General features: G+C 41.6%; 1 protein-coding gene and 1 long non-coding RNA gene across 3 annotated transcripts; both read right to left on the reverse strand.

Annotated features, from left to right (window-relative positions):
- Window positions 1–5,931: 5,931 nt before the first annotated feature.
- Window positions 5,932–48,302, reverse strand: LOC125883886 (uncharacterized). The gene is made up of 11 exons (XR_007448606.1): window positions 48,204–48,302; window positions 46,020–46,107; window positions 43,721–43,743; window positions 42,780–42,924; window positions 41,516–41,728; window positions 38,946–39,053; window positions 36,959–37,133; window positions 32,241–32,398; window positions 26,887–27,020; window positions 15,019–15,208; window positions 5,932–5,989 (listed from the first exon to the last, which is right to left on the reverse strand). It is a non-coding gene; the product is annotated as an uncharacterized LOC125883886 (long non-coding RNA).
- A 5,780-nt stretch (window positions 48,303–54,082) lies between these two features.
- On the reverse strand, window positions 54,083–87,381 carry serpinh2 (serine (or cysteine) peptidase inhibitor, clade H, member 2). Of its 2 annotated transcripts, XM_049568495.1 has the most exons (6): window positions 71,891–71,909; window positions 71,620–71,794; window positions 70,381–71,030; window positions 65,478–65,570; window positions 64,646–64,878; window positions 54,083–54,763 (listed from the first exon to the last, which is right to left on the reverse strand). In XM_049568495.1, the coding sequence occupies exons 3-6, from the start codon at window positions 71,021–71,023 to the stop codon at window positions 54,458–54,460; spliced, it is 1,275 nt and encodes a 424-aa protein (XP_049424452.1). In that variant the 5' UTR covers window positions 71,024–71,030; window positions 71,620–71,794; window positions 71,891–71,909; the 3' UTR covers window positions 54,083–54,457. The 2 variants fall into 2 exon arrangements, with proteins under 2 accessions (XP_049424452.1, XP_049424451.1); XM_049568494.1 differs by lacking the exons at window positions 71,620–71,794; window positions 71,891–71,909 and adding an exon at window positions 87,151–87,381.
- Window positions 87,382–112,193: the final 24,812 nt, after the last annotated feature.

Below are 112,193 nucleotides of genomic sequence, written 5' to 3' on the forward strand. Positions count from 1 at the left end.
AACCGTTCTGCTGGTGAGCCTCACGGTGGTCCTCAAGTTCCAACTCATCTGGAATAACAGCAGGAAAAATTCCCAAGATGCAACCAATAAAAACAAAGTGCATCACGAGCAATGTGCACTGCTTTAGACAATGTCTAGAAACATGGAGACAACTCGGTGAGAGCAGAGCTGCAGCAAACGTAACACTCTCATAAAAAGGTTTTTAAATCGTTTACCTTTGCTTCCAACAACAAGGCAGAGAGAAAGCGAGGTAAACAGAAAAGAACATAAAGTCACACAGGTGAAGAATAAACTGTTCTGCTCTAACATTTAATACACCACTAACTTTGAAAATAAAAGCCTTACTGTCTTACTTCACTATATTGTGCTGTTAGTGCCTGTTCCAGCAATCTACTTTGATAAATTTTACGTAATATGTACATAATCCTGCTTCCCAAAATACTGGGCCCATGGTCCACCATTATGAAAGAAATGTCCATAACACTGTTGACAGGACACCTCCAACTGCAAACAAGGTAAACCAGACTCTTTCTATTGTGAATTTTTGCTCCATGGAGAGTTTATTTTTGTAAAACTTTCCTGGGGCCAAGAAAAGTGATTTAAGAATCCAAGACGTCATCACAGGTTAAAGTCTACTAGTCGAGCAAGAACTCTAAGATGGGCCAGTGGGAGAAATACTGCTGCGCATATTTAGTGGACCACATACTGCAAAAATTAAACCAGAGGCTAGAATCTTTTTGTCATATGCGCCAGGTGAGCAACTTCATTGGAATGAATAGGCGCAATCTTGGGATCCAGTATCTAGGTATTACTATATAGCTGTGAACCAAAAGGGATCATGAGGGGTTAAGCTGTGGACAAGTGAAAGGTGGCTCTTATGCATGTTGCTATGGTAGCGACTTGTCATGACAAGGTAGCCACACCCTGCTATATGTCCATTTTGGTCTAAATGAGACCATAATTTACAAAACATCATCAAGACTTGGAACTAGAGACTGAGACCATAAACTCATTAGAAAAATGTTTATTGAGGCAATTAATCAAGTGAGAAGTAGGGTCATTACTTATTGGACTTCTTTCTGCACCTTCTTTTGTGGAGTCGCTACCTGCTGGCCATTAAAGAGAATGCAAGGTTAAGGCTCTTCCCAGCTGGCTTCACTTTTCAGACCCCGAGGCTGCGTCCACTTCTTCATACAATCTGTGGCTACCAATTTACAAATCTGGCACATTCACTGTATAAACTGGACCAACTATGAGAATGTGTGTATTTTGTGGGGATGAGGATAGGATATGACAGGATTTTGGGAAGCACAAAGAATTCCACTGAGTTTGACAGCCCTGCATCTTTTCTTCCACCCCTCAAAGGCCTCGTTCTTATTCTTCCTACAACCCTTCTTCTCTGTTTCCCAGTCCCTCACTCCTTTCCTGCCTCTCCCTGCAGTTCTGCAGATCAGAGGGGAGCTCATTACATAGGGATATCATGACTCTAACATCTCAAATACAACAACAGTGCCTCATATCCTCTGTCTCACTCTCTGGTTTGAATTACTGTAGACAGGCCTTATCCAGACAGCATCAGGCCAACATACATTTGACACTTTCCTATTCAAATTGTGGGAGCAGAGAGCACATTCCCACAGAGATTCAACATGTTGCTGTCTCTCTCCCCCGACTCTTCCTGTACAAATTTGTCTCTATATAGCACGTATCACCCCCGCCTCTCTCTCTCACTTGCTGTCTGCACTGCTGGACCTAATTCCTAAGGAGAGCAATTTTGCTCTCACTCAGAATTCCAGATCCAAGCGCCAATCTCCGGATTTTATGGCTTTCATGGGGATAAGGCACAGCGTGCAGAATAAGCCTCTGCGAGGAATTTTGTTGGTGAGGAAGGAGGGTGACTACTCTGAGCCAGTTTAGATCTCTTTTGCAGATTCCCTCTGTCTCTCTCACGCTCTCTGTCTGTGTACCAAGAAACGCAGAGACACACTGCCAGGCTTTTGACTTTGGGCTCCACAGATCTTGACATTGGCTTGATGTCCGCCTGATCTTAAATCCTTGGGGAGGAGCACGGTGGCAATCCCTGCCAATGAGCATTAAGTTTTCATTAGGCATGCTCAACCTGCCGCGGCTCCAGCTGCCCCCTGGCAACTCATCCCAAGGCTTTTATTATTGTTTTTGAACTGTAGGCCAACAGCAACCCATGTACAGAAGCTCCGCAGTGTGTGTGTGCATCCATGTTCTGTATCTATATGTGTTTATGTGTCTGTCATATCCAATAAACTTTCCATTCTAACGGTTAATGCCTATTCCTCCCAGATGAACCGTTAAATGAGCGCAGATGAAAAGACAAACATATTCACATACTTACATTTGAGCACAGATGCTTGAACCGACACACATGCATGTACTGTAGACACACTTTTCCCTCTGGTCATAACTGTATGGTCTGTGGAAAGTCAGCACGGCATCTATCTTTCCATTTTATGACTTTTGTGGGGTCTGACACAAGATTCCCCCCAAACAGCCTATGCATCAAAGCCTGGACTGCATCCAGGCTGCTTCCACTGCTGCTCTGCTGCATTCATTTCAAACATAGGCCCTAAAATGCAGATGACAGAACAATGATAGCTAAGCAGGCAGAAAAACATAGGAGAGTGTGGGTGAGTGACTGACTGACTGAAATAGGTAATTAGAAAAGAGGAGATGGAGAAGAGACCACAATAAGAGCAGAGCATGAATGTAAATTCAGGTGGGGAAGACAGAAATATTACATGAAATACAGTAATGGAGGCAAAGGGAAAGTCCCAACTTACTACAGAGTTATAGCTTCTCTTGTATATGTGCCCCCAGCTGTGCTCTGACTACAGTAAGGTCAGAGTTGTGCACATTGCTGGATAAATCCATAAGTCACATACAGTTCAATGCACGATGACGTGACCTAAATTCACCAATTCTCCTATATCTTCCACCACTGGGGGAGAATCCACAGTCTACATGGGCATTTTGACAATACCTGCAAACCCAACATGACAACCGAGATGATAAATGGATAATGTAATATGCTTAATGTATAATTCAGTGTTATTTACATCAATAATCTTTGCTTGTATAAAACACTTGGCTCCCATTTTATAATGCCATTGTTTTTGTTTAGCACATTGAAACCAATATCCCTCATTAGGCCCACGTCTTCACAGTAAACTAGACTTAATCAAGTTGTCCCACTCGTTTATTGAACACAAGCACAAACAGACGCTGCCTCACACACAGCCTCAATATGCTATACTTGAGAGGACCGCTGTTATGAATTTCCACTTGCCTCTAGACTTTATCCAAACCTTATTTTTTATGGTGAGTATGAGAAATTCTTTTGAACATTCATGTATCCATGAAAGTTAACTATGACCGTTTTTCCAGTGATGACCCTCCTCACATTCATATAGCTGCACACACATTCCACTGAAAGCTGTTGAAAAGAACCAGAGTTTTAACCTGTGACACACTTGAAGATTTCGAGGTCAGAAAGAAACTAAGAAACTAAGATTTAAGTGGTCTGCTTAACTAAAAGGCTATTTTTGCTCTTAATCTAAATGCCAAAAGATACTAAAAAACATTAGTTAAAGTGTGACAATATAACTATACACATGCACATATGAGTTTGTGTTAACCCCTTGTAAAAATGCAAGAGACAGACACAAAGAAAGATGCTAGAATCTTTGGACAACCATGGGTGCTTAGTTGATCCTTTCATCCACAAAAGGAAAATAATCGCAAACAGACCTCATCAGGATACACCACCCCAATGACAAACACACACACACACACACACACACACACACACACACACACACACACACACACACACTCACTCACAGGTCAAGTAAATATTAGGATTTTTTTTTTCCTGGTCACTGAGTAAGCATTATTGGAGCACGCCAGATTATCTCATAACAAAAACTGCTGAAACAGCAAGTGTGTGTCTGTATCTTTGTCTGTCAATGTGTGTGCAGCTCCATTTTGCAAAAAATGCCCTGTAAGGTCTTGTATTGCCAGCTGAGAGAAGAAAAATGTTTAATGGGAAATGTTCGGCAGCTCGGGCATTCCGACAGCCCATTACAAAAATGATCCCTTTTCTCATTCAAGCTTGTCTCAAAGGGTATCACTGTTTCATTTAGGGAGAAATATCAGGCAAAAGTCTGCCAGCATTAGCTGTGTTTGTGCATCCACTTGACCTTAGACTGGGGATCTTCTTGGGTTATGAGCATTCAAGGCATGCATGGCCAGCCAGATTTGTGCTGGCTCACTTGCGGAGACACACACATATGGAAAAGCTCTTTCACTCGTTACATGGAGGTCTAATTTTCAGATGAGCGTGTGCGGAGCTTAGAGGAGTCCCAGCTCTGTATACATATGAGCTCTCTGCTGTCACTTGCTTTGTGCTGTCTGACAACACTATTACCTTTGCATGATGAAGGTGTTAGTGAATGTGCAGGTGAAGTTTGCTTTTTTTTTTGGTGTTTACTCAGGGCTTGTCATCTGCTCTCCTGCTCTCCCATATTGCTTGATTTGCTCAAATCCCCTGTTTACAGAATGTTTGTGATTATATCAGGGGGTGGGGCAGAGTGTTGAGCTATCAGCACACATGCATACTGACACAGTGTCCTTTTTGATACCTCCACTAGGAGTCGACATATTCAATCATATGATGATGATGCTGATTTAACATCTGTAACATTACCTATTACAAAAGGCATTTACACACAAGGGACGTGACAAATGCACATGACATGAAACAACATGAAAATGCAAAATACATGCCTGCGAATATTCAGCATTAAAACTATTACATCACTTGAAATACTTTTCACTGAGAGGTTTTGTTGTAAATAAATTTGCCAGCAGCGATGCAACTTTGCAACAACTATCAGGATCCTATTGACCCAGAGCAGCATCTGGTAGTCTGTTTGAGTTAAGCTATTGTGAAGCCTAAGCTACTGTAAGCTATTTTATACTTTTAATTTTAGTAAAATGCTCAAGTGAAGTTGAGCCTTCTTTTGCAAACATTTTATATGTCTCAGGCTTTTACTGTGAAAGGTAAGAACGAAAGGCATGGATCTGGTGTGTGCTCAGACCCCCTGAAAGTGCGTCAGGCTTTGAAGCCAAGGTTTGTATCACTAAAACAATGGAATTACATTTGTCACATGACGCCATGTGGCCCAAGAAGACTTCTTCCCATAGACTTCATTAGCAAACGAGACATCTGTAAATTGGTGGACCAATTTTTACCACAGCGCCACAACCCCTGTGAAATGACTTGTTCCACTATCGATCTTAATCCATTAGGTCTGACTACATTTGGGAAGTCTAAAAAAAGCTGCACAGGTAAATCATTTATTCCTGTTCAAGTTAGTGGAGCACTAAACCGGAAGTAGATGGACTCACTGGAGGAAGTCACTGTTATGGCTACTCAATGGGCCACAAAGTGCAGACACAGAGGCGATCATCCAGGCATTAAACATGTCAGTTAAACTTTTTGGCTTCATGCATCATGGAGTAACTTTCATAGGAAAAAACAAGGCCTTGCATCCAGTGCTCCAATCCTGTGTCGATGCTTCATAATCCACTTAAGTATATGCACAACATTATTGGTTGACAGTTGACAGTCAAAGAAATTGGCCTTGTTCTCAATAAAAAAAAAACATGTCTCTTTTTCATTATGAAAAATATGCATTTGGTGTCAAAAAACTCATGACAAAAACAACAGTTCGAAAAAAATATACTGTCCTGCTAATTAAAAGCCTTAAGGCTGGGTATAAGTCATCACAGTTTCAATTATGAAGCATTAGACTTCCTAATAGAGTATGTTTATAGTCAATTTAATGTTGTGTATATGTGTCAGAGCTCACCAACAGTAGTGCTTTCTCTCTGACCCCCCCTGAGGATGTTCTATGCTGTGTGTCTCAGACATGAAGTGTGCCTCCTGAAGCACCTGGAGAGGAAGCACAGGGACAAGGGAGTAGGTCAAAGAAAGAGGGATTCAGTTAAGACCGTAAACGGTAACTGCTCCAGCTCTACAAACAAAGCATGTTCACAGTATTATGCTTCCATCAAACTGTTGTCTATTACATTAAAGTAAATATGAAGAAGCCACAAAGCCAATGGAAAGCAGGTGCTTCAGAACAAACTCTGCCTGGCTTCATTTTTAGCTGAACACACTGCTTTCAAGTCGACCGTAGTTATCATTTTAGGAGGAAACACTAGGGCTTTGATTTGTAGCCAACACCTGATTGGGCCTGACCCAGTGCCAAGGGTACAGGCTCAACTGGACTCCATCTTAGTTTAAAGCCTCAGGCTTGATCTAGTTGGGATTCATGTTATTCTTTTTTTTGCCCTAAATAGGTGCACATTGCCATAGCATTGTCATACGGCCTCACTGGCCTCACCAGCACTGTGTCTGACATTTAGGAGACTATTTCATTGATCTGTAAACATTCATTTAGCCATCACAACTAAATGTATGCAGATTACGTGATGAAGAAACTAGAAGCATTTACTGTGTCCTCACAAAAGGGGGAAGCCTGAATTATGGATCAACATTTGCACGTCTGTCAACACTGACAAAATACGAGTGGTTTTTAATGTTGACAGTTTAAAAAGCTGTACCCATCATCTCCAGAGTGCACTGTATTGTTGTAAGCAGCCTAATGATGAGAAAATAAGGGTATAGTAAAGTTAAACGCAATGACAACCATGACATCCAGAGTAAAAATAGCACAAGTAACAGTTAAAAAGCAGCAGGGAGTAGCTGTTACTCTAATGAAGCCACTGCATGCTGGGAGCATCTAGGAGGGCAGAAATACAGAGTTTGTTGCTTCTGTACAGTGAGTGACAACAATGGAAGCATCTACAGGAAACAAACAAAACAAAAAGTAATAAGACGTGGCACACATAAGCATCCCTATCATCGGAGTAATCAGGTGCGCCAACTAATATTTCCATAAACAGCACGAGTTAAACAGAAAAGAAAAAAAGACACGTTGAAGACACGCTGTTTGTCTCTATGCCTTTTAAAAAGCTCTTTTTATCAACACGTTATCTTATCTCATCTTGTATGTAAAGGCATTGGTTATAATCTCCAGGTCGACCAAAGCACTGAGATTCCCTAACAGTTATCGCAGTGTCATCACATGCCATTTGTTCCTGGAGGTGTTATGTAATCAAATTAAACAGATGCCAATCTACTGAATTTGATTGCATTACTATTGAAGGCAAAAGTGTCTAACACAGTGCTTAAAACACTATAAGTATGCACAATATTATGTACATATATATTCAGGGGAAAAAGCAGAGCTGTAAAGCAGAGCTGAGAGAGGATCACTACCTGGGGCTTTATTTTTTAATCATAAGACGGTAGTTTTCACGAGCAGAGTGCAAAAAAATTACAGTATATTTAAGACTCATAGTTCAGCACAGCAGCATACATGTATTATCTGTTTCATTGTTCACAAGAGACTGTTGCTTGGGTTGTATTGCACTCCTGCCTCATATTTCAACCTTAATAGAAGAATCTCTTGCTCCAAAGAGAATATGAGTAAAATAGGGGGCAGCGCAATCATATCTGTGTACAATTAAAGCTCCCCTACTGTTGTTAATTTTTGGTCTTTCTGTATCCGGATGGAGATATAATTTTAAACAGAGTATGAACTCTTACTGTTTTTGTACTCATTTACATTTGTGTGTGTGTGTGTTACCAGAGGCAAAAGCAGCAACAGCTGTATTTAATAGTGACCAAGCCGCCAAGGCCACAGCTGGACCGAAGCCACAGATACAGAAATCTGCTGGTGGGGGATCAGAGGGAGGTTTAGCCTGGCCTCGGTCAGTCTGGTTTAGTTTGAGCAGGCACACATTTCAAACCCAGAAGAGCTCTGTGATGGTCTGAGCGCGAGTTGGCCTTACTTGGCCTTCATTTGCTCCCTGAACAGTGGACCATCAATGCATTCCACTCACTGAATAATAACTAAACAGTAACCACATTCGGCTATGTGTGAGCAAAGGCATTTTCTTCTGGTGATGTGACTTTAATGCTCTTTTCAAGTGAAAAGTTCACTTTCAAGAGCTTTTTGTCTGCTGGCGTGAAAAGTCTTCATCTTGATTGTATTACACTGACCTATCGCCCACTGTTTGTTTGTCATTTCGATGGTTTTCAAGCAAGCGTCTGCTTATATGTGTGTAGTCTGCGTGTGAGGGAGAGAGAGACGGGGAAGAGAAGAAAGGAAGGAAAGAGTGAGAAACAGAGAGCATGTGCATCCACTAGTTTTTGGTTTTGGGCATGGGTCCATCATGATTTTTTCCAGTTTTGGTTCAAGTGCAGGTTGCAGTGAAACAGTTTTATTCTTTTCTTTGTCAGTTTTACGTCTTGTTTTTTGTTGTTCATTTTGGGTATGGAGGGGTAGAAGGTTTCCATTCAAATAAAGACAAAGCAGTAAGACGGTTAAACGTACCAATGCTCAAAAAATTGTGAGTTTGTCATTAAGGTCCATGCAAATTATGTTGCAGCTGTAATTCATTTCTGTGTTTTCATTACTTTTATCTTATGATCCGTATTCCTGGTTCACAACCTCGGTTTTGAAGGAAAAAAAAGGGCAAAATATAAATCACTGATCTATTTTGGGAATTGCATTGCATCTTTGATGAATCGTTGACAGGTCATCTAAATAGCTTGACAGAGTTAAAAAAAGGCGACTTGCTGACCTTTACGTAGATGAACAGTGCAAAGACTTAAAAAAGAGACCTGTTGATGTGACTAGATAGATTGTCACTATACAAATACAAAAGAACTTATTCAAAGCAGTGAAGAAAAACAATATTTATATGCAGCCTGCATTTCAGCAGAAGTGGATACAAAACAAACAGTGCTCGTAAAAATTATGAGTGGGAAACAGCAGAGCGGGTAAATTGTTGCAATTTTGTGGAGCTGAACAACATGTCAATTTTTCCATATAATTTGTGAATTGACCTGGTACCATATTTTTAACCTAATTATATTTTACTAGCAGAGGCTTTGGGCAGACATGTAATATTACAGCAAACTGATTGTTGGTGCCATCCACTTCCTGACTCAAACACAGGAAAATAAAGACTATGTCTAGCTGGGCATTGCGATGAGGATAAGCATGTGAGGCATGATTTGATTATAAGGTTGTGTTTTCAAAGTTCATCTGGCATTCTGCTTATGGAATTCCTTTACACTGAGTGCTGTGGTTCATGTATGGCATGGCACCCTCAGCAACAAGGATTTGTTGTTGTGTGAGACTTTAAGGTGATCCCCATGGTCTTGATTTTATTTGCATCTAATAAGGACGCACCCCAACACCACTGACACATGCCAGTATAAACTGTGTAACTCTGAAAATACACATTAACATGAAACTGGTCTTTTATTAAAACCTTAATTTAGTTTACAATCGCAGCATTAATGATAGGCTACCTTTTACCCATAAAGCCTTTTGTAATCATGGGAGTGAGCTAACGCTAAATCACTGTGCAGTACCTTTTTTTTTTTTTTTAAACAGCATATTGGCCAATTAGCTGCATTATTATGTCAATGGTGCAGACATTCTGGTGAGCCACAATGGATTGTTTTGTAACTTTTTTGAGCAAGAGACTGTGACAACCCATCCACCTCAGAAACCACTGAAAGTGCAGAGGGTGAGGATAGCACACCTATTCATGCTACAACTGCTGCTGACTTAACAGCTACAGGCAAGGGCAAATGAGAGAAGACCTGAAAATATTCTGCGAATTATCTCCAGTCCAACTCAAATTTATACAATATTTTTAGTAGGGGGTACCTGCTCCGTCTCTTTCAGCCAAGGGGTCCTTGGCCTGAAAAACACTGAAGACCCCTGCCTCAAACCAGAGTACAAAAGGGAGTTCTGCAACCTTCTTGCTATGAATGAAGAAAGAATGTAAATGCTTCTGAACAGATTTCTGGCCAATGCCCATTTGCCTTCTGTCATAAATTTACTTCATTTACTTCAGACATGTGGCTAATACAAATGTAGCTGATGTACTTCTGCTTGCTCTTGGCAGGCAAAGAAACCATCTGTCTGTCCTCTCTGATACTTTCTGTGACAGTTTAATTTGTTTTCTACTATAGCCAGTCACATAGAGATATTGTCACTGATTATTACTACCGTTATGTTTTCTGCTGTCGGACGACAACACAAGCATGAAAAATATAAGAGAGATCTGATTAAAATTCTCATAATGCTAAAATGCCAGTCAGTTACCTTTGGTTGATTAGACCCAGTACAATCTCCAGCAGACTTGACCTCTGAACACGACTGCTGTGATGCTGGCATAAATGAGATGGTAAGTACAAGCAGTAAGGTAGCTCTCCCTAAGTGATGTCTGAGGCCTGCCCTGCTATTTGGGACCAGCCTAAGTCCTTCTCCTGGTACACCTTCATATTAACACTGCTGTGCACTTCTTCCACCTTCTCTTCTGTGGTGTGTTTGATGAAAGAAAAAAAATTCTAAAGGACAAGAATAAGAGGATGAGAGAGAACGAGTGTTGGGGATGGAAATACAGAGAGAAAAAGAGCAAGACAATGGAAAAAGAGTCTTTACTCAGGAGAGTGGTGTTTATATCTATGGGTGAATACATAAAGTTGGTTGAGCGTGAGAAAGAAGCTCCCAGTGAATGCAGCACACACTGGGAAGCTGAGACAGACCTCGGGGCTCTCAGCAAGCTCAGAAATCAACGGAGGGTGGATAATCTACACACCAAGACTATTGTGGGAAAAGTGCCTTTGCTCTCGGTGTATTGAAGTGATAGAATGGGCAGTTCTCCATGGTCCATTTAGGGGAGGAAAATGGACTTTGGTGTACGTGGGCCATAGCAAGCTACAGAGACAATAGGTATTCTACAATTTATAGCCAGGTAGCTGTACAGTAAATAAAGGGAGAGAGACAGGGAGTAAGTGATGCAAGTATAAAAGCATCTCTAGACCCTTTACTAATGTACAAAACATACATACACGCACTTCTGCGCATGTGAAAACAGACATATAATGATTAGCTGAATAGAGGAAGTGATTAAATACATCAAAAGCACACATCTAAAAGAGGAATGCACACACACACAAATATGCAGAGAAGCGGAAGGGGTGTATTGATTTGACTAATTTCAATGTGCTGAGTCGCTATGAAACACCTGCCCCAGACACAAGCGCAGCTGCTTGTCTTGGCAACAACATCGCAACCCTGCAACCCCCCATGACCCCAATCCATCATCCACATTGCACAAACACACACACACACAAAGTGCAAAACACAAATATACATACACATGCTGCCAGCGGACCCCTTTTCCCAAGACCTTTAGTGATGTGTCAGATGAGCGGGGGAAGGACAGTGTAAGCAAGAGTCCCTGCGGGGTCAGGTCTTCACCCTCATGACTTTACTCGGGAGATGCACACGCACACAGTGATAGTCATACAGAGTCTATATGCATACATACACACGTACTGTATGTGCCCTAACATAAGGGACATACACACACACACACACAAATATATACACACAATACATAAAGCATATTCATACATGCATGTCACACAGGCAACTCATCCATCTTTGATCATGTTATTCAGATAACACGTCAAATGACCTGCTGTCATGGCAGCTCTGAATGACAATGAAGGGGCGTTCTTCATGTCGTGTTCCACTGGGAGAGCAAAGGCCCCAACACAGATAAATTACATATGTGCATGCACGCATGCACGCACGCATGCACCCACACACACACACACACACACACACACACACACACACACACACACACACACACACACACACCACAAACACACACACACACACACACACACACACGTGTGGCATTACAAGCTCATTTATCTGGAAGACACATACTAACTACGCATTTAATGTCAAATTTATGGACATACACATCCACGTGGACAGGCTGTCTAGACGCAACACTAATTTGATGCACTTTGGTTTCAATGGATAGCAGCCATTAGTCCATAAGGAGGAGCTCTAGACTGAAACAGTTTGAGTGCTGTGTTTGTGTGCTGCATGAAAATGTGTGTGCTATATTTACAGTGCTTAGAGTATTTATTTTTTGTAGCTTATTAGATATTACTTTCGCTATTTAGCAGTTCATGATTACCTTCTTAAACTTATACTTTGTTACTTTTGTTTTCTTTTCTCAATTGCAGGACACAATATTGTATGTATTTTAAACTATAAAAATTGCACTCAGATTTCTCTCTTTTCCTGTCTTCTAGAACTAACTGTGCTGCACAATTTTCATCTTCATTTTGACGACATGTTGACTAGTTAAGACAATGTGGCATACATGACAAATGGCCGACTATCTATGACAACAATTAGTTTGAACAAAGAAACTGTCTATTGACAATTTATCCACAAACAAGGATGCTTTTATGTGAACAAAATGATAATGGACTATACTGATATGGCCGGATGCTGGTGGGTGTGATGTTTTACACACATATGCATGTGTGAAAGGGAAGAAAGCTGATTCCTGTCCTGTCTGACAACTGTGTACAGCAACCCATTATTACTTGAAAAATGACAAAAATATGACAAAACACCCTTGTCTGGATGTGTGTGTGTGAACTAGCATAACGGAGGAGATATTTTATCCTGGCTCACAGGGCAAGGCACTGACTCTGAGGGAAGAAACAAGATAGATTCTCAGCCACGGAGCATTTATCTCTATTACTTCCAGCAACACTAGGCATCTAAATTCTACTGATGACAGCCCAGGGATTTTATACCAGTTATCAGTATGATCCTCTCATATCAAACGTTTAAAGCTCTCCTTGCTCAAAGTTGGTTATTTTTTCAACAGACTGAACAGAAAGGAGAAGATGGTCTTCCAACCTGCTCTTTAGAAAGTGCAGACCAGACAGCCTTATTTACTTCTAAATTTGATAGTGATGTGTTCAAGTCTCTTCACATCCCTCCCTCTTGTGCTTGGCATTCTCAATGACCAAACACCTGAACACCTCAAACTGAACACCTCAAATAGCACATAATAAGACAGTGGCTCTGAACTAGGCCTAGCTAAATCCCACTGAAGCCACTCTCCTGTTAAATCTATGACTGTGACCTTTTGAAGGACTCCAACTTTACCTCTGTGTTTGGAACAGACACCAATGTTACTCTACATAGATTACTCTTAAAGTGCTGAACAAGTATGCGGACTGTCATTTAAACAGACACAAACATGGATACAGTACATTTACGCACAACAATACTACAACAGTTGAAGAGTTTAGCGTCCGACATACACATGTACACATTCACCTACACACAACTCACTGCAGCAACCTTCCAGCTCAACCATTATGCTTCATTTTGGGGAACTGCACATTGCCCTTGGCCTTCTAAAAGCTCATCAACTTGTTTAACACTACAAGATGGGCCCCCAGTAGGCTCTTTGTAGTGTGTTTTCCATTGTTCCTGCTGCAGGACGAAGTCATGCTTAATCTAGCAAACGGAGTCTTTCACTGCCAGAATACACCAAACACACATGCTTACATTTATAAACTCATATCATTTTACACATTGCCATATTCATCGGTCTAATCAGCCGCATTTCCACCAATATCTATCCCTATAGTGCCTTTAGAACTGTGTGTAACCTGTGTGGACATGTACCTTAACCCTAGATCCGTTAAGCATTTCCACCGCAGACAGTACTCTTAAATCTAGGCAGGGGTGTCGTCACTCACTCTTCTGTTCAGCTCTCACCACATTATCTCTTCACCGGTAATACAGAGGAACATCTGCACCTTATTTATCGTCCACTGATTCAGAACAAAAAAGAACAGGATTGAGTAAACGCCTCTCTTGATGGGTTAGTGTCCCTAACCCTTTAGCAAAGCTGTTCTTCAAACTTCACAACATAAACAGAAGGGTTATCAGTTTAAACCTTTTCAATCTAACCACTGAGTAGACCACAGAAGGCCAAAAGAAAAACAACTTCCAAAATATTTAGAGCCCAATTCCACCATTGTGGTCAATAATGTCCGAGGGTCACTTCAAGGCTTTTCTGGACTGGAAAACAAATTCAAAATCAAAGGGACTTTGAGGGGAAATAGTTCCAACAGTATTCTCCCCTGTCAAGCAACACTGTAGGGACATCAACTAAACGAAAGTTTTAATCATTTAATTACTATTCTTTTTTGACCAAAACTAATTTAAATGCAAATAATACATTTAGTGTGTCTGAATTATACTGTTTATATCTTTGTTAAAATAGCCATTATTGAAGGAAAGAAGAAAAACATCAATATAACAAGTGATTACAGACTTTTGACCAGCACTGTATGTCAATTGTTTTTCTATTTTAGAACACTGTCGAAAATAAAGAGCTTGTATATTGTTAATTAAAAAACAACCTTTTTTTATCATTGTTGTAAGTTACTTCAGTTTTTCTAGGGTCACTTTTGACTTATAAATATTTGTAAAAGAAAAGAAAACTGTCTCCCCCAGTTTTTTAAAGGTATTACCAGTCAGTTATTCTTAACTTCCTGTGTAGTGTTTTTAATTTTAATCATTTTTAGTGACTGAACACAGATACCACACCAGTGTCATAAGAGAACATCTTCAGACAGCAGCTTCAGTTATAGTGGTCTGTGAAGTTAGCAGCCAGTGTCAGAGTAGATGTACTTTACTCCACTAATAGAATTTCATTTGGCTCCAGCAGAAAAGTATTACTGTCACATGTTGCTCTAAATGCTGTGTGTTTGAGAATGTTTTAAAGGGTAAATTTAATAGTACCTAACACCATTACTTTGGTCCAAGAAGCTTGCATGTGAGCTGTGACAACTCTTATTAGTCTAATAATAGTACTGACACCCACCAGGCCACGAAGGTCACTGGTCCCCATATGTGAGGAAACAACACAGAAACAGAAAACAGGGAAAAAATGTCATTGTCCTTTAAAGATAAACAGCACTACCTGTTGTAATCATTGTGCCAGGTGGTGTTTCGACGTCCGGGATGCCCGTGCCAACAAAGTGCAGAATCTGTAGGCAGTGTTGGAAGTTGCTCTGTATCTCCAGCAGGCAGCGAGTGACCTCTGGCCCCTGGCGCCCGCCGAAGTGCAGCAGGGCCCTCTGCTGACCCACCTCCCAACGGGCAAGCTGCTACTGAAAGTCACATGGCCAAGAGAAAATGATATCCCATATGAAGAAGCTGTTATGGAGAGACAGGTTTCCGATAAAGATGAGTGTGAATGAGATGTCAAGTAGCAACACTGATCTGTGTGGCATAATGTAGTATATTCTATGTAAAATAGCTGAAGGTGGATCGTAAAGATGAAGTAGAGGGGGGAGGCATGGAGGACTGTGAAAGGACTAAACACACACATACTGCATGAAGAGTATGTATGTGTTATGTATGTATGTGATAAGAATTGAGAAAATATTGTAAGGTCTGAAGACTAAGTGTATTCAAGGTCACATCCCATGGATTTGTAAAGGAGGATATCTGCATTCAAGGATATCTTCAGCTGAAGTCCACAGGGAGGCTTGGTCAACAATAGCAGTGATAGCGGGTAGATGTGAAATACATGAGTGGAATTGGAAAACTAAATAGGGGGAAAAAAAAGCAACCAAAGGTTAAGCTAAAACATGTTAAAGGTCATAGACACGCCAATTTGTGAGGGCGGTGGTGAATGGAGCTGCATCATAACCCTGCAATCAATTAAATCAAAGTTTTGTTTTGTTTTTTTTTTTACACAGGGCAAACGGTCATTTACAAAGGCTGCAAACCAATGTATTCTGGCATCTCCTTTTAAATTATACGTGGGTTTTTAACTTGTTACTGTAAAATGTCAAGTGATTTTCTGAAAATGCAATCAAAATCTGCACTTAACCTATAACTGAACCAACAATGTAATAAACAATAATGTAATACCTTTTAGGTGTTTTTTTTTTACTGATGGTATAATAATTTTGACTTATAATAACCTAAAAAAAAGTCTTGTTCTTGGAAATGTATACAAAATGTATTATACTTTTAGTGACATTGCAATCAATGGGAAATGGACCCACCCATACCATGCTGACTGGTCCTTGTGCAAGGAACAGCCATTAGGCCAAAGTGGATCTTATATCTGACAGTTGACTCAATCTCCAAAAAATGTTCTTTTTCATCTGAGTCAACAGTGATTCTTATTTAATGGATTGTCTCCTTTGCCTTGCCTGATCTTATAAAATTTTGGCATTCAAAAATGGTTTCAAATAGATTTAAAAAGTAAGAAAAAGCCGGCCTTAATACTTAGCACATTTAAAGGTCTAGTGTGTAGGATTTAGAGGCATCTAGTGTTAAGGTTGCAGAACTGACTCTTCTCCAGTTTGCAAGGCGTGGCATATGGGAGAACTACAGTGGCCAATGCCAAAACACAAAAGCGCGAATGGCCTCTGTTCTGAGCTATTGTACAAACAACATGGCAGACTCAGTAAGAGGCCCCAACGAGTATTTAGACATAAATGGCTAATTTAAAGGTAACAAAAAACGATTCTTAGTTTCAGGTGATTATCCACCCATGAAAACATACTTATGAATATAAAACATTTCTCCAAATAGATGCCCCTAAATCCTACACTATGATGCACCTTAAAAAGTAGAAACTTTTTGACTTTTACACAATCGCACCCCAAAAGATTATGATGGGGGCATCCAATCATGTATTTCCTAGTTTTGAAGAGTGGCCTGACCCAAAAAAAAATTAGGTGTAATTTATGGGTAATTTTTAAACCCCTGATGATTTATTTCCTAAGGCAATTATGTCACAGATTGGTGCAGAATAGCCATAGCCTAAATCAGTGTTAAATGTTAGTGATTTCAGTCTAGTTTATTGTTTAAATTACACCACCTTTGATGTCGAGCATTCCCACTGTGCTCTCAAAATCAAGGAAACACAAGATGACAAGACTCTGAGTTTATGCAGTGAAGCCCTACATATGCGGCATTGCAGGACAAGAGCCAGCACCACAGCAATGTCAACAAAAGGAGAAGAGAAGGCCAAACAAAACAGACAATGCATTCCCACAGGAGAGATGGCAGATAGCGCCATTTTGTATGACAAAAAGGCATGGTCATGGGTAAACTGCGGAGGAGATAAAGAAACCTCAAGCATCCAGACAGATATATTCAGGAGTATGACACATGTGGCAGAGGCAGCGTGAAAACATGAGATGAAGTTGATGGCACTGAAGACGTCTGACATCTATTTTAACAGCAGGAGCCTGCAGAGTTGAAAATGTGAACTACCATACTGTGTTTGAAGGTGTGTGTCTGTATGTGTTTTCATGACGGTTTGTGTGAAAGAGCAATTCACCTCAAGCAGGTCTCTGAACCTTTGAAAGACGGAACAAAAATGCTGGTTTGGTCCAGGACCCAGCCTTCAGAGGCTACCTGGCTGAAGCACAGAAAATAGATAGAGAAAGAAAGAGAAAAGATAAAGAAACGGGAGCAGAGAGACCGATAAAGAAATAATGAGAATGTTACACTGACAAGAGACATATACAACAAAAGTAAATAGAGAGTGAAGGAGACAGAGCAGCAAAAAAAAGTCAAGCTGTCTTTCAAATAGATGAGCACCTCAGCATTTTAGAGCTGGGTCTCCAGCTGTCACAGTATTGTAAAGTGCACGAAAACAAAAAGCAGGCTGTCACCGTAGCAAACCGCCATCCATACAGGCTGAGGGATAAAGGTCAGAAAATGATCTGTCATTGGCATAATTGCATCCGCTGAAGTTGTGTATCAGTGGCCTGGCGTTGCTCAGATTGCTTTTCACACTTCATTCTTCCCCTGATGGAAAGGTAATTCCAAACACACACAAACATTTATAGTTGCTGCTCACATGGAAATGGTAAGCTGAAAGAGGGAGAGATCGACATCAGGTGAAGCCAAGGTGATAACGAGAAGACTAGAATGGGCATGTGACCTCAGCAAGTTAACATACATTCTAAATGCATCTAAAGAAACCTTTACAGAGCTTACAACTAAACAACATGATAACACACTGTAATGGCAATCTAGTTGCTGACCTTTCTCCCTTTATTTTTTCTTCACAAACCAGGAGTGCCTGTGTCTGCAGTGCTGAAGGATTTATTCATTTTTTTTAATGTTTTGCTCAACCTGGGGGGACTTAAGTACAGGCTTCAACTTTTTTTTTTCCTCCAGTAGCTTTGTAGTCTGTCAGCAGCTACTCCATACAAGCAAAGTGGGCATTTCTTCACTATACTGTCAATGTGCAAAACACAGGAGCTCCTTAAATGCCTGGCAGCTCAGGGTGTCCTTTATGAACTTCTGTGTTATGGTTACACACAAAGAAACAGCACATTTCAGGCTGACGCAAAACGAGGATATGCTGTATCTTAACTGCCAGCGTGTATAGCCTCAAGGCTCAACGTACATATATAAGACACATATTGGCAAGACTGGACAAGTAGGTAAAGCAGGAAACTGCCCCAGCTCTCAAGGGACGTCTAAATGCACCAAATTTACTCACTGTCAATTAGTTTGTGATCATTTTATTTGTTTGGGAATATGCATTAGAGAGCTACATCAACTGAAATGGTGAGTGTTGCGTACTTTAAAGATCTCATTACTTTCATTAATATTTTACTGACAACTGCAAAAGTTGTCACAGGTGTCACACTAATGTTCTAGGCTGTGGAGCACCAGAAAACTAGAGAATTTGTAGATTTGGAGTCATAGTTATGGTATTAATACAGATGAAACCAAACAATGAAATAACTTCCAAAATCAGGAAGAAAGAGATCAAATTTAACAACAGAAATGAGCAAATACACCAAACAGTGGTCCTAATAACCACCCTTCCTATACCAAAATCTTCCCTGCATTCCGAATCGCATGCCTGTGTCTTTTTACTATTAGTATATCCTGCAGCTGCCCTCACAAAAAACGTTCTGAAGCACAGAGTATGTATACAATTATAACATACTACCTCATCATACGATTGCACCTTGAACTTTGAACATTTTGCTCATATATCTGTTGCAACCAAACACTGGCTCTAGATAGGGCCATTTGCATTTTTGCGTTGGCCACCATAGTTTGTAGCCCTTACGCAACAAGAGCCTTGGGAAAACACTGATTTTTTTTAATGGGAAACTGCTTTATTCAGTGTTTTTACTGGTTTACATCACCAGGTCTGTTTGTTTCGGAGAGGAAGAGATGTCTGCGGACAATTCAGGGTATCAATCTCCTAAATATCTGGATCAGAAAAAAGGTAATCAGAGAAAATATGCAAGCACACATTAACAGGTGCTGGGCTAGCAGCTCGTCTGCAATGTGCCAAACAGCGTAGGAGAAACACTAATTTGTAACATGAAACCGCTTTATTCAGTGTTTTTACAGGTTTTAATTATCTGGCCCATTTGTATTGGAGAGGTAGAGACCTTGAGAAGACCTCATGAGGTCTCAGCTGGTTTCAGTCTGCAACTCTCACAGCTAGATACCACTAAATCTCACTAAATCTTACATAATATTCCTTTAACATTACCTTTAAGGTACAACAAAATGCTATTCCTAGAGAGAGAGGTCAGCCCAGCAAGCTCTGCAGTTGTTAATTTTGAATGTATGTAGTTTTAATTCATAACTGCATATGTTGTAGATTCTGACATATTCACAACAGTAAAATTACATATGCATTTTTCTGTCACTGTTACTTTTATGGTTATGTGCTTTTGTTGTTATTGGTTACCATTATGATTATTTTGTTCACGTAAACAATTAGTTTTATTACCATCGATTCAACTGGTCATCAATCATTTGAATCTGCTGTCATCTGTCATTGCTGCTTCCATCAGCTGTCAATGAACTGTCAGCGAGCTGTCATTAAGCTGTTATATGCCTGTGGCTCAGTTGATGTGACGCATCTTCCGTTGCGCTGAAGACTGTGGGTCAGAATAGCCAGAAAAGCATGCTGACTTGCATACTGCAAAGGTGAACCGATACAGTAGTCCTTGTACTTTTGGCATACTGCATTTAACATACTGTGTATTGAGACATACTAAATCTTTTTCTGGCATTGTAAATAGATAGTAGTATGGATAATGGAACACATAGCTTGTCTCGTTGCCTACAGATTCCACATTCATATGCAGATATTTGTTTATAGAGCTTACAGTAGCATCCCCCCACCAAACAGCTTAAGCCTATTGGATGTTGCTTATGGCAACTTCTTAGTCTGGTTTGCTGATCAATGATGTGGAAGCAGCTGAGAGATTTAGGGCCCTATTTAGATGGTCTAAAACGCAAAGCGCCAGGCGTACGGCACATGGGCGTGTCCCAGTCACTTGCTAGTTAGCCAGCGCGTTTTCAGACTGTGCGCCATGGCGGAGAGTCTAAAAGGGTTGGACTTACTCTGTGAATTAGTCATGGGTGTGTTTTGGGCGTATCATTCAATAAGCCAATCAGAGTGTCACCTCTCATTCCCTTTAAAAGAGGCGCGATTGGAGCGCATGGTGGAGAGCTAGTTAGATGGCGGACCTACCAACTGGAAAGAGTGAGCGTTTTACAGCTGAGGAGACGATAAATGTATCTCTATATCGACTGTCCCGTCACATCTGATGTCAGATCAAAGGGGATTGGCACTGTTTGGCACATTTGGCACGTGTAATGGAAACCCAACCTGATTTGATTAACACAGCTGCAAAATAATGAGTTCACATCCCTCTCAGTAAACCACAAACAGCCACAGCATCAGATAGGGAGTATATATTCAGCATCTGTCATCTTAGAAAAGTCAAAAGAAAAGAAACAGAGAGAGACTGCGAGAGAGAAAGAGAGCGTGCACGCACGAGAGAAACACTGTCAACAAATTGTAAATTATTCAATTTATTTTATTTTAACCTGGGACGTTAGAGAGCCCAGCTCCCTCTCCTTCATCCTGAACCCCCCCGCCTGAAGGTGCAGGAAGGGCTGGTCCCGTGGCTGCACCGTCCGGTCTGGCTGCGCGCTGGCTGCAGAGCTGGGGTCATCCTCCTCCTCCTCCTCCTCCTCCTCCTGACAAGATGATCTTCAGTTTTACGTTCTAAAAGCTTTTTTTTACATATACATTTGTAGCCTACTTGTAGGGCTATAAGTTTACGTTTTTAGTTCACAGAAGCTGGTTATTGTTGTGTTTATGTCATAATAAAGTTTATCAAACGTCTTTCCCAATTGAATTGTGATCATTTTGGCATGTAAATCACAAAATCAAAGATGTGAAAACAAGTTTATTTTACAGGCTATGCATCATCAGCCCGTGGAGGTCTGCTCGCAGTTCCGTATATTCGGACACTGCAGCTTGGACCTCCCGGATTATGATGATCATTATTACTGCGATTAGATCATTCTGATTAATGACTGACCATTAAGACGTGATAAATATTGTAATGTGCACAATAATAACCTTTCACATTGTAATCATATTTTTATTTGTTATCTTTTGCATGTGTGGCTGCTCCGTGTGTGTCTGAGCAGAGTGCACGCGCGTTGTGCACCCGCCTAGAGACGCATATTACTAAATTGTTAAACAGCGAAGTAGTGCGCCGTTGACTTCAGACCAGGTTTTTGTTGGTCACTGGCGCATTTGCTTTTTACGCCATCTAACTAGCAATGTGCCATGACTGCGCCTGTCCACTCCTCATTTTTAGACCAACACACCCAGAGAAGCGCAAGTTCATTTGCTAGTTAGACGACGAGGGCGTGAAAATGACAACTGCGCCTGCATCTAAATATCAATGACACTTGCGACATGGATTATGCGCCCTCCGCCGTCTGCTTTAGACCATCTAAATAGGGCCCTTAGTATGGCACATGACAACTTTTCAGAGAATCTCAAGTGCACAATATTAGGAACCTTTTATAAAGTCCTTAACAAAACAGTCATCGTATCTCAGTGTCCACCTTGCCTCGTCCCTTTGGATGGTTACTGGTTCCCATTAACCTGCATCTTCCAGACAGACTCACCACTTCACCTCTCCTACTGTAGTCACGTAACTTCTTCCCTTTGCTCCTTATCTGTCATGTGGGCATTTCCACTTTGTCATCATCCATTTACAGTGTTGAGACCATAATTGTTGTCATGGTCACCATCCTCATCTTTATTGTTGTACTATTTTCCATTACCTGCCCCTATTGTGAAGAGTCACCATCGTCCTCTGGTCTTTGTCTTGTTGTTTTAGCACGCTCTCTCTCTCTCTCTCTCTTTCTGTCCTCTGGTTTTGTTTACTTTTATGTGATTCCACAGGTGTACTCTAAATAAGCAATTACTGCTGAGGGATGGTGCTATCTTCTTGAGCTCAGCTATAAGTAAATTGTTTTCTCTCTTTGACCCCAATGCAAAAAAAAGAAAAGAAAGAAAGCAGTGAAAAAACCTAGGTACGTCTAAATAATGAAAACCCAGAGCACACAAGTACAAAGTAAATCAAATAAATATCTATGAACTACATGTAAATCTATATCTGCCCCTACATATTCTTAAACAAATGTTTGTTTAATGAAATTACCATGAACTAACACAAACAGACTATATAGGAAAAATCTAATAAAGCTGTCATATGTTGTCTGCTGTGTGCATTGTGCTTGATGAGTATTTGGAGAAGGCGAGTACATACACATTGTACAGAGTGTGGGATGACTCATGAGTCCATGGGGCCTCAACAGCTACTTTTTGCCCCAGGGCCCCCTATTGGATGACTCTAATAATAAATCTTAACTCACTTAAAAATGTGTTTGTCAAACATGAAAATGAGATAAAAAGCATGCACACTGTTGACTTGAAGTGGATGCTACTCTGAAACACCAGACGTCAGCACAACTATCAGGAAAGTGATGACTTTAGTAAGTATAATTACTGTAAGTGTAACAAAACAGCTAATTTGAGTTGCTGTGTTTAATTTGCCCAGCAGTGATGCATGATTCACTTTAGATTAACTAAAGACTAGTTTATCTACTGAAGCAGCTTATTGGCAAAGAAATGATAAATATGCTATTTAATACTATCGCGTATATATACATAGAGACTCGGACACATAAGCATGCTATATATTCATTAAAGGCGGGGGTATGAAGGATGGGGTTTTACATTCATTTTAAGTGTTAGAGAATGGTATAAAGAAAATGTGCAGGAGAAATGAAACAAGGAGAAGGGGAGAGGGTCCACATCTGTGACTCTGTCTCTAACTGCAGATGAAAGGAAGTCGTTTGAAGTTGATGTGGTGCTATTTCTCCAATGAGTCAGATTAAACACTGATGCCTGTGCCGAGCAGCACATTCATCACTTCAATGATACTTTTAGTGGCCGTTCCCCTGCTCAGGCGGAAATTAACAGCACTCTGGTGCCCAGTGTGTGCATTAAAAAACCTGCTCACTCACTCTCACACACCTACACATCGTGCACACAAATAAATGCCCAATTCTGTTCAAATCCAAAGACATGCAGGTGTTTTGGGTATGTAAAGGCAACGTTTTTCATTGTGTCTTCTTTTTTCCACTCAAGGGACAAAAACATAATGCTTTTTTTAAAACTATGGCCTACTTAAACTCATCAGATTCATTCACCGGAGGAGTTCGAGACTCTTTAATTATGCCATTAAAACATTATGATGAATCATTCATTTACCCGGTTGATTATAATTTAAATGACAGATGATGCTTGTGAAAAATGTTAACCTTGTTATGGAGAAAGAAAATGAGTCCTTGCCTGACTTTTCATCATAGTGGTCTAAATAGTGACTTTATGTATGCAGGAGGAAGGTTATGTAAAATACAGTACTTGCATTAAACTACAAGAGAAAAATCTAAACTAAGAATTCTTAGTTACATTTGACACATAATTTGCTAAATGAAAGTAGTTAAAAAACAAAAAAACTACAGTTTAGAAGCTGTTGATTCACCGTATCTGACAACTGTCTTTATATGTCATTGTATCATGTTTATATGATCTTAAAATGAAACATTTTTCCTACACCCATTTATCCCCACAAGCACCTGGGGTGGTTGTGTTTATTGAGTGATGTTAGGCTGATTTGTGACTACGTTAAACACTGCTCACCACAGTGCAGGGCTCAGAGTATAGCAGTTTGGTCTGACTGGGTGTACAAAGATGCCCAGCCCCTAGGGGTCTCTATTGGGGTTTTGAGGCCCTTACTATTTTTTTAAGAATCAAGTAACATCATTCTAATTCTAACAAATGATAAGTTAGTGTGGGGCTGGGGTTTCAGTATTTATGCGTAGTATGTGTGTGCACTATAAATTCACTCATGCATTCAGAACATGCAGTGCTTAGCAGAGAAGTTAGCTATGCAGAAGTCTGAATCAGTGTAATTTGATCAGTGTGGCCCTAACCTCATGGGATAAATACCCAATAAAAGACATTTTGGCATCTGGATGAGCGTAAATCCATCCAATTTGGGGCCTAATTAAGTGGGACTTACATAGCACACACTGGGACAGTCAGTTATAAGGGACAGAAAAAATGACCGCAGGCATCAACGTCTCTGCTGTCTCAGGAGAGCACTAGATCCAATAAGGATGGAAATAAAAGACGGGTCACCGTGGCTCACTTTAGTATGGAAACATATCATCAGAAGACTGACACACACCAGCACACACATAGTAAGCCAGTACCGGCTTTAGCACAAAGACAGACACGATGCTATATGGCGATTACAGAGAATTTCTGACAGATCGTCAGAGAGTCAAAGTTGCAGGACATTAAGTGATTTTGACTACTCTTTGACCTACTCTAAAGGCATCAAAGCAGCTGGCTGACCCTTAACCCTTAGCAGAGGGTCAAATAATAATTTACCAATAGTCATATATACCTTTACATTGGGAAACAGATCATCCTTCTTATTTTTATATCACCCTACATTATCACATCATAAGCTACAGCAGCTGTAAAACTGCCTTTAATACAATATTTCCCATAGACATAAAAGCACAGCTTGTTGCTCCCGCTACAAACAGCCACGGTTGCACACAAACATAAACTTCTGTGATAAGCGCTATCTCATGATCATAAAAGTGTTGCGAGGGAGGGAATGTGGCGGCTCCTATATGGACAAAGATATACACGAGTCACATCAGGCCACAAAACAAATTAGTCTCTGTCAGAATCCCTTCAGATGTCTTCCTGTGCATTTCCAGATTTCACAGGCAGAGCAAAAAAATAAAGGCCTCCTGCGATAGAGAGACAGAGAGCCATATCAGGAGGTCATCTGTGCTTCAAAAGGGAGATATATTAAATTCATTCATCTCAGTCAGTGGGAGTGCCAGTACTGTGGCTTCCATGTGATGAGGGATAGAGAGATCTCCCCCCTCTCATTCGGCCTGCCTGGCTCATCGCCTTCTGAGGCATTGTCTGGGAGAATATCCCCTGTAATAGAGCCAGTGATTAAATAAAGACAGAGGTGTGTGTGCATGACTGTATTTGCGTGAGTGTCTTGCATGGATGCACATGCAAAGAACACAGTGAACAGCAGGTGCTTGGAAGTGGTCTGAAGAAAAAATAAGGAGGAGGAGGAGGGTGCTGAAAAAGGTGGAAAATGAGAGACTACAGTCGTGTTTCCATTCAATTGTCGAGTGAATTTTAAGCAAACTTCTGAAATGTCCCAAAATGAAATGGGATGTGTTTCCATCAATTGGTCTGAAGCAAATAAACTAGGGTTTGCAAGCGTAGTTTCGTCAGAAGTTTGAGGCATAAGTTACGCTCTACGCATGGCTGTAATCTGCCAGTAAACAGAGTAGAAGACGTTGAGTAACCTGAAACCAAACAGTGGCCTTGGCTATCTAACCCATTTACAAAAGAAAAATGGAGAGAGGTCTTCAGGAATTGGTTTCAGTTGGGTAAATTTTAATCGTTCTTTTACGTTAGCTATTGTTGGTCATGTTTCAAGCTGTCTGGAGATGAAACTGATGATCCTAATGCACAGGAACACGCCTACAGTGGAGACAGCTAATCAGTCATGAGAGGTATATGTTTGCTTCATCAGAACTTCTTCGGCAAAGCTGTTTTCATATCTCATTTGGTGCATCGACACTTTTCAACAAAGACAAAATCCACCTCAAGCGAGCGCAAAGACCTTTTTGCACAGTTGAGGTAGTTTTATTGAATTTTATAGTTTCCATACAGTTTTTCTAATATGCATTAAAAAACGTTTGTGGAAACACGGCTAATGATGGAGAGAACAAAAGAGAGAGGAAGAGAGAAAGAGAAAGCAACAGAGAGGCCACCAGGAGGACAGAGAGGAGGCAGACTGTAGCCAACCTCACATTCATCATGTGTCACCACACCATGCTCATACAACACTTACATTCACATACGTGATAGATCTAGTATCTCACACACATACATGGTAGTGGACAGAAACAAACTATATCAACTAACAGCCCTGGGGGTTATATAAACTAAATAGACTGTTCAGTGTGTGGCTTCATGCCCATACTGTATAGCCTTATATAAACATAAATGTTCCTACAGCAAAGGAGAAGTTGCACAAGAGCAGAGAAGCTAACTGTGATTCATGGCTGTTTTCATGGTGAAGTCTCAACTTTGATCGATCTGTGAACGTGCTCTGCACTCCCATGTCTCCTTGAGTCGTTAAATTGGCTGTTGAGTGAGAGACGGAGAACAGTAGAGTGCGAGGAGGAAGGTGAAGGAGACGAGGAGAGAGGGAGAGGAGAGGAGGTGGTTAGGGTAAAAGAAACAAAAGGAAAGTCGAGACAGAAGTGAGGCCAAGTGAGGAAATGAAGAGGAGAAATTGTTTGAGCCAGATGGAGGGCTCAACACCTGGTTTATTACCTTACAGAAGTGAGGTGTTGTGTGATGAGGCCAAAAGCTGTTGTCTCTGCAGCTTGGACAGCCTGCATAAAAGGAACCTGGCTGAAGAAGGAATCATCAACATGGCTCGTGATTATCCGCCTCTCTCGACAGTCCTGGTTCAAAGAAATGACAAAATACATACATTAGTGCCCGTTTACAGAAAGTTATTTAATATTGCATCCATGACTACACAATGGGATTTCTTAACTGCTTTGTAGTCTAATGAAAACTGACTAAAGAGCGTTAAAATGTCAGTTCTTAAGAAGTGGGCATTCATACATCAAAAAAGATTTACTTAACTGCAATTACAGCCTGTTCTGCGGTGTTAATGTGTCCCAGAATCACTTTATTTGCACTTAATACTGCGTGGGAGTGACCAATTTATCGCCACAGAAACATGTGAAAAATGGATGTGCTTTAAGAGCAGGAAGGTGAGAAGGACGCAAATGCTACAGTCTGGCTACTGTGGCGCTGGTGACAATTTGCCAGTCGACTTTCAATTTATGACTTCATTCTGCAGCTTATTCCATTTGCCACAGAGGAGGCTGCATTCCCTGGCGGATGCCTAATTCTGTGACAAATTCAGAGATGGTGGGATCCTTGGGGGACTAATAAATGGGTTTCCAAGCTGTCAGTATTGTTGTGTTGACATTGCATCTCACAGCACTTCGCCAATTTCCCTGGATCGTGCTTTTCACAGCTGCAAATATGTACGGGTTTGGCTGTGTCAGAGCTGCTGAGGTGTATTCTGATGTAAAAGTCCTATTTTGCTTATTCATACTGCATGCCTTTCATGCCCTCTTCTATAGCCTATCAACACTACTCCACTGCTCCTCTCATCTCTTCAACACAATCTTCGTCTCTCTCTCTCTCTCTCTCTCTCTCTCTCGCTCTCCCATTTCGTAACCTTTCTCTCTTTTATTTTGGCAGCTTAGTGTGAACTACTTGTCTCTATTTATTTATTTTGCATGTATTTGCTATATCATATAAAGCAGAGAAACAGGAACATTGGGAGAAGGGGCTGAAACACACTGCATTGTGGGCGCATGGCATGTGGCCTGTTGCTCTGAGCCACCAGGACACGCCACAGTCACACATTTTTACCCTTGTTGACTTCTCCCTTCTTCTCCCTCATCTTGTCCTCCCTCCCTTCTGCGTTCTCTCCCTGCCCTGTGACTGAACCCAGTGTGTGGACTGACTGTGATATTGGCTGTGTGGGTGACAGGCTCGCTGGTGTGATATCTGAAGGGGAGAAAAACAGATCGGCGTCTCTTTACTTAACACCCTCCCTCCTTCACCAGCTGCTGATGAAGGAAGGACTGACTGGAGATAGCAGGGAATGTTATTCATTTATTTTTCAAAAGGTGGCTATCTTTCACCAAGAGCCTTTTTTTCAGTTCAAGGTCTCTTGGAAATTCCATAAATAAAGAAAACTGACGCAAAAGGAAATCATTCCAATTTTGAAGGTTTGAAGTTATGACTCTTTTAACCTCTTTTCAACTTATGTATCTACCCTACACTACACATCACTACATGCCATATCTATCAGGCTGTCTCACAAACAAACTGTGAATCACAGACAGTGATATATGAAGATCCTCCACTCTGCATTCCTCTGCATGCGAGTACAAAATAAACCTAACCTCGGGGTCACTCTTATTCAGTAATACATTTACAAGACAGAATGAGTTCAATGACTCAAACACCTTGTGATAACATAACTAAGACATCATAATGAACTGGAGTATTGCATGTTTTAACACTGAGAAAAGCTTTATAAATTATAAAAGTATTGTAGTGAGTGAATTAACTTGAAAAATGCAATAAAAGTAGATGAATTCCAAACTGTGCAACTAGTTTATCAAACACAATGATTATCCAACCATGATGCAACAATGACTGACTTTCTTATTTAAAATAAATTCCACTAGGGAGAGCAATTGATGCATTTGGCACATTAAGTGTGATCTCGGGGTGAGGAGCTTTTGATAGGATGACCAAATAGAAACTCTCACTGGCTCATGACGTGGATCTTCTTGAATAGCTCCCCTCCTCTCTTGCTGTCCTCATCCTGCCCCACCCTAACCTCAGCCATCGATCAGGAACTAAGCGCCGTCTTTAATTGGTTGGACGAGGTCGATTGCCCGTGCAGACAGCGAGAGGCCCGAAGGGGTATTGGAGAGCCTGCAATGTGTGTATGTGTGTGTATGCAAGTGTGCCAGCCAGTGAAAACACTGGGAGCCCTTCAGAGTCTCTCTTAGGGCAATCATAGTAATGAAGTGAAAATCTGTGGTTCAGAAAACCACTGACCCACTGATTAACTGACAAGTGAAGGAAACAAATAACTTGAAGCACAGTTTCTTGCTCGTCCCCTCACACTGACTCAATGAAAACATGCTCTATTTTTGCGTGAAGCTTGTTTTCATCTTTGTTGGGAATATCTGAAATGTTAAATTTGGGTGTACGGTTTGTGTACTTCATTACTGAATAGCTGGCGTATGTAAATTCATGCAAAGACAGCGAGAGGAAGGTAACTAGCTGACAGGCAAGGCAGATGTTTTCAGTGATCTGCTGTCACTGCAGTGCAGTCAGTATCACTTTGAAGTAAACACGCACTCACATCTTTTGTCATTATACATAACTGCCCTATTATGCTATCATTTAGTGGGAAGGATGTGTCATTATTGTCAATAGCATCAGTAGCAGAGGTAGTGCTGTGATATCTGCCACCGTCACATTTCCCACAGAGGTGATGTATTTAAGAATGTAACAACAAAACAAAGGCAATCATAACAGCTTTTGTGTTTAGTACTGGTGATGAAAGTGCGCCATTCCTCGTGATTTTTAAATGCAGATTAAAGACCCAATTAAAATAGTATTGCGACTGACACAACATAGGTCTCTATCTAAATGCAACATGTTGGTAAGCTTGTCCTAGCAATAACCTCTAGCTCAAAGCTTCTCTTTTCTATTGTGATAAGAAGTGCTTTTATCTGCTGTAAATTTGGCTCCTAATCTCACTTAACACTGTGTCTTACATTTTCTACAGCCACTAAAGTATTCTCTTCTACACTAAGGGAAAAATGACTGTGTATCATGTAGTAAATTAAATTAAAATGTGTTCTAGAGAATGAGTTGGAGCTGGCTAATCTTACTCACAAGTTTACTCCCTGTGGCACCTTGTGTACTGATGGTAAACTGATCTCATGGATGATCTGATTGCTTCCAAACTTTTAGAGAACACAACAAAAAACCCACAGCACAAAACCCACAGCACAATCAAATTATTTAAGAATAAACACAGCTAATGAAAATATTGAAATAATAAATCAACAGCATAAGAGAGGTTTTGCATGTGGTATTTAGCCTGTCTGAACTGATCTAAGACTGGACTGGATGTGCATGTGAAACTTAACATGATCAACTGAAAATGCAGTGCAGCTGGGAACACACTAAACTATTTAAAATCTCATTGTAACCCCAATTTGGCTATTATGAGTTTCTAGATTATAGAGTCTGCACTGGTCTGCACAAAACAGGGCCAAGGACAGTCAGCACACACAACTCTGACTGTAGATTCAAATAGAAATCTCATGCCTCCCAAATACAGCTCAGGGCCAAATCCCCCTCGACACTGTTTTGTAAAAAGGTTTCTGAAATGTTGTAGGAGTCTGTCTCATGAACTGTTCAATTTAAGCTGTAGAATTGAATAATTCATACAAACCTGTCATTTAATTTTTCATTCATTTTTTTAAAGGTGATTAAAAAGGCGGTGTCTTTTGCGTACACCCCCGAGCACACAGGGCCATTTTACTTCTGTATTCACAGTGAAGACTACTGGAAACTATTGTTGAACCGAGACCAGTTGTTTTTGTGGTATTCTGACATCTCAAAGTCTGTAAAGAGCCTAACTTCTAAATAAGGGCTATTGGCACTTAGGTAGCATTTTAATTCATAACTGCGTCAGAGTCTGAATGAACTATATGGTGGGTCTGCAGCTGATGAGAACTCTCTGCTGTAAACTCCAGCCCTCATGCTTACTTCAAAAACAGTCATAGATGTCAATTAGCTGAAAATACACGATTTGAATTTGATCTTGTGGTTTGTGCTGAAATCTGAATGCAGCATGTTTGTCTTGGACTCTAATTTGTAAAAGGTGAGTCATTAAATGAGATGAGATTGGTATCTGAGATTTCGTGTATTTCCAGCCTAATAAACTGTACGAGAGAATAAGAAAATAAATCCGCACTACAGCCAGCACCATTGATTTGCCATGGCTCTAACAGGGTTTATTTTTGGCTTACTTCCCGACTCTTCCTCAACTATCTATTTCATTTTACAGTGGTGTGAAAATGAAATTTAATTAAAGATAAATCTGCACAACACAGTGAAAAATTAAGACCTCTAATTACTACATTTAATACGGCAATGCTCTATATGGATTTAAATTCAAATAATTTAATTTAAAGCCTCCCTCCAGACACATTAAAATACTTAATAATATTTTGTTTAACATGGTTTTCCTACATTCTAGTTGAAAAAACTCTGACAGGGGCTATGGCAGATCTACTCTTTCTCCCTCACTGAGAAATTGCCCTACCACCACTGCTGTTTGCCGTTGGTATCGTTTTCTGCTCTCTCCAGCGTTGCTCACGCTAGACTGACTGGTAAAAAAGCAGGGCACCTTGAGATGGCTACCAGTTAGTATGAGAGGAAACACCTGTGATATTCAGCTATACATGTTCAAGTCTAGGTCAGGCCACCAAAAACAGTGAATAGCAGACATATAAGCATGGTAAGTGTAGTTAGCATTTTTTATTTACGTTGTTTGTCAGCTTGTTAGCTTGCAGGCTAACTGGCAGTGGCTGACACAGCATTAATGGTTTTGTAATGTACAATTATTTTCTGCTACGGTAGGGTTTTTGGTAAATAGTGGAGGGAAGCTCCAGGGGTGGTTTACATCTAAAAACCGCACACCATACCATGTTTGCTGTCCAAACTTTCATTATGCTAATGCTAACTCTGCTCTCTGTACTGACTCTATGCTGGAGGTGTTCAGGTGCCGATGTTATGTAAAAGTCTGTTCCCTTGTTGATTTATATTTTCTGTATTAGACAGCGATTGACTTTCGTATTGGTGACATACCTAATCCAGTTTGCCTTGAATTTCTAGTGTCAAACTTTGCACAGATACAAGTCAGTATGTCAGACATTTTAGGAGACATAAATATAAGTAAAACACATTGTTGAGTGAAGGGGAACTTAAAACATTTTACAGACCCCTAAAAGGCATCTAAGTGTATTGAGTCCATACATGTGTGATATTGCCCTTACTTGCGGTGAATCTTTGAGGTTTGCAGGAGAATTTCCTTGCAGGCCAGGCAGCACTGGATACAGTTGGTGAGGTTTTGCTTGCTGGAGATCACGTAGCCCTTAAAGATCCTGTCCAGAGAGATGCTTTGGAAGCACGGGCGGATGATCTCATTACTCATCTGCAACACAGCAGAAAACAAACACTGTCTCACACACTTGTCACAAATAATGAGCTTCGGGGGACCAAGTTACAGACACTGAGATTTACATTTATTACACGCTCAAGTGCTGAGCTATAATAACAAGTCACTGTTATACAAAACCCAGGATACGAAGTAGTCTTACAGTACAAAGTCATTAGCTACAAAAAGGGGACAAACAGCTAGCAAAACCAAGGTATTAACTTATTCATTACCCGCTCCACAGCACACGTTTCAGTTTTTATAAAGCTCAACTGAAGAGACAGACATATTATACTGGTTGGAGTTGACATGCTCAGTGTGGATTCTGAGTCTAGGTCCAGTAAGATTCACTCAGAGACTCAACTTACTTAGTAGGTAAGTTGTTCTTAAGTTCTTAAGGCTGGCTAAAATGACTTAACCTAACACACAAACTACATATGAAAGGTTAACCAAAATTAAAATCAGTAATCTAATGTAGGAAAACATTAGAATTTTCACAAAAACACATAAACCAAAACTAAACATAAATTCCAAAACGGTAAGCATGATGTGCAAAAAAAAGCTGCATCCACCCCAGTCAGGCATCACCAGTGGCAAAAATATTACAATTTGAATTACAACTCCATGATTTACCAAATTTAATAAATACACTCAAAAGATGAAAACTAACAGATGAAAAAGTGAAACTGAAATAGGAAAACAAACAATACAGTAAAAAGAAATGTGTAATAAGCTGCACTTAATAAATTCAGCTGCCTAGTCATGTACCATGTTTGAGATGTGTCGTAGGTTGAATCCAGCCCTCAGCCTCTGTGCATTTTCTGTAATTCCAGTGAAAATGGAAATTCCATAAAAATAGTCATAAAAAATGAAAGGGATCATTCTATGACAGCTTGGATCTGGTACCTCTTGACTTTCACACCAAAGGTCACATATGGCATAGACTTAAATTGACAGACCTTAAACTTACTTTACACTTGGGGCCTTGCCGTGTAACACTTTGCTTGAACTGAATATTTGATCACATTCATAAGCTTAAAGCCCCAGATTGAAGTGGTTAGTCGCATATATCCCCTGCAGGTTGAGTCTAACTGCCAGATGTGAGCTGAGCAGGGCTAGGCACATCTGTATTGATTCAAAAGTGGACGCTTGCACATGCATGCTCACGTGGGCACACACATGCACACATATAGACATGCACATCACATAAACACACACACACACACACACACACACACACACACACACACACACACACACACAGGTGTGGTTTCATACTACAGAGGAAAAAAAGGGTACGGTTTAAAGTGAGTGTAATTCAAGCAGGCGCACATTTCATAAAAGCCCCTATTTGATGTGCTGGGTGCCAGTCAAGCATGCTGTCTGTGACACACACACGTTCGCACACACTCTCACACACACGCAGGTAGGAGGTTATAAGAGAGGAGGAAGCGAGGCGAAGGAAGGAGAGGGTGTAATTATTGAGGATGATGTGTATAGAGGCCTATGTGGAATGACAGCTTCCCTTTCATTTCTCTGATCACTGGTTTAATCCTGACAGAGCTACAGCGGGCCACGGAGCTGCTCTGTCTGCTTGCCTGCCTGGGCTCCAACACACTGCCTCTATATCTGTGTGTGTGTGTGTGTGTGTGTGTGTGTGTGTGTGTGTGTGTGTGTACTTGCACATCTGTAAATGTGCATGTGACAGGATGACACAAAGTATATGTAGGTGTAGGCATCTCTGCATTTGCTTGTGTCAAAACATCAATGTTTTTCATGTGTGCCTGTGTGATTTCAATTTGTGTGTGTGTGTGTAAGTGCACGTGCAGGATGCCTAAGAGTGTGTGTGTGTGTGTGAGTGCTCACTGCCCAGGAAAATATGTTGTACAGGCTGATTGCAGTGGCAAGCAAATGCTGCTTTTAATGAAGGAGGGGGAGAGAGGAGAGGGAAACACAGGAAATTAAATTGATATGTAAATGACGGAAATTCTCATTTGAGCTGAAGGTTGAGAGTGCTACAGCATTAACCAGCTTATGAGTTAATAATGATTTTTTTTCCTCTCTCTCTCCTTTCCTTCTCAGGCTGGCTCCCTCCCTCTCTCTCAGAAAAAAAAGATGGGTAGGAGAGGGAGGCGGGTAAAGATGAAGACAACATATGTCCCTGAATCTTCTCTCTCTGGAGATTTCCCCCTAAACCCTTGTATAATCAGTTTCCTCAGAATGTGGACCTCTTTCAAAGGACGTGCATTATAACAGGCCAGTCTTGACTTTAAAAGTACATGTCCACTGGACGTTGTGTTCGCTCTTCTAACTACACATCTCTCACTTTTGTGTTTTTCCCCCTGTAAAAACAACCAGATGGTGTTGAATATATCTCAGATGGACATGGAGGAGACGAAGGGTGTCGGACAGCTTGTAATAGTGGTGTACTCCATGAAGCGGGGAGTAACAAAGCAAAGACAACATCAGCTGCAGCTACAGAGAGCACCAGAGGCAAATGACTGCAGAATGATCACTGCAGCTATTATCAACCACTAGGGTTATTATTTTCTCTCCCCTCTCTTTGGTATTAGCTGGAACGAAACAGCCCAGTCAAAAGTCCTTGCCCTGCAGCCTTCAGTGATTGGAAAATGATATTAAACCAGACATTGTGTTCCCCAGTGCAAAAAGAGAAGAGGAGGGGAAAAAAAGAAGAAACACAAAGCTGCAACAAATGAAGAAAATGGTTGAGGCCCTGCAGGAGAGACAGGGGGCAGTGGCAAGTCACACACACAAATTTGGAATACAATGCAGACTCACACAGGCGCAGATGTGCACAAAACACACACAGCAGGACACACTAAGTGCATGCATTACACATCACACACACATAAAAAGAGGCAGACAACCACACACGCTACCATGACACAAATGGACTCTGATTAGAAAGTATTAGCCAAAAAACATCAGACACAAATGGAAACCACATCAGTGATCTGGTTCTGCTCCAGAAAAGAAGGAGAGGGCCTTGCTGGCTGATGGAATCCTTTTTTTTCTGCAGAAAATAAACAAGACATTTTCCATCTCTATTATTTCATACAACTGGAGGGAGAAGAAAGCCTCCCAACCATAAGCAGAGATGGAAAACATAAAGTGAGCAAGGCTGCAGGAGAGGCCATCTGAGCTGTATAAAGCACAGTGCACCACAGGTTTCCAAGTTCCTCCATGGCCAATGACAACATGCACCTCTGCAGAGAGAGCAGACCACATATGCTGTACACATACATATGCAAAGTTGCACTTTAAGATCTGTGTTGTTTTTTTTACACACTCAAATATGCAAACACACATACATAGCTCCAGGTCAGTGGTCAGCAGTGAGGCCTTCAGACAACTAGCCTACTCAGCACAGATACAATGCCTTTATCTAGCAGCAAGTCACCCAAATGGCTGTAAAATGCCAATGCTGTAAAATATCTCCACCTCAGGTGTGAGAAATAATAAATAAGTGAGTAGGGACTCAGAAAAGCCTTTTGTGACACCAGTGAAGAGCACTGAAAAATGTGAAAAACAGCCAAACGATGAAGATGTAACCAGATGTGAGATGCTCAAGGCTGAGGTGCTGATAGAGGTCATGAAGCCATCACACAACTCAGCATATTTGCTGTGTTCTCAAACGAAATACAATATGATTAATGAAATTCTCTCCCATACAGCAACTAAGTCCCCTGGTTACAACTGGAAATGGAGTGTTCTACATCGTCCTTGGTGAAGGTAAAGGTGCACATTTAGTAATACAAAAGCTTTAAAGGCATCTCCGCCATTCTGAAAGGAGCATCGCCTTAACAGTGCTTGGGCTGTCAGATCATTGCAGCCACATGCACACTTAAAAAATAATTACACCAAATGTTTTGTTTGAGCTGTACGCCTTGATGTATTATCAAAGGAATAAGAGAGGGAGAGAGACAGGGCAGAGAGGAGGAAGATGAAGATGATGTTGAAATACAGGGACACATAAAAGACGAAGAGAGAAAGAAAAGTCATGCAACAGGGCAGCAAATGATTGCAACAATGAGAGTTCAGAACATAATTATTTGAGGTTAAACATTTTCCCCTTGGTCTGTGGAGCTGTCAGTTGAAATGAAAAGAGTTGGGGTAATGAAAACAGCGATGGGGCCTTTTATTCGCGCATTCGCTCTGAGTATAGTGTCTGAACACCCAGGACGAGTGGGAGTGGGCTGCAGCGATGATGACGCCTTATCAGAACAAGACAAAAACCTAATCCAACTGGAGAGCTGATCTACAACTGAAAGGACATTCTGACAGCGGAAGGTTATCTGCTAATGTTGCTCCACTGACTTATCTGCAGAATACATGATTGCTTATGTAAAGGACCTTGCAGCAGCTCATCTATTAATAGTCTACAACAAAGATGTTTGAAATATTAAGATTGGATTACTGAACGAGGCTGTGTGTAAGCAGTGTGTAGGTACGAGCATCTGTGTGAGAGTAATGGGAGTTGAAGACAGACGGAGTGAGAGAAGATCAAGCAAAAGAACTGTGGTCAAATGCAGGTACCTTGTGGAAGAGACCAGTGATCCTCTCACTGGTAATAGGTTGTAGTGGACGGAGCTGACCCATAACATGCAGAAGAGGCTGTCAATATGTCGTAGCTCAGAGGCTCACATGGCTCCTTCAATATTGGTAAATGGGTAGGACTGGTTTCAATTTCACTTCACTCACAGAAGGCAATCTGAGCATAACATACACACACACACACACACACACACACACACACACACACACACACACACACACAGAAAAGCGTTAAAAGCTGGGTACACAAAGTCTACACCTACCAGCAAATGAAAGCAACAGTAATGCATAACATTTTATCCATCTACATCCATCTCTCTTTTCTGCACACTCTTTCCTATGGACAGTTGCAGGTTGTAATCTGCAGATATTTTGCGCTGTACCTACCTCTAGTGATAAATGGCAAACGTCAAGCTCTGCTCCACACTTCACATAAAAGAGAAACATTGATAGAGTGAGGTGTGCTTCTGCCCCACAGCCTACTTTGGCTACTGTATGTGCACATACTGAGACTTTACCCCACATCCTTTACCATTTCCCATCTAAATACATTCAATAAACTCAAAACACTGGCTTCGTTCTCCTGTATACAGCAAGGTCGCTGTGTGTGATTTGAGCATTAGCCAGTGTCATCAGTCATGGAGTGCCTAAATTCCACATCCAAGCAGGTGCTGTTGGGCAGGGTTTGGCCCTACAGTTAAATGGATTGTTTAGCTGGCTTAGCCAACTCAGAGCTGTAAAGAACAGTGGATAAAGCCTCAATATTCTCTGTTTGCCCATAATTCATCATAGTGCACCTCCATGGCGGCTTGATACCAGCCAATATGCTGTGTTGGCCTAAGTTACGTGCTGGGTGACACTGCACAATACTGCAAGCCACACTTTTCATGCCCTTTGAAAGCTGTCTTTAAAAAAGCATCTCGATGTAGAGATGCAACAGCTGACTGACCAGAAATAAAGATCACCACTGCTGAAGTGAAGTGAGTTTTAGTTAGTAGGACAATGCAGCGTAACTCTTCCAATACTAGGAATGACAGGACTCGGACTTTGGTTGTACACATTTCCACACAGCAACTTAAAAAATACACCAATTTGGTCATGCAGTATAATTTCAGTATATTTGTATGTTTCTTTTTGTTATATTTTAGGATTTATACTAAGAATTAAATTCATTAATGAACTAAAATCAAAAAGTTTTCTATCGCACAAAATATTTTTTGAACATCTGCAACTGTAGTTACAACTCAAGACTAATTGTGTTGTAGATGTTTTAAGTTCATTGTTACAGTGTTCATGTATCAGCAGACTTTCTATATCTGTTTCACCTAAAAAAAACCCCTCAAAGATCTGCATTACGCTCTTGATCTGCTTGACCTCTGGCTGCTGCAGCTGCCTGCTTATGTGCCAAACAGATCAGAAGCCAGATGCATCCCTCATCCTCATCATTTTCTGGGCATTCAGTGGCTCTGTGGTCAGAAGTGATGGCAGAAAAGGAAGACAAAGAGGTGAAAGAAATGAAGATAGGAAAAAGGAAACTGAGAGAAGACCAGAATGATGTTGGGCCACGATGCAGTGAAAGGTTAAAATGAATGTGTGGACTACAGATTGTTTAGAAATGGAGGGAGAGAGATGATGGAGGTACGAAGAGCCAAAGACAAAAAAATGATGAAGATTGTGGATAGGTGAAGGTGAGAGGTGAAGAGCCCAGTGCCTCATTAAATAAAAACTCTAAAGAGTGAGAGTCAGGAAGCAGATGCTGAAGCTTCAATGGCGTTTTGAACAGAGAATCACAGATCAAAAGATAAAGTCTGAGTGACCTTTTAGACAGCATCCCCTGGGAGACGAATGGAGAGACAAAGGCACCCACCCACCCACACACACACACACACACACACACACACACACACACACACACACACACACACACACACACACACACGTAGAAACACACAGAGCCCCTTAGGCTTACTCTCCATTCTCTGTACTGGCTTCTTGTCCTTGCTGGCCTCCTCAGGGCTGCGCTGTAGGCCTTCCTTTGGGATGTGCAGCATGTTGCCCACCTTCTTCAACACATTATCTGTTCAAAAATAACATTACATAAAACATTACACATCACACAGCCACACCAAGGCTTTCACTGAATTACTCTGGTGTAAGATAACGCAGATCGAGCAGAAAAAAAGGTTTATTTTCCTTTCAAAATACAGAAAAATGCAGTAAAGTCATATCATCTCAAGAGAGCACTGCTCTCTGAGGTTTTTATGCCTACAAAGTGCAAGAATAGGAACTGCATAAAAGAGTGGAAAGTATCGAGAGAGTGGCACTCTTTTATGGTTTTCTGCGTCTACAAAGCACAAGGAAAACAGCTGTTAAGATACATGGAATGAAATATGCAACTCACTCTTTGCACTGAGATCAAATGGATTCCAATCTGCAACCCTCAGTGGGAGAAATACAAAGTGTTTACAGCTTCACCACCGATGGACAAGAGAAAGCCATGAAAAAAAACCACTTCACTCTACTCCACGTACCACATACACAGTCTGTACCACTTGGGAAGGTTCACAAGGTGAAAAATAACTTCGCCAACATGAATACACATACCAAAAACATCCAGAACGTACCAACATGAATAAAACGATCAGTCATAAATGAAAAACAGGTACATGAACGAAAGCAGAGTGAAGAAGGTGCAAGGTCATAAAGAATAATGAGAGACTTTAAAGGCCAGTGTATTAGTGAGCCCACAGCTTCCTGTTATCAGTCAGGAATGGGATCCCCCACTGAGGGAACAGTTAGGATCAGCATAAAGAAGATAGCTGGGCATCATCAAAACACACGTTCATACGCAGTGGCAGCAACATGTAGCCCTCCATTAGCCTTTAAACAGAGGAGATAAACAAGACAAGTACAGGAAACGACGGAGTAAAACAGAAATAATGAGCAAACTCGAAGGTGAGCAAAACAGCTGAAGAGCACATTACACATATCTGTGTGAGAATGTGTTATTTAGCCAGCCAGTATTGTTTTCTTCCCATACCTGTTTGTGTGTGTGATTGAATATGTATATCTATGTGCATGCTTTCTATGGTCACTTAACCTTTGTGAGCCTGCAGTGTATGGATGAAGACAAAATGATTGAGGTGCAGCCTTGCCTAGAGCCAAATAAGTGCTTTGCATGATTACTACCACTCACTCTGGCATGGGAGTGAAATCTGTACACCCACGAGCTATAACATTACCTGTGTTCTCCATTTACATACATACTTATGCTGTAAACCAACCTTGTGCAGTCACAGGAGGCAAATCATTGTGACTTCATTGTTATTGAATCTGGAAAGTTTAGAATAAAGTTTCTAGAAAGCAAGGAAAAAAAATGTTTACCCCACAGGCCAGATTTGAGAGTCTAGGAATTTTAAATCCTTGAAATGCCTTTGATTGTTGGTGTATTGACTGAAAATGATATAGCAAAATGAGAATTTGCAGGGGGCTGAGGGAATGAAAAGGATTTCTGTCAGGATTATCCAATCTTTGTCTGATTATCCGGGAAACGTGGAGCTGTGTCAGGTAGAGGAGGCTGTAATTGTGGGTGTGCAGTTTCTGTTTACTACCAGCGTGGGTGTGTGCACACGCGTTTGTGTGCCTGTGTATGAGTGTGTGTTGCTTCTTTGAAAAACAGTGGCGTTTTGTACACTGATTGAGATAATTAGCATGAGAATTGAACCATCACAACGCACCAGTATGCTGTGTGATTACCCCCGTGTGTCTCCCCATTCAACTAGTCCGTCAGCGTTTACCTTTCTGGCTTTGCAGACAACAGAGAGCATCTTTTTGGCTGTAACATGAAAGAACAAGTCCAAATTCTGGAGGAGCTTGTCGTTCCACATGAAGCAGATCAATGGTTGGCTGTCAAACTGACATTTTGTCAAAGGGGATAACCTGTATTGTGATACGCTCTTCTTTTAATAGGAAATGTTCTGCAGATATGACAGGGTAATTTTTAGGTAGCTTCAGTGAAATTCATAAGAAGTGCTGCTGTTAAGGGAGGTTATGGCGAAGACATCTTTTTAGGGATTGATAGAAAGAGGAAGAAACTATGTCAAAGGTTCAACCACAATAGTCAAAGAGACTGGGTGCCACACAAAGAGAGGTGAAATAGAGGTCTACATTACAATTTTGTAATTCAATTTTCAAAACCCTGATCACAGAGGTGTCTCTGAATAGCTTGTCTAGTCATATTCATTTGTGCAGCCCAATACCACATACAATTTCTCTAGCAGTGAAGCTGTTGCAGCTGACAGTAGAAGCCATTCACAGGCCAGCAGAGCAAACATTAGAACACAGCTACGAGACTCCAGGACAGTGCCAGGCTTCAGGGGGAGGTAAGCAAATGTTAGAAGAGGTGATGAATATCTGTGGCTAGTTAACAATGTACAGAGGAGACCCATAAACCTCCTCTTTATAGGAGTTTCTTTAGAGCTACTACCAAGTGCATGTTGTTTGATAGTGAACTGTATCTCTTCCTCTAACGGTACCCACCTGTGAGGCAGCAGAACACGCTGGTGGTGTCCTTGATGCTCTTCTTTTCCCAGTAGGTGCTGAGGGCAACCAAGGGGGCATGCAAACAGGTCATCCTGCTCAGCTCTGGGTGGGGTCGCCCTGCGCCGTGCCAAACTGTACAGTCGCATCAAACGTCTCCTCTGTGATTACCGTCTCTGACACATGGACGTAGTAGCCCAGCTGCTCTGCCACCTGTCCATGTAAAAGAGTGAAGCAGAGGAGAAATGAATCAGAGCAGTGAAGAGAGGCAGAGATATAAAAGGGAACACGGGGATAAAAGGAAGGGGTGAAAGAATTAAAGACAAGACAGAATGGGCAACGGAAAAATGGCGAGATGATAAATTGGAAACGAGGGAAAGGGAAGGAATGGAAATGAGTGTTGAGAGAGAGAAAGCACAAGAGAAATGAAAGAGTGAAGTCGAAAAGGGAGACAGGGGAAAGACAAAGAGCAAAACCATAATGGTGATGCAAAATTTCCAAAAGGCGCAATACATGCAGAGACACCCTGAAATACATAATTAAATTATGGCATTCAGTGATTCTCTTTTGTGATCTCTCGAAAGCAGGAAACCACTGTGGCCATGAAATGGGAGATATTTTTATTAATTCCTGTGGGTCCCTTCAGTTGCAGCTCACTTGGTATTCAGGGACATCATTACCAAAATCTACAAAAGCTCTTATCAGTTATAATACTGCATAGCACTGCGCCTGAGTGTGTAGGGGTGTGTGTGTGTGTGTGTGTGTCTTTGACAAGGCTTGGCAGCAATCTCTGCTTCACATCTTTTGGCTTCTGAGGAGAATGGGCAGTCCAGCTTTTTCTACAGTGTTTTTGACATTTCCATTAGTCGGGATGAAAGCTAAACAGGTATCAGACGAGCTGGACAAGGCTGCATAAAGAGCCTGTACAAAGGCATTGGAACACCCCTCTCTGACGGGGACACGCAGGTACATGCATATCAAACTGCACAGCCAATTAAAAAACTGCAGCTAAACATTGTTTCGTCATCACTACTTTTTGCCAGTATTTTCTCTATCAAAATGTGTAAGCTACTTGAACCTGCTCATAGGAATTAAGCAGCCCCCCCTGGGATTTTCAATGTCAGAACATTCATTATAGGGCTCAATGGGGCACAACTCCTTCATTAAGGGCTCCATAACACGTCTCACTGGGGTTCAGTCGTTATCTGTCGGTGCAGCACTCCGCTGCAGCTACATTCGGCTGGGGAGGGGGCGTCGGCTATACCTGTGAGGGTGCGGAGGACTCCGCCCACTGGCATGGTTGTGATGGAGGTGTCCTTGGTGGAATTATACAGCTTCCTCTTTTTGTCCTCCCTCCACAAGCCCTTGGTTACACCAGGAATGATCCACATAACTAATGACAACTTCAGCTGGATGGTGAGTCCAAGGACAAGAGAGGAAAAAAGGTGGTTATTAAGTGTGATAATGTCACCATGCAACTGTGCACACCCCAGAAAAATGGCAGGAAAAGTTTGTGCAATTACACCCAATGACCTGTATCCCCCAATTATAACAATGTACATCATAATTGGAAAGGGCTGTGTTCTAACTCCATGAAGACCCCCACACCCCCACCCACCCCACCTGGCCCCATTCCTCACCAGAAATTTAAACATTCAAGCAGGTGGTGCCTGAGCTACCTCTGATATTAGCTAAATTATATCACTATGTAGATTACACATGGAGCTGTCTTGTTGAATAATGCTAACAGGCAGCTACAGCAAAATGTGCATGCGACAGTCTTGTCATTGTAGTGTGTGTGCGCGTGCATGTGTGCGAGATCACTGCCGGCACTCCATTGCTGTTATTTTCAAGGGGAAGGTGCATGTACACAAACACATGCACACACAAAAGCATACATAAACACTAGATGTTAATGCCAGCAGTGTGTTCCCAGGTGGAAGGTCGTAATTAATTCTATTAATTCAATAGTTGAGAGGACAATGACTGTGCAGGATCACTGAGCTTGCACCAGCAATCTCAACCTGCTCTCTACAGTCCTTTTTTTTCCCATTTTCTGCTTTTTACTACATTTAATTTTGTTTGCACAATTTAAAAAACAAAAAGATTTACACTACAAAGAGAAAAATACCAGTAACTAACTAAGACAAATGAGATGAGATTCGAGGAAAACAGCAGGTAAACTGTTAAATGAAAAAACATTACCTGGGTCTGGTGCACTCGGGTTGCTGTACGGCAAAAACGTAATTTTGATTACTGGGAACTCAGTTAGCACAGTTGAAACAGAAACTTAATTATGTGACCATGTATACAATTAACCAAGTGAGCACATTTACAGGACAAAGACTCAGGACAGGGAACAGTATTGCTGTTAACAGCAGTGTAGTGTGCGGAGGGAAAGATGACTTGTGACTATGTGCATGGTATACTATGCTATTTATTTTGATATTTGCAGTTGAAATTACACTAAAGTGATGCTTATTTAACTTCTTGTTATAACCTTATATGCTGGGACTTTAATTTGGATATATCCAGTGTTGCAGTGGTATCTGATGAGGTGGGTGTAGCACTAGGTAGATCAGTAGGTTACCAAGGAGGAAGTGGGTATACTCCCTTATACATTCCATTAGCTTTTTGGCTGATAGATGGGTATACTGGAAACAGCCAGAAAAAGAAGTGGGTTATACCCTGTATATTTGCATATACCCCAATACTCCACTGGATATATTCTATTCACATTTGAGCACTAAACCAGTCATTTCCAATATTATAGAAATGTAATAATATTGCAAGATTATTGGTATATGTCATGTGAAAGTATTATGGTCAACCCTACTTTTAACCATCATTTTATGCTCAATGATTTAAGCTAAAAGTGGGGGGCAAACTGTAAATAAAATCTTAGCAGCAGAGTAAGGTGGATCACACTTAAGTTAAATTTCCTTTTTGAAGTATGGAGTCATTTAATAAACTGACTTCCCCAGCAGTCCGTTTACATATAGAGGTTTCATCCAACTTTTTGCCTTGACTTAATAACCTGCAGCCTCGCTGAAACAAAGCCAGAGCTACAAAATTAATCTCTAAAGTAAGAATTTCAACTGTGTGTTGAGATTCAACACATATGTAGGTTACAGGCTGACATAATAACTATTAGTACTGTATAAAAGGTTTTTTAGTTTTCGAAGTCATGTACAGTACATTTGAGAATCAATCTTTAAAAAAAACCAAAAACAGAATTGTCTTGAAGAGAAGGAATGATTTTTAAGGAATAAGAGCATAATGTTCTGGTTCAGTACTGGTATCATCACTATAGAAAAAAAAACTCATTTGGTTCTGTAAGCTTAAATAAACATCTGGTGGCTCACAAAATCCAACTTCCATTCACTGCTTATGAAGCACTTCTGAGACAGTTAGTCTGGATGACACAGCAGGCGGGTCCTGGAAGTCTGTTTTTTGGCTTAAGATGAGAGTTGTTCATGTTCACAAACATTGATTGGACTGTAGTAGAGCACAAGAATAACATATGTCTTGAATTGAGTGGTATTCAAGTTTAATGTTCGCCTGCGATGCAGTTCCAACCCTGCAGAGTGCCACTGTCGGTGGCTGCAAGACCCCGACCATCAATTCTTCATTGCTGACAACGTTTCCATTAACCAGTTTGAATGCTTTACCAGATAACTGGCACACAGTCTGGCTTTTTTTTGACCCCACCAAAGCCTTTTCACTGCACTCATAGTCCATTTCTCTATAGTTAACGGTATGTAAGCATGGATACACAGACATGAAGTCCTGTATATGCACTGATTGACATACACAAAACACTTTAATGGACCTTTGAAATGCAGTGATATACCGAAGGACACCAATTTCCATAATTACATCTATTTCACATTGTCAACGTTTCTTCTTTTCTTGTTATTTTAAGCACTGTCATTACTTTTGACAGTACTCTGGAGTTAAGAGTTGGTGTAATTGTGCTGAGATTTACTATTGTATAAATAAAAATCCTAACTCCTGAGGAAAAATCACAATTTCTTCCATCCAGAGGTAATCATATAATTACACAATTAGGCATTTTTGAGGAGAACGATATGGGATAATTACGTGATGCTTTGTCATTTTAAAGATCTGCTGTAAACCACATCAAAAAGAAATATTCAACATCATCAAGCTGCAAAAAATCTGCCGGAAAGACCTGGATTTCACCTTGTGTGCACACAGTGATACTTAAATTCATTTGCAATGCATTAAGAGTATTTGCGTGTATGCATATAATTTTCATGTGTGTGTTATCCTCCAAATCAATTAATAATTGACTGTACTAAATAATTGACAAATAGTTAATGCAAAGAATTGAAAATGAAACCTAACAAGAGTAACAGTATTTTCAAAACGTTTGAGAGATGTTTATGCACAAATAATCACATCCTCTACAAAATATGAGTCATGTTTGCAGACAAGGAGTATGTATATGTCCCTGTGTGCAGCCATCATTAATATTTACCGTTAGGTTGGACCTCCAACTATTCACATGCAAGACTTCAGCCTTTTAGAAAGGTTGTAGCTCTTTGTCTTCTCCAATTCATCTAAGTCTGCTTCAAAATAGAGGAGAGAGGAAAGGTCAAAGAACTAAAACAAAGAAATGAAGACACCATCTTGTCTAATTTCAGAGCTTTCACTGCTACAGCTTTGTCTTTTTCTGAGAAAAGCTAAAATGATTGGTCTCATAATAGCTTCTATAGTTTTATCAAGATCTTGGCAAGCATGCATGCACCTGAGCTCATGACAAACTTGCAACTCCCATCGTCCATACCAACTCCTAATCCTGGGATTGACAGCTGGGGCCTGTGGGGAGCACGATGAATAATTTGTGGGCAGAAAGAGCTGCAGGCAGCCGGAAAATTCGGAGACAAAAGTAATAAAATGGTGAAGTCAACAGCTTCATGAACTATTTATCTTTCTGGGACCGATATGTCCTCCTTCAGTCTCTGTCTGTACTGTTCCACTCCAGCCACCTCACTTGTCAAAGCCCACAGCAGTCCAGGCTTTATTGAAACTTTGATTCAGTTTCCCAAGTTGTCACTTTCTAAGGACTGTGTGCAATAAAGGAGACAGGTTATTGGGGAGAAGAACAGAGAAAGGGACTAATGAAAAAAGAAACCTTTACTGCAAAGAAAAAAAGCAAAGAAACCCACACTACACTACAGTGATCTGAGTTTGGAGGAAGCACAAAAGTTGACAGTGATCAATAACATTAATATGGGCTGCTGCAGACGGTCTGCTTCAGGCAGATTAACTATCTGCTGCTGAAAAAGACAATAGACGATTGTGACAGAGTAAAGCTATTGTGTGATATTTAGCCATCAAAAGTTTTTTGTAGGCTTGTGATTGATCTCACTTATCAATTATGGGTTTAAAGTTGCATGCACTAATACAGAACCATACAGTCCAAATAGTTCATATTATGGCTCATGGAAAAACCTCGATTTACAGGTGCAAATTCCTCCTCGAAAAATTTGAAATAGTGTTGACCTTTTGCCAAACCATGCCGGTAAGGTTAGCCTAGCTTGTCATTGACATTGCAAAAACAAATGAGTAGACAAGAGCCAAAGCCCAAAGCTTGAGGATACTCCCAAGACATAATACCAATGGGAATATTGCGGTTTTACACTAAACTAATAAAACAACACAGGAAAAAAGTAGTCAGTCACTGTGAAACCAATCATGACATTGTTCAGTTTAAGTCAGGTAACATTAGCTATATGTTTTAAAACCTTTATATCAAACATGCAGGGAAAATGTATTGTCTAGTATCTGGGGTGATTCAAAAACTGAATGTAATGCGAGGACAGGAAAGGCACAAGTTAAACAAACTTAGTTAACAATGACTCTGTTCCATTAAGCGTCCCACTAAGTATGTAAGCGAGCCAACATGCAAAATACCATGGCCCTGGAAAAGCTCACTTAACGTTAAATGGAATACACTCATCTGGCTAACAATTACACTTGCGCTTACCCTCATATGACATGCCAAAATGTCTGCTGTGGAAAAGGTGTGACGTTAATAGTGCTGTTCATTAGTCTACATGGACACACAAATGGAGCAGCGCCATAGTTAATATCATTAGCTACACCTGTGCTCTTCCTGCCATGAGTCAAAATATTTTGTTGTGAGAAGGGCAGACATACTGTAAATTAAAATTGAGTAATACGGACTTCCTGCCTTATTTTTCATTTACTTGAGGTGCCCTGATTAAGACTGAGAAACGACTATTAAGTTTTTAAATTAAAAAAATATATGCATCTTTCTGTGACAGTCATATACCATTACGTTAACCTCACTGAACAGTAATAGTGAAACATGAGTTTTTGTATTGTATTGTATTGTTCGCATTTAGCACTAACGTTTCTTTTGAATAATTCATATTAGAAACATTCATTTAAATGGGTTATATAAAACGGCTTACAAACTACTGTGAAACAGTTTAGGTTAGCCAGTGTTAGCAAACCCTTAGCTAGCTGTAGCTGAAGGTCGCTATCTGACAGGAATGACGCAGTAAAAAATAGTTAACGTTATGTATTTTCACCTTTTAGTTCCACCGCAACAACTTTACTGGTCTATTGCGGCTATTTGTGTTAATAAATGTAATGTTTCTTTTATTCTGTAGCCGAACCAAATAGTTCTTACCTGAGTCTTATGTTAACCTTGTAGGAAAAACATTACATTGGCCCTGCAGCTTCTTAACCGAAATACTGAGAGTATGTTGTCTAATGTAATACAGCGCGTTGAGGTCTCGGGACCATCATACTGCATTCCTATTGGCTATCAATAAACCGCCTGCTTCCGGTTGCCATGTTCATAAAAAATGACGACAAACCCACTGGAGGAAAGTTGTACTTCTTAACGACAGATATATCCTATATAATATGAATAAAACAAATCTCTAATTTCAGCTAATGGGATAATTTTCATTCTGTTATTTGTAATTAAAAAAACAACAACAAGCTTCTGGTGGATAGCAGACTGGTGCCTTGTGTTTCTTGAAATTGCAATTAAATTATAGTCCCCTTGTAGCATCTATAGGCTTACATCTACACACTGTATGTAGAGTGTGTTTGATCCATAGACCATAAAACCTAACTAAATACTTATTTGTTATGACCCTCCCCAAACCTACATTTATCTTTCCTTGAGCCTCCCTGATCGATGTGCAGAATATGCATTACCTTCCCTCCACAATAAATGACTATCTATTTTTAAAATTTACCCTTTATGTTTGGAAGTTAAAAGTTCAAGACGAAATCTTAAAGCTGAAAAAAAGGCTTGGTTTTTCACCCATGGTGACCTAAAAGTGATTTTGTTGAAACAGGGTAAATTAAGGGTGATTGGGACAGCTTTTGAATTTCATCCTTCTGTAAGCTTTCTTGCCATAACTAAAATTGAAAATAGCCCAAGGAACGACACATTTCGTTACCTAACCATTTAAGGAGGAATGTTTTTTTTTTTAACATTCCAAGGCAGCATAACATATGACATACACTTTTAAGTAAACTGACTATATCATTTGGGTGATTGGGGTAGCATCTTATCACTTGATTAAGGTCAGTGTATGCATATTTATTGCAGTTTATTTCATACTTTGATATAATTTCACATGCACGTATTTCTTTTCCTGTTCATCATTATGGATAAAGACTCCATGTACATTTCTGCCAAACTTAATTGCTGAAGTCCATCCACAGCTCATGCGATATAAAGGGGTCACTCCTCACTCTCACAACAGCTCCCTCCCTCCCACACCCTCCCTTAATTCTCTCCCACCAAATTTCATTTAACACATTTAATTGACTAAAAAAACCTCAAAGTCCAAAATTCATTGAATACATTTAATTGGGTTAAAGAAAAAATGAGGTTGAGGTTAAAAAAAAAAAGCTAATTAGGATTAGTTAGGAATAGGTTAAGAGGTCAAGGCTGAGTGTTAGGTTTGGCTTTGATAGTGTATTAGTGTAAACTTAGTGCTTTTTGGTAATTGGCTAGTCCAGCTGGCAAAAATGGCCTGCAAAAAGCACTTAGCAAAATCCAGCTAGTCCATAAATATTTTCATGGTTGATTGGGTTCTGCACATGAGGAGGTTGGGAAGCACTAATCTAGAGCATACAGAGGGTGATCATTTTCTTTATTAGCAAAGCCTTTTAGCACTGTCCCAATCACCCAAGTGTGTTTGGGGGAATTTAAAAAATAAATAGACACAATATGAAGACAGTTTTACTGATTTTGGAACAGTAGTACTTTATAATCAGGTTCCCATCAAAGTGTAATATATTCGCTATGACAACTTTATGACCTTATGATGAAAACCAGTTAAAAGCGTATGTCATTTTCCTTGCCTCATGCACTGCAGGGACAACATGCTGTTTGAATCTTGTCCCACCCAGCTACATGATGTCACATATATGAGGGCATGCAATTTTGATTATGTGGTTTCACAGCTATGGGTCAGTGTGGGTCTCACTCATCAGGTTAGAAGATAATCCCTGTATAGTTATACTGACTTTGTGTCCAAATCACCCTTAATTCACTCACTATTTTAAGCTTTTTCTGAAGGTATTTGATCAAATCCAAAAATAATTTCTATTTTCACAGTTTCTGGCTATGATAAGTGGTGTAATCTTGGTGATTTCTTTAAAGAAAACATGCCTTCCAAACCTGCATGTTTTCTTTAAAAATCGGTGGTAAAAAACAAAAAAAAAAAACAAAATACAACCATTTAAAGTTATACCCCTTATCTAAGCCAAAATGAAGTACATTAAATTCAGATCCCCCCCCAGTGCTTTAAAAATGATTTGACATGCCTCCCCCTTTTAGCACCACCTCCTGCCTCCTCTTAAATAAACAGTCCCTCAGAGAAACTACATGACATTATCTGACCTGACTAATGCCCCCATCATTTTTACCCCATGCAACAAAGGGGCTTACTATTTATTAAGGTATCAGCCTGCACAGTGCTCTGCCATATTTTTTAATTCAGTTTTAATAGGCAATGTTTTTTTCACTTCTGTCTCAGTCAGCATTGGTTTGTTTTCAGTACAATATCTTATTTTTCTGTATCTCTGAGGGCTCTTAATTCATTAATAAATATTTGCTAAATTACTCTGATTCATACAAAATTAACTAAGCTTGTTTTAATTAACTAAATTTTCCCTGAGTCATCAACAGTAGCAGGAAGACATGTCCCAGCTTTTAAGAGCCTAATGGGAACTTTTGTTAAAGCTATGTAAACACTTGTTAGGTTGATTTATGTCTGAAGGCCATTTGTTTTCTAAATAGCTGAGAAAGTGCATCTTCATTATAATCTTATCTCCCATTCCTATTGTAGGTTTAAATCCACATCTGAAAAGTCTCTGATGCACTTGGCTATGTGTTTCCCTACAAACACCAGTAGGAAACATCGCTGTTTTTCTATGTATCACATGCCTGCCACTTATTTTTGCCCTATCTCAAGCTTTTAACAGGAGCAAGGCCAAAACAGGGGGGCCCCTGTAGCAATACTATCAGCAAGTTGACCCCGAGTTGAGCAGAGCCACTTCTGCGATTCCCTCTAAAGGGTAAGTACCGTACTGTAACTGGGATGACTCTGCTCTGAGTGCTCTTTCGCGGTCTCACCCACTTTTCTGCCACTTGGATTGTCCAAGAGTTGAACCCATCATACAAGGCAGCGGGGAAGACAGGGAGTTCATGGTCTCACTTTTATCATGTTTTATTCAAAATCAGGATTAAACATTAAATTCAAACCTTTTTTTTTCATGCGAGAGTGAGGAGAAGCTTTACTGTTGCTGATAGTATCAAGTCATCACAGAGAACTCGTAATGCAGTTCACCTCGATTACCTGTCCAAAATATTGCTGCTTGCTGTCTGCAAAGAGTGCTCCCAGACAGTGTGTGCTGAGGAGAGACAGGCAAAAGGCCTCAAAAGGCACTGTGAGTAACTGTTGTCAGCATACCAGAATTGTAACTTCAATACAATACTAGTAGATTAAAAAAAAAAAAAGATACTTGATAACACTTTTGATAGTATGGCAAAAGAAAAAAGTTCTAGACACAAAAAAAATCAGATTTTTTTTCTTTAAATTGCCGACCTGCAAATAAAGGCCTAGGTTTTGTTTATAACTTTGATAGTTTCAATACTATTGATTTAACCATGGCAGCATTACAACTTTCTCAGTTGCTCCCTAAAAAGATAATTTCCTTTTAATTTTATGGATAATTATATTCAAAAACCTATATAGTCTTCCAGAAATCAGTCTGGTTTGGGACTTACTTGTATTTATCAGTTGGAAATCCTCCGCTAAATGCTGTCATCCAGAGGAAAAAAATATTACCTATTGTGCAAAGCATCATTAAAATTGAAAAAAGCACGAGTATATGTTAACTGGTTAATTAAGAAATCAAATCAATAGGCCTGTGTGTATTTCAAGGCTCACATCGCAGCTTTAAAGCATTTTGATAGTGACTGTAGGCACTGAAATAACAGCTGTCATACAACTCTCATCATCTGGGTGTACATTGAGAAGTCCCTGAGAAAATTAAGTATTAAAATCAGAAACTGACTGAAAAACTGGCAAAACACAAACATTTGTGCCAAAAGACAGGACAAAGAGCCCATATATATTTATTGCTGCATTAAAATGTTACACTGGCATATCATATTTATCCTCATAGTTCCACATACTGTACATATAGCTTGCTGAGATCACCGAGGTTGTCTTACCTTTCCCTTGTGAACAGATGTAGACATGTATGTGTTCGTCAGTGTTCTGAGCTGAATAAATTGTGAAGGTGAGTCAGCGGGGAGCTGGTGTTGGAATGAGCAGGATTGATGTGCTCACAGCGGACGGCCTCGGATCCATCATCGGCTTGTCTAAACTGGGCTCCCGGGTTTATTCAGTGTGGAGTATACCTGCAGTATGGTGCCCTTTACAAGTCTCTGCTGCACAGGAGGCCACTGCAGAGGTCATTGTGGTAGCTTTATTCACACATGAATGCACTCGCTAACAGTACACACACACACACACACACACACACACACACACACACACACACACACACACACACACACACACACACACGTGCACGACACCTACTGTTGCTGAGCAGACCTGTGCAGAGGGCTAAATTAGGAACAAAGCTGTAATACCTGAGTGTTACTGGAACAGATTCGTTGAATGCTGTGCATCAGACGGACCAGCTGTGTGTCTAGACGTTGTTACTTAGCACTGTAACAGAACAGATGTAGCACACATTTTCACTTTCAACAAAATAAACTACTTCTTTCACCAATACCAGACTTTGACAGCATCTCGAGAAAAAGGTCAGACTGTAAACAGTGAGTGTTTCGTGTGTACAGACACATCTATTACAACACAAAAGCACCCTATGTAGTTGGACAGAAATGTACTGTAATGTAGAGTTTTTAATAAAATACACATGATATAAGATACTAGAGAAAGATTTTACCTTTGTTGTTTGTTGGGTGAGTGTGTTGACAAAGTTGTTGCTGCACTTTCTAGGTACTGCCAGCCTATCGTGTGTTGCCCCTTAAAAATTCAATAACTGATGCTGGTTCAGGGCTTTAAATCTGCTTCCATACACCCTTGAGGCTCGGTGTCAGCCAATTCAGTTCAGGGTAGAAGTAAGAAAAAAATAAAATCAAACAAAAAACAGACTCCTGTCTTGGCCGGTATCAGTGCTGTCAAGAAAGATGGAGCTGTGGCAGTCCACATGAATTATATATTAATAATGCATGTTTTGATGATTGATTGCTTTGTATCAAATAGAAATATTTATTTTAAAAAAAATGCACCATATCAAATATCAAACATACACTTAGGCAGTCACTACAGTAGTTCATTCACATATCACAACCACCCCACTGGTGCTATAAAAAACAAATCTGGAAATGACAATCAATACCTCTTAGAACGGCTGCAATTATCCTAAATATTAAGTTGTTACATTTAAGTCGAGCGATGTCAGTCATGTTTGTTTCCAGCGACATAACGGTGTCATTGATCCCTGATGGTATTAAGAGATTAAAAGGTTCCCCCGTCCTCTCCGTGTTGTTGACAAGCGTTGTGACTCATTACGGCCATTAGCATTAAGCTGGCTCATCAATAAGCACTTGGCTGATCCATCAGTCTTCCTCTGATGTCGCCCAGGGGACCCCGCCATAGGTCCCTGCCAGCTCCGAGAGGGGCCGCGTGGGCACCCTTGATCTGTCGGTCACCGAGCGCGCACACACACACACACACACACACACACACACACACACACACACACACACACATTCACAAGCACACGCACCCACCTGCCTTTGTGTTTGCCTGACAGGGAGGATTCAAGTGTCACTGTGAACTTCTATTTGTTAAAGTTCTTTGTTGATGCTGCTCTAAGTGTTGGCCGAGTGTAACCACTTCTGCTTGTCAGCATCTTAGTGTTTGTCAGAGCATTCTTGTCATTTTGTTTTGTGTTGACTTGATCATTGAGGCCTTGAGAGTGTGTGTGTGTGTGTGTGTGTGTGTGTGTGTGTGTGCGTGTGTGTAGGGGTGCACATGCGCGGGAGAGAGAAAATGCAGTAAGTCACTCCAAGTTAGTGTTTTTGCTGTATCCGTCAACTTTAGTAATGTCTTATACTGTATTTTTATGTATGCCATGTAGGCGTCGGTATGTGTGTGTGACTGTGTAACTGTCGGGTATGGCAGTGTCAGTGTCAGTCAGTGCCAAACTATGCAGTGTCAATGTATGACAGCCAGCCATAGTTTGATGTGATAGTGTGCCACAGTGAATGACAATGTCTCGACTTAGAAACCAGTGTGTTGTCTTTGAGAGGGAGTGTGTAAGAAACAGAGCCAAAGAAGACAAGAAAAAGGATAGATGTCGGTGGTATTACAGTTCATCATGGAGGGCCTCTCCCTCTACATGCTCCAGAGCTCCCATCAGCAGCAGGGCTCCAGTGGCATTGTCTCTAACAAAGATGATGAAGGGGTGATCGGCGTAGAACAGCTTGGGCTTTTCGACGTTCTCCTCCTCCAGATCTGCTTCTCCTTTCCCAGCTTGAGCAGCCAACTCAAGGGAAGCCCAATGGAGGACTCCACCCAGGTGGAGTTTCCCCTTGCCCTTGCTGGACACCGCGGAGAAATCAGCTGCCTTCTGGTCCCAGGCGTTAGTCAAGCCCAAAGCAGACAACTGTTTCTAGAATGGAAAAACACAGAGTGATGGAATTTATGCACTGCCTTAAATCAATTCTCCCAAAGCTTTGAGGCCACCCTATATAGAGACATCCTGCAAGTGTATGCGAACGAGCAGCTGCCAGGACACTGATCAATTATGCACGCAAGGAGACCAAACAACGAGTGGGAGGGAAAGCACATTTTAAAATTTCATGATGCTGTGACCCTCAGAAGTAGATGAAACACACTGCCCTTCCCGATCCTTGCCACATGATTAACGTCAACATAAACATACCCTCCAAAACAGTCAATCAGTAACTTTTCTAAAAGGAGTTTGGACCATAATGTTTATTTACTTTCTATCCCAAAAAATTTCGAGACGGGAAGGAGGCTGACAGTTGCCCTTGTTGTGAGCTGGCAGAACAAAGTGGGCGACAGGCAGAGAGGAGACGGAAGGAGGAAGCAGAGGATGAATAATTTAAGAGTGATGCCCCGTGACCTCAGCACCTCCTTTGTTTTGGCTCTGATATGAATTCCACAGAAAGTCGTCGTCATGACAGGTAGTTTATCCTCCCATGGCAGAGGGCCACTCACAGTGACAGGCTTCTCCAGGGGCCAGATGAGAGCATGTGTGGGTGTGAGCGTGTGACTGTGCGGACTTGTGTGTGGATGTGCGCGGAGGCCACGGCTGGAAGGAAAGTTGCACAGGGAGACGAGTGGGTGAAGATCTTGTTTTCTAGCATTGTTTAAACTTTTGATGATTAAACTCTTTATTGGAAATATCTTTTACCGGCAGACGGGAACAGTAAATCATTTAGAGGAGCTGTCTGGGTTAATGTGAATGCTCTGTGGGTGCTGCTTGCTGACATTGGCCTTCCTTTCAGAACTCCATTGTTACAGCTCAGTATAATACTGCTCAGCTCTTAAAACCACGTGCTAATGGACAACTATAATAATCCATGTAGAATGTCTGCTTTTCTACTTAAAAGTTGAGATGTGCACACGAGAGGAAGTTCAACTGGATCATGTCGGCTTATGCCTAAACACAAAATAAGTAGATGTATATACAGTTGCAGGCATCTGTCAATCCCATTCTAGTGTTTTCATGCAAAGCTCCCTCTCCACACAGACACACACCTCCTGCTCTAATGCACTTCTATTGTCCTCATCCATTATTCCTCCACTCTTCCTCTCTTCTTCCACTCGCTACCACTACATCACTGTCTTCCTCTGCTGCTCTGCCACTCGCCTGGCATCCTCATCCCTCATCTGCCCCGCCTGCCTCTATTTTATCCCACTCTGTCTCTCTCTCTCCCTCTGCTCCTAACTCAGTCTTTTTTCCCCCGGCCTCATCCTTCTCTTTCTGTGACAGGCCCCGACTCGGCCCCGGTATACATCGCTCTCAACTTCTCGATCTCCGTCTGCAATCGTTTCCAGGTTTTTCCTACTCCTTATCTAACGAGGAAACAGAAGCAGACTTAAGCTGGTGGATTCCTCAGATTGTTGAAGACAAATGTGTGTGTGTGAGGAAAAGCAGATGGCTTCTGTGTCTCTATGTGTCACCCATGTTCATCCCTCCTCTTTCTCTTTACCAGTATTCCACGAGGACTAAGCACACTTGGCCTACAGTCGTGCAGGTGCCACTACAAAGCATATAAATAGTACCAGTCAACTCCACATGACTTAGCTTTCCTCTCAAACTCTCTTGCTCTGCACGTCAAGGCAAAAGCACTTGGTTAATTTTTTTTGAAGCTATAAGGTGTTTAAAAATTAAGGGACCCTGTGGCAGCAAGCTGGGAAACAGACCAGGGGTGTCAGAGGAGTCTATGGAGGCCTCGTGCACCACCGAGGTGTGGCACTGCATTATATGGGGAGAAAAAAACCTCTGGGAGGTGCTCTTTGGCTGCCCTTTCTCTCTGAAGCACCACATGAATCTTAGATGGAACAGCACTGGGTGGACTGCTGATGCCTTGCACACAGCATCAACGAGCTATTTGTCTGTGAGTGAGAGCCACAGGCATTGTCACCTGGTGGTTTCCTCAGTGTGTGTGTATGTGTAGAGCTTACTTGGCCTACAGCGGTGCAGTCTAACCGGGCCTGAGGTAGCATGGCATCAACCCTCAGGCGTGCAGCACTCAGCTTCACATTATTTCAGCTCGACGGTTGAGCCCACTAAGTAGCTTGTTGGGTGTACCTGTGGGGGGTTTAAGGGGATAGGTTGTGGCAGCCAGGACATGTTACAGCTCTATCTTCAAGGAGACAATGCTGCTGACGGTAAAAGACAGCGCAGCCTTAATAATGACAACAGGGAAAAAAGATAGATGAGGAGAAAGCAGAGATCAAAAAGGGAGACAATTGCCAAACAATGCTCTTTTCATATTAGCCAGAGCTTGCGCACTCTCGAAACTGACCTGAGAAAAGGCGTTAAGATGATCAAAACCAAGGAAAGACTACAAACCACACATAACCACTTCCACTAACATCAGATATTTCTATCTTAACAGCCAATCAAAGAGCAGCACATGGCGAACAACTGAGTAAAAAGGACAACAGACCGACTGATTCAAGCCATGTTACTAGGTAACTGCCAAAATCCCATGAAAAACCTTGTATGGTTGTGTGCAGAACTGAATGTACTTGAGGAACTTTTTCATTATTGATTATATTCTGGATTAATCATTGGTCTATGAAATGTCATAAAATAATCAAAAAACACTCACCAGCCTGAGCTGACATCTTTAAATTGCTTGTTTTGCTAAGTGACGCCCATATCTATAAAAATTTCAGTCTACAATGACATAAAACAGAGTAAAGCAGCAACTTCTCACAAACAAGAAGTGAAGACTTGGGACTGATTGCCATTTTTGCTTGCAGATTATGTTGGACAGGGGTTTTTTTTTCACCATTTCTCCTACTATATGATGTCATGTTTCCCAATTCTGGTTATAAAGATCATTTATGTTAGTGCCCTTGCAACTGAAGGGTTACAACAAATGCAACAACCCCACTGAGGACCTTTGCTGCATGTCATCCCCCTCTCCTTTCCACATGTTTCCCATCTGCCTCTTCTATGTCCAACAAAGGGAACATACCTAAATAAATCAATCTTGATGAGGCATCTTCTGGATCAGAAGGCAAATGATTTGAATTCTTCGACACCACACACTGTGCGATTTTATTTCCCCATCCTCAACATCAACTGACCTCAAAACAGAAACAAACTAAATCCAGCCTGGTTCAATCAACTGTGATGTCTACATCGTGACTATAGAGTCCAACATCATAGAAAACAAGAGGCTAAACATCCACTGATCCTGCACAGTTTACACCTCCCGTTCCCTCTGGCTCACCAATCATGCGCTCAAAATGATTCTTTTAAGCTGTCGCCACCTTAAACAACTACAGACGTGTTCTGCTTAATTCAATACTGCCCTTAACATTCTGTGTGGGTGGTTTCAAGTATGCAGTATGTGGCACTGGCATCATCACAGCTCCATTTCACAGACACATTTGATGCAGGCTTAAAAAAAAAAAAAAAAAGCCTCCCTTTCTATCAGCTCTCTTGAGGCTTCAAAGCCTCTCCATCTCTTTATTGAGTCTCATCAGCAATACCGCTATTGGTATCTTATTTACATGGGCTTTTACCTCTTTTGCACGGTCAATGCGCTCCCATTCACTTGCTCACACATACACATGAACTGCTTTTTATTCCACAAGGCTGTTTTATCACAAATGAAAAAGGGGGGGAAAAAAAGGAACCTTAGCTTTTAGTGAGATATTTAACTAATGGCCATGAAACACATCTGATTAATTCATATGATGCAGGGCTGTGGTAGCTGTGTTAAAACAGCTGTCCCTCGACACTGTATACTGCGGAGTGTGCTCTTGTAAATATTTGATGGCCTTTTGACCTCATTAGCCGTGATTGAGTGAGCTCTCCGGTGCACACTCATATGTCTTAGTCACCGACTGGAGATACAGCCAGAATGGAGCTTGAGCTCGACCATTAGTGTGTATGTGTGTGTGGCCTGGTCAGCACTGGATCAGAGACAGAGGGGGAGAGCGATGAGGGTGGTTTATCCAGTGACCTCTGGGCCAGGCTTGTTAAGAGGGTTCTCCGTCTCCGACTACAGACTCCGACACAGTCTGCCCTTCACCAAAGGAGAACACCACAAATAGGGAGACGGAAAGAAAGAGAAAGGCAGAATTCTGCAGCTATTTATAGTTCTCTGTGACGCTTTCCACCTTGTCCCCGAGCAATCATTGACCCCCCTCGTCCTCCTCCACCTCTTCAGCTCACTTGCCTGAGAATGTCACTTCTATTTAGGTCAGCAGAGCCAACGTGCGGCCGCTGACTGATGGCATATTACAGTCACATGTGAGACCTACAAAAAGGAATTTGATCCTTAGGACTGATACGACGGAGAGGACAGAGGTGAAAGAGGGAATGGGTGCATCTGGATGTGGCAAATCCATGTTGCATGACCCAGAGGTGCATGATTTTGTTTGTTCTCATTAGCCTCACACAGAGGACACTAGTGTTAGGATTGGCATACACACACTATGATCTCCTGTTTGTCCAGATGCCCCCCTCTAATCTCAGGAGTCCATGGCCATCCCAAGCACTGACAGACAGAGTGGTAAACAGTATTAACGCACAGTGATGAGCAATTATTTGCCCGAGCCAATTGGAAAAATGATCGTCAGAGAAGACATGGCAGGCTGTCACTGGCCAGAGGGGTTGGGCAGACAGATGAAATGAGATTGGAGTGGGTTGAGGGTTTGTTTGGAGCTTTAGCTCTTTCATAATGATTCCTCGAATGCACCTCTTTTTCTGGAGAGAGCAAACGGAGGCAGACAACTCTTGACGAGTCACAGAAGCAGAGGCCAAAACATTCAAGTGCTTGTCCATAATTAGGTTACATAATGAGAGCAAAGTACAGTGACTTTTAGTTGTTTACAAGAGCAAAAAGTTTTTTTTCCCTTCTGTCTGGCAAACTCTCTCGCAGAGACAAAAGAGGATTTGTGCAACAGTACGTTTTCCTGCTCTTTCCCTGGCAAAGTCATAGCCGTGTCAAAAGGAGTTGTTTCAAGCTTTAGTTCTAGATTACAGCCTCCTCCCCGGAGTGTCCTGACAATGTTAATGTCAAAAGCTTGTTCTTCAGGGCATGGCTAGCAGAATAACATGGCAGCACAACTCTTCAGAGATGTTTGTTAAACTAGAAAGAGGCCAAAGTGGATTTCATCAGCCCATGATGAGGTTACAATGTACATCTACAGAGGACATGGTAATAGGTTCCAGTCAGTGTACCCTGCCCTAAGGAAATGGATTTTACTGACATGCCCTCTGTATCTGTCAGGTTCAACTAACCTCTCTCTCTCTCTCTCTCTCTCCCTCCCTCTTACTATGTCTCCCTCACTCAACCACAACCGCTTTACCACCAACTACTGTCTCTGACTGAAATTTTAGAAGCACAGTGACTGCATGCAACACCAATGGAAAGATACAGAAGGATGCAAACACAAGTGACCTTACTCTGAGCTGTGGGATTTGAGGTAAAGATGCATGTATGCAGTCTGAAAATGTTTCAAGTCAACAATAATAATAAAAACAAACAACTAATCCAGAGGTTGTATGACTCCACTTCATCACCTATAGAAAGACAAAATGACAAACAGTACGAGGTGCTTTGCATTCAATCATAATGCATCTTAAGGTCCGTCTCTTGCTGGTGAGTAATGTGGAGCACAAGAGATGTCTGGAGAACATTTTAATGGTTTGGCACTGTCTTAAATGCCAATCCTTTCTTTACAGTGTTTTGCTCACCTCAGCCTGCTTTACTTTATGACAGCCGCTCTCCCCTTTGTCAGCGTTTTTGCTTGCATATACAAGTGAACAAGATAACAAATCTGTCAGAAGAATCATCACTTTAGTCAGTTTAAATTGCTAAACAATGCCCTTGGAAGGTCATGGTGTTTTGTATTTTTGTATTTATGTGAAACAGTTGATGTCCTGGGGACCAAGACATATCAAAAATCAGCTGTTGTTAATTTGCATTACAAACTTTACATTTACATTGTCCAGGGTGTACCCTGCCTCTCGCCCAATGTCAGCTGGGACAGACTCCAGCACACCAGTGACCCTTAACATTGTAAGCGGTTACTGAAAATGAATGAATGAATGTCCAGTGTGTAGGATTTAGGGGGGCATGTTGGCAGAAATGGAATATAATATTCAGTCCTATCTTTTCATCAGTGTATGATCACCTGACAGAAACAGCATTGTGTTTTTGTTACCTTAGAATAAGCTGTTTATTTCTACATACGGAGCAGGTCCTCACCTACGAAGTCCGCCACATTGTTTCGACAATAGCCCAGAACGGACAAACCAGACACCTTAGTTCTCCTACATGCTTGGCACACGGGAGAAGTTTCAGTTTGGATGCAATCTGCAACTTCACCACTAGATGTCACTAAATTCTACACACCAGATCTAAACAATATGGGAAAAATTCCAATTGTTTTTTTTTTGTTTTTTTTTTTAAATAATATTGCAATTGCAATTAAGTAGGACCACCACACCACTGAATACATGAATCTTGCTGAACTACAATCAGTGGTGCTGTAACAAATCACACAAACTAAAGAAGACACTGACTATGGCTCCACTGCTCGCCTCGTTGTAAACATGTTGTTGACTGTTGCTACTTCAGGACGCACACAAACACCAACACTTGTCTGCTCTCAGCGCATCCACCGCAAGGCTGATTTATGTCTCTAGTTGCTCAACCATACACTTGCTACAGGAAACAATAAAATATGTAAACATGTGGAGTGCATTTTTACCTTGTCTTGCACATTTTCATCCAGTGTACTGCGAGCACCAAAGTTTATGTGTGCCATTTTTCAAGTTGTTATCTACATTTAATCTTATTTACAGATTTTACATGGAGTGTAGGGCAGAGCGTACACGACTGTGATTTAAAAATTACATTTTATTATACTGCAATGTCGGTTTGAATGGGATTAATTGTTCGGCCCTACTTGACCAAATTTACCTTCTACTCAGCCAAAGATCATTTGTGAAGGAAGAACCTCCACTCAGTAACACCACTGCACAATTGGAAGTTTGACTTAATAGTTTTGAATCAGGACCATCAATATTTGGATTATGTACCTTTTGAAAAATCAGGTGTGTCACATGCAAAAAACTCAACAGAGACATCCCTACTGACTACATTCTTTGGCAACCGCAAATGAAAAAAGTTAACTATAGAACTGTGCCTGCAACTAACGCCAGTACAATACGCTTGAAAGGGAAACTTTCTTTTTGCCATGACCCACATCAGCAGGATACTCTCAAAGGAGTGGAGGCCTGTGTGATTCTAGCAACTTGTCTGTGCCCTTGCCCCTGCTATGGACCCTGTGGCCTGGTCAAATACGTGCTCTTACACTAGCTCAACAACTCTCCAACCTTTCAGTCAGCAGCCCGACACAGTCTCCGGTCTGGCCTGTGTGAACCTTAACAAGCCCCATGCACTCACATTAGCATCAGCAGCCACTAAGCTGCTGCCTGTCTGCCTGGTGCTCCTCCCGGCTTCCTCTCCTCTGACTCAGACCAGCTACCTGCTGGCTCTGGGGCCAAGAGGAGCAGAGATACAGGCAGACTACCAGCTGGGCTGTGGCATAACCTTTGTGCTCCTGCAAAAGGAAGTCTGTGGGAGGCTTTGGAAACCCACAGAGGAGCCACAGGTCATGGTCATCCTCAGGCCCCTCTTAGCCTCCTAGCAGCCAGGGTTTGAGTCCCTGCTGAAGGCTGTTACAGCCCAAATGCTGTGAGTACAGCTGGATGCCTATCACCTCAAGGGAGAGAGGAGAAGTGTGGGAAGAAGTGACATTTGAACTTCCCAGATTCAGAGTCTGCATTGAACTGGAAAGGGCAAGTCAGGCCACTGCTTCAGTTACTAAGAGCACTAAAGAGAAAAAGGAAGACAGAAAAGTAGGCAAGAAACAGAGGTCACAGGTGATGAATGCATGGAGAAGAACAACAAAGAGGAAGAACTGGCATGCGAGAAACACTGCACAACATCGAGGGGGAGCAGCGAGAGAAGAGGCGGCAGAGCCAAATGAGGATGAAGAGTAAGGACATATGAATGAAGAAAAAATTATTCTTGAAGGGGAAAAGAAAGGGAACTAAGATAAGCAGAGTCAGGAAGAGGAGGTGGCCAAGACAGAAGCATAGAACAAAGACGAGGCGACATGGAAAAACCAAAGCAGAGGATGAAGAAAGCGAAGAAACAATGAGAATGATGACTGGATTTTTTGGAGATATGAGAAACCGTATCAGGTGAAGTGAAAAATGATGCAGTGTGTGGAAACAGGAAATGAATGAAAGATAGAAACTAAAAGAAAGAAACTACAATTGATGCTGCATGTAGGGATCCACTCTGTCAAATTTCTCTACAGTACTGAAAAACGGAGGAAACGCTTCTTCAGTTCATGTTGAATGTGCTCTATAGGCATATCACCTCAATCCACTGTGTCAAATACAAATGCAGGGAACAAGGATTAAAAGACAATAGAATCAACCACTATTACTCCCTGCTACCTGTAGATGCCCCTAAAAAGAAAACACCACAAACCCTGTTGCAAGGGCAGGTGAGGTGAGTCTGCAAATTAGGCTAATACAAGATAGACTGTGCCTGCTGGGGACGGAGCATCTGGTTGTTCACACTCACTCCAAGGATTTGCTGAAGCCAGCCAAGGCCCTTGGGGAAAAATTCAGGAGCAACAGCTCATGCGGCTGTGCTGCATACCACAGGGAGGGGGAAAAGGGATGCACCACAAACCTAGAGATGCAACTTGCTTAAAGACATGACCCTAAAATGGAAAAGGGTTTCACAGATGGGCTACACTGAAAAATCTGTGAGAAAAAGAACACTACTGACACCCCTCTGACTGCACTCTATGAGTTCCTCAGCTTATCAGAAGAGCTGTAAGACATCAGCTTAGTCTTTACTCTTCAAACCTTTCAGAGCAGTCGGGATCAGAGATACCACTCTGACTGCCATACAAGATGGGCATGATGTAATTGCCTTTACTGTACAGGTATCAAAGCATGAGAAATATACTACTGTACATGTGAAACAAAATCCTTACACTGTAATGTATTTAGAGCTGGAGTGTATGATGGAGCAAGGTATTATAATTACATAAGTTAATAATTGATTGAGGCTGAGGTAAAGTTTATTCCATCTTAATATTAAGGTGTGTGTCCCCATAGCTTGTTGGGGGGGGGGGGGCAGAAAAGCGGGTGCAGGGCTCAAGGGAGCAAAGTATTTTTTGCCATTTTGTTGGATGATGAAGAAACTACTAGTAAAGACTGAAAAAGAAGTTCATGACTGATGAGATCTACCCGACCGAAATGTTGCATTTATAATCACGGGGGCCAATTAACAGTGTGTGCTTTATTTTTCTCTGGTTTTTATTTCCACCTCTCATCACACAGGTGTCTCGTGTTATTCTGAGCTGTAGTGATGGAATCAGAGTGTAAAATCAGTCACCCTGTCAGCCATCACCGCATGGATAAAATTAACTTTACACAATTAAAATGCAGCTCAAGTCATCATTATGTGTTTAGTGTTGTAAACAGTTTCTCTGTTTGTCAGAAGCTCTATTTTAAAACCAGAGTGGAAATGGAAGGCCTGGAAGAACAAAATCATTCTGACCACACTCTCCTCATTGGTAAACATTTGAAAAAATATGCTGGCGCTCAGACGAAAACTCTGTGGTCACTCAGCCTAAGATATCTTAACGCCTATCCCACTGGCATAACTACAATCGCAATACCTTACCATGAGTTTAAACCTTAAACTTTAAAGTCTGTTAGGTTTGTTGTACTTACCTGCAGACTGAGTGTGCTGGTGATGTTTGCCCGAGGCAGCGAGATGGACATACTAGTGATATTGGTCTTCTCCAGCCACTTGGACAGCAGCTCAGGTGTCAGCAGTTTCTCCAACCTCGCCAGACTCTCGACATGGAAGGGCAGCAGGAGCACCACGCTGGCCTTGCCCCCATATAGGGGCACCTCCAGAACCTGCACCATGTTTTCAATGTCTTCATGGTGACGGTACAAACCTGGAGGAAATGACAGGCGTAGGCATGCACAGAGGTGAGGAAAGATCAGAGTCAAGGAGAGAATTTGCCATAATGTAACATTCTTGCTTTTCAGCAGTAGTTCAGAGCAGCAGTTCTCCACAGCAGTTCACTTGGAAGTTGGTTCAAACTTGCATTTTCAGCTGTGTCGCTGCAGTCACTTGGTGAGTTCTCACTTTCCTAAATGAACTGAGCTACAGGAGAAAACACTACAGAGCTGAACTGAATCCATTCAAACAAAATGTGAATGCAGCCTTAGACGACGTGACAAAGGATCACTGAAGTAATCTTTTTTATGTATTGGAAAGGACATTATAATATAACATTAAATATAATACAATGCAGTCTTTCTACATCTTTTAATGCCGTCATAGCAGAATATTTGCTCTGCCTTGCTGCTGTTTTAAGACAATGCATAAAATATGAAAAGCGTGTTAAATAAATCATAAGGTACACAGTGATAAATAGGAGAGAAGCAGATTGGACCTTACAGATGTTCAAGCCATTTTAGAACTCAAATTGCTTTTCGCTGCATTTATTTGCTGGCAGGAGTACAGCAGCGACAGACTGTGTTTTTTTACCTGCTCTGTGCATCATCATCACTTTGGTGTATTTCTTCCCCAAGAATGTACGATGATCTGTGCTCTCACCGCTGAACTCTCTCTCCCACAGCCCTGAGCAAACAGCCAAACAAACACAGAGGACAGAGCCATTTTGAATGCAGAATACCTGACGTGGATGGGCTGTGAGAAAATACTGAATGATCCAAAGAGGTGAGAGGGTGGACACTAGGTTAAACAATGGCACGTTCATAAAACACACACGGACCTCATACATAGTGACACCAACTGACACAGCTCATGAATTATCAATATCTACTGCCCATTAAAAAGTGTCTACTCTCCTCAAAGCTGCTGAGTTGAGCGCTATACTGAGGCTGTTATGAGGTCCTTGAGGCCACATCGTCCCATTTGCTGTTCACCACATCTCACTTGGCCCTGCTAACCCCCTGACAGCTGTCAATTTAGGAGGGGCTGAGACTGGTGGAATTACTGTTGTAATAACCTCACAACACATTCCCAAAGCTGCTGGCCCATTCAATTGTGTGGGGGACACTGGATGGAGCGAGGAGGTCAACAGATTATGACTCTTACTTATGTCACTCTTTGTGAACAACACCTGGGGACGGCTAGGGCTGCAACTAACAATGACTTTCATTATCGATTATCGATCACCACACTTAGGACACAATAATAAGGTGCAAAAAGGCCAAAAAAATCAAACGCCTCATTTGCCCTGATGAAAGTCTTCAGACCAATTGCTTGGCTTTAGTAAAAAATACTTGCATTGGACGAACGTGCAGAGCATGCTATGCTCCTCATCATAGTCTGATAAATGTCAGAAAAAAGAGTGAAAATTATCCATTTCAAGTTACCAGAGTCAAAAGTCACAACTTAAACTTGCTTGTTTAGTCCAAACAACAGTCCCACATAATTCAAAATGATTCAATTTAAAATTATAAAACAGAGTAAGTAGCAAATGCTCTCAAATGCCAAATACTCTCATTTAAATGTTTGGCATTTTTGCTTGATAAATGACTTAAAAAGTATTATTCAATTAGTATTCTAGATTAAGTATTGCACCTCCATCAAGCTGGGGACACAACTGCTACTCTGTAAGTCTGTAAGTCTGTACTTAGCATTTACTGTAGCTCAAATCACTGCTGTGGCTAACATCGGCATGCTAACAGTCTCACAAAGACAATGTTAACATGTTGATGCTAAGCAGGTATAATGTTCGCCATGCTCATGTTCTTAGTTTAGCTCGTAAGCATACATGCTGACATTTAATTGGCACTAAACACAAGGTACGACTGAGGCTGATGGGAATGTCGGTAATTTTGCAGGTATTTAGTTGTTAAGCAAAGTATTAGACAAATTGGAATTTTGACCAAATAAGTGGTTGTCAAGATCTGTCAACAGAACCATAAACGTCAACCTAATGGTGGTGCTTAAGCAAAGTAGCACTGAAGTCTTTTGGATACATCTTATGGAAACCACACGGGTCTGTACAAAATGTTGTGCCAATACATTTGGTAGATACTGAGCTTAAATTTGACCTGCTGGTGACACTGCAGGAAAAGTCATGAACGTCTGTCTCAAATTTTATTGCAGTCGATCCATCAGTTGTTAGGATATTTTCGTTGATACAGAAATCCCTAGAGCCACATTACCAGCGTGGCTAAAAAAAAGTTCAATTTTCTGATATTGTTTTGTATATTGTTAAAATAAATTTGTAAAGTTTAAAACTTTAAAAACATACAAAAATATTCAGCAGGGGCTAAAATATTCCAGCATCTAGTCTCTAGAGCCACACGAGACCTTTTGAAACATGTCACCTTGGTGTTTAAAATTGGAGCCATTTTAAATAGTTTAATTATCAAAACTGATGTCGATTAATTTCCCGTTGATAAATTATTTGACTCATTGTTTCAGCACAAGGGGTAGACTTCCCAAAAACCACCCAGCCTCCACTGGACCTGAGCCAATAATAAGTCACAGCCGAACGACATGTGAGTCTCCCTTCCAGGCATGCTAGCGCAAGTCACAAACATTCGCTCCGCTTCCTATAACATCAGAGACTGGAATATGATCGCGCTGGAATTCAAAAACAACGGGCTGAAGAATACCTGAAGTGGCAGCCGTGTTGTTGGAATGATGTCATAATGAGGAGTAACTTCTCCACAGTATGTGTACATGCGTGAGCAGGGATTTTAATGACCTCACCAGGCTGCACAGCAGTCTCTGTTGATCTCTGCATGTGGCTGTGTGGGCTTGTGTCTAGACGAGCGCGTCTGCTTTGGGTCTGCACTGCGTGATCTTCGTTTATAGGACAGCGCTGTTGCCGAGACATCTCTTGAAACCTGAATCCATTAATATCCATCAACAATAAACAGCGAGACAATTGCAAAGCTAAGAAATCCAATCGCTCACAGACTTACCAATTCATACTGTAAACTTCAGCAAAAACCAGAGGAGAATCAATGAGAGCGACCGGCTCCCTCTCCTCCCTCATCAACTTTTGATTACAAGTAGTTCTGGTATTTCAGAAGCTATTATTAGAGGTAAAATATGTGGGGACTTGTTGTTCTCTCTCGCCTTTTCTTTCCTCTTCTAGTTCCCCATGTTGCAGCGTTATCTTGTGTATAAGTTTCTCTCTGCTGTTTTTTTTCTCCTCACAATCTTATTTTTCTTCTTCCGTCTCCAGTGTTTGTTTGTCTAAAACAGGAACAAAGCCTGAATTAATTAACTAGTTTGGACTGGAACTCCCAAGGTAGGCCTTTTACATCCCTCCACTATGTCTGTCAATCTCTTTCGCTCTCTCAGCAGGCCACCCTCTCTTTCTTTACTTTTCTCAGTTTTTGCTCTTTACTTTTCTCCCCTGCATCTTTTTGTCCCCTTCCCACCCAGAAATCTCTCCTTACACTGCTCTTTCTCTGCAGTGCTCTAGCAACTCTCTGTGCATTTAACATCCCTCTACTATAAACATGTTCCACTACTAATTGCCCCTGACCTTCCCTTTCTTTGAATGCAGTGTGCAGTCCAGGGAAGGAGGGACAGCGCGGAGGTTTTTTTTTAATTCTCCCCTTCAATAATTAACTAAAGGGAACGCAAGTGAAACAAACAAAAACGGGCAAGGAAGCAGCTGCCTGTTCAGTGCCAGAAGAAATCCCGGCACCATCTCTGAAACCATTACATTATCACACACTATGAATTGCCTAAGGACCGTGAAATCAAAGACAAATAAAAAAAGTTACAACAAACCACAGGCAGCCAGCACGAGCAAGACAAAAACTATCGACCACTTGTGAATTATGAATCAAAACTAAAGGAATCCAATTTTACGTAATCTAATTTGTGCGCTGCAATCTGCTGTATAATCTAATTTGTATATTTCCTCCACAAAATTAATGAACCGACCAACGAGGGTCGGCTCACAGAAAAACTAATTTCGTAATGAAGTCAAAACATCAAACAAAGAAAATTAATTAAATTGCTTATCAATGTATAGTCTGTCAGGGAATGTTATTTTCAAAAGGCTGTCTATCTGTTGGCAACCTGTTTTCACTTCAGCCTCGCCTCGCCTTCTTTGCACCTAATAAAAAGAATACCTGCAGGAGGAAACAGAGGGAGTAGAGGGAGCAGAGGCAGATAGGCGCAGATAAAGGATGTGAACAAGGAGACATGTGGTAAAGAAGAGGAAGAGGAGACGGGTAGATTAGAGAGGTGATAAACAATGACAAAGGCACAAAAACAGAGACAAATGCCACAAAAAGAACAAGCGAAACAGAAGGATGTACTTAACACGTCATCGTCTTTTGTGGAGACTGCAAACAAAAATGAGATCAGCAGGCATGCGAATGTTGACTGTGCTCTGAGGAAGTGAGAGATGGTAGATTACACTCCTGAAAAGTTGCCATGAAAATTGAAAATAAGCTATTTCTTTGACTCATGATGAATTAAAATATAGCTGAACAGATACTGACACCCTTTAACAGCCAAATATTCTACCTCTTTAACCTTTAATGGTCGTTTCTAACACAATGATGACCTTCAGATAAGGATTACAGGGATATGTTTTGGGGATGCAGCTCACAGATGGGGCCTCTAACTGACTACATTTGCACCGAAACATTGACTAGTTTCCTCCACTGCGGCCCCGTCACAAAGAACAGATCAGAGCCAAGCTGTGCCGCTGCAGACTTGGAGCGCTCCAAGCACAGATGTTAGGCATGACACCGAGGGAGAGAGTCTGGACACTTGTTACTCAATTATTTAAGATGACACATCACCCCCCAATGGAAGATGAATAAGCTCTCAGTGATAGACCCCCGAATCATCCTTTATCTGCTGTGTCCACCAGCTGGAGTGCACCGCATGCATGCACACAGAAACACACACACACACACACACACACAGACATGCACACTGCACACAGGTGGGCATGCTGGCACACACAATGTAGTGGGCAAACTGGCACGTAGACTGTCAGTGCTGTGACTGTCTGACTGAAAACGGTACATGTGCAACAGCATATTAATATTCTAAGACTTCTCATCCAATGCAGCAAACATCATCCATACAGAGTCATTGCATAATTACAAATGACTCCACAATTACAGAGCACACCAGTCTATTTCAGCCTTACTCGGTCCAGCCTAGCTGCTATGTTGTGTGTCTGCATCCGACCAGTTATGCCACTGGATGCTCACCATAATAAAATATTCAGTTGGCTATAAAGTTGCATCATTTAGGGTCACAGGCGGGACTGTTTTGGACACAGTGACAAACGATGACATGTTTGCATGCTATTTTACATCATTTCCAAACTCATGTTTTCCAGGATTTTGTGACCACAGACATGGTGAAGTGAGTAAGGATGAGCCCACTTGTGTATTTTTGTGTATTTACTGTTTCTACGTACCTTTAAAGTGCAGGGCATTGGCCACTATCAAAGCTCCATCCTTAGCCTGTATTTCATACGCTAAAGGAGCCCCCTCCAGTCCACCAAGCCCAGCTTTAGCCCAGCTATGGAGCTTCTTCAGGTCAGCCTTGGAATCTCCTTTTCCCAGTGGCTGATGCTGCAGCCCGAACCTGGCCTGGCTCTCCTTCACAAACGCCTTGTTGACTGGAGGAGCTTGCTTGGAAAACAGAGCTGAGGATGCGTGCAGGTGAAAGCTGGTACCATTGGCTTCAGTGAAGCTCTTCAACGCCCTGGACAGGAGCTCCCCAGCACGGGCTCCAGCCTTGGCGGCGGCGACTGGAGTCTTGAGGAGGTCATGGACCTGGCTGGAAGTGGTGCCTGCTGAACCTTCACCCAGCGCTCCCAGCGAGGAGGCCACAAGCAGAGGAGAGAAGAGGGTGTTTACAGAGCCTGAGTCAGAGCGCAGAGCCTGGTACAGGTGCAGACCCAGAGCCCAGCTGGGGTCACCCAGAGGAGGAGGCGGGCGGGGTGGAGTCGGGGTGGCTGGGGCAGCAGGGCTCTTCTTGGATGAATCCGCGGCGCTGCCCTGCACCAGAAGAACTGGCAAAGAAATGAGGATACAGACAGGAAGCCTGGGCAGCATGGCAGATCTAGAGGAAAGCACAGGGCAAGGAGTCAGCATTAATATAAACTATTTGTGTGTGTGCATGACAATGAGAAGAATTAAGAGAATGCATTCTTCTCATTTATGACACAAAGAAAATAGCTCTATTCATTACAGGCATTCTGACTCTGATTTTTAACAGTGTAATAGCTCCTCGTGCTGTTATTGCACTGTTCATATTTGAGATAAAGCAATATAAACACAGCCTAAGGGTTCCCTCTTTGCTGTAAAACTACAACTACTTGTGCAAACAGCAGCCCCGGCTCCTACGGTGCCACAGCAGTAAACTTGATTTTGTAAATTCCTCCCCACTTGGCAACACGGTTATTATCTCACCCGCTGCGGGAAAACCGGAGTGTGACAATTAACTTCGATGAAGTTTTCAAAAGAAGCTTTTCGATGAACGCGTTTCTCCATCTTGCCTCACATAAACCCCCAGACTCGACTGATTTTTGCCGAGCCGGTGACAGCGGTGACGGGAAGCAGCTGCTGTCGAGTTCAGCCTACTGTGTTGTGATTTCCGAAAACCTCTGGGCGAAAGGGAAACAAGGAAAAGCGTATTTGTTCAAGTTTACCGTTAATTAATTCAAGTATATCCCTCTCCTCCGCTGCTGTCCTTTTGGCTGCGTCCTCAACAGGAAGCGGGTTCAGACGTGGCAGCGCACAGAGGAAGTTTACCGTCTCCCCTCAACTTCACCCCGGGAAACATTTCTCTTCCAGGCGTCCCATTGAAGCAGCTGCTACTGTACGCTGTTAGAGATAAACGTCAGCTAACGAAAAGTTTGATAAAACGACATTAAATATGTTCACAATACCCATGTAACCACAGTTAGATGTAGTTCTTACATTAATAAAACTGTAAAAGTGGTTAAAAGTGTCACACTGTGAAAAAACACCGTGAAAGTTCAGTTTTTAAAGCAGACCACATCGCCCCGCGGTTAAAACATGTCGCAGCTAAACACACAGCTTTATGTACAAGAAAAATATTTATAAATGTCGAATCCAAAAGGCAAACCACTGGAGAAAATCTACTGTAATGTCGCTTTTGTGGCAACTGCGCAGGCATAATACATGCATGCTTTAGAAAACCATAATTAAATATGACAAAGTCCCTGTAGGCACATATTATAGCTTGTTCCCGAGGAGTTTGGCAGGGATTGTGTGCATGTTGGGCCTGGTATAGTTTTTAAAACGAACACAAAAACCCACCAGTTGCAGTAAATGAGGCGTTTCTCTCCATACATTCAAAGGCAAGCTCTGTGGGTTCGCCTGGATAATAAACCCTCTTGTTCTTGGCTCGGTGGGGGTTGTAGTTCCCACAGCCATTCAAGCGGGGTCGCTAATGGTCTTCTCATCGCCTCAGCTCAGTGACCCTGTGAGAGGCTGCAGCATGTGGGCCAGGGCCCCGGCGAACTTGACACCCAGCCCTCCCAGTGGAGAGGATACAGACCGCAGAGAAGGCAGGCAGAGGTTTGGGTCCAGACACCTGAGGAGTTTTAACTTTGCACTTGTGATTTAGTGTTGAATCTGTCTGCATTTTGGGATGCTAATTAGGCAATGGTAACACTAGAATGTTTTAAATAGCCCACCTTTTAGATTCACTACTTTTTATTTCCACTTAATGAAATAAAAACTTGCAGGTGACCCCCACACACTCCCAGTGAGTGCACCCTAACACCCACCTCACTTTGCAGTCGCTGTACTAATGTAGTCTACTGTCAAAGAAAAGTAGGGCAGACCATGCAAGCCTGTAATATGTCTGACCCTTCCAAATGTCCTCATTCTGTATTCTCCTCATTTCCCTGTTTTTCGCCTTCCTAAATTGTACCTGCCTTCCCCCTACAGCAGAACAAGGAGTGGAGAGCAGATAACTTGTAACACACAGCTCCGGGACAAGGATTATTGCCCAAATTGAAGGATGGAGAATGGTCATATAGGGTACTAATCAATAAATGTAGAGATAGACTAAGGAGGCTCGAGAAGGATCAGAGAGGGATATGGAGGAAGATAACTGCTCGAGACCACCAATGCTCAGCAATCAGGCCGAACATGACAGCTTGTAGACCCAACCAATTATTTACCCCAGCCAAATCAATAGAGCTCTCTCCGAAAGATAACCATCAGCAGCACTATCTGGAACACATTCACAGCAGAACTCACAAACACACACTGAGCACTCTGCTCGCTGCCACTCTCGCTCTCCGTCTCTTTTGCAAACACACACACATTCCCCTCGCAGACACTTAGTTATCAGACTTCTTTGGGAATAAGACACAAATCTTTTAATTATTGGACAACTCGACTGAGAAGAGAAACATTAAAACAGCGTATGTCAAACTGTGCCTACAGCGAACGTGAAATCGCATCACAGGGACGCTTTAAAGAAACGCACACCCTTGCACACACGTATTGGTTAATGACGTCGAGGCCGCGCAGACAGGCTGTGTGTACATGTTAGCGGTGATGAGTCGATGTGTGCAGCTTCAGAGATCTTAACCCTCGCCACAGGAGTCACTGCCCCCTCCTGGGACCCCCCAGCACCACATCACAGTCAGTCTTGTCAGTAATGAGCAGTGATACATATTACAGGTGATTCATGAAAAAAAAGGCCTTGCAAAGCAGTTAAACGAGTCCCTGGGGGAACTGGTTGGGAACCTGAGAGGCCCCTCGGTCAACGGATTGTGCACCTAGGGATTTATAAAGGGATGCACTTTAACCACAATGCACCACCGTATACTACCTTTTACCCCTCCCTCTAAAGGGCTCACCTGCACCCTGCCCTGTTCGCCCTCACCCCTCCACACCTTACCCAAGCCTCAAGTCTTGATTCAGTTTTCCAGCTCCAGATGTCATTGTCTTAGGCGGTAGATGTTGTATTTCACCTCACATGTTATCCGTTTATGCGGCTGTTACCCATTGTTCTTGGCTGTTGTTGAGGTTAAACGTTTGTGGCTCAAGGGCTCGGCAACAGAATCAACACCTCGCAATGAAAGCCGCCATGGTAACTGCCAACTGGCCTAGAGCTATATACACTCGCCCCATGCCCTATTCTTGCTCTCATTTTCTCTCTGTGTCTCTTCAACACACATCCACACATACTGTAGCCTTTATTTTATTCTACCCCTCTCTTTTCCCTTCGCTCTTTCCAGAATGAGATATTTCACTTCGCACTACATTAGCTCAGCTTCCTGAGACTCCTTTTCACTCCATAACTTCCTCTTTCCCTTTTCTGTCTTTTTTCATCCTTCCATGTCACTGTGCCTGAGGTGAGTTCTCTCTATACTCCTCCTACCTCTGGGGGCTCCACACACACATACACACACATATCTATTTCCTCCTCCTTCCTTTCCTGGAAGAGAAGTGACATTTCTAAGACAGGACATAAAGCAGAAAGAACCCCCTTACCGTAAAACCTACCTGAAACAAAAACTCAAACTTTTCTTATGAATATGTTAAAGTGTCCTCCCACAGCGCTCGTTCCTCTCCCACCCTTTCCTCCACCTTCTCCCAACTCCCCTTACTCACTGTCAACCCACTTCCTCTCTGCCTCTCACCTCCTCTCACTCCCTCACCCTAACTCCTACTCTTTTCCCATCTCTCCTCTGCTCCCTTTCCCTTTCCAACACTGTCTAAATCTCTCCCCGTCCCTCCGCGCCTCACACATTTTTGGAGTCTGTACAGAACAAACAGCGTGTAACATGTGAGCCCCTGTTCTCGTCAGTTCTGGTCTGCCTGTCTGTCATCAGCTCTCGCCCGTTTCAACTAGTCCAGAGCTGGTTTAGGCCCTCGTCTGGACAGGCCCACAGGGTCCTGTTGGTTTACATCAAGTTCCATTGTGGTCCTTTCAAATTAGGGCTCTTACTTAACGTCTAGTCGAGCTGCTAAGCTGCAACCATGACTTTTATTGGAGCATTACCTTAACCCCTGTCTCACCCTGTCTGGTGATTTAGTGCCAAATGTTGACTGTAAATTAAAGGGAGACACATAACAGCATAACAGGATTATTTAAAGGTCACCAGCACCTTGCCCTTTGCAGTTATTATTATTAGGAGCTTTTTATTTTGTGGATTTGTGATTTTAATCTTATTTACTGTACAAAATCAAGATGGAAAAGAAAGATTTCAGGAAGACAAATGGAGGCAAAAGTAAAAGGACAGCACAAATATAAAGCAACATTTCTGAGCAGTGTAAAGCTAAAAAGGATGTTTAAATCTGCTTTACTGAAGATCTAAAAATACACACTTTAGTTGGGATTTGGGGTGGGGAAATGAGTGTGTCCCCCAGCTGGGATGTTTTTCCCCGACTTTAAATCTAGGGCAAAACTTTCTAAGGCAACAGGAGGTATGGTTGGACAGATGGAAGGAAAGGAATATGTGTTCTTAATCGATGGGGGGGCAGAGAAAGGGGGCAGCGGCAGAAAGGTGAGGAGGGGCAGTGGCGGTCGGGGTCGGGGTTGAACATGTTGAACAGTGCCAAAATCACAGACACATCTGCTGTTCATCGCGAATGTTTCCAATAAGCTTTAAATGTTTCCTGAAGCCCTGTGAAAGTGTACCGAGCTGCCAAGACAGAAGTGGGGGGGGGGCTGGTGTTTGATTTTCTTTGTGTGTGTCAAAGAAATAGGTGGTCTCTCACACTTTTTTTCATTCGATGTTTCTATAAATTACCCAGACTTGTACAGAGGTACAAAAGCAAGGGTACACATCTCTACAGGCACACATCCACACAGCTAGGAAGGCAAATAAGTGGCTTTTAATGTGCTCAGTGAGTCAGAAAGAAAAGCAAATGCCAAGCACCCACAAGAGAACACAGCTGCTTCAAGCAAGTGTTGACAACTATCTTTATAGGAATTAAATATTGCTCTTAACCCCACCCCAAGTAACCGCCACACACCTGTGACTCACATCACTCAGGCTCAGATTCCGTGACATTAAATCAACATGTTCAACTTTTGACGCATTACACACAAACTCATATATAATGCACCTCACACGCAACCACACACACACCTATCAGAAATATGGACACGCACCTTCAAAGACCGATATGTTGACACCCTCACCCACCCACACACACACACACTCACACACACACACAGCTTATATCCTCTGGCTGTGAGTTTGCCAGCAGCCAGCTGGTACTGTCATGTCTGATAGGCTGGAACAGAGAGAGGGAGACAGAGACGAGGCCGGGAGAGGGGAGAAGGAAGGGGGGAGGCAAGCTGGGAAAATGTCTACAGCAGAATGCATTAGTAAGATTGGGAAAACTGTATCAAACCCTGGCAACTCATTACACTGTCTCATTTGGGTCCAGAGGGAGTTCCCCCCCCCGTCCTTCATCCCCATGCTTTACACTACAAGACATTTTTCTTTGTCTGCCGCCGCCTTCTTTTCTTCAGTGACCTCCTGTTTGCGTTTCTGATCATGATCAAGTAAACAAAACAAGATCATGACAGGGGAGAATTGTGCATTGACACTTTGCACAAGTCAGAGATGATGTTTATGTGTGTAAGCTATGTTGGTTTTAATAAAAGGGAAATAAGTAAGATTTTTCCTGCCCTGCGAGACATAATTAAAATGTTGATCAAGACAAATCGCTTAGCAATTATTCCGCCATGTGAATAGCCAAAACAGCACAAGACAAAGCACTATTATTATTCCAGTACTCTGCAACGTCTGAATTTGCCTCCAGACCAGACAACTCTTGGTAATGTGAAAATGTTGGTTGGGAGAATTAATGGCCACATAGATAGAAGCTGATAAAGGTCACAGATTTCTTCAAACAAAACCAACTGTCCATTGAAGACAAATGGTCCTTGAAATTCAGTATCTAGTGTAATTATCCAATTTCAAACTGCTACGTTGATGTTTTGCTATAAGTTCCAAGGACACCAGAACATGTTGATTGTCAAGACAAGACTTAATGGCTTCATATCTGAACTGCCTTTAGAGATGTGTACAAGTTAATACTGTAATGCCAAAAGTGCCTAGCAAACTACCTCTTTAGATTGGCTCCTTAATGAAAAAGAAATGCCTTGCACATCATTAGTTTATGGAGACAGATGTCAGAGGGAATTATGTTGTGTCTGATAAAGTGAAAAACACTCCTACACACTGCTAACAACACACAGTGTGCAGTGTGCAGGACTGAAGACAACCAAACTGTTAGCCTACTGTTTCTCTTGAATAAAATTTGGTCCACTTTTCAATTTTAAGTTTCCATTTTATCCAGAAATAAAAGTTGTGGTTTGTTTGGAAGAGAAGGGGGGGGGGCATGAATGTGTAAGTCCATCCAAAAGTTGTTGAAACATTTCACCTAAAACAACAAATATCAACCCCATGTTGGCACTACAGGAAATGTCAGAGATCACCAAAGCTATATTCTTTATCTGGGAACCATTTCTGAACAAAATGTTGTGCCTATCCATCTGGTCGATGTTGAGATATTAAGCAGGATGAGTAAAAAACTTTGACCTTATTGTAGTGCTAAAGGAAAAGTCAAGGGGGAACACCAAAGTCATTGGATTTATCCTCTGGGGGACATGAATGTCTGTACTAAATGTCATGGCAATCCATCTAATAGTTGTTGAGATATTTTAGTCTGGACTAGAGATATGAGCCGACAGGCCGGCTTACTGACAGACAGTGCTACATTTCTATCCTTAGATCTATGTTGCCAGCATGACTAAAACTGCAAAGATCCTGTTTCTTCTCAGAAGTACTCAAACAGTTGAAGTGCTGGTGAGCAAAGCACTTAACCCTAATCTGCTCCAGTGGAGATGATCAGTGGCGAACAGCAAGTTACCCACTGCAGTAACAGCCAATTTGCTTTGCGTGATTAGCAAACATTATCTCTGGGGCATGATCTTTCTTGAGGTATTAGCTTTCAATGGATGAAAGTCACAAGTTCATATTATTTTTCATGGTCATTACTGTTATTATTACTTTTTAATATTATACAAAGTGAAAGTGAATTTCTTGGTTAGCCTACCTTATAGTCCATATAAGTCTGAATAATAGGTCAATATTTCAGGTCTTTTGACAAAAGTTTTTGAAATCAACTAGCTCGTAATTAAGAAAGTAAAACTTAACTTAAAACTAAAAAGATGGAGAACTATATGCATATTCGCCTCACTTTTCAAGATAATACTCATGCATCCCAGATATGTTAATCAGGTTTTTCATAACTGGGAGAAAAGCTTATCTGGGTCATTATAAGCAGGTTATGATGTTTACACGCATCAACCAAAAGCACAAGTCTATCAAAATGAGTGATGTATCCAGAATTAAAAGTAGTGTGGTTGCATATGAATGTCCCCAGCAAAGTTTTATTATAAAAAAAATAACTTACAGCTGCCCTTTATTTATAGTTTATTGCAAAACTTTTTTATGCTTTATGGTTAAACTATATTCTGTAACTTTTACAGCTCTCCCTTATACTGAAAGAATATTCATGTATTCAAAAGTCTTTGTTATTGTAATGTAGTTTCCAGTGTAAAGAATATGGCACACAATCACTTTAGCACAAGCGCAGAATGCAGTGACATTTGAACAGGATATTGTGAAGCCCTCACAATCACAGCCAGGTAGCGGCCTCGGAGATTAACATCCATAAAGAGTATAGTAGAGCTACCATCACCTGTCCCCATGTTTTATTCACAACCTCTCCCCGTGCATTACCATACATATTTATAAGAGGTAACTACATTTACATGTACATGTAGGCTCACACACATACACACACATGCACACAGAAGTTCAGCCTATCCCTGAGGGCTGAAGCTGTCATTTTAGTCCTTCACAGCAGTTACTGTACGCGTGTCTCCCATGAAGCACACACAGAGATCTATTGTGTGTGTGTGTGTGTGTGTGTGTGTATGAGTGATTCAGATTGACTGATAGATGATGGCTGCGGGGCAGGTGGGCACTGAGTCATCTGCGGGTGGATGGATGGAGGGGAAATGGGAGGAAGATTTGGGGGGGCAGGGAGGGGTGCAAGAGATGAAGTTGGGTAGCCTGTCGGTCAGGCTGCCACTCAGCCTCATGGGAAACTGGTTACACCGCCGCTTAAGGGCACACAGACAGAGGGAGGAAACTGAAATAATGTGGGAAAGGGAAGCAAAGCAGAAGGGGAAAGGGTAAAAGGTCAAAATATGGGGCACGCTGGGGGATCAGAGTAACTGAGAGATGCAAATGAACAGCATCCCTGCTTTATTAATCGCTCTGCCTTGTAAAGGTGGAGGGTGCGATAGACGCGGGGGAATCACAGGAACGCATGTGAAGATAAAAATACAGGAATTCTGGTAAGCAACAGGCAAAAGCACAAACGAGAAGATGAGTAATGGCACAGGAATGAAAGACGAGGTGAGTGGCGTGTGCAGGCAGAATACAAAAAAAAAAAGTATAATAAAGAGCAAAAAAGAGTGAGAGGTGTAATATATCACTGCTACCAAATCAACAGGTGATGTCACGCTGGGTTTGGGGCGACAGGGTTGAGAGATGGAAGAGGGGGTGTAACTGCAACCTCGTAAAAGAAATCTGCTCTCTACATTCTCATTATCCCATCATCTCTCCCTCTCTCTCCGGGTTGTATCAAAGCTCCTCTGTCTCTCTCTCTCTCTCCCGCCACTCCCCCCACCCCCCCGCTCCCCCGCCTCCCTTAAGCCGCTCTGCTATTCGCTCCGGCGAGGCTTAAGATGGAGGGATTTTGCCCTCTTCTCCCTCCATGTCGGTTCATTTCCAGTACAGAGCGTTCTACGCAGAGCCCGCATCTATCAGCAAGGAGATATAAGCTGCTATGAATGTCAAGGGTCAACTTGTGATATTATTCTGCTGTTAATGGCCCACCGTGTTATAAGGCCTCTAATATCCCTGGAAATGACTGCTCAGACAGCTGCAGAGTGTGTGTGTACGCGCCTGTGTCACATCAAGAGGCCGTGAGACCACCTTGCAGTGTGTCACATGACTAATGCTCTTTCAAATCGTAAGGGCGATTCAAACGCAAAGAAATATTTTTCTATGGGCTCATCCATATCCAACAGCACACACACACACAACCGCATACGCACAAACAAAGACTTTTGGCCATTCATTTGCACTTCAGCCAGCCTCTGTAAAGTTTTGACCTTTAGTTTATAGTTCCGCTTTGGCTCTCTACTTTCTCTAAAGCATTATAAACACTGCCACTTTTAAAAAAAATAAATGACATTTAATGGCATTAAGTCGAAGTGTGCCAGGGTGTTGGGGGAAAACAGGGGCACGCGTTAATTCCTTTTGCATTCATCAAAATTATATTGGTTTCAGCCATGCCCAGTGTGAAGTCAAAAGATGCACACCGAGAGGCTTGTAAATATTACTTCACTGTAATTCCGAAGTGGCCACAGGTGCAGCCCTCATGCATTTATTAAAAGCACATTTGAATTTTTAAACTGTTGAATTGCATTGTGTTGGGACGCAAGTTCATGTCTCTCCCTCCTGCTGCAACAAGCAATAAAAGACTCACATACAGGATTTTAAAGTGGGACACTGTCCGCCACGTCCACATTTATGAAGATCCCCCTACAGGCGAGTTTAACCTTATAGGCAGTATACCATCTAAACTACACATTCTTTTTGGGACTGGTGAGACCAGGAAGATAACTGGTGCCATGTGGAACATTTAAACATCAATAATTCAGTGTCACATTAATTTCGAGACATAAAAACAATTACCATAAACCAAAAAATCCACAGCTGAGTAGAATGGCCTCGGTGCTCCATAATACATTGCCTTTACAACAGAGTAACAGCAATCACGGGAAATGTGGACACGTGCTAAAAATACTTGTGGCATGAGATGAAGGGTAGCAATCATCTCATCCATTGTCTCAACTAATTACAGCAATCATGCTAAGGTACTGTATACACTATTTGATAACTTTATTGTAATGATTAAAAATTCTAGTCCCAGCAGCTTTTAGATGCCGGGACTAGAATTCTGCAATCATCAGACTTAGGTGAATGCAGTCATTTAGGAGAGAAAACTTTTTGTTTTTGGAGGACATTGTTTAACCAAGCTATAACAGATGCCACAAGTACTATCTGATTGGGTCTGATTCTTTGCTTTAGCCTGAAGTGGCTTTGCATTGTGCTCCATTCAGTTCCCATTTCGGAAGTTCTGTGTTTCATTTCACTGATATACGCAGTGGAAAGTGGTGGAAAAAATATTCAGATCCTCCAAGTAAAAGTAGTATGATCATGATGTAGAATTATTCCATCACAGGTTGAAGTCCTGCATTTAAAGCTTTACTTGGATGAGGGATGGTTCTGAAGAATGACCCCTTTCAGGATATTCTACTATCAATTAATTCAAGTGTAAGCAGCATTTGAATGGAGAACTACATTAAACTACTTTAAATACTGTCAGGTAGTTTAACCTATAACATTAATTAAATGTTGTGCATGTAAAATCTGAAACTCGAAAAATCTGAAAAATGTGGTGGCATAAAACTTATGATTTTCCATTGACATGTATTGATAAGAATTATTCCAGCTGTAGTAGTAGTGCTTACTTTTCACCTTTGCAAAAGACATTACCCAAAAAGAATACACTAAAGGAAACCTTAAGTTCAAGGGTGAACTTAGAAGAGTTTAGACTTTTTAAACTGCATATCACGATTTGAACTGAGCAAATGGAGCTGGCTAAAGCTTCATCACATTACTATAAAAGAGAGGTTCACATAAGTCCAAGTCCTGATAGTATGATTCTTAATACTGTCAAAAATAGACGCTGCTCTTTCTATTTAAAGTCATACAGAGATGCTGTATTGATATATTTTATGTAGTGCACATCACACGCCACCAGAGGTCAGTCTATACTGGTGAAACCATGGGTGTATTACGAGAATTGGGAACAGCGTTGATGGTGGGACCCACCACCCGTTCAGTCCTATTAAAGCTGCTCAGTGGCGCATGAAGCCAAAAAAAGAGCTAAATTTCCACGGTATGAAATATCCCAGATGATTGGTGCGGCACATGACCGACCCAGGAGTTGTAATTCCACTGTCTGGCCACTATGAAAGTTGGCTTCAAAGCACAGCGTACTTCCTGGGGGCTTGGGTGGAACAGGTAGCTGAGCAGACAAATATGGCAACTGTTAGGGGTTAACATAAAGGCACAGGACTGTAAATGACAACAGAGAGAGTCCGCGGGGAAAAACAGCATGTTTTCACATTTAACTCGGTAAATTACAGGTTTAGCTCAACCAAACAGGAGCTGGTGATTGTTGGAACAATGGACTAACTAGACAACTAACAAGTCTAACTAAAACGGTTTCGGTCAGTTTTATTTTGTTTCAGTTGACTGCGAATAAAGCATGTTTTACAATGCATTGACAAGGCAATTAAGCTTACATGAGACTTTGAAGAAAGTTCAGAGGAGTGTATATCTTTGTTAATAAGGGGGGATATCAGGAAGGTATGCAGCACAAAAAAGGTAATGTCAAAGTCTAGTTCACATTTTCACATTCTCATGCAGTATCTGTACAAAGGTTTGCTGTAATCATGCTTTCAGTGTAAGAAATTGAGGACAAAATCCACAGTCCCCATCCCATGATCCAAAATACATGCCAGTGTTTCTTTGGAGTTAAAAAGACTCAGACTCCTTGACTCTTGTATTAGCTTCAGCTGACCCTGGAATGTACAAGAACAAGGACCCCAGATTGGTCGTCTTTCCCATCAGAAGGGATCGTTTAATGGCCTGTATGGACAGAGGAATGATTAAAGCAAGAACCTATCCTTTCATGCAGTCACATGAAAAAACATGGCCCTATAGAGGGGGATGATGGTGACCCCTGTCTTGGTTCAAGGATGGTCTCTTCCTCTTTGATCTCTCTGTGGCCATCCACAGTCTGCTGGTCGATGACCTTGTTTTCCTCCTGGCAAATTATGACCAGTTTTCAACTGGTGTTCAACAGAGTGCGGATGTTATCTGCTTTTGGGAGTTATTCTTTCCAGAGCCCTCGCTGTTTAACCAATGCAACGTTTCCCATAGCTGTTACTAATGTTTGTATACATAACTTCACTACTCAGGAGGTCCTTTCTTTAAGGGTGCACCAACAAAGATGGCTTATGGTATAAACGAATGTTATGTGACTTGAAGACTCGTGTGAAGTGTTCCAAACGTCCAGACTTGTAAAGATTATAAAGTTAATCTGCTCTTCATTGGGAATGGATCCACATGGCCCTGCTGCTATTCAAAAAGCTGACTTTAAAACAAAATAATAAAAATGTAATAGATTTTTAATCATGGATCCTGTACTGTACAGTACAAATGCAGATCCAGAGACCACCCTGCAGGACCTCCCTGATAATAAAGCAACCTTTTTTAGAGTACAACACAAATTCTAGTTTTTCTTTGCCCTCAATAACCCTCATCCCGTTGCACTACCCCGCTTGATTTACGGTCGTCAAGGTAACCGCTCCATTATAAGCCTAATAGCTCGCACAGAACAATGCATGTCATAATTTTGACAAATTTCTGTGTGGCTCGCTGGAAAATCATTGTCGTCATAATTGCGATTACATGTGTGTACCACAGCATGAGTGCGTACCTGGGCACCTGGTGTATATTTTTGAAATGGTCTGGCTCTGACAGCACAGACAAAGAGGGCAGAATAAGCGCCATACTGAAATCTGTTCTATGCAGCTTTTTCACAGACTCCTACTGTTTGCTGTTTTTCTTTTTGAAGGCGATTTAATTTTTTTTCCTCAACAATTTCTTATTCAGACAGCAGGAGGCTGACACACAGGCAAAAGAGAAATGTTCTGCGCGGCCAGAACTCTATGAGCTACAATGATACACACCAGTGAAATTCAAAAGGAGCGGCTCCTTTGCAGTGGGATCATATGCCGACTTTGTAGAAGTGATGAGAGCAGCACTGAGACATGGTAATAAACCAGGAGGCTGTAGTCTTAGCTATGTGGAGGCCTTTTGCATAATGAACAGTATAATTATTTTCTGTTCCTGTACTGCATTGTGTTGGGTGTTAATCCTAACAGATGAGAGCTCAGGTGGACAGAAGGCGGTAAAGAGCGGGGAGGCTGTTGCAGGGTTTAGTGTGCTGTGGCCTCAGCTGTAATGAAGCAGGTGGATGCAGCGGAGTTAGAGGAGGGAGCTGTAATCTGGGAGGCTGTCTGCTTTATTACCCCACTGTCTCGTCGTGAGGCCACCACACATGTGAGAAAAGCAGGAAGATAGGAAGGGAAAGAAAGAGAGAGAACAAATCTGAATGTGTGAAGTAGAGAAGCAGAGGGGGAGGGAGGGAGGAAGGGGAAGCAATCAGCCGCCTGGTCCTAATCATGTTCCTCTCTCTTTCCTTTTCACTGAAGCCCTGCTCCCAGCTCCGCATTTGGAAGCATTAAGTTGCCTAAATTATTTCATAAGCATCTCGGCCTTCACCACCAGCGAAGGAAGAATGCAAGGGAATGATGTACAAGGCACTGATTAGACCTAATTATGAATCCTGATTAAGGCTTTTAATTAGTCGAGCCAGCACTTCAGCTGGAGAGGGCGGCAGAGATGGAGAAGACAGTGGGAGAGAAAGGGGGGAGGAGGGTAGGAGAGGAGTGTTTGAAAGAAATTGGAGGAGTCTGTGGAGCGGACTGAGGTGAGGTGTAAAGTAAAAGAATGTAAAAGAGCAAAGGAGAGAGACGGAATATTAATATAATATTGGCAATATCAAATATTATTTGGAATAATATAATATAGAAAATCAGAGAATGAGAGATGAAAATCTAAAGCACATAGGACAAGTGCTTGACTGGGCTTGATCTGACCTGAGCATGAAATATTTCAGTCAAAACTAATTCAGCAGCTTGGAGTCTTTTTTCATTGTGAGCTCCTGCACTGTTTTAAAATAGTCGACATTGACTTATGAAAGATACTGATAGAAATCTTTTCAATAACACTCAGAAGGCAATTACCAAACAGGGATGTGTGAGAGGTGGCACAGTTCAGTGTCGACCCAAATGAAAGCAAAATATGATATCATGGTGGAATTATTTTTACTTAACAGTTTTGAAAACCAAGCAAGACAGATGAAGAAAGAGTTCGGCCAAAGCTGCTACTGAACGAAACACAATTAAGTTAAAGCTGTTTCAAAATAGTAGCCAAGTACTAAATATTGACAGCTCATTCTTGACCTCGTAAATCGGCAGTTGACGAAACAGTCCTGTCTCATAGTCCACTTGCTTCCCTGTTTTTGAGCTTTTATATGTATCCCACAGTGTTCATCAGCAAATAGTTGCTTGGTTGTTATGAGGCCCGTCACTTCTCCAAACAGTTAATTATTTCAAATACAACCCAAGAAGCCTATCCTCAAATTTGTAGTACAATTAGCACTGCCTGCCTTTTACTTTTACTTAAAGGGAGAGTTCACCCCCAAATTTAAAACATGTTTTTTCCCTCTTATCTGTAGTGCTATATATCAGTATAGATAGTTTTGGTGTGAGTTGCCGTGTTTTGGAAATATCTGTCGTAGAGATGTCTGTCATCTCTCCAGTATAATGGAACTAGATGGCACTCGGTTTGTGGTGCTCAAAGCGCCAAAAAAATCCATTTGAAAAACTCAACAGCAATGTCTCTTTCCAGAAATCATGACCTGATTGCTCAAGATAATCCACAGACCTTGTTGTGAGCAGTTTGATGTAGGAACTATTTTCTTTCTACCAAACTACACCCACCAACTGTATCATCATGCAGAATGAAGTGTGCATCTACTGCTAGCTCACCTAGCTCAGCCAAGTAGGATGCTATTCATGTTTAGATCTTGCACTGTCACTAGCATGAGCCTCTCATCCATGAGTAGATGCACACTTCCTTCTCAAGCTCACAGACATTATTCACAGACATCTCTACGACTGATATCTCCAACAATCGGAAACTCACACCAAAACAATCTTTCACCACATTTCAGAAGACCCTTCAAGTTTAATCCAAACTATCATCATGATATGTCTTCAAAACCCATTAACATTTTATCAGCCCCACCTCCACTCCAACGCTCACCTGTACGCTCTGATTGTAGTTTCCCTTGAGGGGGGGGATTTTAATAGCCTACTGTCACGCCTTGTTCACAAATTCAAGTATATGCTGCAGGAAGAGATGAAGTCAGAGAGAACATGCCAAACAGCAACAATTCTCAATTCTATTCACAAATTAATAATATCTTTATATCTTGCTCTGACACGAGCATGAGCTTCTCAACCATGAGTAGATTCATTCCTTTTTTTTTCTGCATAGTGATACAGTTGGAGGGTGTAGTTCGGTAGGAAAAAAATGGTTCCTACATTAAAACTGCTGTGGATTATCTTGAGTAACCAGGTCATGTTTTCTGGAAAGAGACATTGTTGTTGAGTTTTTGAAATGTTTTATTTTGTTTTTATGGCACTTTGAACATCACAAGCCGAGTGCCATCTAAATCCATTATATTGGAGAGAAGGCAGACATCTCTACTGCCGATATCTCCAACACTCAGCAACTCACACCAACACAATCTAGACTGATAAATACCACTACAGGCAAGGGAAAAAATATGAGTTTTTGATTTGGGGGTGAACTGTCCCTTTAAGATTGTATTATTAACTATACTGAAGTTACATTATGCAAAAACAATGACTGCAGGAACATGTTCTTCCAGAATATTTCAATAAATGTGAATAAGATGTATTAGAATAAAAAAAGACCATGGATATATATTTATTTCATGTTTTAAATTTTTTCTTATACAATACTACTGTATAATGATGCCGTTAATCTTTTTAGATTATAAATGCATTTTTCTTGTGTGAGAGGTAGTAAGTTAAACAGATAATTAATATAAAAGCCTATTTCTGCTGCTGGGGCTGTGTAAATTAATGAGTAGCTTCAATAGTTAAACCACCACATGCTATAAGCTACTAGCAACTCTGCTGATCCCCCCGCACAGGGAATGGAAAGATGTTTTCATGAAAGACAATCTTATCTCAGTCTTCATTTTGGAATATAGGTTTTTAAACGGTATCAGTTCTTTTCAACCTGACCCTTCCTGGCCCATCAGATCTAGTAATACTATAAGTATGAGAAACATACTTAACACATCTGTGGCTTTCACCAAAGACAAGCAGGGAATGCTGATATTTCCCTTTGACTTTTCCACCAGTGTTTGCATCCATCCTTCTGATCTTCCTCTGCTGGAGAGCCCTGATTTGCCTCGGCGCTGTTGATCTTCACGTTTTGACAGATCCTCGTTACAAACATAACCTCTCAGTTGTTACGTTCTTCGCCTCTCATCTTCCTCCTTTCCTCATTTTCTTCTGCTTTTCCTTTGTTCTGCTTCCCATCTGGCTTTTTTTTCCCCTCAAAGTACTTCACACTCACACTCCCTCTCTCTCTCTCTCCTCTCTCTACTGTAGACCATTTGGCACAAACCTCATCTCTCCTCCTCTCATCCCTCGCTCTCACCTCAATTTTCGGCTGTTGCATAATTAATTAGCAGCACTGTTCACTATCAATGCAATTACTCCAGAGAATGGAGAAAGAGAGAAACGGAGAGAGAGGAGATAGAGGGGGAAATAAAATGGGAGAACAGGGCCAAAACGGAGATGCCATGAAAAACATGGAATAAAAAGCAGGGGAGAGAGGAAAAGAGAGTGATTTTAGCCCTTACAGGGATGGAGTCAATATGGGCTAAAATCAAAGTGGTAATTTTAACAATGCGAAATCCATTTGGAGGCTCGGGGATCCAGATGGAGACAACACAGGTTTGCTGCATAATGGAATACGATACACATCCTCATATTAAGAGACTCCCACAAGCAAGATTTGCAAAATGACACACCTCACCGTTGTTTTTCTTGGGGCAACACTGCGTAGACAAGTTACTAAACATCTGCATATGCACAAAATCTTCATGGCAGATTTATTCATCTGAGTCACTGTGAAAGTGTTTGCATGTGCGCAAGGCAAACGCCCATTCCCTAAAATTATTTATGAATCTATGTCAACACTCCCCCTGTTTAATCTTGTTTGGACATAAACCAGACTCATTCCATTCTTGATCTGGCACCGGCCATGTAGATGGTGTTACACACAGCCATATGCATCCGTGTGCTGTGTTTTGTGATCCATAGCAGCCGGCTAATAAGAATAATGATACATAAGTGGGTCAAATTTAAGACTATTCTTATTCCCACAATACTGTATAATTTGGGTGATGAAATAAAACAATGGGCACATGCTAGAATAAAATCAGGCTTGCAGAAAGAGATATTTATTCACACTGCTATAAATGTTATCCAAACTGAGGCTGTTGTTGAAAGCTATGATGTCATGAAAAAGACTGCGGTTTCAAATGAAGTGTCACACATGGTGCAAAGCGTGTGTGAAGGTATGCGCATTTCCAACAATAAATACCAGATTCTGTGCGGAAAAGTATTTTTCTTTTGTCCAGATACATCATTTATACATCTGGCCCCTGTTATTTTTTATATCACAGTGACAGGCCCAAAGGGAGGCTCTACAATTACAGGTCGAAACAAGGTGACATATTTGTTCATGATTGACCCAGATAAGTGCAGCGGCATTTACTGGAAATGACATTTCTGCTGTTGTCTGGTTTGCAACAGGTCTATCAGCTGGTGTATTGTTACAACACAGAAGGCATTTCAATTTACTAAACCTACAGTATCACCTCCAGAAGATGACAAATTATTTGTTGTGTCAACAGCACCATTTTCCCTCCATGCCATTTACTAAAGCCCCTTGTAAAAAGGAAGACTGCAAGTGAAAAATACAACCATAGCTCCTTGTTTCATTCCACGTGGGAACTTTTTATCATTTACGTGCAAATGGCCTTTAGCAGAGATTTAGCCAAGACCAATTACTTACTCAGTGGCAATTAACACAAAGCCGGTGCATTCAAGGATCGATGCCATTTGTCTGTCTTTAATTTGTAAGCCAGACATCATATTACACTGTTGGGTTGCTGGAGTCCAGTATTTCATGCGTGACTGAGGGATCTGGGGAGTGTGATGCATATGGAGAGGCTCACCATACCAAATCACCAACAGAGAGAAGATGTTCTCTCGCGTCTGACAACCCATAACTGACAGATGGACTAATACGACTTAATTCCTTTCGGCCTGTAATTCTTTGTCCTGTTCTTAACAATTTAATTGCAATTCAAGGCTGGATGTATTTCCACATACAATGCAACTGGTGTCATTGTACGCTCTTCTTGGCAGTCTGCCACATTTCATTTCTACGTTCTCTGTCATGAGCCGTCAGGTCTATTCATTCAATACAGATACCAATCTTCTTTACATTGGAAATAATAAACAGGATGTGTTAAAAACATGTCAAGCAAAGAGAGAGAGACATACAGAGAACGCTATTTTCAGTGTATCCTGTTTCCCTATTCATCTGCAGCCCATTCAGCTTCATTTGATCGTAGTTTCTATGGCTTTCCATTACTGAAACAGCAATTCTATGAGCATTAATGAGTGAGTCACATAAAAGGCCAGCAAAGTGGAAAGAAAAACAGTTTTAAAGGAATTTATTAAGACAGTACACATACACAATCATTCGCACGCAGATGCTCCCACACACACGCAGAAATAACCTGGAAGGTATTCCTAATTACAGGCAAATGTATTCATTGATATTGTTGCAGCACTTTATCATCGCAGGATGTGATTTGCATTGAATTTTTTTTGCGCTGTTGTGTTAATTGTTTACTGTGGGCTAATTAAAGCCCGCCTGTCATTAACGATGATCACTGCTCTCTGCAGATGGAGGCAACGGTGACAGACCCCGACAGAGAGAGGAACAAAAGAGACTGACAGAGGGAGAGAGAGTGAGAGAGGACCTTGTAGATGGATCATTATGAGGCTTTTTGCCGAGCTCTGGGGACGGCAATGTCTGTCTATTTGTCTGTCTATCTCTTTATCCACCACTTTGGTCTAACCTGACATATTTCTACAACAATTAAATTTTGTGCAGCCATGGTCCCCAGAGGATGAATCTTATTGATTTTGGTGATCCCCTGGCTTTTCCTCTAGTGACATCCGCTGATCAGAGTTTTCACTTATCCACAGAAATACCTACATCTAAAAGATGCACTGGCACAACATATTGTGCAGACATTCACGGTTCCCTGATGATGTATACTAATGAATTTGGTGATCCCCTGACTCTTCCTCTGGTGCCATATTAAGGTAATTTGTGGTTTTGAGCAAAATGTCTCAACAGCTATTAGATGGATTGCGATTAAATCTGGTACACGCATTCATGTACCCCTCTGGATGAATTGTCATTTGTTTCAATATCCTTGAAGTTTTCCTTTAACACCAATGCCAGGTCAAAATTTGTCCAATACAAATTAGTACTTTTTGTTACGTGTTAATTAACAATTGATGAAAATTAAGATGGCGAACAAGGGTAAACATAGATTCTGATAAACATCAGCATGTTAGCATTGTAACTGTGAGCATGTTGCTAGGCTAGTGTTAAAATTAAGCTCAAAGCACTGCTGTGCCTAAGTAATAGGAAGGAGTACTCACATTAAATTATCATAGAGTACTCGCCAAAAAAAAAAAAAAAAAAAAATCTAAAGTAAGAATAGGAATGTACATTCAACGCCAATGGAAAACAAGTGTGTCTGAAATTCATCTACTGAACAACCGGGCTTCGATTTGTCTATTAAACCAATTGAAAGTCAACCTGAGAAAAATCAGTCATCTTTCTCTCGCTGCCGTTAACGTCACGTAGAAAGACCGTCTCTGAGCCACTCCCCCCAGAGTCAATTCACCATCTGCCCGGTAGCACAAGCTAACACAGCATCAGTGGCTAACATCTGACACTGTCAATGGTCCCGACAAACTTACACGTGCACATAAACAGCTCAACTCTGTCATTGAATCCCTCTGGATGAATTGTCATATGTTTTAATATCCTTGAAGTTTTCCTTTAACACCAATGCCAGGTCAAAATTTGTCCAATACAAATTGGTACTTTTTGTTACGTGTTAGTTAATAACTATTGGGTAATGTTAGCCATGTCACTGTGTATGTGTTTACAGGTGGACTCTCATCAACTGTTCCCCAGTGTGGAGGTCACACTCCTGCAACAGTAGTCTCTGCTCTACAATAAAATAAAATTTTACCCATTTTAAAGAGTAAAATAGATAGATAAATAAATAAATAAGTCATGTTTAAATGTGGGAGAAGTGACGGTAAGTATTTGAGTACTCATGCCCAGCCTTACAAGGTACAGACTCAAAGAACTACTAGCATGGCCGTAGATTAAATTTACATTTTGTAAAAATGTTATCTTTTCTTAACTAAAGCTATTAATTTAAATTAAATTCAAATAAACTTGAGAAAGATACTAGTGATTTGATTCTCTATTTAAGATCGTGATGGGGCCCTCCATACATTAGAACAGACTTTTTATTCTACTATATTCACCATTCAATCATATGATACTGCAGTGTACATCTGGTAAAGTTGCTTTTTTTTGCGTTGCAATTTACAGTTTTAGATATCATGCACTTACCATACTCATTTTAGAAACACTTTACACTATGATATCTCCAAAATGATGACATACTTCATACTAAAAGACTACAGAAAACTAGGGTATGTGAGAATGCATTAAAGTGTGTTTGCATGGCGTATAATGACCATGGAATCATAAAGTCTTGTCTTGGCAAAATGTAATTCAGTGATGAACATCAAACATTTGGCAGCAGTTGAAAAAGGAAATGATGTATCTATTTAAACACAGGAAGTGTGATTGCAGCCGCTGTAATCGAATGTGTAGAGTGTGTGTATGCGCACTGTTTGTGCGTTCTCGTGTGTACGTTTCTGCATGTTTGTGTGGGTGACTGTGTGTAAAAGACAGAGCGAGCTTTGTGCGAGCTCATGTCAATCACTGTTAGCTGGAGTGGATGTGTTTGTTAGTGCATGTCTTTCTCCATCACTGAGTGTCCATCCACATTAGATCCTACGGCAGGATTAAGTGGCACTGCTGAAGGTACACGGCGGCCAGGAGTGGTTATATCTTCATTTACCGCTGGCAGCTGGTGATTTGTTCCTGTGCACATCTCACACGTCTGTGTGTGTGTTTGTGTGTGTGTGTGTGTGTGTCTGTATGCATGCATACACACGGAGTCAGGAGTAAATGGGAGTGAAGAGATTTCATCTGGAGCTGATCGACTGTGTGCATATCACATGTAGCTATAAGTGTGTGTGTGTGTGTGTGTGTGTGTGTGTGTGTGTGTGTGTGAGAGAGAGAGAGAGAGAAGATAGAGAATAGATGGAGTGATAGGTGGTAAATGTGAGGAGAAGGCTAATCTCTATTGATGAGAGAGGAAAGATCACAGGTGAAGGTTGCTGATGATCAGTCGAAAGCAGACCCGGTTGGTTCTTTAAAAACAATCAAGGCGGGAGGCACTTGGGAATGCAACTTACAAATGAAACCAGATCAAATGAACTACACAACAGGGGGAGTGTTGTACATTGGGTGTGTAGACTAGTTTACAACCGTATCCTAAAATATCCTGACTTTTAGGTCCTGGCACAGGTCAAGCTCCAAAAACACTGGATCCTACACTTCCCATAACACAAAGCAAATACCCACATTTTTTAAACTTTATAAAGATACAGGATTGCCAAAGAAGGTGATGTATAGTCGACAGTTTTCTGCCTGGGACTTTATGATTGCCATGAAGGTCTGTTAAGGAAAAACAGGGAAACGCACTGGCTAATGGGGCTCTGGTGAGGCTGGGTGGGTCCATCCCCTACTCAGGGTATGACAATGATTATGGAAACAGCCACAATGAATCTACAGCGTCAGGGCATGAGGTCGATAGCACTGATTCCCACACACTCATTTATTTGCAGTGACCCACCGCAATATCAACATCTGGCGCCACATATTGATTTTCCATTTTTGGAGTTGGACGGTTCATTAGGTTGGAGTATAGTCACCGTTTGGTTATTCATTGCACCACAGTCTCAGGGCACAGAGTGTCCTCTGGGCACAGACGGAGCAGCAGAGCACCAGGCACAATAAAATGTGAAAATTAACCATTCATTGCGCTGGTTCCACAAATTTCCTTTCCCTCACCACTGCAACAGCCGCTCCTCTGGTCCATCAATCTGATCTGATCAGCACTAATCGGATTGACTGATCGATTATCAACCCCGCTAATCAAACTTCACGAAGTGCTGCTGAGGATAAATGAAGTCACACAGAGCTCTGCCTGTCCTGCGTTTGAGGATCAATGCCATTTGTCTGTCTTTCATTTGTAAGCCAGACATCATATTACACTGTTGGGATGTTTTTATATGTGACACTGGATAAGTGTTTCATGCAGGACAAGCACTACACCTTGATGTAACTGGAGAAAGTGAGAGCGCTGGGGAAGAATTGTGGATGATCTGTGCTCCACAAGGGCTTAGGTTAAGTACAAGAAATCATCAGGGCTCATTTTTCCAGACGTGACAAAGCTCAGTTCCCAGAGTCGGGTCCCATCAAACCACAATGTGTAGCTTCCACACTTACGTTTTTGTACAGATGAAACAAACAAGATATTATATGTTAATCTGTGATCCTGAGTGGGGGCCGTTTCCCCATGCTCGCAGTCTTTATGCTAAGATAAGATAATCTATTGCTGGCTGTAGCTTCATATTCAGCCATACAGGCATGAAAGTGGTATTGATCTTCACATCTAACTCTCAGCAAGAAAGCATAAGCGTATTTCCCAAACTGTCAGACTATCCCTTTAAGGTATAGATTGGTGTTTGAACTTTAAATACGCCCATCTATGTCTGTGCAAGATAACTGCAGGTCTTTTTCAGTCTGTGTTCATCTTGTTTGGACCTACAAAGAGCTCGAGAGCACCAGCATGACTGATAAAACTGGTGTCATTGTTGTGTTACTGCAGTACAGGACCGGTTAAGCTACTATGTTATTCCTTGAAGGTTTTAAGGTGACATATCCAACAAGGTGACATATCCAACAAGACCAAACAGGCATTTAAATGGTTCCCTGCACTGCTGCATGAGCGTATGCATATGCATCTTTAAATGAGAAAAGACAGAAACAGGCACGGATTGTTTTTTCTGCCATCTGCCAATTTTACCGCCCCACGGCAAAAACAAAACAACTATATATAAAAATAAGTACAAAGGAATTAGACTCACTGATGTGGGATATAAATTACACAGTTTGCAGCAGGTGAGCCAACTCATGTTAATTTGGACCCAGCCATGCCTACCCATGTATGTCCTTCCTCGTCCAAGCTGACAATGCCAACTACCACCAGCACCTGCTTCCTCTCAGCTCTTGCCTGAACAAACAAAAACACTTTCCTATCAGCATCGGGTTATGCTTGACTTTTTCTTTTAAAGAGAACAATAAAAGCGTGTAGCAAACACGAGGCTGATAGCAATTGTAAAGAACTTATCTTAATAAAAACAATTTGCCGTGCAAAAAAGGTGTGTAAACTTCATTTCCCGACTTAAAAGCTGTGTAAACTATGTGTGTTTATCCTCCGACGGTGCCAATCAGCTCTTTGTCTATCTCGCTGCCCCCAGGGTCCTGGCCCATATGCCTGCCTAGTCTGCAAGCCTGGTCACACAGGTCAGGACCCTGCCAGCCTCACTGGGATACAAGACTGTGTGTGTGAAAGTGTGTGCGTGTGTGTGAGAGTGTGCGTCCATCTGTTACAATTGAGGTGCGTGTGTGACAGATCACCCCTGACCCCACCCCTCTGGGAGAGAGACCGTGTGTGTGTGTTGCTTTAGTCGCACACCACAGATGTAGCGTGTGTTCACATGCGTCTGTCTCTGACCATGTACACATTCATGCGCTTGCATCAGCCCCCATATCTCTGTATCTGTCTTTATGAGCAAAAGAAGTGCCTGACCCCCCAAACTAACATCACCACCACCATTCCTTCTGACACACACTTCCCCCTCCTCTCTCCTATCTGTGTATCCTGAACCAGATGGGGTGCCAGGGTCACCTCTGACCCCCCGCCGCACTGTGACTGATGGGACAGCCCAGCCCTGTCACCCCCCTCTATTGTACCCTGATGGGCATCTGACACCACTTGGACTCATTTATTAAGAATACTACCACCATGCACCTGAGCTTCTTAATAAGTCTGCCAATCAGGGTTATCCTATAGGCAATACGTTTCAATAACTCTTTGTTGTTGCAAATTTATCAGAGGACTATCATCAGTCAAACGTCATGTGGCACCTGAGCTTTATAATAATGCTGACAATCAATGCATTAGGGCACTAGAAAGCAACTGACCTGTAGTTAAAGGGTCGATTCACCCAAATGAGAAAACATTTTATCCATTACCATAGCTGAATTGAGTCAAGTTGATAGTTTGGATTTTATTTGTTCAGCCTTTGAGATATCTGTCTCTGATAGATGGGGGTGAATAAAACATTGTTTGTGGTGCTAACAGCATTTGAAATTACATTTAAGACCTGACAGCAATGTATCTTTCCAGAAACAGTGTCTAAATAACTCAAGGACGATCTACACACCAACTAGGGACTATTCTGTATTTTATCAAGAGTAACTGGGACACTACATTTGAGAAGAGATGTTTCAATTTTATGAGCAACAGAAATGAAATTTCATTCACCTCTACTGCACCAGGGTGTAGTCAGACATCTTAAAAAGATGTATATCTCAAATAGGCTTCTGCCAACTGGCGACTGGAGTGAATATCAACAACTGAAAGGATGATCAAAGATTGTTTTTTCCTACCCCGGTATTAAGTTGATTTTAACAACCCTACTACCACAACTAAGATGTTAATAATTATATCTACAATCTGCAATCTACTTTAAATTTTAGAGATGTTTCTGGTGGAATGGCATGTCCACCCGCTGAGCCCTGTTAATCATCAGGGTGACGAGTGAATTTTAAATCCTTAATTACAAACCAGTTTGCTTTCTCTTTTCTACGGATCTGACACCTCACATCTCCGTTCTCTATGTGTCTGCACTCCATGAGTAGTTAGCGTGATAGATATAATTTGGATTGTGATATTAAAGACAAGATAATGGCGAAAATGGAACATGATGCGATGATATTAGCTGTATCTAAATTCAGGGGCTGCGGCCTTCGAAGGCTCCATTTGAAGACCGATTGCGTCACATCGGCGCGACCAAGGCTGTCCCATTTCGAAGGCTCCTTCAAATGCAGCCGAGAAATGCAGCCTTCTTTCCCAGAATTTGAAGGCTACAACAGATGAGTCCTTCGTGGCCAGCCTATCTCAAGATGCCTTGCGCGCCAGTGACGATTATATGTTAAGTTAACTTACAGTTACTAGCTAACGGGTAACTGTTATTAACATTACTATTAGCTAAAAGTACACAGCTTAAACACTCTTAATTCAATAAGTTTACCTGAAATGGTCCATCAGCCTGAAATATATCAAATGGCACTGTCTCCGGCGGTGAATCATCTCCTCTGATGCGGTCTTCAAAGGATGTGCCCGATGTAGACCACGAAGGCCACGTCCTTCAAAGGCTGCAGCCCCTGAATTGAGACAAGGCTAACATCGCACAACGCACAGATGCACAGACACACGGACTTCGAATAGGGAGCAATTGTTTGAATAGAGGAGACACTGCTATTTAAATAGATCAATTTTGATGTTTGAATATTTTATATAAAATGTTCACGGATATTAGGTTTTCTTTGACACTAAGACTAAGCCGTCCATGCCGGCTTTTCGCTGGCGTGGTGCAACGCACCTCCTTACACCTGGTCCTACTCCCACCGTCCCCTGGCGATCGGATCTCCTATCAGCAGTCTCCAGTAAAATAGATGATATAAAAGAAAAACAAACGCCCAACCCTAATCTCAAAACCATATTACATTAATCTAAAATTACCTGCAAATTAGTAGAAGTGAGAGAAAAAATGTTGTCTATAATTTCTGTGAACTGACCCTTTAAAGTCCCCTATCCATTCTTCACAGCTGAGATGTTCCCACATAGTGCCCTCTAACACCTTCCCCAGCAGATTCACAGCACAGCCAGCTATGTATAAGGCACCTTTGGCTTCTACTAAATATAAATAGATTTTAATCAGAGGAATGCACTTCGGTCTGTGCTTGATAATTCATGTCTGCATTTTTAATCCATGTGTCCTCCTTGTGTCGGTCTCATGAACTCTGGCTGGTACGTGAAGCTATTTTTGTAGTGTAAAGTGAACATCAAGGCCATCAGGAGGAGGTGGATGTTTGGCTCACAGATTCTGAAGGAATGCCTCGTGCTAACGCTCTGAGACAAATTAGCATACAGATTCAGCCGTGGCTGTTGTAAATCCATTTTTCTCCTTGCAGATCTGTAATAAACACCGTTGTTGGTTATGAGAACGAGTTTTTCCCTTGTGATGATTGCTTTTTCCCCAATGTGGGGAAATACATCTTACTGTATTATGCGATCGCTACAGCATGCTGCAATATTAAGTGTAATGTGCTTATTCTATTTTTCTTTTCTTTTTTTTTTTTTTTCTTTTCCCTTTTTTGGATGATCCCGATCCCTATCAGTGTATCGAGTGAGATTGAAATCATATGGTTGCATGGACCCAGGGGTGTGCAAATCTCTTTAGGGCAGAGGTGATAAGCCAAAAAAGTTATTTCCTCCAAAATGCCAGGGAGGGTTGGAGAGGTCAATCTCCTTTCCTGACAGAAAAAAATGATTATCTCTGACTTTTGAGAAAGAGATTACCGTTTCCATCCATTACAACAGTGCAATTTTTAAAAAAGTGTATTAGCTCCCATGTGGACATATCTAGCACAGTGTGTGCTCAGGTACTCCTTTTTGTTTTATGATTATCTTGAACAACTGCAGTGATATTACAGGGTGCAAACATGGAACAGAACAGGAACAGATAAGGCAAAAATGCATGAGGCACATACTGTGTGGGAAGCAGCAAAAGCATGATCGCAAATGATAAAATCAACATGCGGAGCCATTTCATTTTCAGAATGACTGACACACCTCTTACAAGAAGGACTGCCTATCAGGAAAGTTATTAATGTCTGCTCTTGATTTGTCTTATGTTGAAAACAGTAGATCACAAATCCAGTTTTGAGCTGGACTGAAAGCGTTGGGGGAAAATCTAAATGAAAACAATCCAAAAAAGCTATTTGCCATCTGCAATCCATATCCTTTGGGAAAATGTGCATATGCAACAGTGAAATAACTGAGGAAAAAACATTTGGGGCTTTAAAGGTCAAATGTTGACTGTGAAGTGCTGTCCATACTCAAATGAGGCCCCTGGGGCCATGTTTTGAAGTGAGCGTTTAAAATGAGTACAGTGAATAGCACAACCAGTCACCTCTCACATTCTGAAGGTTACATTATTTAAAAAGGGCACCCTGTCCCAGCATGAAGGGCTTTCAGGACTGCACACCACATACAGTAGTTCTGCATTTAGCCAAAGTGCAAGGCCACAGCCAACTGCTCTGACTCAGCCTGTAGGTGTCATTTCAGGATGCTTCTTTAATTTGACCTTTCTCAGGTGCACTTTGCTGTCGACCTTTACTTTTTAATATTGATATGTATTTAAGCACGTTCTACTCATTAGAGGTCACAAGAATACTCAAAATATGAAACATAAACTGCATGCTACCTGGATGTAATGGGAACAACAGGGATCCTTTCATGATATAATCCATCACAGATCACTGATTTTAATGCCAAACATACTTATCAGCTCCCAGTGTACAATTCCTCTGATCTCAGTAACACAACAACAGTCTGCCTCCAAATGAAAGTCACATCTGCATCAATCAGTTTTCTTTCCATATGTCTGATTTTGCTTTATTTGCACTGAACCTGGAGACCTGGTGTGATTCAGGAATCTAATCCACGTCTTGTGTTTCACGTGTTGCCTTCCCACCAGATAAACAAAGTCAGTGTTTCGCTCTAATTTAATCCCAAGGATCATCTCTGGAGATGGCAGAAACATAATGGGTCTTCATGCTGAGCGGCTAGATGAGCATCCTGAATTTGCACCCAAATTACTATCAAGCTTTCATTAAGAATTTTCACAGCAGCCTCCATAAATCGCAAAACCAAAAAACCCAAGAAAAAATGTGCAGGAATAAAAAAAAAAGAAGAGGTGCTTATGGAAACTAAAATTGTCCAAATTAATGAGATGCAAAATCACATTTGATAATTTATCAAATGATCACTATGCAAAATGGCATCGTAAATTACCATACTGTGCGAGATTACAGACACAGCGGATTCGTACGGGATTAAGAACACAGACAACTGGTGCAATTATTACAAATCCCAGCGTGGCTTGGGGCAATACAACTTCTGTGCAAGAAAGCAAATTATTATGATGCTAAACAGACAACTAATTCCAAACAGATTAGTTTGAATGCCATGATAATTTTTATCTACAGCCATAATTAACCTTTATTCAGGTTGTGTTAAATGACTGCAACTCTAATCTCGCAATCAACGCCTTCGGTGACGCAAGAAAATTGTTGCTTCGGTGACAATCAACATTGTCTCACATGGCCTGATTGGGATCTTAAGACTTGACTTTGAGAAAACTTCTCAATGATGAACAGGTTAGAGGGTAGTTGTTCAGTTAAAGCAGTGACTGAAAGGTGGTTATGAGGTTAGTGTTAAAACAAAATGTGCCACCAGTAAACCTAAAGCACTAAAGGGTCTTTTTCCCTGAGTTGCTTTTTGCTTCAGATAACTCTACCATTTTAAATGTTTGCTCAGTGCGAGAGGGACACACAATTAAAGCAGGCATTGGCCGCTCCCACTGTACAGCTCTGCATGACCTTAACAATATGTGTCTCATTCAATATTCCAATGGCTGTAAGCTTTGTTAGATAGCGCTGCATTGATTTGTAAGTGCTGTTTGTGAGCACAGAAAGCATTTACGAATGGTGCCCGATAGGCAGGGCTGGCTGCCTCTGGCCAGTTAATTAGTTGGTGTCACACATGTCATCAATCCTGACATACAAACTGACTTGCAAACTCGGTTTCTACAAGCTCTAGTTCCTCATGTACTGTAGTGCGTATTAGCATAATGAAATATTGAATGTGACATAGCGAGGTTGTCAATTTGTTGCACGCAGAGGGGCATTAGCCAGTTTTACCCTATGCTGCTTGTGTCCTTTGTGGTAAATGAGCTGGTACACATGATGTGTTGGGATTTGACAAGCGTAAAGTAGTGAGCTTTGGTTCTGTTTGGTTTAGCTGTAACAATGCCACTCAAGCTCTGGTGGCACTGCGTTTTTTAAAGCATAATGCACATAAAATTTCCCTTAGATTTTTAGCTATGCCAGCAGCAAGGGTCAAGGGACACAATGTCCCAATACCAACACTTCCCCTAGAAATATCCACTTGCACTTGGTTGTGCGTGTTCACGTTTAGGCTAGTGATGTCCCAAAACAGAACTGAGGCAGTGGAAGTGGTTTACAGCACTGAAAACCCACCCTAGATTCCAAGGGAGTGGAAGATGACATTTCCCAGAACACTTTGCAAAGTCAGCAACTTCGGCAAGTTTTGGAAAACAATTTGTTACTGTACAATAGGAATGTAGGCTATACAAACAACAGATGTTTGGACTAGCGTAAACTCATCAGCAACTTGGTTGAACACAGCGTCAAAATATTTAAATAAATTGACTTACCCAAATAAAATTGATCAGAACTTGAAGATGTCGTAGGCGCCTCCTGTTTTCAGCATTTCTTCTTCGTTGATTCATCAGACGGAGAAGAAGTGCTGGAGCCGGCATTTTCAAACCTGAATGACTACCGGTATCTTGCGTCACTACTACGCGTGACGTATGCCTGCACAATGGCCATGCTAATTTGCATGAACTGGTGTCCCATTTCTTAGGAAAACATCTCTACCTTAATATTTCTCACTTCCCTCATCAAGGGTTAACGAGGGCACTCAATACCAATTGGAAGATTTAAGGGGTAGTAAGTCAGTAAGTTCACCACCATGGTCCCAAGTGAAATATGTCAACAACTATTAGACTGAGTGCCATGAAATCTGGTCAGAGACTTTTTTAGAATTGAGATGACACACCTGAGAGTCATTTCCTGTACACTGGAAACCCCAATCCATCCATGACACAAAATGTTTATGCTGACTTGACCTAAAAACTCATCCCTAGTGAGCTTAATATAATTATTTTATGTTAAGTCAACATTTTTTGAGTGTTGAGTTATTGGACTAAAATTTATAAAGTCTATTTCAGCTAATTACTCTAAGGCCAATAAACAACACTATCATTGTACTCTTAACATGTTGTGACATGTTGGGGCTAAATGGGTGGAGTTTCCCAGCATGCCGTGAGACAATGTGGTCAAGACTATAAGCCGAAGAAAACTGTTTAAATGTGTTCTAAATCACTCACGTTACCCAATATGCAATGATTAATGTTTATGTATTTCACAATGGTTTTAATGGGCTCCAGTTAATGTTGTGGTAAAAGATCATTTGCACCATGAGTTAAGTCGTATAAACAGTTAGTGTAGTTACTGTGTGGATATTACAATGTCTAACATAAAGTGCTGAGGCGAATTAAAGAACTCTTCCTAGTTCAGTATTCATCTCTTGAGCTTATTCTAGCTAAGTAAAGTTGAGAAATACATTTTATTTTCTTCTGTTAGTAGTGGCCTGGCAAGGTCTTTTTAATAATTTTATATTTTAGTTTTTTAATTTGGCACATGACGTCAATTCTCAATTAAAAGTGTGTTTGTTTGCCCCGACTACAGCATTTGAGTTGAGCCCTCCCTCTTCACCTTTCCTTGTGGCAGCCGCACACAAACCATGCGCCCTGCAGAGCAGCATTAGGTCTCCCTGACCTGCTGTCACGGATAGCCAGGTAACGATAGAGTTTGCCCGAGGCCCCGGCATTCTGTGTCTCTTTTGTGAAATGAAACCATTATTAAAACATCTCAATATGGGCAGTCTTATGTAGGCAATAACCCACCGTTAAGTTTAACAACAAGTAAGCTAGTCTGGCGTAAAACCACACTGTCTCCCTCCAACTCTGGCAGATTTGGGTTCACCAACTGCCCGGTGTGAGCGGAGACGGACACCAAATTGCTCTCCCATGTCCACCAGTCTTTTAAAACCAAAATTTAATTTGAAATTCTGTTTACGTCTCCCACTTAACCTCTCTGATAATTAAATTAAGCTAGAATGACATGCAGTTTGGGGCTGCGGTGCGTAAAGAGGGCAGAGGAGGAACATGCTGGTTTATTTTATTTATTCAGAGAACAGCATTTTCAAATTTTATATTAAGTCCATTTAAATAACTTATTCACGTTTTTAAGAAACCGAATCTGAAGCTTAAATCTGCTAAATGCTAACTAATTTTGCTAAATGTGTCACATTTCTAATCTTGTCATGTTTAACTTACTGTATATGTTTCAAACGCATCTGTGTATTGTGAACATAAAAGAGCACAATACCAATTAAAATTGTAATTTCTAACAATGACGAGGAATATTTATGCACAATATCTTATTTACACAATCACTACGAGCAGTCAGAAGCAGGTGTAGACTTTGTTAGTGCCTACAAAAAGATGGGAGCTACTAACATACTGATGAATGTTGAAATGCAAGAAAATCTTACACACAAATTTGTTCTGTTCACGTTTCATGAATGAGACCCAATGTTTTCAAGTCCATGTGACATAGAAATAAATGCTCAAACAACAACAACAAAAAAGTAATGTTAAACTGACATGAAATTCCTGTCAGAAGGGTCACGTGACACACTTATTTTGTGTCTGGTGTACTCAAAACTTCATGTTACTGTATTGTACTAAGCTAAATGTTTTGAGTACAAGCTGTTTCCAAAAAAAATTTAGTTGAGTGAGCAAATAAGGGTTTACAGTTTATGTGTGTCCCGTGAGTTTCGCCACTGCCCCACCCCTTTAGGAGACTAGTGGTGGTCCTGAGTCTGATCATTCTAATTCTAATAAAGTGAACGTCAGCACAAATTGTTTCCACCATGTCACTGAAAAAAACTGGATCATTTTTCACAAGCCAAATATCCTCCGAACATTCTGACACTAAAAAGACATTTTCCAGACCGAAAAAATCAGGAGAAAATTAACTTTGTTCAAAACCTGTTTCTGTCTCAGCAACAAGATCTGGCAACAACTAATATAATCTTGTACTTGTTTGATATCAGATATTAAGCAAGCAGATACAAACAAGTAAAATAAGAAGGAAAGATTAAATTTGTACTTATTTGTACTTATATTTGTACTTATTATTATTATATTGTTTTGAATCTGCTTTCATCCATCCACACAACATTCAGAACACCCCTGAGGCGGAGGATGCGAGGGACAGATGACCATGCCCGCTTAGGAGACCTGTGGTGCATACCAATTCATAACATTGTTGCAGCTTGTAATGCATCATCATTTGTTATAGAGCATCTTTGATTTGGTACACACATTCATGGTGCCCCTAGGATGAATCCTTATGACTTTTGTGATCCCTGACATGTCTACCTGCACCACCAGCAGGTCAAAGTTTTCTCTTGTGCAGTGAAAAATCTACATCTAAAAGACTGACTACTGCAAAGAAGATTTTGATGACCCTTTTCTCCAGCACCACCATGACCTTGATGTCTATGGTTCTGAATGAAATGCCTCAACAACCTTTAGATGGATTGCGATAAAATTGGTACAGACATTCATGTCCCCAGAGGATAACCTGCAACACCTTTGATGATCCCTTGATTTTGCATTTAGATCCACCATCAGGTCAGAATTGCAATTTTTCCATCCAAATACCTGAAAGACTAATGATATTTCCATCAGCCTTAGCAACACTTTGTGCTAACTGCTAATTGGCAATAGTTAGCATGCTAACACACTGCCAACAATGGTGAACACGGTGAACGGCTGAACATCAGCATATTAACATTGCCATTGTTAGCATTTAGCTCAAAGTGCCTATGGCTCATGGTGCCACCAGCATGGCCCTAAATTCAACATAAAGGAGACAAGCTGGAAACTACAGTTTGGACTGATACTCACGTCAAGCTGTTTCCTCATGTTGTCATAACTGGTGTCACTGCCAAATAAGAACAAGCACAGACAGGTCTGTCAACACCAGCCAAAAATCTCTGATTTATTGGGATGATGGATTACTAAAACTCTGTCCAATAAAGCTTCCTTGTTTCCAGCAGGAGAAGGATTCTCGCTGTGCCTGAGCAAATGACAACAGTCTGTGGGTTTACTCAGATGCACGAGTTGAAGGCTAAGAATAATGGTTTAAAAAAGGAAGTGGTGCACCATGTCTGTTTTCAAGCCACAGCTTACCGGTAATGAGGCATTGTCGACCTTAACAAAACAAATACAACAGAGCAAACCTTCCTACTGTGGTCTGGACCGCAGAAAGCAAACTGAAGGTGTGATATTACACATACTGTTTTTTTCCAAGGAGCACTGAATCCGACATGTGGTGCGGTAGACATTTCTGTTCTTGGTAGTCTCCTCTCTGAATACAGTGAAATAAACATTTATTCTTATAGCCGTTTGCAATTTCCGAGTAAGGGACAGCCTGTGGCTCAAGAGCAATAAGTGCTCACACTGATGATACAGCCTGTAGTCAATGAGATGGAGAAGTACTCGGCCCAGACAGTGATTTGACTCATTGTTTGTATTCCAAAGACTTGCTATGGGAAATGTCCACTCTGAGGCTTCTTTTTATTCTGTGGCCTTAAAATCATTGTTTGTCAGTGTTAGTCATCCTCTGGCCCTCCTTCCCTTTCACTCATACCTTTCCTTGGTCGCCTCGTTCACCATCTTGCCATGTCTGCTTTCTCCCAGGCGACCCCCTGAAGTCCTCTTGATCCCAAACAAAGGTAGAGCTCTTGAATTGGCTTGAGGGGGAAAAAAGACTAAGAGAATGTAATGTATCTGTTTCTATCCAGGCAGCCAGTGGGAACAAATATTGACATGTAATTCTTTTTTCTCTCTCCCCTCTCTGTCTGTGGCCAAAACCTTCACTTCCATTACAGCTGTGAGGGAGAGTGGGAGGGAGAGCTGGTGTCACCGGGGAGACCGACATGAATGATATATTTTTCCGTTCTTTTCTACCGTTTCTTCCCCTGCTCCTCTCTGTGCTCTTTCTTTTTTTTGCGAGGCTGCTCGGCTTTCGCTCACGTCCTGTTGTTGTCGATCTCTCCGGTGAGAAAGCGAAGCCCTTTTCCAACAAGGTAAATAACCATTAGCGGGTGAGTGAGTGGGAAAGAGGGAGATGGCACGGCAGAGGCAGAGAATGAAACACACACAGCAAGAAAGACAGGGTGAAGAGATGAAACTTGGAGAAGGTCATTTGTTGCTTTTTCAATATCCTCGAGCCCCCCTGTCTCACCTTTTATTTTATCCAAGTGCCTATTTGTCTTTACCCGAATTGTGCCTTGACTAGAGCAAGACAGCTAGGGCCTTTTACTATTCACGACTTGTAATATATGAACACAATGGCTGCTCCTCACAGGTTGTAAGATTTCTCATTACATCTCTTTATTTATCTTACCAGCACAGAGACACAGACAGGGGGATGAGGAGACAAAAAGACAGGACAGTGATGTGAAGAGAAAGGAAAATAAGTGATTTATTTTATTATTTAAGCACAATATCCTGTTGCAGGAGGCGTAGTATTTTTGCAGTGGGTGGCAGTGATGTAACACATCCAAGGCCTGAGCCCGGCTGGCGCTCTGCTCTGCCTATCACACATTGGACACATATTATTGATCACAGATGCTGCTGGTTGCCTTGGTTGCTTTAACTCAGTTTGCCCTCTGTCTTGCCGTCTGCCTTTCTTCCTCTTTGTGTCTGCGTCTCCCTTCCTCTCCCGTTTCTTCTCCCCTCCAATCCTTCTGCCTCTCCCAAGCGCCCCACTTCTCATCTTCCTCCATCTGCCACCCCTCTCTGCCTCCCCTTCTGCTTCTGCTACTGTCCCTCTAACTCCATCTCTTTGTCTATGGCAGCCCTCTCTCCTGTCAGACATGCCTCTCTCCTCCCTCCACCTCCTCCCGACTCCCTGAGTGTCCTTAGGAGACACTTGTAGACGAGGCAGGGGCTCATATACTTGGAGGTTATGAAGGAGAAACAGTGAATCAAGTTCGGGGCTGTCCAAGTGTTTGCTCGGCATCTGAGCACCCGTGCTCGTTTGTGGATTTCATGAATAATTGATTAAATAATGGAAAATGTAATGAGGGAGATGTTTTAAAATTCAAATTCAAATCAAACAACTAGCCGTGGCATTCGCCCGCTCTTCAATAAGCAGATCTCGATGGTGATTGGCTGCAGGACGGGGGCTGTGTGACTGCGGTGATCATCGAGGCATGGAGGGAGGAGATTAATTTGAGGGTATTTTGGGGAGTTGCAAACACGCAGGTGAGTTTGTGTGTGCACAAAACTTGGCCAAGTTCAAGCGAGTCAGCCTTGACGTTTATGTCTGCGCTGCTTCATCTTCAAGAGTAATTTTCAGCTGCCTCTTCCTATAGATCTCCCAGGATCATGATGCATGTGTTCGTACCCAGCATGTGAGGGAGAATCTGTGCTTGTGTCTGAAAGATGGATTTGCGTGTCTGTTCATACAGTGCCTCAGTAGTTCTGACTGGATGTGTGACTCAGTATATGTATGCACTCTCATGTGCCTGCTTGTACCATGCATGTCCATTAATGTCATGCTCCAGCGGTGGCGAGCGTGTGACATAACGGATCAGACAGTGGCGTTCAGAGAAAAAGAAGCCACATTAGGGAGCCGCGCTATATGGAAAATGCATGTCACAACCATGTTCACTCAGTCTCTCCGCAGCGCCATCCCTCACTCTGCTGCACCACTTCTTTCATTTATCGTCCCTTCACTCTTTTCCCACTTACTTTTCCACTACTTCCTCTTCTTCCCCTTCCTCTGTCTTTCCCCGTTTCTTTCCCTCTCCATCACTCACTCCATAATTTCACCTCTGCTCTGCATCACTCCCTGGCTCTCTCTCGCTCAGATATTCGGTCCCTCTCTCCGGCACTGCCATGGCACAATGCAGGGATCATTAGTGGCTTAATGGAGGTAGCCATTTTCTGCAGGGGGGAATAACAATGGCAATGAGCAGTATCCACCACTCCTCTGCCCTCCCCTTCCTCTCCGCTTCTATCCTTCCTCTTTTTTTCCTCTTTTTCTATCTTGTTGACTCTTTGCTTCCTCGCCCTCTCTCCTCCTGCGGTGACAGGGACACAGAGTGCTGTGTGCACCCGGTGTAAGAGTGGCTCCTCCTGTCTCATTTACACTGATATTGGACTAGGTATCAGGTATGTGTGTGTGTGTGTGTGTGTGTGTGTGTGTGTGTGTGTGCGCGTGTTTTGACATGGGAAGGGCCATCACTGCCAAATAACTGCATAAGCGTACCACGGTGTGACACATCGGCAAGAACAAACGCAGGTGGGATGCTTACACGCTCATGAACTGAAAATATTGTGCATGAGTGTGTATGTGTGTGTATTTCTTCATCCGAGCAACTCTCTGCCAGTTTATTTTGGGTGATATTGTTGCATGGAGAGGGGTAGAAAGATGGTGATTCAGTGACACATCGCCGCTGAGGCCTTATGGGAAAGAACAGGAGAACGTAATAAAATCCCACACATTTCCCATATACACACACACACACACACGCACAACCAGCTTGACGTCAGCATTTTTCACATCGTGATCACCAAAAATTGTGATATATGCTTTAACTGCTACCGATTGGCTCGGGGGCCTAAAAAGTTTTTTAAAGGGTCATCAAATAAACCCAAGTTATAAATATTTAAATGTAATAAAAGAAGAATGTCATTCAATATATATGTGGAATTTCAGGTGTCTTTTAAAGAAAATACCTAATGATACATACAGATAATGATAAAAATAAATGTTCTCAGGATATATGCAGGCACTTGTTGCAAAGAGGACAGTAACACTCCTCTTAAATTCCAAGTCAGTGCCATTAAAGTCAGGGTAAAGCCAAAAATGTTCTGAGCTTGAAGAATTAAAAAAAAATGGCCAAGAACGTAAAATTAAGTTTTAAAATAGTGAAAAAATAAGCAGTATTGGGGAAAAGAGTTTGTAACTCCATAATTCAGTACCACACAGTTCACTGTCTTTTCACATTTTTTTTTAACATATATATTGTGAAATAAATCACTGATTTTGCTTGATCGAGACATTAATGAGAGTTTACAAAGCTTAAAGAAGGGGAAACATTTCCCCACAATTCCAAAAAACCCACGCCCTTGATTATAGAATTAATCATATATAATGCTAAAACAGCTGAGGTGTATTAAGACAGTTTCAGGTAATTCCTCAACTCCAACATCCACTTGGCACAATGAACTTCGGTGGGCAGAACTACATGACAGCAGTCATTATTGATTTGGTTTTAAACAACTGCCTCTCTCATCAAGATGTTGCACACATCACATTGCTGGTTAAGCATAACAAAAGCAGATGCCTCACCGCAGGGCACAAGTTATAAATGAATGCTTTGATGAGCATGAACATACAGTGATGTGAATCTTGGCTATGGCCTTCGAAATCACCATATCTCAACCCAACTGAACACCTACAGAATGGGATTTTGGTGCAACGGGTTAGACAGCTCTCTCCACCACCATCTTAGCCTCAACTGAGTGAATAGTTTTGGAACAATGACGTTCATCCCTCCAACAGAGTTCCACTTACATGGAGAATCACGGAGCAATGGAGCCTCGTGGTAGAACAGCACCTTATCAAGATCCTTGGTGTTGGTTTTACCTTTAATTCGTCACCCATCTGAATATACACACTCATACATACCAATCCCTCCACTAATTGTTCACATTGATATACACTGGGCATCCAGTCACAAATTGTTGGCATTAAATTTTCATTGTATAGATTCGGCTCATTAATATGAATGAGGTCTGCTGTGTGTTTGCAGCAGTCCATCTGTAAGACTCACCAGAGGAGCATGTGTGATGTCATGCACACAAACACATACACTGCTCTCACATGCATCATGCAGATTTACTGAGGCGCAGATCTGTGCACGCATCCATATAGACACACACACAGACACAGGCACGCACACACACACGCTGGCACAGTGTGCATGGCCTGACAAACTGCTGCTACCCAACTCACATCCCTTTATTTACCCAGCGATGTGCCCTGTGTCCCTCCACACCTCTCTCTCCATCCATTCTTTTTCTTCACCTCCTTTAATACAAGTCTACCCTACAGTTACCACCTCCCCTATCACTGCCTGCTGCCACAAATCACAGCAGCAGAAAGACTGAAAGGACGGAGGGAGACAGTGAAAAAACGGAGAAACAGAAAATGTTAAAGGGAGGGGGAGGCATTAGTGGGGGTCTCTCTTTCTTTCTCTCCAACAAAAGACCAGTGGGCATCCATCTCGGGCCTATCTGTTGACACAGGGCCACAGAATGAGCAGCCAGCTGGCTGGATCAACACGGATGAAAAATAGTAGAGTCACAGCGACAACAGCAACTGCAGCAGTGACAACTATGACAACAAGTTGCTCTGACAAAAAACAACAAATATAAACAAGCAAGATATCCGCAAAGAAGAAAACAAAACAAAGATCACCAACAACTGCATGCAACATCAAAGGCGGCAATCACAACAATAAGAGAATCCAACAAGGAGAAGAATCACACCTTCTGCAACAACAACTTCTTCTTCTAAGACATCCACTATAACAACCACCTACACAACAGCAGCAGCAAAACACCAACAAAAATAGCATAACCTGCTACAACTCCAACCATAGCAACAGCAAGAAAAACATCCCCAACCTCCATCACCACCTCCAACAATTTCAGTGTTCACTACTACTATTATTATTTTTGCTACCACTCTGGGTTTTATGTCAGTTAGTTATTTTTTCTCACTTTTCCATTCTATTTCTCCGTTTCTCTCCCCACATCTCTCTCTCTCCCTCTCATCCATTTCGCAGCTGTGGCGGTGTGAACATCTGAAAACCCTAAATCCAAAATCTGCGCGAGGGGGCAAACAGCACCCCGTCATTTCTTTGCCGCACCCGCTCATCCTCCCCACTCCATCTTGCCTCTTTCCTTCTCTCCTCACAGCCATCAACCACAGCAATCAACCAAGATCTTCTCTGAGAGCTGAGAGGGAGGGTGCAGAGAGCATGAAGAGGAGGAGGAGGAGGAGGAGGAGGAGAGAGGGAGGAATAGGAAGGAAATTGATGGTAGAGTGCAACTGCTTGACATTTAAGGCTAGAACTGACTGGCCTTCATGTGTACTGATGGCAGTGGATGATTTGACTTATTCTACATATACGGGTCACAGCACTGTTAATGTAAGAATCTGCGACATTTTTAAAATATTCCCAGTTCACTACAGATCCTCTATTTGTTCTGAGCACAGAGCCACTGATGAACTTGTGACGTCGTACCAAACTTTAGATTGGTTTAATTAAACCAAATTGTGAAATCAGCATTTAGAATTTAAAAGCATGCCCAGTCGAGGAATGCAATTGATGGCAGGAAATATGCTCGTTACTCCTATCAGCTGCGATAACATTCTTTAGTATTTACTAGTTTAATTGCAAGGAGATGGAGTCATGTGGACTTTATCTAAATTACTTTTTTGGGGGGGAAAGAAAAGAAAGGTATGATTCTGTGTCCATTATTATTGTCCTTTGAAAAGTGTGAATACAAAACTAAAAAAGGTCAAAACTAACCCAGAAACTAGCTTTCCATAATCAAAACATGCAGTTAAGGGAATCATTTTGCAAACAATGATGTCATACACATGCACGTTGGAACAACAAAGAAGTGTCACATTTGCAAATAAAACATTTTGGGGGAAAATGAATGACATACGGGTGTAAGATTAATCTCCTGAATGATCGCTATAAGTCTACATAATCTGTAGCTACATGCTTCTGTATGGGAAAAACACATGTAATCCAAGACCACTGTTTTAACACCAGTCACACAGCTGGTGATTGGACAAGTATCAGCTTTAGGACTATATATGAAAGTGGCCCAGATCTGACTGGTGGCCCAAATGTGGTTTCTGTGTCCATACTACTCTGAAAAAATCAGATCTGTGTAGCATGAGAGTAAGAAAATGGATTTTGAGCCACATTTGCTTGTAATGTGAAGGTAGCCTAAAACACTTTTCAGATAGCAAAGTTAGGTGAATATTAAGAATGGGTCCTTCACTATGAACGTCCCCTTTAAAATTTCACTGGGCCATTGAATTTATTGTTAACATGGAAATACTGATTGGGGCAACTTTAGAAATAAATTCCCTGGTTCTTTTGAAATGTTTAATAGCCTTCCCCAGCTCCCCATATTTTCTCCACACTCACCAGTGTTCTAAATTTCCACTATGAAATGTTTGACCTCCAAATATAAACAATGATTTCAAGGATTAGCACTTCACAAATACAGCCATGACCAAAACACTGCTCATAATGACCTTAATTCATTTTTATGTATTTCAATCCATTCAGTTTTATCCATGTATGGGCACTGCAAAAAAGAAAAAAACCCTTCAGAGAGGAACTTTCCATTTCAGCCTGGCTGGACCAAAAAATTTCAAGGCCGGTGGTGTTGGTGGAGACGGAGGAGGAGGAGGAGAGTGAGCGATGATGGAGCAAACACAAATCAGTGGAGGAGTGAGGAGGTGCAGAGGGGGAATGGAGAGGGAGGACTGAGATAAGACATGGTGGAGGGAAGCGGAGAGGGCCAGCGCGGCGAGAAGTGACGAGAGCTGATCTCTATTGATCACCACAGACAGCTTCATTATCAGCACTTACTGGACACGCGGTGAATTCACAACCACTTCCTCCTGTGTGTGGGTGGCTGTGTGTATACGTGTGTGTCTGTGCAGTGCTGAGTACATTACTTTTTAAATGTAGTCTGGTATCGGATGACGGTTTCAATCCAGTTCTTTCGGGTTTGCCAGACTCCAGAACCAACTCTCTGAAGGAGACAAATTATTTTAATTACTACTGAATTACGGTGCGATTTATTGTAATCAGAATACTGCAG

This window comes from Epinephelus fuscoguttatus, linkage group LG23, assembly GCF_011397635.1.
Source record: "Epinephelus fuscoguttatus linkage group LG23, E.fuscoguttatus.final_Chr_v1".
Classification (NCBI taxonomy): domain Eukaryota; kingdom Metazoa; phylum Chordata; class Actinopteri; order Perciformes; family Serranidae; genus Epinephelus; species Epinephelus fuscoguttatus.

Coding starts and splice junctions, on each gene's coding strand:
- serpinh2 (XM_049568494.1), bottom strand. CDS start 87,233: ATGGATGCAAACACTGGTGGAAAAGTCAAAGGGAAATATCAGCATTCC. Junction 65,571..70,380: donor CAATGCCCTGCACTTTAAAG/GTACGTAGAAAC, acceptor CTGTTTGCTCAG/GGCTGTGGGAGAGAGAGTTC. Junction 64,879..65,477: donor GATGATGATGCACAGAGCAG/GTAAAAAAACAC, acceptor CATTTCCTCCAG/GTTTGTACCGTCACCATGAA.